Source organism: Ictidomys tridecemlineatus, chromosome 9 (assembly GCF_052094955.1).
Source record: "Ictidomys tridecemlineatus isolate mIctTri1 chromosome 9, mIctTri1.hap1, whole genome shotgun sequence".
Taxonomy (NCBI): Eukaryota; Metazoa; Chordata; class Mammalia; order Rodentia; family Sciuridae; genus Ictidomys; species Ictidomys tridecemlineatus.
Window position 1 is genome coordinate 103,488,318 of NC_135485.1, and position 144,179 is coordinate 103,632,496.

Sequence of the window (144,179 nt, forward strand, 5' to 3'; positions counted from 1 at the left end):
GCAAGTACTGGTTACAGCAAGTGCACTGATTTAAAATCTCCAGGCCAACTGGCATTCAGCAAAGAGCCTGGAGCCCACCTAAGCTTAAACCCTACCTCCAGGAACTTCGACTACAGCATTACAACTCTTACTCTGGCAATCCAGAGGGTGGAGCTTCACATTCCAGATGACCCCACCTAAACCTTCTGAGATGAGAACCTGAGAATCTTTTGAATTCCAATAGAAAAGACTCTTTAACTTCTCATCAAGATTTACTTTTCTTTTCTTTTTTTCTTTCTTTTTTTTTAATTCTTTTTCTCTGTTGAATTTTGACCTTCATGGTACATGAACATTTATACAGTTCCTTTTATATCATTTCTAGCAATTTTGAAGCCAGTGATTTTACCAGGATTAGTTTTTTTGTGAACTAGGATGTCTTATCAGTATATTTTAGTTTTGTATTCTTTTATTTATATTTTTAATTTTTTTAAAACTTTTACTTTACACATTTTTCCTGTTTCCTTTGATTCTCTCATTTCTTCTGCTAAGAGCCAATCTCTATTGTTCTCTTTTTCACTCTTCCTTTAAACTTTTATTTATGTTTTCTTTCCTTCTCCCTCAAAATCATCACATACAATATTACTTCTATTCTCTCCCTAACATTTGAAATTGTAAACACTTTTGCAAATTTGCTGTTTTATTATAGGCAATAACTAATCATTTCATTTCTGTTTATTGTGATAATTAACACTTTAGACATCATAATAAGAATTATTTGGTTTACTGCTATATATTACTTGCATTAATGGTGGTTATTATTTCTCTCCCCCTAAACAGTGACGTACTAGAAACCATTAGGTACACTATAAATCCACAGGGTAGAAACTCTACTGCCTCAGATCTATTCTGTTACTTGGATTCACACACAAAAAAGAAAAGTGAAGGGAAATAAATCTCTCAAACAAACCAAAATACACCAATAACAGAATCCATTGACACAACCATGGGAGAAATGTCCGATGAGTTTAGAATGTACATAGTTAATCTGATCTGTGAAGTAGAGGATAGTATAAGGTAGAGGAAAGTACGAGAAGTGAAATCAAAGAGAAAATACAGGAAGTAAAAGATCAATAAAGAGGCAGAGATTCTGAAAAATAAATAAGCAGAAATCCTCCAAATGAAGGAATCAATAAGCCAAATTAAAAACTCAATAGAAAACATCAACAACAGATGAGACTATTTGGAGGACAGAAGCCAGGCAATGAAGACAAAATGTATAATCTTGAAAATACAGTTGACCATAGAGAGAAGATGTTAAGAAACCATGAGCAGAAATCATAAGAATTATGGGATACAATTGAAAGACCAAATTTAATATTTATCAGGATATATGAAGGCATGGAGTTACAAGCCAAAGGAATTAATAATATAGCCAATGAAATAATATCTGAAAATTTCCCAAATATACAGAATGAAATGGAAAATCAAATACAAGAGGCTTACAGGATCCCAAACATATAAAATAATGAGAGACATCGATTCACATTATAACAAAAATGGTTAGCATACAGAAGAAGGATAGAATTTTAAAGGCTGTGAGAAAAAAACATCAGTTTACATATAAGGGGAAGCCAATTTGGATCTCAGCTGATTTCTCAACCCAGATCTTCAAAGCTAGGAGGTTCTGAAATAATATATACCAAGCTCTGGAAAAAAAAATGAATGCCAACCAAGAATTATAGGTCCAACAAAATTAAGCTTCAGATTTGAAGAAGAAATAAAAACCTTCTACAATAAACAATAATTATTAGAATTCACAAATAGAAAGCCTGCTATACAGAATATTCTCAACAAAATATTCCATGAAGATGAAATGAAAAAAAAAGAAAAAAGAAAACTAATGAAGAGAGGAACTACACTAAAGGAAAAATCAATCAAAGGAGAAATTAATTCAAATTAAAAACAAGAGTAGCCTAAATGAAAACATAAATCATACCTCAGTAATAACCTTGAATATTAATGGCCTAAACTCATCCATCAAAAAACATAGAGTGGCAGATTGTATTAACAAAAATAAGACCCAATAATATGCTGTCTCCAAGAGACTCACCCCATAGGCAATGACATCCACAGACTGAAGGTGAAAGGTTGGGAAAAAATGTATCACTCATGTAGATGGTGTAAACAAGCAGGGTTTTCTATCTTTGAATCAGATAGAGTGAACTTCAAGCCAAAGTTAATCAGAGAAGACAAAGAAGACTATTTTATACTGCTTAAGGGAATTATACAACAACAAGACAAAACAATCATAAATTTATATGCCCCAAATAATAAAGCATCTACATACATCAAACAAATCCTTCTCAATTTTAAGAACCAAATAGACCATAACACAATAATACTGGGTGATTTTAACACACCTCTCTTGCCACTGGATATATCTTCCAAACAAAAACTAAATAAAGAAACTATAGAAACAAATAATACAATCAATAATTTAGACTTAATGAACATATATAGATTTCATCCAATCAATGAGAAAATACACATTCTTCCCAGAAGCACATGGATCCTTCTCTAAAATAGATCATATGTTATTCTACAAAGCAACTTTTAGCAAATACAAAAAATAGGTACAATACTCTCCATTCTTACCATATCAAAATGGAATGAAACTAAAATCAACAATAGAATAAAAAGTACAATGTACTCTAACACCTGGATATTTAATAATAATATGCTATTGAATGACAAATGGATAGAAGAAGAAATCAGGGATGAAATTAAAAAAATACTTAGAGATAAATGAGAATAGTGATACAACATATCAAAATCTGGGACACTATGAAGGAAGTGCTAAGAAGAAAGTTTATTTCATTCAGCTCATTCATTAAAAGAATAAAAAGTCAGCAAATAAATGACCTAACATTACATCTCAAGCCCCTAATAGATCAACATATCAACACCAAAAGCAGTAGAACACAGGAAATAATTAAAATCAGAGTTGAAATCAATGAATTAAAACAAAAGAAACAATTGAAAAAAAATGAAAAAATAAAAAGTTGGTTCTTTAAAAAAATAAATGAAATTGATAAACCCTTAGCCATGCTAACAAATAAAAAGAAAGAAAACCCAAATTACTGAAATTCATGATTAAAAAGGAAATATCACAAAAGAAACTACTGAAATATAGAATAAAATCAGAAAATACTTTGAAAATTTGTGGAAAATCTTCATGACATTAACAAGTTTCTAGAGATATATGACCTACCCAAACTGAATCAGAAGGATACACACAATTTTAAAAGATCAATCTCAAGCAATGAAATAGAAGACACCATCAAAACTCTATCAATTAAGAAAATCCCAGGACCAGACAGTTTCTCAGCTGAGTTCTACAAGACAAATGAAATAGAAAGGAGAAGAGAAACCTCCAAACTCATTCTATGAAGTTAGCATCACCCTGATATCAAAACAAAACAAAGACACATTAAAGAAAGAAATTCAGACCAATATTGCTAATAAACATAGGTGCAAAAATCTCAATAAAATCCTGACAAATAACATACAAAAACATATTAAAAAGATAATGCACCATGATCAAGTGGGGTTCATCCCAGAAAGGCAAGTTTGGTTCAACATATGGAAATCAAAAAGTGCAATTCATCACATCAATAGACTTGATGACAAGAATCATATGATCATCTCAATAGATGCAGAGAAAGCATTTGACAAAATACAGCACCCATTCATGTTCAAAACAGTAGAAAACTAGGGATAGTAGGAACATACCTCAACATTAAAAAGCTATAAATGCTAAAAACAAGGTAAATATCATTCTAAATGGAGAAAAATTGAAAGCATTCCCTCTAAGAACTGGAACAAGACAAGAATGTCCTCGTTCACACTCCCATTCAATATATTTCTTGAAATTTTAGCCAGAAAAATTAGGTAGAAGAAAGAAATTAAAGGGATACAAATAAGGAAAGAAGAACTATCACTAATTGCTGATGATTTAAAAGATCCAAAAAATTCCACCAGAAAATTTCTAGAACTAAGAAATGAATTCAGCAAAGTAGCAGGATATAAAATTAACACCATAAACCTCATGCATTTCCATACATCAGTGATGAATCCACTGAAAAAGAAACTAGGAAAACTACCCCCGTTCACAATACTCTAAAAAAAAATTTAGGAATCAATCTAACAAAAGTGGTAAAAGAACTCTACAATGGAAACTACAGAACAATGGAAACTAAAAAAAGAAGATCTTAGAAGATGGAAAGATCTCCATGTTCTTGAATAGGCAGAATTAACATTGTCACAATGGCTATACTACCAAAAGCATTATAAAGATTTAATGAAATTCCTATTAAAATTCTAATGAGATTTTTCATAGAAATGGAAATAGCAATCATGAAATTTATTTGGAAAAATAAGAGACCCAGAATAGACAAAGCAATTCTTAGCAAGAAAAGTGAAGAAGAAGGCATCACAATACCAGACAGTAAATTATAATACAGAGCAATAGTAACAAAAATAGCATGGTATTGGCACCAAAACTGATATATAGATCAATGGTACAGAAAGAAGACACATAGACAAACCCACAGAGAATTATTTCATACTACACAAAGGCACCAAAAATATTCATGGGACAAAAGACAGCCTCTTCAACAAATGGTGCTGGGAAACCTGGAAATCCATTTGTAACAAAATTAAATTAAAACCCTATCTCTCACCCTGCACAAAACTCACTCAAAGTGGATCAAATACTTAGGCACTAGAACAGAGACCTTGTGTCTACTAGAAGAAAAAGTAGGCTCAAATCTCCACCATGTAAGCTTAGGAATTGATGTCCTTAACAAGACTCCTAAAGGCCAAGAAGTGAAATCATGAATCAATAAATGAGGGGCTGGGGCTGTAGCTCAGTGGCAGAGTACTTCCTTAGCATGTGTGAGGCACTAGATTTGATCATTGGCACCACATAAAAATAAACAAACAAAACAGGGGCACTCTGTTCGTCTAAAAATTAAAGAATCAATAAATGGGATAACATTAAACTACAAACTTCTTCACAGCAAAGGAAACAATCAAGAATGTGAAGAAAGAGCATACAGAATGGGAGAAAATCTTTACCACACACACCTCAGGATAAAGCACTAATCTCCAGGATATACAGAGGGAACAAAAAAAACTTAATGCCCCCCCCCAAAAAAAACCCAAAATAATCCAATCAATAAATGAATAAATGGGCTAAGGAACTGAAGAGACATTTCACAGAAGAAGAAATACGAGTGGTCAAATAAATATATTAAGGAAATGTTCAACATCTCTAGCAATTAGAGAAATGCAAAAACTTCACTGAGATTCCATCTCACTCCTTTCAGAATGGCAGTTACCAAGAATATAAGCAACAAAAAATGTTGTCAAAGATGCAGGGGTTGAGGCACACTCATACATTGCTGGTGGGACTGCAAATTGGTGCAACCACTATGAAAACCAGTGTAGATTCCTCAGAAAACTTGGAATGGAACTGCCATTTCACCCACTCATCCCACTCCTAGTTTTATACCCAAAGGACATAAAATAAACATACTACAGTGAAGGCAGCCAAATCAATGTTTACAGTAGCTCAATTCACAATAGCTAAACTATGAAATCAACTTAGGTGCCCTTCAACAGATGAATGGATAAATAAAATGTGCTATGTAAACACAATGGAACATATTACTCAGCCTTAAAGAAGAATGAAATTATGACATTTGCCAGTAAATGGATGATGGAGCTGGAGAATGTTATGCTAAGTGAAATAAGACAATTCAAAGAACCAAAGGCCAAATGTCTTTGGTGATATGCAGATGCTAATTTACAAAACTTAGGGGAGGGACAAAGGTACTTTGGACTAGACAGGGGGGAGTGAAAAGGGAGGAGGGAGTATAGGATAAGGAATGATAGTAGAATTAATGGAAAATTATTGCCTAATGTGCATATATGATTACCCAACCGGGTACTCTACATGATGTACAACCAGAGAATGAAAAGATATACTCCATTTATGTACAATGTGTCAAAATGGTTTCTACTGTCATGTATGACTAACTACAACAAATTTTTAAAATTTTTAAAAAGAAACTCTCAACAAATGAAGAATGTAAGGGAATTTGCTCAAACTGAAAATTTATCTATGAAAAACCTAGAGTTAACACTACACTTAATAGTAAAAGACTATGCTTTTTCCCTCAGATGAGGAGCAAGACAAAGTTGTATAATTTGTTCCTTTTATTCAATACTTCCTGGAGGTTCTATCCAGTGCAATTAGTCAGGAAAATGAAATAAAAGACTTTGGACTGGAAATGAAGAAGTAAAATTATTTATGTTTAACATGAAATGATTGTGCATACAGATAATCCAAATGAATTCACCTAAAAAACTATTAGAACTAATAAGGTGGTTAAAAAGTTGGAAGATATATAATCACTATGCAAAAATCAGTTGTGCTTCTTTACACTTGCAAAGAAAAGTCTGTAAGAAAATTGAGACAATAATTCCATTTACAATAGCACCCAAAACTAAAATTTTAAAAATTAACAAAAGAAGTGCAAAATTTATTAACTGAAACTACAAAGGATGCTTTAAAGATACGAAACATATATGAAAGTTGAAAGGGACTGGAGGTATAGTTCAGGGGTAATGTACTTGGTTAGCATATGCAAGACTTGGGTTCTATCCCCAGAACCAGTAAATATATACCTATTTATATACATACACACATACATAAAAAATAACAGCCCATAATTTATGTAACCAAAACTTTGGGGCTTGTTTTTGTTTGTTTGTTTGTTTGTTTGTTTTCAAGATAGAGTCTCTCTGTTTCTCAAGCTGATCTCAGGCTTAAGCAATCACCTTGCCTCATTTATACCTTTTGATTGAGAAGTTTCATGTCCTTAAATATTATATAACTTTATTATACACAGTACATAGTTGTGCATTTAAAATAAAGGCTGTTTTGCACCTTTTAAGTTAGAAGTTTCACCTATTTACAATTAAAATAATTATTGATGGGGATTTTTGTGTCATTTAAAATTTCTTTTCTATTTTGTACTTCTTATGTTTTATTTTTGTACTTTGTGATGTAAGGATTTTTTTGTAATGACATGCTTTAATTCTTTCCTCTTTATCTTTTGTATATCTACTATGTTTTTACTTTTGAGATTACTATGGGGCTCACATCAAATATTTTAAGTTGATAAAAACTTAACTTCAAGCTGGGCATGGTGTTACATGCCTGTAATCCCAGCTACTCAATTTTCATCACTTGGGAGGGATTCATTCCTAAAACTCCTTACAGCTTTTGAAATCATTTTTCAAATATCAGGGGTGTTTCATCCCACAAAGGTCATTTTAATCTCCCTTATATTCTCTAGGGCTTTGGATCAGCATCCATGTACTTTCAGTATGCTTGATAAATTCATTCTAAAAAGTATGAGTGGTCCTCACTTGCTTGTGTTGAATTTTTTTTTTTGTATTTTCTTTAAATGTCTTGGCTTAGGTATGCCTTTTCTTAACCCTGCCAAAATATGTTGCTTATAATGGTCTAATTAACTCACATACTTTGGATTCCAATCAGGTTCCACTGATGGGACAGCCCCTGAATAGGCGGAGATACTTATATCATCTTCCTGGTGAAGATGCCTGGCCTCCTCTTTGGCTTTGTCTCTCTCTCTGCTCTCATCTACAGTTAGTGGAATATTTAAAAGACCTTGTATGTCTTCCCAAGTAGGATAATAAAGAGCAATAACATACAAACAGGTCAGTCATTCTCTGTGGATCTTCTGTATGATAGATTAGAGCTTGTCCAGTTTAGCAAATCTGAAGTGCAGAATGGACTGTAAGTTCAGTAATATCTCTTGATTGACCAGCCTCATCTAAAACACCAAGTGGATACTGCCTGAGGGGATTTGTCCTAATCTAAAATGGGATGCTCCCTGGCCTGAGTTCCCTGTCTGATCCTGGAGAAACTATTCCTGCCTGGTTTTCATATGTGGGGTAGCCACGGAAGTTCCATTGGCCCCCGTCTTCAATGAGTGATGCTGTGGCCTCTACATTAAATGGGGTGAATTTAGAGCATTCAAAAACAGATTTTTCATCTTCCTTTTGTTCCAGGAGGGGAATAAAGTCTTTTCCTTCTTTCTGAGCTATCAGCTGAGTTCCCTCCTTATTAGCCTCATTCTGTAACAGCACAAAAGCTTTTATGTGAGGAATTTCATCCAATTTACCTGTCCTCTGGCAAAATGATTCCAACTGTAGAATAATATGATAATTTAAGGAACAATTAAGTTGCCATCTTTCACCAGCATCTACCACATTGATAACCCATGCTGTGTTTCAATAATATATTAACTCTTTTTTAGTCTTAGTATTATAAGTTGTCCAGTCAGCTAGTATGTGGCCCAAAACACCCTCTAGTGGTGTTAAAATTCAGCCACTCATCTGGGAGACAAAGTAGTTACAAAACAAGGGCACTAATAACAACAACAAAAAAAATCTGAACAAATGAGCACTCTCCAGACAAAAGGTTGTTGGGAATTTATGTCCTCTGAGTCCTAATCCTTATTATTGGGAATACAAAACAAGCAATGCCATTTTAAAACAACTGGCTTATGAGCAAGCGAATCATTGGTGCAGAGAAGTCATTAGACCATGGAAACATGAAGATTTAAACACATATATTAAATTATGTAGAGACATTAATGACGAAAGGCAAGTCGTGGCAGCTGCAGTACAACAGGTTTTAGATGCCAGGCCAAAAACATACTACAATTGTGAACAAACAGGACATTTTAAAAGGAATTGCCCCATAGGAGGAGGATTTAACAAAACTAGATATCAAAGGAGTAGAATACCGATTATTTGCCCACCATGCAGTAGAGGGATACATTGGGCTAATGAATGCCGTTCTCAAACCACCATAGAGGGTACTCCATTATCAAAAAACGAACAAGGACCAAATGTCTATCCACGATATTGTGGAGAAAGGCATCGGGCTCCATCGCCAAAAAATGGACAGGGGGGCCCAATACTCCGGGGCCCAAGACCACAAATATACTGAGCACTGGAAGAACCCAGCAACAATATCAGGGTAGTGCCCAGGACACATTGTCCCTTAAATCCCTCACTAGACAAACCAGAGGAAGCACAGGATTGGACATCTGCACCTCAACCACAACAGTACTAACTCCAGAGATGGGAGTTCAAATCATTCCCACAGGGGTAAAAGGACATCTTCCCAAAGGAACAGTAGGTTATTATTGGGACACAATTCTTCTACTCTAAAAGGACTTATGATAAGTCCTGAGGTAATTGATCCTGATTATGAAGGTGAAATAAAATTATAGCCAGTTCTCCAAAGGGTATATCAGTAATTTCACCAGGAGATAGAATAACACAGTTACTAATAATACCCAGCCTACATGATAAATTTTCCAGTCATACTGTAGAAAGAGGTTCCAAGGGATTAGGCCCCACAGGTGCAGATTGGGCTATGCTGTCTTTAAATTTAGATTCTCGCCCCATGCTAAAACTAAATATTCAAGGACATGAATTTAATGGGCTACTGGATACAGGTGCAGACCTTAGCATCATCTCTCATAGAGAATTGCCAAAACATTGGCCATTACAACAAACCACTCAAACGCTTAGAGGCCTAAGAGTAGCAACTAATCCCCATAGAAGTGCAATGGTATTAGATTGAAAGGATCCTGAAGGATGTGAAGGAACTATACAACCATATGTATTAGATCATCCTCCCATAAATTTATGGGAATGAGATGTTCTAGATCAATTAGGTTTGACATTAACAAATAACATCAATCAAAATGCACCCACTATTATGACTAGACAAGGTTTTAGGAAAGGAAAAAGATTAGGGGAACAAGAACAAGGTATAGCAGCACCAATACAAATAGATCAAGGAACAGATAGACATGGGTTGGATTTTCAGAAGGGGTCACTGAGACAAAAAAAAAAATTACTTGGAAATCAGAAACACCAGTGTGGGTTCCTCAGTGGCCCCTGACTAAAGAAAAGATAAAAGCAGCCCATGACCTGGTCAAACAACAATTAGCGGAAGGACATATACAACCTTCTGTATCTCCCCATAATACTCCCATTTTTGTCATCAAAAAGAAATCTGGTAAATGGAGATGATTGCAAGATTTAAGAGCCATTAATAATGAGATGGTTATTATGGGACCTGCTCAATTGAGGATTCCTCAATTGTCTGCTTTGCCAAAAACCTGGTATGTTTTAGTTATAGATATTAAAGATTGTTTTTTTCAATTCAAATTCATCCTGAGGATAGTCCATGTTTTGCATTTACTATCCCTCCACTGAATCATGAAGGTCCTGATCAGAGATAAGAATGGAAAGTACTCCCTCAAGGGATGGCTAACAATGCAACTATGTGTCAAATTTATGTTAACAAAGTAATCCAGCCACTTAGAAATCAAAATCCTGAACTACAAATATTTCACTATATGGATGATGTATTATTAGCACACAAAGATAAAAACACATTGCTAGAATGTTATGCCACACTCACAAACTTATTAAAAAATTATAATCTAGAGATAGCAATAGATAAAGTACAATTAAATTTTCCAATTAATTTAGGAGTTCTATTATCCTCAACCTTGGTCCACCCACCAAAAATTCAAATACGAGTAGATCAACTCAAATCAATTTATGTCTCCTAATAACTTTCAAAAGTTATTAGGAGACATAAATTGGATAAGGCCTTATCTAAGTATACCAACAGTAGAGTTGGGACCTTTATTTGATATCCTAAAAGGTCCATCAGATCCAAATTCACCCCAAATATTAACTCCTGAAGCAAGAAACACATTAAAAATCATTGAAACCTATATGGAAAATATGCATTTGGATAGAATTGATATAAGGTTGCCTTTATTATTTATTGTACTACCAACAAAAAATATTTCTACAGGAGTATTTTGGCAAGAAGTTCCATTATTATGGATACATTTATCTTATTCTCCTAATACTATTCTTACTAGATATCCTGAGGCTGTAGGACAATTAATACTCAAAGGAATAAAAGCAGCAAAGGGAGTGTTTGGGATTTCTCCCAATAAAATTATTACTCCATATACTATGGATCAAATTGATGAGTTAACTAATGAGTTAAATACTTGGGCAATAATCATGTGCAAATCTAATGTTTCATTTGATAACCACTTACTATCTAATCCTTTATTGTCTTTTTGGTCATTGCATCCTATAATTTTTCCAAAAATAACAAGGAAAACCCCTATCATGAATGCTCCAAATATATTCACTGATGGGTCAAATAATGGTACAGCAGCAATAGTTACACCTGATCAAACTTTTACATTTTTAGTACCCAAACAATCAGCTCAAAAGGTAGAGCTTAATGCAGTATTACAAGCTTTTGTGATGTTTAAAGATTCTGTATTTAATTTATTTTCCCATAGTCAGTATATAGTTAATGCTATAGTATCCCTTGAAGATGCTTGTAGGATTTCACCTTCCTCTACTATTTTCTCTTTGCTTTCCACTATACAAAGTCTAATCCGGGACAGAAAAGATCCATTCTTTATAGGACATATCAGGGCACATACAGGATTGCCTGGAGCCCTTAGTTTGCGCAATGATTTAGAAGACAAAACTATACATGACATACATATTTTCTCTACACTAGAAGAAGCTACAAATTTTCATAAAAAGTTCCATGTCAAAGCTAAGACTTTACAAAAGCATTTTAAAATAACTAAAAAACAAGCTATACAAATAATAAAACAATGTCAAATTTGTGTAACCTTTTTACCACAAGTTAATCTTGGAGTCAATCCTAGAGGACTGATGCCAAATATAGCCAACCAGTGGTACCCCATGATCAAGTTGCTTACTTAGGCCTCAAACTGTGGAGTTTCTTAACTCACACCATTTGGTACCACAAAATGACCCACTCAAGGTCCAAAGAATGCTAATTTAGGCTCAACAGGGGACTGAGTATTCAACCCCAGAGGTACAAACAACCCCATGTGCTGTTTATCAAGCACAAAGAAAGAATTTGGACGTCTCTGGAGAGGTGTTGAACATTTTATTATGCACACACTCCTCTGCACACACTCCTCAGCAGTGGCAGACTGGATATAATGGAGGGCTGCACTGGTCTTACAAGCAGGGGGGATATATGAAATAGATCCATGCCCAGTGAGAAAGTGGAGTTCTTCAGAAATTTCTTCAGATATTTTGCAAGCACTTCCTTTTCCTTTACAATCACAGTCACTCTGCTTTAGTCTTCACCAAAAGACTGGAAATGAGAGAAGTGGCCAGCTACCTTCTCCATTTCCTTTATTATCACATTCTTTATAGTCACTTTTATCTCACTGCAGAATTTCCTAGGAACTTGTTAGGAAGAACTTGAGACAGGCAACACCATTTTGAAACGTATCCTCCACCATAGAACGAGAGTCACCTCACAGTCACACAGAAGATCCACAGATCCTTATGATCCTACTGGGGCAGACATACAAGGTCTTTTAAATATTCCTCTCAGCCTCACCTCCATCATCATACAAAGAAATCCCAAGCCATACTCCACCATTGTACAAAGAAAGGAAATTGTTATCAGGAACTGAAATCCTGAAGAGCACCTGGTTCAACATGAAACAGTGACCACCTCAAAGAATGGAGGTGATGACCACAAGGACCCTTCACTGACAATTCCCAAGCAACAACCTAACATCAAAAATGTCTCCCACTCCCTCAGGCCCCTGTATCTACCTCAGGCTGTAAGCAGAAGATGGGTCTCTACTGGGTCTCCCTCTCCAGGTTTGTTCCAAATAAACCTGTGTTACTGTTGAGCTGCCTCTCCTACTTCTTTCACTGGATAGTTTTCTTACAGCACAGACTAGTGTTTACCCCCAACATCTGATAAAATTATCCATGTGCACAATCATGGAACAACCCAGGTGGGCCCATTGACCACAACCAATAACCTTATTTACCTACTAATTAAGCAATTTTGAAAGTTGGAGCTACAGCAGGAAGGAAAGGGATAAATGCCCTGGAATTTATATATCTCCAGGCAGCTATAGGAACTTTCTTTTCACTCCAACTATAGTTTCAACTTGTTTCGAGACCATCTCAGCTCTGAATTCTTTTTTCCTCAGAGATCATTGCCAGATTGAGCAAGGATAGGACAATGCTCCTGGCTAGAACTCAACCAAACTGTTACCATGCAATGCCAACACCACCCTGGGAGATGAAGGATTGGCTACAGCATTTGCTGCTCCAAAAATATTCTGAGTCAAATTGGCAGGAAAATATGTTTTATTCAAAGTCGGCTTTCAAGGAAGACTGAAGAAATTTAATTATGTCAAAGGTTTGATTTCAAAAAGCTCTGGGATGAGGAAAGCTTTTAAAATGGGAAAGGCAAATCCATTTCAACGTTTCTAAGGAATCTTCATACTGCTTTCCATAGTGGTTGCACCAATTTGCAATCATACCAGCAATGTATGACTGTATCTTTTCCCCCACATCCTTACCAACATTTATTGTTACTTGTATTCTTGATCATTGCTATTCTGACTGGAGTGAGATGAAATCTCAGTGTTGTGTTAATTTGTATTTCTGTAAGAGCTAGAGATGCTGAACATTTTTTTACATATTTGTTAACCATTCATATCTCTTCTGTGAAATGCCTGTTCAGTTCCCTCACCCATTTATTGACTGGGTTGGCGGGGGAGGCATTGTGTTAAGTTTTTTGAGTTCATTGTATATCCTGGAGATAAATGGTTTATTAGAGATGCAGATGGTAAAGATTTTTTCCCATTCTGTAGGCTCTCTCTTACTTTCTTGATTGGTTTCTTTGGTGTGAAGTAGCTTTTCAGTTTGAAACCATCCATTTATTGATTCTTGATTTTACTTCTTGTGCTTTAGGAGTCATGTTGAGAAACTTGGTTTCTAAGCAACAAGATGGACAGTTGGGCCTACTTTTTCTTCAAGTAAGCACAGGGTCTCTGGTCTTATGGCTAGGTCCTTGATCCACCTTGAGTTGAGTTTGTGAAGGGTGAGAAATAGGGGTTCAGGATCATTCTACCACATAGGGATCTCCAGTTTACCTGGCACCATTTGTTGAAGAGGTCATCTTTTCTTCAATGTGTATATTTATAGCAACTTTGTCTAGTATGAGATAACTGTATTTATGTGAGTATGTTTTTGTGTCTTCTGTTCTGTTCCATAGATCATCATGTCTGTTTTTGTGCCAATACCATGCCATTTTTGTTACTAAATCACTATAGTATAATTTAATGTCTGGTATTTTGGTGCTTCTGCATCACTTTTCTCACTGAGTAGTAGTTTTGGCTATTCTGAACCTCTTATTTTTCCAAGACTTCTTTTTCATGGCTTCTTTTTCTATTTCTATGAAGAATGCCATTGGGATTTTAATAGGAATTACATTAAATATATATAGCACTTTTGGTAGTAAGGCCATTTCAATGATATTAATTCTGACTATCCAAAAACATGAAAGATCTTTCCATTTGGCCCAGTTATCCTACTCCTCAGTTTATACCCAAAGGACTTAAAATCAGCATACTACAGTGATGTAGCCACGTCAACGTTTATAGCAGCTCAATTCACAATAACTAAGCTATGGAACCAACCGAGGTTCCCTTCAAAAGATAATTGGATTTTGTAAAAATGTGGTATATATAAACACAATGCAATAGCCATAAAGAAGAATGAAATGATGGTGTTTGCCAGTAAATGGATGGAACTGGAGACTATCATGCTAAGTAAAAATAAGCCAATCCCCAAAACAATAAAAGCCAAATATTTTCTCTATATATGGGTACTAACAATAAAAATGGAAAGGGAGATAAAAATAGAAGTTCATTGAATTAGACAAAAGGAAATGAAGGGAAGGGGGGATGGGAATAGGAAAGACAGTAGAATGAATCACACAAATGTTCATATATGAATACATGACCAGTGAAACACACCATATCATATAAACCACAAGAGTGGGATCCTAATTAGAGTAACTTATAGTCCATGGATGTATAATATGTCAAAATGCACTCTAAAAAGAACAAATAAAAAGGGGGAAGGTGCATTTGGGGGAAAAAAGGCAGAGTTTTCATAGGTTTTGCTTCCTTCCAAGACCATGGAGCCTCCTTATCTCATCAAAAGGAGCTGCAAATTCCTGGGGATTGCATCTGAATCTTCCTTTTAGATAAAAATGTTATCTTTTAAACTGAGAAGAGGAAAAAAAAGTATTAAAGAGAACTTTCTTTAGGATTTAAAATATCAAAATCATGGATATTAGAGATGGAGGAATGATTGAAGAAACAGTTGGGAAAGAAGAAGGTCATCTGTCCAAAAAAATTATTTTTATTAAAGAAAATATATGCCTCCCTAAACTGCTCTGTTACAAGACTTGCTTATTTATTTCTGTCCAACAAGAACTGTCAGCAACTGCAGATATTCCTGCCTGTTTAGCTACGAGGTTGCAATTTCACCATCTCGTATTCCAGGAATGGGTAAAATTAAAACAAAGTGTGCTAACTATAAGAAAGATCACTAGTACAATTTAAACACTTTGAAATGGGAGTTTTGAGATGAAACTAGATTCCACACTTCTGCCAGCAGATCGTGTTGCAGGCTGCAGGCGTTGCCAATTCCTTCTGCATTCACAAATTTGACAGAAAAAAACTCCATGGACAATAACGAGAGGGAGTAGAAATGAGTAAATGGAGTAGAATCTATTCAAGTGAGAAGAGACAGAATTCCTGTGATGTGACAGTGCTATAGGTCTGCGTGGGGGCTTCCAGGAAACCGAAACAGCATGAATAACCCTTCTTCAAACCTCAATTCTTGTCATCAAGTCAGAAAGATTTCAGACTTATTGCTCAGAGAAATAGGTGTCAACCTATTAAGAAATGGGAAAATGGAAAAGGGGACACACTCAAGGGAAAAAATGGGTCCTCTCAGAGAGGAGAGTGATAGTGTGCCTCTCCTGCACTCCAGTTTTGTTGGGGATGCAAGAGACATTTTCAGAGAGTTCTGTCCAGATTCACCTCTTAACTTTTGACTGACAGCAGGATGACATAGACTTTCAAGTCCCCACTGCCATGACTAGGTCACTTTGGCCCACACTGACAGGTTCTAAGTGGATCCTTAACTATAACTTCTTACAGATTTTATGGGTAGGAGGAATATCCTTCTCTCCCTGAGTTTCAGAATCTGATCTTGAAAGAGTCACAGAAGTCTTCCCCTGCAGGGTCACTTGGGTTCCTCTTATCCACATTATTTTGGGCCTGCATTTCACTTGCAGATAATAGTAGTTCACTGAGGAGTGTGACATATTATGTCCACTTAAGCCCACAGGGCTGCAGGTAGATTGCTTCTTGGAAAAGAAAGCAGGTGGTAGCCAGGAAGTGTAGCCAGAATAATCACATAGGCTCCTTGTGAATTTGTTTTGTTGAAAATTTGAAAAGGAATCTCAAATTGAAAGTTTTAAAACTTGGAGGCCAAGGCAAAGCAAACTTCAGACTTTATTTGTAGTATTTAATATCTTCAGGTTCATGAGCCTGCCAGGAAGTGACAGTTTTTAATCACTCACTCTAAGATTGAGAAACTGTGAAGCCAGGTATTCAATGTAAATTCTCAAATATGATGTTCTAGTCAAAGCCAATAATTCCAGTTATATACTGTTATAAAAAAAGAACGAGCAATATATAAATTAAAATGCTACAAATAAACAGAATTCTTTTTTATCATTTCCTTCAGCCTATGCAATTAATTTTTATTCTGCCTGATCTCGGCCAGCAATTTCATACACCCATCAGTTTTATCATTAGAGTTTTGGAAGGTTCTTAATCCAAAGTTATTGAAAACCCATACATGTCCATGTTCTTTTCATTCTTTTGATGAAATTTCTTCAAAATTAGTTGCATGCAAAAGAACTCTCAGTAAGGCATCAAATAAACCAGTGTAACTGTTGACAACAACACATATAGATCTGAAAAGAGTTTAGTATTTCTGTGATATACAATAATTTAACAATCAGAATCGTGACTGATAGTGTTATATCAAGTCAGACTTCTAACAATCTAAAACAATTTTTAGAATACATATTGAAAACATATTCATACACAGCTACTCTAGTACTTTAGCAAATGCTAAAGTACTAGAGAAAACTATCTAGTATCCTCCTTATCCCTCAATTGCAGCAAATGTTCAGAAAAACAAAAATTTGCTCAAGTTAAGAGACAAAGATGAGCATCTCTGCATTTGAAAAACAATAAAAGGGAAACAATACATTCTGTTAGAAATTTTAAACTTGGAGCCCAGCACAGAGGCCCATGCCTATAATCCCATCCGCTCAGGAGGCTGAGTCAGGAGGATCCAACCTCAGTAAAAGTGAGGTGCTTAGCAACTCAGTGAGATCCTGTCTCTAAATAAAATACAAAATAGGGCTTGGATGTGGCACAGTGGTTGAGAGCCCCTGAGTTCAATACCCAGTACCAAAACAAAAAGAAAGAAAGAAAGAAATTTTAAATTTAAACTTCAACAGAGTGGATACTACAAGGAGGACCTCCTGATTAACAGGAGAGTGGGGAATCCTGTGCACAATTTCACCTTTTGTGCTCTTTCACTCAGCTAAGACTATTTTATGTTACACTTAGGTACCTTCCTCAAGCATCAGGAAAGTCTGAGTTTCCCGACAATGTGAAACAACCTGGCCTAGTAATTACCTGACTGCACATAAAACTTAGAATCCAGCCTCTTGATCTGCCCCTTACTCACATACCATGTGTTTGACACATTAAGAATTATGACCAGAACCTTCCATTCTTAATATTTTCATTGTGGAAAGAGCACAAGGAAGTTATCATAACTATGATAGCAGGGAATGTATTCAGGGTATGTGTCAATTTGTGTGCTTACTTCACCAGCACCTCATCACCTATTAGTTTCTAGGCTTTCACAGTTGGGAGGCTATTTAATGTGAGTGCTACCTGTAAAAGCTCAATCTGCTTACTGCACAACTGAAAACACATGGCAGTGAAGAGGCATGGTGGTGGTAAAGAACTGTGTTGGCATGAGCTAGCTGATTTGAACATGGGGGCTTGCAAAAGCTATCTTGGCTAACAACCACAAGCAAAGAGCTTCTATGGGAAATATAAGGAAATATATTTTTAGCCACAGACAGATGGACACAAGAGTAATCATTAATCCTAAAGTGATCCATTTCTTTGATGTGCTTTCTGAGGTTATCTGAAGGTCATCAAATGTTCTGGGTTCTATAAGTCTAAAGAAAGATTATTGATTAGGAAGTCTTATGATTAATGTTTCTTGTCTTCCTTTTTCCTGGAATAGCTGGCTCTGGTAGCTAGTATCACAATCATTCATGTGCATCTTTTCTTCAGACTTTAGAATGCCAGGCAAAGGTAAAGAAAACAAAAAGCAAACTTCCAAAGGACAATTTGCTAGGAACAAGTTAACCCATGAGGTAGCTTCATTAGGACCTCTCCCTCGCTTTTCCCTTTTCTTTTCTTCCCTTTATGTGATATGACTTTCCTCTGATTTTTTAATGCCTTTGGTAGTAAAGTTCAAGACTTATATCAGATTTTCCAGAGTCAAAGATATCCCCTCCTTCTAAGATCTCACGAGGGAGATAATTTAAAATATGCAAAGAGAGTAAAAGAGAGCAAGATGGGGTCCTCAAGGAAGACATTTAACTTAGGTTGCTTCTCAGAGAAAGTGATAACTAATCAGAAACTCCTGAGAAAAAATAATTCACCAGGCAAAAGAGGAAAAGAATGTGTAGGCAGGATGAAAAAAAAAAGTACAGTGGAGGAAAAAAAATCCCATTTGATAAATTCCAGAATATTCTTTGTGGCTGGGGAGTAAAGTCTGAGGCAGAAAGTGACAGGAAATAAGTTTGGAGAGACTAACACATAGGGGATCAATGATATCATGGATCCTATTAAGCAATTGATAGCAAAATAATTTTTAGATAGACTAGCATGATTAGGATTATATTTCAGATGGCAATGATTGATAAGGGAGAGGAGATTCAAAGGTGATGGCACTGAGCCAGGGGAAGCAGAAAGCTTTTTCAATAGCCCAGGTGGTATTTAGTACGAAAGGAGAAGAGGGGACAGATTTGACAAAAATTAGACTGAGTGGTTGAGGGACAGAGAAAAATTAAATCTACTTCCTAAATTTCTATCTTGGATGAATAAATAGATTTTCTGACTTTTTTCAAGAAAACAGAGGGAAAAGCAGATTTGTGTTGGTTCTCTGGAGGGTAAGGACAGAGGAAAGATGGGAGAAAGAAATAATGATGTGTTCACATTTTAACAGGTTGAGTTTGAGATACCTCTGGGACATTCAAATAGCAGGTGAATATGTGAATCCAAGGCTTCAGGAGAAATCTTTCTGATATCTATGGACTGTAAAAGTCATCTACATAAAGACAGTGGTTGAATCTATAAAAATAGGTGAGTCCACACAGGAAGATAATTTATAATAAGAACAATGATGAGTTGAAATCAGACTCTCTAAGAACTACTTGCCATCAATTACTTCTCCAACCTCAGTTTCCGATGGCCACCATCTGATAATTGCCACTACTAGATGATCTCCATTCCTTGCTCCATAACTCACATCACCATCCCCAAACCAATTCTTACACCTAGAGTCACCAAAGAATCCCACACTGTGCTATGGTATTCCAACCCTGAAACAGCCACCAGTTGACTTCATTAATAGCAACATCAAAAGTATGACATCTAACTCTCTGGGATATGTTGCATTTTTTAAATATGACTGATCATTGCAAAACTAATTTGAATACAGAGACTGACAGTACAAGAAATTGTATTGGGGTTGGAGAGACTACTTTGAACATATATTTATTTATTTTGAGTTTGATTTTGTAGTGTAGAAGAAATGAACACTTTCTAGCTAGTAATCATTAAGATTTTCCAACTCACAAGCCTCATAAGTTTCCCTTTCTTTTTTATTTAATTTTTTATTTACTAATAAAAAAATTATTAAATGCTCAAAACATTACAATGATCTTGACATATCATACATTTGATTCAAGTGGGATATGTAATCTTATTTTTCCACGTGTACAGATTGCAGGATCACAGTGGTTATACAGCAACGTTTATACATAGGGCCATACTAATGTCTATTGTATTTTCCCTTTCTTATCCAATTTTTTTTCTGGAAGACTGATACACCACTTGCCTGAGGAGATAGAAGTGGCCTTACCAAAAGCAAAGGAATTTCACATAAAGGTTTAAAAAAAAAGTCCACATTTCCACATCTAAAACTAGAGAGGTTCACTGTGAGATATGTAATTTTTTTGGAACATTAAATTCAAAAGGAAACTACATACTCATCTATTTCTTCTTCATTAAATGTTTTCATTAGTCTTTAAACCAAACCACAGAAATGGTCAGGGAGATATAGCACCTGTTCACACAGCTGAATAGAATAGAATACAGACTTGAACAGTTTTTCTAAGCTTGGGTTACATATTTGGATTACTTAGGAGCTATGGAAAATGTTGAAAACTGGATCCTGTTGCCAAAAAAATCTGAAATTATGATTTAATTGGTTTGGGATGCAGCCTAGGCATGGAAAACCTTTAAATCTTCTCCAGATAATTCTAATGAGCCCCACAGATTAGAACTTAGTTCACCCAATTTATAGATTAGGTTTTTAAATTATTTTAATTACAACAAGGAAGAATAAGTACAATTTATTAATGGAGTACAAAGAGAGAGTTACTTCTAAGTCACCTTAGTGACACAGCTCATACCCTCTTCCCAGAGAGCCTTCTCTGGTCTCTATCCTCTATGGAGTGAGCAATGGACCATTTGACTATCCCCATCTCTGCACCACCCACAGGGTCACTAACCATGCAACCAAGTTTGGACACTGATTTAAAGGCATTCAATCATAATCTGACAGGCAACAAAATTGAATCTCTATGTATTTGAACCAAGATACAGAGATACTAGCAAGACACTGGAGAGGTTGAGTGGACTCAGGACCTGGTAGCCATCTTTAATCATGTGATCATGATAAATAAATGGAGAAAATCTTTCCGCAGAGTACTATAAGACAACACAGTTATGACCATGTTGAATAAAACTGGAGAGATGAACAGAATGGTGGATTATTTGGTGTATTTCTAGCTCCGTGAGATCTGACTAAACTTTACTACAATTGAGTTGCAAGCAACTTATGCTATTCTAATAATCCCCTTTTACATTAGATGTTTAAAGTTCAATAGGTTTTCTTTCTTAATCAAGGTATGTGTGTGTGTATATGTGTGAGTCTCTCATCCATTTTGGAAATGAAGCTGAGACTCACAAGGAATTACACCTAAGTCACACACAAAAAAAAAAAAAGGAAGGGGAAGAACAAGAATCTCAGCTTTAAACTCTCAACCACTGTTTTAGAGTTCCTTCATTTTAAATTGTCTGGCTGACCTACAATGAAGCATGATTATGACTTGTACTCACAACACTATAAATCTTTCTCATGAAATAAATTAAAGCTTCACTTATAGTAAAAAATATAACTCCTTTCTCCATGGCATTCCAGTCCTTTATTTCTATAATTCATCTTTCTCCTCCACCGTTACCCAGCAGCTCAGTGAAGGACCATGTAAGGCCTTTGACATCACACTATGACTTTACGAATTCCAACCTACTTCCACCCTCCCCGATAAGTCTTAAATCATCATCGCTCTGAAATGAGCTAATGAAAAACATTGCCTTCCTATAAACAAATTATTGAGGTTTTTCTAGAATATGTAGACATTTCTGATAGAAAATAAACACACTGTATTAGCAGAGCTTGTCAAACTCACAAGAAGCCTTCAAACACTAAAACACCTTTATCAGAGACAGAGGAAGCCCTAGTAGAACTCTCCACAGATGTGGCCACAGGACTCTAAGGTTCAGACATAAAGAAGTTGGAAGACAAAAGCTCCATTTTCACTTTATCCCATGATTTTAGGCCATGAAAGGACTGAAATGATTCACAGCATGGGATAAAGAGTGAGCACAGTGAAAACAAGCAAGAATTGACACCTGGGCTTGGGAAATAGAAATAACTTGGAGCTTACAACAGGAAAATAAGGTATGCCTTAAAATGAGAGTATGCCTTAAATATGTTAGGACCAAGTGAAACAAAGGGTGAAATACTGACCATTTCTTAGAAAATAGGGGATAATTATTTGTAAGTTACACTAGATCTGAAAGAAAGTAAAAGTGAGAAAAAAAATTTAAAGGTAAACTGGGGCTGACATTTGAAATTATTTCAATGAAGCATATAATTAAAAAGTCAAACATATTAGTGAAACCAAATAGAGGAGTTCAGAATTGTGTTCATATCTATGTAGGAACTTAGTGCACAATTAGGTTTGTCTTACATATTTAATGATGGGAACATAGATCTTCCAATAACTGGCACTGAAACAATTGCATAGTCATCTGAACTGAAAAACAAACTTGAATTGCTATCTCCTTTGTACAGAAGCAAGTTGTATATAAATCTAAGAATTAAATATAAAAGTTGAAACTATACAAGTATTATAAAATAATGAGAGAAATTGTTTTATCTCAGAGAAGGGATGGAAACATAAATTAATAAAATCCATAAGACATAAACAATATATAGATAAATCTGATTTTTTTTAATATCAGGGTTTGAATCCAGGACCTCACATGAACTAGACAAGGGCTCCACCACTAAGGTACATCATAGCCCCTTTTTATTTTTTATTTTGAGACAAAATCTTACTAAGTTTGTAGCTAGATTTGTAGAACCAGACCCTGCATAATTTTCTTAAATTTTGCATATAGAAAAACAAAACCATCAGCCAAACACGGTGGCTCACACCTGTAATCCAGGCTACTCGTGTGACTGAGGCAGGAAAATCACAAGTTTGAGGCCAGCCCAAGCAACATAGAGAGAAATCAAATCAATCAATAAGTAAATAGGTATAAAGTTTCAACTGCACAGAAGTAATCCATTTTTTAGTTCTATTATACAGTACAATGACTACAGCTAACATGTATTATCTCTTTCAAAATTGCTAAAAGTATAATTTTTAAATGTTCTCATTACAAAAAAAGATAATTATTCACTAGCTAAATAATCATGTAGAATCTCCCTATTTTAATTTCAATTAATAACTAACCTTAATTACATCAACAAAGCTCTACTTGCCATGTAATATAACATACTCCCAGTACGTTATCTCAATTTATTCTATTTCCAGGGATTAGGCTGGGACACCTTTGCAAGGATTTTGTTTGTTTGTTTTTTATATCTGCCTACCACAGTCCAAATTTTCATAAAAAGTTCCATGTCAATGCTAAGACTTTACAAAAGCATTTTAAAATAACTAAAAAACAAGCTATACAAATAATAAAACAATGTCAAAATTGTGTGACCTTTTTACCACAAGTTAATCTTGGAGTCAATCCTATAGAACTGATACCTAACTATATTTGGCAGATGGACATCACACACTTGCCAGAATTTGGAAAATTAAAATATTTGCATGTTATAGTTGATACTTCTTCCGGATTTTTGATGGGCTCCCTTCATGCCGGAGAAAAAACTAAAGATATTATAGCTCATTGCTTACAAAATTTTGCCACTGTGGGCGTTCCAAAACAGTTAAAAACAGATAATGCCCCTGGTTATACTTCTACCTCTTTTAAACAATTTTGCTCATCATTTAGCATTACTCATATAACAGGAATCCCATACAATCCAAGGGACAAGGCATAGTTGAAAGAGCTCATCAAACTACTAAAATGTACTTATTAAAGCAGAGAGGGAATTGGGAAGGGGTATATATTCCCCAAAGATAAACTTAAAATAACCCTTTTTACTCTAAATTTTTTAAATTTGGATTCATCAGGACTTAGTGCTGAGGAAAGGCATATGTATCCAAAAAATGTACATAAGCCCAAGGTACTTTAGAAGGATATTCTAACAGGAAAATGGAAAGGTCCTGACCCAGTAATTGTCTGGAGTTGGGGGTCTGTTTGTGTGTTTCCACTGGAGAACAGCAGCCAATTTGGATTCCAGAGAGATTAACTAAAGCAAATTCTACAGACCAAAAAGAAGATGATTTGGCTCAAATAACAGCTGATATCCAGAACTCCAGTTTGGCTACCCTTACGTCTACGACAGAACCAGAATGCTTTTTTCAATATGTATTTTATTATTGCCCTTTTCCACATCATGAAGTTCTATTTTGTTTTTTGAGCTCATACAGACCTAGATTAATGTTTTGCTGATCAGTTCTATTTTTTGACTATACAGTTGTTAAACATTGCAATGGAGAGTTCACCTGTAAAAAGCTATAAGGCCTTTACTATTATGTTATGTGTTGTATGTATTACATTATGTGCACACACTTGTGTTTTGTGTTGTATGTTTGTATGTACATATGTATGTATACATGTTTATATCATATATGATAAGCGCTCATGAATAAATGGATCCAAAGATTTTTTTATTCAGGTGATTTAAATGGTTTAATTTAAATTGGGTAAACAACTGTTGAGGATTGTTTTAACATATGAACAAAAAAGGAGGTTAACAGTTCTGTTTGTTTCCTTTCACTTTTCCTTTTCATTTTATTTAATAATTCTGTTCAAGATAATGTAAATTGTTCAGAAAATTGTTTTCTTTTAGTGCCTTCTTAAATGTTACATAATTTTTTCTTTAGGCATTATTGCCAAAATTCCTATCTTCATCCCAGTGCTGGTGAGGACAAAGATAAAACCAATCTACAGCTTCTGCAATAGCTATCACTGAACTGCTTGCAGAACTTGTCTGGACTATGTATCACTTGTATGCATTGTGAACTCACTTGTATGCATTGTGAACTATCTGTTGGTGCAGCGACTTGTGGTAGTGTTGAGGTATTTTTGCTGATGGTGTCATTGGTGGTATAATTTTTCCAAAAGGAGCCATCAATTGGCTTGGTGTATCCTCCTCCCTTCTACTTGTGACGGTCGTTCAGCTAAAATTTGGGGGCCAACAGAGGTGAGGCAAAGAACGTCACTCCCCTGCTGGTACAAAGACCTATCCATAGGTGTGGCTGTATGCTGGACCAGTAGTCAATGACAGGTAATATCCAATTGCAATGGTACCAACTTAAGACAGGAGGCTGACGCCTTGAGGTCAGCTCATCCAATGATGGGTAAGGACCATATGTAGTATTGAACAACCTAAGGCAGGCACAGTCCCTAAGCCACATGCTTGTTGTTTAAACAGAGAGGGGGAGATGTTGAGAGCCACAGCCGAAGGGGCCCCAACAAACTTCCAGCTGCCAGCAAACTTCTAGCTGCCAACTGATTGGCTCCTCTGCAGTGATGCTCATTGGGTTGTTTCCCCACCCTTTCAGACCACGGAGCTGCTCATTGGGGGACTTTTTTTGGATCCACCTCGTGACCCAGCCAATCCACCTCAAGAGCAGAAGGAGTGGGGGAGATGGAGAGGCTTGTGGGAAGCTGGTAGTGGCAGTTGGGCTCTGAGGGATTTCCTGAAGAGTTGTGTGGTGCGGTGTGTGTGTTCTAAAAATAAAGTTTGTTTCTTTTGACAAGTGGCTCCTGAATTCTGCCCGACCAGACTACGGCAGGTTAGAATGATAACAATTGCCTAGGTTACTCTTCAGTGACCTGAAAGACACTTTTGCTGAAACACTGGCTCTTCACTTGGGCCTGTAGATGGCTGATGAATAACAGGAATGGGATGGAAAAGCTTGGCATTTCTGTCTTCATATTGCAAGTGTCCCCTTTGGGGCCTTAACCTTCAGGTCAGTTTCTACTCAGCTCTGCAAGTGTAGACTGCTTGGCTTGATTGCCCACTGGAGCTGGAGTTGTCTCCTTCCTTCCTCTCCCCCTGCTCTCAGCAGCTGCAGCAGCCCAAGCATCTTAGGTCTTTCAGCCCCATCACAAGATTTTGATGCCAGCTCCAAGAGTAGCTCAGCAGATTCTAGGACAAGCTGACTATGTCTTCATTAGCCTGTATCTTCCATCAGAGGGAAAACATCTTGAGACTATGCCCATGGCCAGTAAAAACTCACCATTTCAGCACACCCCAGCAAATCAATAAAAGCTTGCTTTTTTCTTTGTTGGGAGAGCAGACTTTTCACTCTCTCAGTTGGTGCTATCTCCCTTCCACTCTCAGTGAAGCCCCCAATTAATGTTTACCTATGTGTTCATAATTCTCCACTCGGCCCCATTTCTATCATTTTCAAGTGGAAACATCCCATCTCTGATAGCAAAAGCTACCACAGACACTAGTCAGAATAATATCTCTAGGGTGGGGTACTGGGAAACTGGAGAGTTAAGATGACAATTTTCACTTTTGTGCAGTTTAAATTTTTACCATCTGTGTTATTTTTTTTAAAAAAATGAGAATATAAAAAACAGAAGAGTCTAAATTATTTTCTTTTTAATTTATGGCATATTTTATTTATATAAATACATATAAACACCTTGAAAACATATACACTGAATGTCATGTATTAACTCCTTTAGATTCAGACATGGAGCCTAGGAATGGAAACAGATGCTGAAAATAGGCACTTTATTTTCCTTCCTTCCTTCCTTCCTTCCTTCCTTCCTTCCTTCCTTGCTTCCTTCCTTCCTTCCCTCCGAGCTTCCTTCCATCCTTCCTTCCTTCCAAATACTGGGATTACATGCTAGGATTAGACTCAGGGCCTCACACATGTTAGGTGAGAGTTCTACCATTAGCTACATACCCAGCCTTTTCTATTTTTTATTTTGAGACAGGGTCTCTCTAAGTTGCTGACGCTGGCCTCAAACTTGTGATCCTCCTGCCTTAACCTCCTGAGAAGTTGGATATCAGCTCTTTTGGGAACCATTCAATATTCTTCATAGTATGGTGCACAGTTAAATGTAGAAATAATTCTCAGTTATCCTACTTTTTGCTATTTAAATCCTAAGATACAGATATAGCTCTGCCTTAAAAAATAATGTATAGGACTGCAAATTGGTGCAACCACTATACAAAGCAGTATGCAGATTCCTCAGAAAATTGGGAACGGAACCACCATTTGACCCAGCTATCCCTCTTCTTGGTTTATACCCAAAAGACTTAAAATCAGCATACTATTGTGACACAGCCGCATCAATGTTTACAGAAGCTCAATTCACAATAGCCAAACTATGGAACCAACCTAAATGTACATCAATGAATGAATGGATAAAGAAAATGTGGTGTACGTACACAATAGAGTTTTACTTGGCCATAAAAAACTGAAATTACGGCATTTGCAGGAAAAACATATGGAACTAGAGACCATCCATTTTTCCTGCAAATGAAGTTACGTAAAAAAAAGTCAAACTCAGAAGATCAAGGGTCATATGTATTCTCTCATATGCGAAAGCTAGAGAGGAAAAAGAAAAAGAAATGTGGGGGTGGATCTCCTAAAAACCAAAGGGAGATCAGGAAAGGTAAGGGACCAAGGGTTGGAGGTAGGGAAATGTCCCTAGGACTCCCAATAAAAATGGAGGTGGGGAGTGCTATAGAGTGATATTGGTCAAATTATATTGTGTGCATGTACAAATATATAACAATTCATCGAATCACATCATTATGTACAATTATAATACACCAATTAAAAAATATGAAAAAAACTAATCTCTTTATAAGAAATAATTTTGCTCTCCTAGGCGATAGTTATCATACATGCTCTGCCACAATGTGGACAGTAGGCCATTTGCCTAAATTTTGGGGAAAAAATTTATATACAATACAATCAATATTTTTTTCTAATTCAAAATAAAATTTTTCCTTGTTTTTGTCTGTGAAAGACTGTCAAATACCCACCTGATGTCAATGGTACCAGTAGGTTAACTGGCCAAGGAAAATCAGTATATCACTTTGTAATTATAAGCACCTTGTCTGAATTCACAATAATTAGGGAAATGTCAGTTGCCAAGATTGATGCAGTTGCACCTCTGGAAAAAGTATGCTTAATTAAATCATGTCTGTCCTAGAAGATTTGGTGCTGCATTAGATAGTGCAAAAGTGAATGGCATTATTCCCATGTAATGCAATATGGATAAGGAGTTGAAAAACCATGCATCTGGTTCATGGCTGATCATAATGCCTGAGGAAAAAATTGTAAAACTACCTCCAAACACCTTTGAGTTCTCTTCTACCTGTCCAGTCATCCCATGCCCCATTCAACATTTTTTTCATTCCCTCTTGCTCAGTAGTAAATGACCAGTAAAGACTGGATGCCATTCACAGATAGAAATGAGGAATTCCTGGAAACATAACACTGTTTTAGTATGACTGTGTCTCCTACATTCCATTATATTCTTTCTTTCATTCAACAAACATCTATGGAGCCATTCACTGTTCCAGGTGGTGGTACTCTGCTGCTATCACAAATCATCAAGCTTACATTCTACTGCATAATATGTAGAGGATAACTTAATAATTTTCATGATTTTTTATTAAGTTTTGGTTGGTTTGATTGTTCTCATGTTTTTATTACAAACTTTTTGTTTTGCAGGTTATAAATCCAGAGATTATGTTTCCCAAATAGTGACTGATTACTTATAAAACAATATTAATATAGATCCATTATATTATTAACAAAATAATATTAATATAATCCATTAGTACTAATATAGATCCATTACTAATGGATCTATATTAATATTATTTTATAAGTAATCAGCTACCTTTTGAACGACTTCACAAAGCCTTGAGTTGTAGCACGCTGGAAAAATATGGGTATTTTATTTGATGATCTCCTGTACACTGATAATGTTCAGTGAAAATGACTTTGAAGATTTCTAAGTGATTTGTAAGAAAGAGATGGCTACTTGGACCTTTGATATATTTTACACACTTAACCATGGTTCCACAGTCACCAGGATAATAAAATGTTTTACCTGTGGGTCTCTCTTTGGGAAAAGTCCACTCAACCTATTTGAGAGAGATGTTCAAGAATTCATTGTAACAATGAGAATAATCCTATTCCACATTATTCCATCATATACTTTTTTATTATAGAAATTATCTAGATATGGATGGATTCCAACATGGCGGCGGGCGCGGAGAGATCAAGTCTCTGACCTCTTCAGCTGTGCAGGCATAGGGAGTCGTAAACAGCCTAATTCTGTTTGCTCAGGATCACTAGGCAATGCTGAACTGACGTGGATCTGGGGCAAGCTGTTTGGGCCTCTCAGAACACACACTGAACCTGGATTGGCTGAATTCAAGCTCCCGTTCACCTGCTTCCCGCACACAAACAGCTGTGACTCAGCACTAATCCATCCAGCTGAAACAACCGGTCAGCCCTTCTGATCCTACGGAGGTAAATGCCAACCGAGCCTTCATAGGTAGTGGCCACAGGTTTGAAACGGGGCTTGGGAGAGACAATAAGGACCCACCCGTTGCATTGGTCACCCGGCAAAGGGAAACGAACTGTCGCCATTTGCAAGAGATACCACCATGGCAGACAACTGACGTCATCAGACTGCGGCGGAGGAGATAACTTCATTGAAACCTGCGGCTACAGGTGTGTAATTCCCTAGCCTTCCCTCTCCACACACCGGGGAAACCTTAAGGGCCAATCTCAGCTCTCCTGTAAGGGCCCCTCCCAGCTCTCCCGTGAGCACGGTAGCCAGACCGAGGGAATTAGAGGTGGCACGGGACCCGCAGCACGGGACTACCGCTCCCACCAGTGCTGACAGCTGAGGTCTCTTGCACCAGCTACCGGGGGCGTGGCTACCAGAGGGGCAGTAAAATTCGCTGAGGATTCTCAGCCCCAAGCTCTACAAACTTAGGGTCTCCCAACGGTAGCTGCTGCAAGAGACCTTAGGGTCTGTAGGAATGGCAACTGGAAGAGGTGTCCCCAGCCATGACAGAGGGCTCCCGGAGCACAACCTGTAATGTACCCCTTCGGTCTGGCTAGAGGAAAAGTGGGAAGTGACTAGACACAAGAGGACGCCCTAGGCACCCAGGATTGGAGACTCGCCCAGTCTGGGAGGAGGAGCTGCTGCACAGTGATTGGTTTCCGTGTATTGATAGGAGAAACTTGGCATGGTGGTCACAGCGCCACCTACTGGAAGAGAAGTTAATCAAACTCTAAGACTGCATTTATTAGTTTTTTTTTTTATTGGTGTTTTGTTGTTGTTGTTGTTGTTGTTGTTTTTAATTTTGATTTGGGGTTTTATTTCATTTTCATTTTTCTTTCTTGTTTTTTTAATTTTTTTTTACAATTTTTTTTTAATTTTTTTTCTTCCAATTTTAATTTTTTTTTATTATTTAAAAAATTTTTTTTTCTTTTTTTATTTTCTATTTTTTTCTTCTTTTGTATTTTCATTTCTTTTCAGTTATCTTATCCCCCCTTCCTTGAATTCTACCTGCTTACTCTCATTCTCTTTAGTGACTTTTTCCCTTCCCTTCTAATACCTTTCCTCCCAAGCATCAAATAAATTTATAGGAGTAAACAGTAACTCAGCAGTCAAACAGAACAAGAAGTAACATGAGCAGCTTCAAAAAGCAAGGAAGAAAAGGAGTACAAACAATGCAGGACAGCCTAAATATTCAGGAGGACCTAGAGTCATCAGAAAAATGGTCATATAAAGAACTCAAGGAACACCTTAGACAGATGGAATGGAACCTTAAAGAGGATACGAGACAGCAAATTCAAGCAGCGAAAGAACACATTGAGAATGTATTACACAAACAGATAAAAGAAGAAGTTAAGCACCTTTATCAGGAGATAGAGATTATAAAAAAGAATCAAACCATAATCTTAGAAATGAAGGAAACTATAAACCAAATTAAAAACTCAATTGAGAGTATCACTAACAGAGTGGAGCAAGTAGAAGCCAGAACGTCAGATAATGAAGACAAATTATTTCATCTTGAAAAGAGTCTAGCCAACTCAGAAAGGCTGGTAAAAAATCACGAGAAAAACATCCAAGAGTTATGGGATAACATAAAAAAAGCCAAACTCACGAGTCATCGGGATAGAAGAAGGTACAGAGATTCAAACCAAGGGAATGAGTAACCTGCTGAATGAAATAATTACAGAAAACTTTCCAGAAATAAAAAAGGAAACAGACATACAAATTGAAGATGCATACAGGACACCGAGCACACAAAATCACAGTAGACCAACGCCAAGACACATTGTTATGAAGATATCCAATATACAGAACAAAGAGAAAATATTAAAAGCTACAAGAGAAAGGAGACAGATTACATTCAGGGGTAAACCAATAAGGTTAACAACGGATTTTTCATCACAGACACTGAAAGCAAGAAGGTCATGGAACAATGTATTTCAAACACTGAAAGACAATAGATGCCAACCAAGAATTCTGTATCCAGCAAAATTAAGCTTCAGGTATGACAACGAAATAAAAATCTTTCATGATAAACAAAAGTTAAAAGAATTTGCAGCCAGAAAACCAGCATTGCAAAGCATTTTGAGCAAAACACTACACGAGGAAGAAATGAAAAACAATAACCAAAACCATCAGAGGGAAGTGCCTCGGTAAAGACAGAGGGCGAGGGGGAAAAATAATCATGGAGAAACAAACTAAATTTTTTTTAAAAAAAGGATAAATAATCAAACATGGATGGAAGTACAAACCATATATCAATAGTAACTCTGAATGGTAATGGCTTAAACTCTCCAATAAAGCGACATAGGCTGATATCATGGATTAAAAAAACAAATCCAACAATATGCTGCCTCCAGGAGACACATCTGATTGGAAAAGACATACACAGGCTGAAGGTGAAAGGATGGGAAAAAATATACCACACACACGGTCCTCGTAAGCAAGCAGGGGTGGCCATCCTCATATCGAATAAAATCGACTTCAAGACTAAGTTAATCAAAAGGGATAAAGAAGGACATTATATACTGTTAAAAGGAACCATTCACCAACAAGACATAACAATTATCAATATTTATGCACCAAATAATGGCGCTGTGACATTCATAAAACAAATTCTCCTCAAGGTCAAGAATCAAATAGACCACAACACAATAATTATGGGTGACTTCAACACACCTCTCTCACCATTGGACAGATCCTCCAAACAAAAGTTGAATAAGGAAACTATAGAACTCAATACCACAATCAATAACCTAGACTTAACTGACATATATAGAATATATCAACCATCATCAAATGGATATACTTTTTTCTCAGTAGCACATGGTTCCTTCTCAAAAATAGACCATATATTATGCCACAGGGCAACCCTCAGTAAATATAAAGGGGTGGAGATAACACCATGCATTTTATCTGATCATAATGGAATGAAACTGGAAATCAATGATAAAAGAAGGAAGGAAAAATCCTACATCACATGGAAAATGAACAATATGTTACTGAATGATCAATGGGTTACAGAAGACATAAAGGAGGAAATCAAAAAATTCTTAGAGATAAATGAAAATACAGACACAACATATCGGAATCTATGGGACACAATGAAAGCAGTTTTAAGAGGAAAATTCATCGCCTGGTGGTCATTCCTCAAAAAAAGAAAAAAACCAACAAATAAATGAGCTCACACTTCATCTCAAAGCCCTAGAAAAGGAAGAGCAAAACAACAGCAAATGTAGCAGAAGGCAAGAAATAATTAAAATCAGAGCGGAAATTAATGAAATTGAAACAAAAGAAACTATTGAAAAAATTAACAAAACTAAAAGTTGGTTCTTTGAAAAAATAAATAAGATCGACAGACCTTTAGCCATGCTAACAAAAAGAAGAAGAGAGAGAACTCAAATTACTAACATACGGGATGAAAAAGGCAATATCACAACAGATGCTACAGAAATACAGAAGACGATTAGAAATTATTTTGAAAACCTATATTCCAATAAAATAGAAGATAGTGAAGACATCGATAAATTTCTTAAGTCATATGATTTGCCCAGACTGAGTCAGGAGGATACACACAATTTGAACAGATCAATATCAATGGATGAAATTGAAGAAGCCATCAAAAGACTACCAACTAAGAAAAGCCCAGGACCGGATGGGTATACAGCGGAGTTTTACAACACCTTTAAAGAAGAATTAATACCAATACTTTTCAAGTTATTTCAGGAAATAGAAAAAGAGGGAGCTCTTCCAAATTCATTCTATGAGGCCAACATCACCCTGATTCCGAAACCAGACAAAGACACTTCAAAGAAAGAAAACTACAGACCAATATCTCTAATGAACCTAGATGCAAAAATCCTCAATAAAATTCTGGCGAATCGAATACAAAAACATATCAAAAAAATTGTGCACCATGATCAAGTAGGATTCATCCCTGGTATGCAAGGCTGGTTCAATATACGGAAATCAATAAATGTTATTCACCACATCAATACACTTAAAGATAAGAACCATATGATCATCTCAATAGACGCAGAGAAAGCATTGGACAAAGTACAGCATCCCTTTATATTCAAAACACTTGAAAAACTAGGGATAACAGGAACGTACCTTGACATTGTAAAAGCTATCTATGCTAAGCCTCAGGCTAGCATCATTCTGAATGGACAAAAGTTGAAGGCATTCCCTCTAATATCTGGAACAAGACAGGGATGCCCTCTATCACCACTTCTATTCAATATAGTTCTCGAAACACTGGAGAGAGCAATTAGACAGACAAAAGAAATTAAAGGCATAAAAATAGGAAAAGAAGAACTTAAATTATCACTATTTGCAGATGACATGATCCTATACTTAGAAGACCCAAAAGGGTCTACAAAGAAACTACTAGAACTAATAAATGAATTCAGCAAAGTGGCAGGATATAAAATCAACACGCATAAATCAAAGGCATTTCTGTATATCAGCGACAAAACTTCTGAAACGGAAATGAGGAAAAACACTCCATTCACAATATCCTCCAAAAAAATAAAATACTTGGGAATCAACCTAACAAAAGAGGTGAAAGATTTATACAATGAAAACTACAGAACCCTAAAAAGAGAAGTAGAAGAAGATCTTAGAAGATGGAAAAATATACCCTGTTCATGGATAGGCAGAACTAACATTATCAAAATGGCGATATTACCAAAAGTTCTCTATAGGTTTAATGCAATGCCAATCAAAATCCCAATGGCATTTCTTGTAGAAATAGATAAAGCAATCATGAAATTCATATGGAAAAATAAAAGACCCAGAATAGCAAAAGCAATTTTAAGCAGGAAGTGTGAATCAGGCGGTATAGCGATACCAGATTTCAAACTATATTACAGAGCAATAGTGACCAAAACAGCATGGTACTGGTACCAAAACAGGCGAGTGGACCAATGGTATAGAATAGAGGACACAGAGACTAATCCACAAAGTTACAACTATCTTATATTTGATAAAGGGGCTAAAAGCATGCAATGGAGGAAGGATAGCATCTTCAACAAATGGTGTTGGGAAAACTGGAAATCCATATGCAAAAAAATGAAACTGAATCCCTTCCTCTTGCCATGCACAAAAGTTAACTCTAAATGGATCAAGGAGCTTGATATCAAATCAGAGACTCTGCGTCTGATAGAAGAAAAAGTTGGCTCTGATCTACATATTGTGGGGTCGGGCTCCAAATTCCTTAATAGGACACCCATAGCACAAGAGTTAATAACAAGAATCAACAAATGGGACTTACTTAAACTAAAAAGTTTTTTCTCAGCAAGAGAAACAATAAGAGAGGTAAATAGGGAGCCTACATCCTGGGAACAAATTTTTACTCCTCACACTTCAGATAGAGCCCTAATATCCAGAGTATGCAAAGAACTCAAAAAATTAGACAATAAGATAACAAATAACCCAATCAACAAATGGGCCAAGGATCTGAACAGACACTTCTCAGAGGAGGACATACAATCAATCAACAAGTACATGAAAAAATGCTCACCATCTCTAGCAGTCAGAGAAATGCAAATCAAAACCACCCTAAGATACCATCTTACTCCAGTAAGATTGGCAGCCACTATGAAGTCAAACAACAACAAGTGCTGGCGAGGATGTGGAGAAAAGGGTACTCTTGTACATTGCTGGTGGGACTGCAAATTGGTGCGGCCAATTTGGAAAGCAGTTTGGAGATTCCTGGGAAAGCTGGGAATGGAATCACCACTTGACCCTGCTATTGCCCTTCTCGGACTATTCCCTGAAGACCTTAAAAGAGCATGCTACAGGGATGGTGCCACATCGATGTTCATAGCAGCACAATTCACAATAGCTAGACTGTGGAACCAACCCAGATGCCCTTCAATAGATGAATGGATTTAAAAAATGTGGCATCTATACACAATGGAGTACTATGCAGCAATAAAAAATGACAAAATCATAGAATTTGCAGGGAAATGGATGGCACTAGAGCAGATTATGCTTTGTGAAGCTAGTCAATCCCTAAAAAACAAATACCAAATGTCTTCTTTGATATAATGAGAGCAACTATGAACAGAGCAAGGAGGAAGAGCAGGAAGAAAAGACTAACATTTAACAGAGTCATGAGATGGGAGGGAAAGGGAGAGAAAAGGGAAATTGCATGGAAATGAAGGGAGACCCTCATTGCTATACAAAATTACATATAAGAGGTTGTGAGGGGAATGGGAAAACAAACAAGGACAGTAATGAATTACAGTAGATGGGGTAGAGAGAGAAGAAGGGAGGGGAGGGGATGGGAGGGGGGATAGTAGGGGATAGGAAAGGTAGCAGAATACAACAATTACTAATTGGGCATTATGTAAAATTGTGGATGTGTAACCGACGTGATTCTGCAATCTGCATTTGGGGTAAAATTGGGAGTTCATAACCCACTTCAATCTAATGTATGAAATATGATATGTCAAGAGCTTTGTAATGTTGTGAACAACCAATAAAAAACATTAAAAATTAAAAAAAAATATCTAAAACAAATGAGTTGACATTTCTGGAATCAAAAAAAAACCTTGCAAGAACTCTTAAAGATAGAGGTTTAGACTTCTACCGAGGGCATAAATCCTTGTAGATCATTTTTAAAAATTGGTTTTCTTGCTTCTTACAGCACATAATCAGGGATGGAGCATTCATTCAGTAAGTGCTAATTTATTTGCATATTCTTTGAAAACATAGGTATTGATGGTGCACTATTTGCCAAGACTGTCCTGAGTGCTGGAGATACAGTAGAGATCAAGAAATGAGCAATAAGCAAATACTCCTAATTGTAAAGGATGCTTTAATTTTATTCATTCTGATTCCAGGCGAGACTCACTTTCACATTCTCCCCCCCACACCCTGCAACTTTACATGCTTGATTTGCTCTGTGATTTTTTAAATATATATATCTATAGATTTTGCCATTATTCCTTGTTGTGTTTGACCTAGCACAACAGCCCATTTAAGTTAGGAATGAAATGTCAAGAAATCTGATCTGGAATTTTAGGAAGATTATTGGGCATAGGATACGGGAGGGCATCCAATCAACAGTGGACACTCGGCAAAGAAAACAAACATATTTTTCTCCCCATGCAGAAACTGGGAAAGATTTTGGAACTGAAAGAAGATGATCAGAAGCTGCAGCAGAGGGTTGACTGTCTCTGTGGTCGTGCAGCCAGAGGAATGGTGCTCAAAGATGAGGCCTTCCTTTTATGGCTGAGGCTGGCTTCTAAACTGGACAGGAGTTAGATGATAATAGTTCACCAGGTAAATGAGGGTGAAGGTGGAGCCAGGGATGGGGACTGGTAGGTGAAACAGTTTCTCAGGAAACAGTGCATTTTTTTTTAACTAAAGTCACTATTTCCCAGGCAATTCTATCATTTCATTAGCATAATCTTATATTTCATTATCCAGTGTGTTGCACTGTTTTGAGGTCTCAGCTGATAAGAAGTGCAAGGGCATCCTGAAAGGCTTCCTTCCTTTTCTGCTTCACCTCCCTCATTTTTCCAGCACAGTGGAAACAAAAGCACCAGAGATGAATGCAGTATAACTGTTCAAAATGAAATAAGTGCCTCTTAAATGTACAGATAATAAAACAAGCACTGAGAACTAATGCCATGTAACTCATTCTGTAACGTTAAAAATAGAAATTATGGAATTTAATTCATTATAACATTGATATGTCCATAAGATTGACCTCTGTCATCAGTCTATGAAAATTGCCACCAAGTGATCCCTTGTGCCCATCCTCAGGGTACCTTCATATTTAGCAGATTTCTCTGCATCTTTCATAGAACTCTAGATTTGATGTGATGATTTTTCTGCTTTTCCAACATGTGAGGGTGTCATTGTTGTGGTGTAAATAATCAATAAAATCAGTAAGAGCGTAAGTTATAGTTTATAGATTATTAAAAAATAGAGATTATAGATATAAGATTTGGTAAGTCAGATAAGACAATTATAAAGCAAGAGCTGTCATAGACTCCATTTTGCTGCCTTCTGTAAAAAAAAACTGTTGCACAACTCATTTCTGAGAGACAGAAACAAAAGCCATCTTCTTATTAAAATTTGTTTTTCTGAACTTTGTACCCCACAGAATGTACCCAACTCAGGATATGTTGGTGGTCCTGGTGAACTACATCCTGAGTTTGAGTACATTTATGGGTCTACATGACTTTCAAATAGATTCTCGCCCCTACTCAGCTAAAACTGATACAGTAGACTAACACTTATTGAGACCAAGATGTGGTTAAGCTAACTGCTTTTTTTAGCTTATGTAACTTGCTTGCTTGCATGATGCTGAGAAAAGCTCCTGAGTTATAGTTTTCATCCTTAAATTCCCAAGACACAATCCAGGAAATTGCTATTCTCCCACAGAACTTCAGTCTCTACAGGTGGGTAACAGTTCCTGGCCAGGTAAATAAAGCTCTCTTTGATTTGAATTCAGACTTAGAGTACTTTCTGAAGTGGCTTCTCAAAACATCATAAATCTTCACAAGTCTAAGGACATAGTAAGTCATTTTTTGTCCCAGGAGGTTCATCCATCCTTTGGTGAGGCATTATCCCTGTCTGTTTTCAAAGCCACAAGCGTATTGGGGAAATTTTGCCAACTCCACTCTGAGAAAAAGTATAGGGACCTCTAAGAGGGACTCATCCATATCTACTCCCTCATCGATTCTTTTCAAGCCCATTTTCATAACCAAATTCAATATAGTCAATTCCTCACTTGGGTTTGAGTGATTAGGAGAAGAGAGAAAATTTATTACCTCTTCTTTTGCTTTTTCCCCTCTTATTATCTATCTCTGCTTCAAGCCAGATGCTTTGAATTTTGAAATGCAAAAGCCATAAGAAACATACACTGTGTTTCAATGGCAATATTTCGTCCTGAGATTTGAGCCCAAGATGACTTAGTTAAAATTTAATGGGAGATATTCCAAGTATTAAAGAGAAACCATAAAAACAAAACAAAAAATACTAAAAAGTAATCAAAACCCTCCTCCCACAAACACATAAAAGTCTAGGACCAGGTAGCTTCCTAACTGAATTCTACTAAGCATTCAAAGAAGAATTAACACCCATAATTCTTAAGCTCTTCCAAAAATAGAGCTAAAGTGAATAATTCTAAATACATCTTATGAGGCCAGCATCATCTTAAACCCTAAGCCAGACAAATATGTCACATGAAAAGAAAACTACAGGTCAATCTTTCAGGTTAACAGTAATGAAAAATCCTTTATAAAGCACTAGCAATCTGAGTCCAATAACATGTCAAAAATTATAGATCATGATCAAATGGAACTTATTCCTGACATGCAAGACTGTTTTAACATTTTCAAATCAATTTATGTGACACATCACATTAACAAACATCATAATGGGGAAAATAAGCAATTTAGGAAAAAAACATAGCTGACATTCTAATCAAAGGGAAAACAAAAACTAAAATATTTCCCAGTGAGATTTGTACAAGACCCACTCTTGGCACCTCTCTCCAACATAGTACTGGAAGTACTAGAAAGAGCAACAAACAAAAAGAAAATAGAAAAGAAAGAAAGAAAAAGCTTTAATATTCAAAAGAAAAAAGTAACATTATCCTAATTTGTAAGTGACATGATCCCATAGATGAAAGGAACCCAAAGATTCCACCAAAAGAAAAATGTTAAAACTAATAAGTTAATTTGGTAAAATTGCAGGACACAAAATCAGCATACAAAACTCAGCATCATTTTAATATAATGATCTAATAAAAATCAAGAAAATTATCCTTTTTATAAGAGCATCAGAAAAAAATGAGGTATTTAGGAACAAATACCACCATGGAAGGTAAAAGATCTGTATATTTAAAATTATAAAACATTAATTAAAGAAATTAAACAAGGCAAAAATATATTACATATCCTGTGTTTGTGAATTAGCAGAATTAGCATTGTTAAAATGTCCATTCTACTGAAAATATTATGCAGATTCAGAGCAATCCCAATGGCATTTGCACAGTGACAGAAAAAAAAACCTTTCTAAAATTCATATAGAACCACAAAAGATCCCAAATAGCCAAAACAATTCTGAGAAAAAAAAAAATAAAGTTGGAGCCTGTGGGGACAAGTGCATGGAGGACTCCATACATGGCAAAGATTAAGGGCATCTGAGTGGCAGGCCACTCCCCCCGTCCTAGGCACGTGAGCACCAGGCCACTTACCCCATAAGCACAGTCCTGGGTGTGAGGCCATGTGTTGCAGTCCCTGTGCTTGCTCCACAGCCCACGCCTCGATTGGTCGCTGTAAGGACAGTTAGCAGAAATTGCATTGGTGGCTGCCTGTAATCTGTTTAGCTACTACTACCTGAGTATATATACATGGTAACTGCACAATAAAATCAAAACTGCTTCCTGCTTGGTCTCCGGAGGTCTTGATTAGCAACTCTGCAGCCACACTCTCCTATACCCTGGACCTCTGCACTGGACGAGAGACAGCGCACACAGGAGCCATCATATTTTCTGATTTAAAATTATGTTATAGCCAGGCACAGTAGGATATACTTGCAATCCCAGCAGCTCGTGAAGCTGAGGTTGGGGGATCTCAAATTCAAAGCCAGCCTCAGCAAAAGTGAGGCACTAAGCAACTCACTGAGACCTTGTCTCTAAATAAAATACAAAATAGAGTTAGGGATGTGGCTCAGGGGTTGAGTATCTCTGAGTTAAATCCCTGGTACCTCCCCCAAAAAGATAATAAAAAATAAACTCATTATCAAAAACAAAACAACATAAGAATTGGCATAAAAACAGACATCTAGACAAGAGTAATAGAATGGAGAGACCAGAAACCAATCCAAACATAAACAGATAATTTTTGATAAAAGTAGCAAGAAGACACAATGGGAGAAGGATAGTCTCTTCAATAAATGGTGCTAAGAAAATGGGATTGCCATATTTAAGTCTTCTTTACACCATACATAAAATCAACTCAAGATATATAAAGCCACAGAAAGTAAAAAACTCCTGAAAGAGAATATAGGGTTTGGAAAGCTCATGGCTATAGGCATTGGCAATGATTTTTTGGATATCTCACCAAGAGCTCAGGCCACAAAAGCAAAAATAATTGAGACTACATCAAACTAAAGAGCTTTTACATAGCAAAGAAAATAATCAACAAAATGAAACAGCAGCCTAATGATTGAGAAAAATATATTTGCAAGCCATATATTGGATAAAATGTTAATATTCGAAGAGAATGTGTAATCCAATTTAGAAAAACAAACCAGTAAAAAAAAATGGACAAAAGACCTGAATAAGTCATTCTCAAAATAAATAAGTAAATAAAAATCACGACAGGTATATGAAAATGTGCATCATTAATCATCAGAGCAATGCAAATCAAGACCACATGAAGTACCACCTCATACCAACCATAGAATGTCTATTATGGAAAAAGTCACAAGCTAACAAATATTGATGAGCATGTGGAGAAAAGGGAACTCTTTTACCCTACTGGTGGAAATGTACAATGGTAAAACTAGTAGGAAAAAAAGGATGGAGGTTTCAAAAGAAATGGAAAATAGAATTACCAGATGACCCATAAATTTCTCTTCTGGTTATATATCCAAAGAAAGAAAATCACCACCTTGTAAAGATATCTGCACTATGATGGGGAGCCGCCCTGGATGAACACGCCTTTAAGTCTTGATGCCCCAGGGCACTGAACAATTATTGCTTTCGAAGTAACTTGGGCATTACCCAAACTCAGATTAAGAGGTGTGGCTCCAGGTGTAGGTGTCACCCACTGGGGTTGAGTTACACTCATCAGCTCCTTTGTAATCCTACCCCTTCTGCCCTCATTGCATAGAATGTTCTAGTAAACAGCATCCTCCCAAATAAAAGCCCACTTCTGAATATGCTTGATATCTCTCTCTCTCTCTCTCTCTCTCTCTCTCTCTCTATCTATCTATCTATGTATCTATCTCTCTCTCTCTCTCTCTCTCTCTCTCTCTCTCTCTCTCTCTCTCTCTCAGCCTCTTTGACCTTCTCTTGCCCCTCTTTGGGCAGCCTGACGCTGGAAGCCATCCTAAAGCTCATATAAAAGGTATTTTGTGTCTGTGTCGTATTTTGCATCACCACAAATTCACATGAGTGATTTTAATTCAGCTGCCCTAGCTGGACGGGGGCTACATACTACCATCTTCAATGCAGCATTATTTGCTATAGCCAACATATGAAAACAACCTGTTTCTGTCAATGGACCAATGGATAAAGAAATTCAGGTGCACATACACATTGCAATACCATTCATCCCTCAAAAGGAACAAGTTCTTGTCATTTGCCATAGAATGGATGAGCCTGGAGGACGTGATGCTGAAAGAAAAATATGGTCTGACATATGGTCTGACTTCACTTATATGTGGAATACTTTTAAAATTCAAATATATATCGAGAGAGAAAAAAAACAGTGGTCACTAGGGTTTGGGGCTGGTGAAAGGACATGTAGAAATACAGGCAAGAGGACACAAAGTAGCAGATACATAGGATGAATGAGTCTAGAGAGCTAAAACACACATGAGGATTATAGGTAGTGAAATTGTTGAGATTCGTGCTAAATGAAATTTTAACAGCTCTTCCCCCTCCAAAAAAAGGAGGGGGACAACTGTGAAATGATGAATAATTTGCTTTGCTATAGTAACCTTTTTAGTGTCTATGTGCATCCTATATCATTGTGTTGTATAACTTAAATATACACAATAAAATTCAGTTTTTAAAAAGCTTCTACAGAAAAAAATCAACTTTTAAAAACAGGCTGGCCTCACATTTCTTATCAGATATATTAGCATTACTAAAAAATTACTTCAAAATTCTGACAATATTTTGAACCATTTTCTATACCAAAATGTATCTAGACTGAAAGGAAGACAGGAGTCTGGGAGATATTCAAGATCCAGAAAGTGGATCCTATACCAAGGAGCACATTACCAACAGCTCTGACATGTGAATGTCCCAAGTACATATCTGATATTAAGTTATTCCCTTTTTCCCCTGAATATTCTTCATCATTATTAGTCAATTCTTACTTTTTGTTCAGCCATACCTGTAGATTTTAACTAGAATCCAAGATGTAGATGTTTGCAGTTTGAGGCTGTCACTCATATGTGATAATGCATCAGCCCCAATGTTTCTTTACAGTAACACACCCTTCAACACCCTCTTAAGTCATAGGGAGTTCTAGTTTCGGACCTGAGCTAAGCTCATGAAATGTAATCAAAGGAGCTCTGCTGGTTTCTGGGGACAGGTAAGCTAATTCTCTGAGAGGTGCCAAGTTGGTAGAACATCACTGTGCAAATTCTGGCAATAAAAATGACTGACCCAAGAGCAAAACCAACACACAGGAAAAGCAATTCTAGATGGAGACCACCTGCATCCAAATAAAATGACGCTTGACGTACATACTGGACCTAGCATGCACCTGGTACATCAAGTTACTGAGGGGAAGTGTGACTTGATTGCTGACAAAAACTAAACTTACTGTAATTAATGATACACTTGATTTTACTTCTTTATAATTTTTTTATTCTAATTTTTATTTTTTAGTTGTTGATAGACCTTTTTTTTATTTGTATGTGGTACTGAGAATCAAACCCAGTGCCTCACACATGCTAGGCAAGCACACTAATGCTGAGCCACAGCCACAACCCCTTCTTCATTAATTTTATGTTGCCTTTTCCTTATTAATTTATTTCCTTACATCTTTTGGATAAACTACTTCACAACATCTATTTCCTAACTCCTAGTATATAAGTTATGTCAAAAATTTTAGAATGCACACTTATAAACTATATTTATCATTCTCAGATTAATAGAGGTAGCCCATAAGTATAAGTCACCCAGCTTTCCCATCTCTGATTTATATGATTAAGAGACCTTTTCTCTACCAAGAAATATAATAAACTACGAAGTCCTTAAGGCCATGCACCATGGATGGAAGACCTACATTCAATATTTATAGTGGCTTCCACTAACTGAATGTCTTGAGGTATTACACAAAGCTAAGTGTTTTAGACATTTCCACTTATCCTGATTAAAAGGCTTATGATCTAAGCTATATCCATTCTGTACATGAAGAAACAGAACCGCTGGAAGTTAAGTATTTACTCAAGATCAATCAACTAGCTAATAAGAGACACAGGTTTCAAACCCAAGCTTTTCTTTTTGTTAAATCTATGCTTCTAACACTGAACTAGATTGCTAAGAGAAAACATTGTTAGAGAACATATTCATTTATTCAGAATATTTAGCACCTTTCACATGCTAAATAGGTACAGGCAATACAATAATGGACAAAGCCTACATAGGGCCTACTCATATGCCACAAAGATTTTTTTCCACAAACATTGATATTGCTCTTGGATATAGTTTTCCAGGAGCTTCAGGAAAGATAATTTGAGTAAATACCACCTTTTTTCATAATTAGAAATTTTATTTAAATCTATTTTTATTTAAATCTATTGGTCTAGATTAATTTTAAATTAGCAATGATGATTAAATGATCATGTTATTATAATCTTAAAAACTAATAGATAAGGTACACTATATAGAATTTATTTATAACTTTTCTAAATTCATGTAGTTAGATAAGTTATTAATTTCATGAATCCCTTCAAACTGATAGTAATTTCCCATTTATCTATTTTTGATTATCTGATAATATTCTCATGTTCTTTCTTTAATGATACAGATTATACTTTCTCTTTAAACTCCAAGAGTGACTTTTGCTAAAAGTTGTTTCTTGCTTTGACAATTTCTCACCAATTTGCTTACTTCAACACAATCATTTCCCTAAAGCTAAGTTGTCCTATTTATTTCTTATCACTGTGTTTCTATGCCATTATAGAAAAATAAACACCATTTCTTCTGGAGAAACTGAATGGAAATGGCAGCTTTTATCTTAAGAAGATTTTTCATACTTTTTATGGCACAAGAATGTTTGCAGAATATATAATCTAATGTGTGAAGGCAAGGGTAAAAATTTGTGCTATAGACTCCTTTGAATGAGGAGTCTATTCACACCTATGATGAGGTGTGAACTGATGATATGCTACCAGGTGATTGTTACCTCAGTAAGGAGAAAACATGCCTGACCATTTCAGACACTACCTACAAGATCAAAAAAAGGGATTATTAGGTAAGGTGGTGGTGGCTTAACTGATGCCAAGGGTCCATCCAGCAACAGATGTTGAATGCTCAGGTCACAGCATGTCCTACTGTGTGACCAGTGCACGTGGAGGATTTGGCTCAGCCTTCATCTTGAGGTGCAGGGCAGCTAGCATTTCCCCTGGGATAAGCAGTATTGACTCCAGTAAAATTTTCCCAGGTGAAAGATTTAAGGGATTGCATCAATGAACTACTACCAAATTGAATTCAACTGTACATTAAAGGATCATACAACATGCCTGAGTGGGATTTAAGCCTGGAATACAAGTATGGTTCAACACATGTAAATCAATAAATTTGACATACCACGTTAACAGAAGGAAAGACAAAAATCACATAATCATCTTAGTTGATACAGAAAAGCATTTGACAAAATTTATTGTTCTTTCATGATAAAAGTATTCAACAAACTAGAAACAGAAGATTATCTAAGCATTAAAAAGATTATATATGAAAAGTCTATGGCTATTATACTGAATGGTGTATCTCAAGGTTTCCTCTATATCAGTAATAAGACACATTTTTCCATTCTTGTGATTTCTATTCAACAAAATACTAGAAATAGGCACAAAAATATTTATACATGGCTTCCAAATTGAAAAATAAGTTAAATTATTTGCTGGCCAATAACATATTCACATATATCCTAAAGAAAACCTGTTGGGATTAATAAATGAATTCAGTATGCTTTCAGGATACAAATCAGTAGATAAAAGTCAGTGGCATTTCTCTACACTAACACAACCTAGGCAAAAAAAAACAATCACTTCAAGTCAAGATGGAATAAAAGAGACCATATTTGTTTTCTCTCACCATCTGAATTATCTGAAAGATGTAAAATTTACTACGAAGATATAATAAAGACAGTTTCAGACATAAAAATGGACATGGAAATCAATAAAATAGCAACATATTTCAGAAATAAACCCATATACTTATGGCTAATTGATTTTTGAGAAGGATGCCAAGACCATTCAATAGGGAAAGAATATATTTTCAAGAAATGAGCCTGGAATAACTGGTTATCCACATATAAAAGAAGTTTGATCCCTACCTCATACCATACACAAAGATTGAATCAAGGGGCTGGAGATGTGGCTCAAGCGGTAGCACGCTCGCCTGGCATGCATGTGGCCCGGGTTCGATCCCCAGCACCACATACAAACAAAGATGTTGTGTCCGCTGGAAACTAAAAAATAAATATTAAAAAAAAAAGATTGAATCAAAATAAATCAAGGACCTAAATTTAAAAGCTAAAACGATGAAAATACCTGAAGAAAACTAAGTATAAATCTTCATGCATTGAATAAGTCAATGTGCATGACATTATTATTTGTAATAAGCCAAAACTAGAAACAACCCAGGTGTCTATCAATAAATTCAATAGAATACCACTTCACAATATAAATGAATGCACTAGCTCCATGTGATGGCACATGCTTGTAATCCCAAAACTCAGAGTTGGAAGTTTAAAGCCAGCTTCAGCAATTTAGTAAGTCCCTAAGCAACTTAGTGAGAGATGCTTTCTAAAAATAAAAATTAAAAGTGAGAGACACTGTTTCAAAACAAAAATTAAAATAAACTTAAAGAAAATTGAAAGAACAGAATATAAAGTTTTGAAGTAAGTCTACTGAGATAGAAGGGTAAAATTATAAATAGAAAAGCTAGATTAAATAAATGAGTTTTACCATAAAGCCAACAGAAACAAGTTTCAGCTAGAGAAGGAGAGGAACTATGTCTTATTGACACCATTTTTATTCATCATTATCATCATTACCTGTCAGCAGACGACTGATAACCTATAATTGTTCATAGAATGAGTGCCAAGGTAAAAAGGCTTGTGCTTGATCTTTCTGTCTCCAAAACCACATGACCAATAAAACTCCTGTTTTGCATTAAACAGTTTGAATTAGGTTTCTGTCTGACTAGTTTAACTCCTTTCAAAATAAGTCTTTAATTTTTTCTTTTCTTGTGATAATACCTGTTCTTCTACCTTTCACATTCTTTACCATTCTTTCTAAATTTTTCTCACTTCTCAGTATTTTTTATACTTTCTTCATAATTCTTCCCACAAAATCATGGGATTTGAAATCAGGAACCTTATTTGAGTTCTAATTAAAGTTAATCTGCAATCATTTCTGAACATTAGTCTCCTCATAAGAAAATTAGTCTAGTTGTCTTGTGAAGGATCAAGTGACATTATGGATGTAGGAGAATTTCCAAACTATAAAACACAATATATGCTTTGGGGGAGGTTGCTACTTTCCCTTCATCATTTTTTTCACGTTCTTTTTAAAACCCTTATTTACTTTCCTCTTTTTCTTTCACTAGCTCTCCATTTTTTCTCCTCAAGATTTGCTCTTCTTCATCCTTCTCCTCAGTTTCATATTTTGCATTTTCTTTCATCCTTTACTCAACATCTTACTTCTCCCCTTTTCCCTTCCCTCCTCCCTTGGTTGCTATGTAGTAGATGAGTCACTCTCAGGTGGGACGAAACTCTGAGGCTCCATAAAAGCTGGTGAGAAGAGACAGAGTTCTCACTTCTAAAGCAGCCATAAGGAAAGATGGAACAAGCCAAACTCTTCACAGAAACATCCAACAAAGTAAGTGTTGGTTTGCTTTTCAAATGTAGCTTCATTAATCTTCTTGTCAGTAGATGTACTTTAAAGCTGTTAAAGATACCATGTGAATATATATACACCATGCTTTACACAGAGGAAGTATTCCTGGTCATTTGTAAATTGGTTTTTAAAAAACAAATTCACAATTGTGATAAAGTAAGAACTCTTATTTAAAAAACAATTAATCCTTCTGTAAAGTAGAACAAAATCTTTCTAATGCTAAAAGAATCCACCAAATACAGCCACCTACTAATATAGAAAAATCAATAGATAACTATCAAAGCTTGAGCTGTGTACAGATTTTAAAATAAAAATGCAGTAAATGAATAAAGATTATAAGGCACAAGAACTATGAAGATAGAATACAATATTCTGCATGATGTTTTATGGAAATGAACTGTGGCTAAAGAAAGAAAATTAACTCTATTTCTTTTCCTATTTCCAAAATTAACAATATTTCTTTTCCTATTTCTCTTTTCTTATAATAATATTTTCACAATAAATTCCAGTTTTCTCTATTTTAAATAGATGATTAGTATTAGAAATTACAATGTAGAAATCTAGATTCAGAAAACTGAACTAGGATCCATAAACCAGTTGGGCAACATTAATATCTCATGACATTTGGAATACAGATGAGAAATCCCCTAAGTATCAATCAGATAACTGAGATAAAACAATTTTGAGACAAAGACTACATATCTTTATAGAGATATAAAGATATAGATATATAATATATAGATATATATGGGTACACATATAATTATATAGATATAGATATATATAAATATAGATATATATCTATAGAGATATAGATATATAAATATAGATATATATAGAAATTATTTGTCTCCCAATTTATATTATTCATGTATAAAAATATACATGTGATTATTTTCAATGAATGAAGTCTATTATCTATATTTCAAAGTGATAAAGCAGATGACAATTCAGTATTGTAAGTGGGAATGTAACTAAATGTCTCACTTGATTTTAAATTAATAGGATTAAGACCACTTTGTCATTTTATCTTTATATACATAGGTTATCACATGCCAGGCAGCCATTGCCTGGACAGCAAATGCCCCTCTGTCTATTGAGAAAATTGAAGTTGATCCACCAAAAGCTGGTGAAGTTCGAATTAAGGTAAATATCAATGAGACTTTCAGTACGCATGAATGCAGATGTGTGTTTGATAATTATTTTGCATTTTAGGAGGAAAAAATGACATTTTATATTTAAAGAAAATCAAGAATTCCTATGATTTACACCAGCTCTATATTACTGTATTTAATAGTAAGATCATTGCATTGTATGAAAATATCAGAAACATAAGGTACATAAATATTGAAATGTCACTAAATATTTTAAATATACTATTGTTTTTTAAATTTTGAAAATCTACATGAGCAATTGTTGAATCATAAACCTCTTTTATTCACAATTATAAAGGTATTCTGATTATAACTGCTATGGTTTGATTGTCCCTTCCAAAACTCATGTTGAAATTTAATTGCCAATTTAAGCATATTGGGAGGTGATACCTTTAAGAGAAAATTAGGTCTCGGAGCTATCATCTCATGAATGGATCCAGACTATTGTTGTGGGAGTTGGTTAGTTATCATGGAAGTAGGTTCCTGATAAAAGGGTAAAATGAGCACCCACACCTCTCTCTCTGTTTCACATATGCTCACTTAGCCCTCTGCCATATTAAAACACAGAGGGGAGGCCCTTGTAGGGTTCCAGATTCCATACTGTTAGATCCAGCCTCCACAACTGTGAGCCAAAAAGAATTCTATGGTTTACAAGTTATGCAATCTGTGACATTTTGATGTAGCAGCAGAAAAATGGAGTAAGATAACAACAAGCAGATTCTCTACTCCCAGTGGAATGGATGAGAAAACTGAGACCATTCCCCAACCCATCTCCTACCCATGGAGTCTTCACTCTAGATGCATCATTTCTAGGATACCTGACCCAAATCACCCACTTTCCTCCACAGTGCTCACTAGTAAGGAAGAAGATCACACCAGGCAGGGCAAGATGAGAACTGTATGAACATACTCAAGCTATAATGGAACGGTAGTTCAAACAAGCATTTTCTCCCAGTTCTGGAGGCTGGAAGTCTACAAGATCAGGGTGTCAGCATGCTTGAGCTCTGGTGATGACTCTGGCTCACAATGACTATCTCTTTGCCATGTCCTTGCAACAAGGAAGCTGTCTGGTTTCTTTTTATAAGGATAGTAATCAAGCGATGGGTGTCCTACCCTCATGATTTCATCTAAACTTAATTACCTTCCACCAAAATATCCATCTCCAAATACTTCATCACATGGGGGTTAGGGCTTCAATATTTGTATGAATTGGACCCAACTCAGTCCCTTGTAAGAATTTACCACCTCATAGGGCAAAGGTGTCATTTTAGGAAATAAGTCATTGCCCTCACCCCCAACTTTGTTGCATTAATTAAAAATTTTAACCACAGAAATATTCATGAAAGGACTCAAAATTCTGCAGCCCTGCTAAGGGGACTAACTTTACTTGGAAAAGAGTATGGAAAAACTCATGTCTGAAGGGATTGTCAAAAATATTAGAGATTGTCTTAGTGTGTTTTCTCTTGCTATAACAAAATACCTTTAACTGGATACTTTATTTTTAAGAAGAGGCTTATTTAACTCACAGTTTCAGATGTCAAAGAGCATGGTGCTAATATGAGTAGTTTCTAGTGATTAGTTTCTGGTGAGGACAACATGCTATGTTACAACATGGCCGAGAAATAGAAGGAGAAATTCTCTCAATAACTAATCCAGTCCAGCTAGACCTAACTGGTTCCTATGAGACTATAAGTTATTAGTTATTGAGAAAGACTTTAATCGATTCATGAGTTTAGTGTCAACATTACCTAATCATCTCACAATAGAACCCACCACTTAAAGTTATCACCACTGTTTTAGTCAGCTGTTTCCTGCTCTGTCCAAAGACTTGACAAGAACAACTTTAGCGAGGAAAAGTTTACTTGACTCATGGTTTCAGAGGTCTTAATCTTTAGACAGCCGACTCCATTACTCTGCATCTGAGGGGAGGCGAAACATCATGGCAGAAGGGATTGACAGGGGAAAGCATCTGGGAACAGAGCTACATAGCTATAGGAAGCAGAGAGAGAACTCTGCTCAACAAGGACAAAAAATATATCCAAAAGCGCACCCACAAGGACCCACTTTCTCCAGCCACACCCTACCTGCCTACAGTTACCACCCATTAATCTCTATCAGAGAAGTAATTCACTGATTAGGTTAGAATGCTCATAGCCCAATCAATTCACCTCCAGACTTTCTTGCTGTGTCTCACACATGAGCTTTTGAGGACATCTCCTATCTAAACCATAACAACCACCTCTCAATACTATTATATTGAGGACCAAGCTCAAGCACATGAACCTCAAGCTACAAAACATATCCAAATCATATCAGAGATCTTAGTGATGAGCAGTTAAGAAGACTGAAAGCTCCATGAAACTGGTAGCAGCAAGTTCAATGCAGAGCGCCAGCCAAGGATACTATTAAAAGGAGTCTACTAAGATCATGTTCATCCATGGAGGTCCAAAAGACTATGGATAAACACTAGACACCTTTCCCTCAGGAGCAACCAAAATGGGTGCTTGAAAGCTGCTAATTATTACTAACCATGGTGAAGAATGGGAAACATTCCTCAAGATGCTGACCCAGGGGAAAATTGTAGGAAGCCAGGTTTAAAAATAAAAATATAGGGGAAAACACTGAAAACCTAAGTCTGACCCTAGAAAAAGCACAATGAAAGGATTAGAAGGGGATAAGAAGAAGAGACTAATCAGAATCCAGAGATACTATTCTATTATCTAAATATTCAGTTTTTGACAAATCCTAAGACATACAAAGAAACAGTTGATCATTATACTGGAAAAAAGTAAGCAATTTAAATTGCTTTTCAGAGATCTCAGAACTTGGACTTAGTAAAGATTTAAAATCAGCTATTATAAATGTTCAAAGAACTAAATAAAACAATATTGAAGTTATTTTAAATATGACAATGATTCATCTTTAAAGCAACAAAATTGAGCTGAAAAGTATAATCACTGAAATAAAATTTTCATAGGAGGCATTCAGGAGCAGATTTAAGCAAGCAAAAGAAATAATCAGCAAACTTTAATATAGATCCTTTGAGGTTGTATAATCTAAATAACAAAAAAAAATTAACAGACCACCAGAGACCTGTGGAAAATCACAAGCATATCAACATATGCATGATGTATATTTCAGGACAGGACAGAGAAAAGAGGGCAGATAAAAAACACTGGAAGAAATAATTGCTAATTCCAAATATACTGAAATAATTAATCTATACATCCAGAAGCTCAATCAACTCCAAGTTGGATAAACTCAGAGATTCATGCCTTGAAACATCATAGTCAAATGCTATATTGAAAACCAAATAGAGTTACATCAGCAAAGTGGTAGAGAAGGAAACCTTAGATCATCCCCATCCTCAAAAAACAAAAACACTAATTGAGCAGCAACAATTCCTGGACAAATTTCCTTTGTGAGAAATCCAGAAAGTAGCAGAAAGTTTTCTGCTTCCATGGAAAATGTGAAATCAGACTCACCCTAAGGAGATTCAGAACATCTTCTTGCCAAAGAGCCTACCCCTGTAGCAGTACCACGCAATTAAGAACACTTACCCCAGCACCCACCTTCGTCCAGGGGAGGGAATGAGATGATTTACATGTTAAAATCCCCCAGCTTTTCTAAGGAGACTCCTGCAAAGGACTGACTTCTATCTTTCAACCTTGAAGTTTAATGAACCTACCAAAATCAATCTACTTGAAGGGGAATAGAAACAGTATCCAAGGGCTGGAAGATACTATAGTACCTCCCCTCTGCTCAACACAGGGGAAGTGGATAAAAACAACACCAGCTTTTATATTCCCTCCTGGGAGGGAAAATATGTAACTGTGCCTACAGTGGCTCAACTTCTCTATGCTATCTAAAAAATTAGAATCTGTCTGACCAGTCCTGGATCTCTGACAAGTTCAGAAAAGCCTAGTCTCCTCGAGGGGAACAAAGTTGGCAGCTTGTGCTAATAGATGCCACCAATCTTTCTGCCTGCTCAGTGCAGCATAAGCAGATAAAAATCACAGTTCCCATTATTGTAAGGAGGAAAAGTTGGCAGAGGCCCTCAGAATATCTTAACCTAATGACTGCGAGGCTTCTCCTTTACAAGTCCAGTTCATGAAGCCTGGGGAAGGGCCTGTTTTGTCTATCAGGCACACACCAACACAGAGAGTTAAGGAATATGAATAAAGCAAAGTTGTACCAAATAAAGCAACAAGGTCAGTTTCCAGAAATTGACACTTATGAAATGGGGATACATAACTTATAGGAAGAGAACTTAACATTTAAAAATGGTCACAAACTTTAAGACAACCATGCATGGACAGAATGAGAACTTCAAAGAAGTGATAGAAAACATAAAATTCACCAAACAAAAATCATAGAGATGAAGAATACCATAACTAACTTAAAATTTTACTAAAGGGGTTCAACAGCAGAATAGACCAACCAGAAGATATTGACTGTGAACTCAGGTTAGAAAAAAATTCAGTCAAGGAAAAAAAATAAAGGAAGTAAATGATTAAAGAAAGATTAAAGAAACTATGGGATATCAATAAGCAGACCAATTTATAGAGTATGGAAATCCTAAACAAAAGAAAGAAAAGATTAGAAAGCTTACTCAAAGAAATAATGAGTGAAAACTTCTCAAATCCGGAGAAGAAAATGAGCCAAGAAACCCAAATAAGATGAACTCAAAGATCTATACTGAGATATATTTTAATCAAATTGTCAAAATTTAAAGAGAAAATTACCATGAGCAACTAATAAAAAATAAATAAATAAATACATTTATGCTGATTTGAAAAAAAAGTGATTAGTCACATACAAGGGAATCTCAATAAAACTATCCATGGTTTCATAAAAAGACCCAAAAAGGTTCTTTCAAAACAAAAATTCCAACAAACAAAAAAATGCTATTTCCCAGAAAACTGTCCTCCAAAAAACAGAGAAGAGTAAAGACTTTCACAAACAAAACAAAAGCCAAGGAAATTCATCACCACTAGATGGATCTTATAAATAAATAAGAGTTCTTTGAATTGAAACAAAAGGATGCTAAACAGGGATTTCAAGGTGGTTTTCAAGAGATACTAGCCCTAGTTTGCTTCTCCAGGGGATGGAAACAAAGTAACAAGTAAGTGTGTAACTATTTGAGGAGATGAGGGACTATAGGTGAGCCCTGGAAGTTGATGGCACAGTCTAAAAACCTCTGCAGGGAATATGAGCATTGTAAACGTTCCTTAACCTGTTTTGTAAGAAAAAGGGGGTAAAGCCTGCTTTCATCCCAACTCATTTGGTGACAACTGAGAGGCATGACAACAAGCAGAAGCTGCAACCAATAACCCTGCCCACCATACCTGGCAGACTCCAATCTTAAAGAACAAGTAAGAGATGTTTCCAAGAACCTTGGCTAAGAAGAATTTTTTTGACCCATTTTCTTTCCTCCATGTGTTCTTTCATCATTACTTTTTATATCTCACCATTTTCTCTTACTTTTGTCTTATTCTGTGTTTATTCTTTAATTGGATTTTTCTTTTTTCTATTTTTCCCTCTTGACTTATATTTATATAATTTTTCCTTTTTCGTTCTGCTTTTTATTTCACCTATATTCCTCCTCCTCCTCCTCCCCCTCCTCCTCCTCCTCCTCCTCCTCCTTCTCCTTCTCCTCCTCTCTTTTTCTCTCACAACAATATGGTATTGGCATAAAGTAGATATATGAGCCAATGAAATAGACTACAAATAAACTTACACATAAACAGTAAACTTTGATGAGTATGCCAAGAATACACAATGGGGAAAAGATAGTGTCTTTAACAAATAATGTTGGGAAAATTGAATATCCACATTCAAAAGGTTGAAAATGGAAATTTTCTCATGCTGTACACAAAAATCAATTCAAATTGATTAAAGACTTAAACATGAGACCTGAAACTACAAAACTACTATAATAAAACATAAAGGGAATATTTATGACATTGGTCTTGGTAATGACTTCGTGGACATGAAGAAATGAAAGGAAACAAGTACCAGAACGAAAAGGCAACCAATAGAATGAGAGGAAAATATTTTCAGACCATATAAATAATAAGGGGTAAATATCTAAACTACATAAGGAACTTCTATTAATAGCACAAAAAGAATTTAATGCGCAAAGGACCTAAATATGCATTTTTCCAAAGCAAACATACAATTGGTCAATGTGTTTATCAAAAAATGCTCAATGTTTACCAAAATTGCTAATTATTAGGAAAATGCATATCAAAACTGCTTTGTGGTATTACCTCATACCTGTTAGGTTGTCTAATATCAAAAAAAAAAAAGATATCAACTCTTAGCAGGAATATAGAGAAATTAGAACTCTTGCTTGCTGTTGATGGGCATTCAAATTGTGGTACCCATAATAAAAATAATATGGAGATTTCTTCAAGAAATTAAATAATAGAATAACCACATAAGGCAGCCCCTGGATATCTATCCAAGAGATTGAAATCAGTATGTAAATACTGCTGATACAACTCTCCCACACTTATATCAGCACTAGTCATAATAGGCTAGATATGGAAACAACATAACAGATGAATCCATCAACAGATGAATAAAGAAGTTTATCCATCAACAGATGAATAAAGAATATGTGCTTTATGCATACATTGGAATACTACTTGGTTTTTATAAAGAAGGAAATTCTGCAATCTGTGATAACAGATATGAACCTTGAGAACATTATGCTGCAAAATAAATGCATCTCAGGGTGACAAATAATATATGACTCTACTGATATCAAATATCTAAAATAGATTCATAGAACCAAAGACTAGTGTGGTGGTTTCTAGAACTGGAGAAAGAGGGAAACAGAGAGTTACTAATCACTAAGAATAAAGTTTCAGTTAAACAAGTCAACATCATTTATTAGAGAGACTGTCTTTTCTCCTCTGTGTATTTTTCCTTCAGTTGAGTTCAAAAAAAAAATTTAAGATCTGTTGTACCACATTGTACTTGTAGTCAACAATAATGTATTGTACACTTAAGATTTCATTAAGCATGCAGAAATCATATTAAGTGATTTTAACATAATAAGATAAAATGGCAAAGAGAAAATCAAAAAGCACAAGAGAAAAAGAACACATCACAGAGAAGGTAACCTCAATAATACTAACAATTGATTTAACATCAGAAACAATAGAGTTCAGAGAGCAATATGATAACACACTCAAAGTGTTTGAAGATAAAAAAAAAAAACTGTCGACCAAGAGAAATCTAGCAAAACTATCTTTCAAAAATAAAGGCGAAATAAAGACAATCTCACATATATATTTTAAAAGAGTAAGATAAATTCCTGCTGATGTACCTGACTTAAAAAAAGATACTCAAGGTAAATTCTTTAGTCTGAATTATACAAATTAATACTTCCTTAAATGCAAATTTTACTTTGTACACAAAATATTTAGCTATCTCCAAATTATCTCTTCAAAATTATTAAATGCCTTTAAAAGGGCATTTACTCTTTTTTAATTTTTATTGTTGATTGTTCAAAACATTACATAGTTCTCGACATATCATATTTCACACTTTGATTCAAGTGGGTTATGAACTCCCATTTTTACCCTGTATACAGATTGCAGAATCACATCGATTACACATCCACTGATTTACATATTGCCATACTAGTGTCTGTTGTATTCTGCTGTCTTTCCTATCCTCTACTATCCCCCCTTCACTCCCCTCCCCTCCCCTCTTCTCTCTCTACCCCATCTATTGTATTTCATTTCTCCCCCTTGGTTTTTTCCCTTTCCCCTCACTTCCTCTTGTATGAAATTTTGTAGAACCCTGAGGGTCTCCTTCCATTTCCATGCAATTTCTCTTCTCTCTGCCTTTCCCTCCCACCTCTCATCCCTGTTTAATGTTAATCTTCTTCTCATTCTCTTCCTCCCTACTCTGTTCTTAGTTACTCTCCATATATCAAAGAAGACATTTGGCATTTGTTTTTAGGAATTGGCTAGCTTCACTTAACATAATCTGCTCTAATGCCATCCATTTCCCTGCAAATTCTATGATTTTGTCATTTTTTAATACAGAGTATTAAATGGTGCTGGGAAAACTGGAAATCCATATGCAACAAAATAAAACTGAATTTTGAGTCTATTAGACTCTTGAACTTGAGAAGAGTTTGTTTGATGAACATAGCTGCACCATTGTTTGGAGCATATATATTTATGATTGTTACGTCTTGTTGGTGTGTGGTTCCCTTGAGCACTCCATTGTGTATAAATGCCACATTTTTTTATCCATTCATCTATTGAAGGGCTAGTTGGTTCCATAGTCTTGCTATTGTGAATTGTGCTGCTATGAACATCAAGGTAGCAGTGTCCCTGTAGCATGCTTTTTTAGTTCTTTAGGGAATAGACTGAGAAGGGGAATAGCTGGGTCAAATGGTGGTTCCATTCCCAGCTTTCCAAGGAATCTCCATACTGCTTTCCAAATTGGCCGAACCAATTTGCAGTCCCACCAGCAATGTACAAGTGTACCCTTTTCCCCACATCCTCACCAGCATTTGTTGTTGTTTGACTTCATAATGGCTGCCAATCTTACTGGAATGGGATGGTATCTTAGGGTGGTTTTGATTTGCATTTCTCTGACTGCTAGAGAGGGTGAGCATTTTTTCATGTACTTATTGATTGATTGTATGTCCTCCTCTGAGAAGTGTCTGTTCAGGTCCTTGGCCCATTTATTGATTGGGTTATTTGTTTCCTTATTGTTTAATTTTTTGAGTTCTTTGTATACTCTGGATATTAGGGCTCTATCTAAAGTGTGAGGAGTAAAGATTTGTTCCCAGGATGTAGGCTCCCTATTTACCTCTCTTATTGTTTCTATTGCTGAGAAAAAACTTTTTAGTTTGAGTAAGTCCCATTTGTTGATTCTAGTCATTAACTCTTGTGCTATAGATGTCCTATTGAGGAATTTGGAGCTTGACCCAACAGTATGTAGATCATAGCCAACTTTTTCTTCTATCAGACACAGTGTCTCTGATTTGATATCAAGCTCCTTGATCCATTTTGAGTTAACTTTTGTGCATGGCGAGAGAAAGGGATTCAGTTTTATTTTGTTGCATATGGATTTCCAGTTTTCCCAGCACCACTTGTTGAAGATGCTATCCTTCCTCCATTGCATGCTTTTAGCCCCTTTATCAAATATAAGAAAGTTGTAATTTTGTGGATTGGTCTCTGTGTCCTCTATTCTGTACCATTGGTCCACCCGCCTGTTTTTGTACCAAAACCAGTACCATGATGTTTTTGTTGCTATTGCTCTGTAGTATAGTTTGAAGTCTGGTTTCACTATACTGCCTGATTCATACTTCCTGCTTAGAGTTGTTTTTCCTATTCTGAGTCTTTTATTTTTCCATACAAATTTCATGATTGCTTCATCTATTTCTATAAGAAATGCCATTGGGATTTTGATTGGCATTGCATTAAACCTACAGAGAACCTTGGGTAATATCCCCATTTTGATGATGTTGGTTCTACCTATCCATGAACAGGGTATATGTTTCCATCTTCTAAGATCTTCTACTATTTCTCTCTTTAGGGTTCTGTAGTTTTCATTGTATAAGACTTTCACCTCTTTTGTTAGGATGATTCCCAAGTATTTTTTTTTTAAGATATTGTGAATGGAATGGTTGTCCTCATTTCCATTTCACAGGATTTGTCGCTGATATACAGGAATGTCTTTGATTTATGCATGTTGATTTTATATCCCGCCACTTTGTTGAATTCATTTATTAGCTCTAATAGTTTCTTTGTAGACCCTTTTGGGTCTGCTAGGTATAGAATCATGTCTCCTGAAAATAGTGATAGTTTAAGTTCTTCTTTTCCTATTTTTAGGCCTTTAATTTCTTTCATCTGTCTAATTACTCTGGCCAGTGTTTCGAGAACTATGTTGAACAGAAGTGGTGAGAGAGGGCATCCCTGTCTTGTTCCAGATTTTAGAGGGAATGCCTTTAATTTTTGTCCATTCAGAATGATGCTAGCCTGAGGCTTAGCATAGATAGCTTTTACAATATTGAGGTATGTTCCTGTTATCCCTAGTTTTTCTAGATTTTTGAACATGAAGGGATGCTGTATTTTGTCAAATGCTTTTTCTGCATCTATCGAGATGATCATATGGTTCTTATCTTTAAGTCTATTGATGTGGTGAATAACATTTATTGATTTCCATATATTGAACCAGCCTTGCATCCCAGGGATGAATCCTACTTGATCATGATGCACAATTTTTTTGATATGTTTTTGTATCCGATTCGCCAGATTTTATTGAGGATTTTTGCATCTAGGTTCATTAGAGATATTGGTCTGTAGTTTTCTTTCTTTGAAGTGTCTTTGTCTGGTTTAGTAATCAGGGTGATGTTGGCCTCATAGAATGAATTTGGAAGTTCTCTCTCTTTTTATATTTCCTGGAATAGCTTGAAAAGTATTGGTATTAGTTCTTCTTTAAAGGTTTTGTAAAACTCTGCTGTATACTCATCTGGTCCTGGGCTTTTCTTAGTTGGTAGTATTTTGATGGCTTCTTCTATTTCCTCAATTGATATTGGTCTGTTTAGGTTGTCTATATCCTCCTGACTCAATCTGGGTAGATCATATGACTTAAGAAATTTATCGATGCCTTCACTATCTTCTATTTTATTGGAGTATAAGGATTCAAAATAATTTCTAATTATCTTCTGTATTTCTGAAGTATCTGTTATGATATTGCCTTTTTCATCCTGTATGCTAGTAACTTGAGTTCTCTCTCTTCTTCTCTTTGTTAGCATGGCTAAGGGTCTGTGGATCTTATTTATTTTTTCAAAGAACCAACTTTTCATTTTGTCAATTTTTTCAATTGTTTCTTTTGTTTCAATTTCATTGACTTCAGCTCTAATTTTAATTATTTCTTGCCTTCTACTACTTTTGCTGTTGTTTTGCTCTTCTTTTTCTAGGGTTTTGAGATGAAGTGTGAGATCATTTATTTGTTGGTTTTTTCTTTTTTTAAGGAATGAACTCCAAGCAATGAATTTTCCTCTTAGAACTGCTTTCATTGTGTCCCATAGATTCCAATATGTTGTGTGTGTGTTTTCATTTATCTCTAAGAATTTTTAAATTTCCTCCTTGATGTCTTCTGTAACCCATTGTTCATTCAGTAACCTGTTGTTCATTCTCCAAGTGATGCATGATTTTTCCTTCCTTCTTTTATCGTTAATTTCTAGTTTCATTCCATTATGATCATATAAGATGCATGTTATTATCTCTACTTCTTTATAATGTCTGAGAGTTGCCCTGTGACATAATATATGATCTATTTTTGAGAAGGATCCATGTGCTGCTGAGAAAAAAGTGTAACTGCTTGATGTTGGGTGGTATATTCTATATATGTCAATTAAATCTAGGTTATTAATTGTATTATTGAGTTCTATAGTTTCTTTATTTGTCTTTTGTGCAGTGGTGATAGAGGTGTGTTGAAATCTCTCATAATTATTGTATGGTGGTCTATTAGACTCTTGAACTTGAGAAGAGTTTGTTTGATGAACATAGCTGCACCATTGTTTGGAGCATTGTTGGTGTGTGGTTCCCTTGAGCAGTATGTAGTGTCCCTCTTTATCACTTTTGATTAACTTTGGCTTGAAATCCATTTTATTTGATATGAGTATGGACACTCCTGCTTGTTTCCGAAGTCCATATGAGTGATATGATTTTTCCCAACATTTCACCTTCAGTCTATATATGTATTTTCGTATCAAATGCGTCTCCTGTAGGCAGCATATTGTTGGATCTTTTTTTTTTTTTTTGATCCACTCTACTAGCCTGTGTCTCTTAATTGGTGAGTTTAAGCCATTAACATTTAGGGTTATTATTGAGATATGGATTGTTCTTCCAGCCATATTTGTTTATTTATGTTACTTAACATGGATTGTTTTTACTCTTTGATTATTTTTTCCCTTTACTGTACTACCTCCCACTGTTGGTTTTCATTGTTATTTTCCATTTCCTCTTCCTGTAATGTTTTGAAGAGATGGTTTTCTAGCTGCAAATTTTTTTTAACTTTTGTGTAACGTGAAAGGTTTTAATTTCATCTTCCATCCTGAAGCTTAATTTCGCTGGATACACAATTCTTGGTTGGAACCCGTTTTCTTTCAGCGTTTGAAATATATTGTTCCAGGATCTTCTTGCTTTCAGAGTCTGTGTTGAAAGATCCACTATTATCCTGATTGGTTTACCCCAAATGTAATCTGCTTCCTTTCCCTTGAAGCTTTTAAAATTCTCCCCTTATTCTGTATGTTGGGCATCTTCATTATAATGTGTCTAGGTGTGGATCTCTTATAATTTTGCACATTTGGCATCCTGTAGGCTTCTAGGATTTGGGATTCTGTCTCATTCTTCAAGTCTGGGAAGTTTTCGCGTACTATTTTGTTGAACAGATTGCTCATTCCTTTGGTTTGGAACTCTATACCTTCCTGTATCCCAATGACTCTTAAGTTTGGTCTCTTTATGTTACCCCAAATTTCTTGGATGTTCTGCACATGGTTTCTTAACAGTCTCGCTGAGCTCTCTATGTTCTTTTCAAGTTGAAATACTTTGTCTTCATTCTCTGATGTTCTATCTTCTAAGTGTTCTACTCTGCTCGTAGTATTCTCATTTGAGTTTTTAAGTTGGTTTATTGCTTCCTGCATTTCTAGGATTTCTGTTTGTTTGTTTTTTATAACCTCTATCTCCCTATATAGTTGATCTTTTGCTTCTTGGATGTAATTCATTGTCGAAGTGGTCTTTCATTGTCTGATTTTGCTGTCTAATGTCTTCCTTGAGACTCCAGATCATCTGAAGCATGTAAATCCTGAATTCTTTATCTTACATTCCATCTGCTACAGCTATTACCTCTTCTAAAGTTGAGTTGACCTGCATTGCTTGTGGTCCTTTCTTTCCTTGTCTTTTCATACTGATCAAGTTTCTTTCTGCTTGGTGGAACTGTTGTGTTATTGAATTTTCCCCCTATATATTTATATTGCTCTTGTATAGTTGCAAAGTCTCCCATGCAGGGCGGGCGGCAGCTGTGCTCTTCCTCCAATTGGGGTGATCTGTGTATCCCACCGGCGGGCCATTGGGCCCCTTCTCCAGGTCACGTGATCTGCCTACCTTGCGGGCAATGGCTGGGCCCCTCCTCCAATAGGGATGATCTGTCTACCATGCTGGTGGGCCACTGGGCCTGTTCTCCAGGTTGCAGATCTGCCTACCTTGCAGGTGCAGGTGGCAGCTGTGCCCCTCCTCCAATTGGAGTGATCTTTCAACTAGGCCGACATGCCACTAGGCCCTTTCTCTGGGACACGAGGTCTGCCTACCTTGTGGGCAGCAGCTGGGCCCTTCCTCTGATTGGATTGATGTGCCTACCACGATGGAGGGCCGCTGGACCTGTTCTCATGGTAGGTCACAGGTCTGCCTACCTTGCAAGCACGGGTGGCGGCTCTGCCCCTCCTCCAATTGGGGCAATGTGTCTACCACGCCAGCAGGCCGCTGGGCCTGCTCCGCTGTACATTTACTCTTTTTTAATAGATTTTTTTGTTCTAAAACTAAATACAAATTGAGAAAATAAAATATCCATCAGTGGGAAATTTTAATAATTGCCTAGATTCAACCATTTGATGCTTCACTTATATTAAAATTCAACTATAATACATATTTACTTCAAGAATCAAATACACTGGGTAGATCCTATTTGTTAGTAATGACTGAACCTACATTCTGAAAATTTTTTAAATGTGTTTATATGATTAACAAACATGAGAACGATATGAGATGCTACTTTTAGTCTCCAGTTTCTGCATCTTTAAACATTCTGGCTGTAAGAGGGCTTTGCCCCATTTAAGATTCTTCTGCTAGGTTTCAGAAAATAGTACTACATCTTGTCCTACCATGGCCAAGACTATCTGCACTGGACTGCCAGTTCCTGCTTCCAAATCTTTATCATTAATCATAGTAAGTTTTTAGACTTTCAGTTTGCACTTGTTTAAAGTAGAGCATTTTGTAAAACAATCAATTTCCGATTATTACCTGCAGAAAAATTTACATGTACCTGATACATGATATGGAAATTTCTTTCCGGTTTTATCTGTTAACTAGGGGAAATCATTTCTTAATATTTCTCCTATGAACACTATTTTTTTTCTTTTTGGCATCTTTTTCTTTATCATGGTCATTAGCAATGGATAAACAATCTTAAACACATTTTGATGTAAAATAACACTTTCTGATAGAGTCAGATTTGACACTGATAGGGTTAGACACTACTATCTGGTAAAATAGTTTTTACCACTGATGTTAGAATGCTTTCTATGTAATTCACTATAAGTGCTCAGTAGCAACATTTAAGGGATTTTGATGCCTTTCTATTTTATTCCTGTTAGCTATGGAGAGTCAATATCTTCTTTCCTTCATTAAATAAACAGAATCAAAATTCATAACAGTTTTTATGTCTGATGGCACCTTTTATGTTCCAATTAAGAAATCATTCCCTGGCCCAAGATCAGGAAGATAATTTCCTTGTTTTTGTCTAGAATCTTAATTGGTTTACACTTTGCATTCAAATCTATAAATAAAAAATGCCTGGCAATAATCCTTTTGTGTTTGTTGTGAGGTAGAAGTCCAAAATTAACTTTCTTCCTACTTATATAACAAATTGACCTACTTATTTGAAAATTCTGCCTCTTCCCCTACACTTTAGTGCCACTTTTTCTCTAAATCAAATGGTTAGTATGTCTGAGTCTATTTCTTAATTTTAATTCTGCTCCATTAACCTACTGGTACATTTATCATTGTAACAAAACCAAATGCTTGCATTATCATAGCTTTATATTCTCAAAATTCAGAATAAGTCCTATAATTTGTTCTTCAAAATCTCTTGACTACCCTTGGCCTTGTTCACTATTTCATCGAAATGACCCAAAATGTTATAATTCTTCATCACAAATTTTTATCAGAATTACCAGTAGACTTAAGCATTGAATCCTCCTCTTCCATTTCACATCTCATCTTCAAAGAACTTTCACCTTGTACCATCAGACATATTTGAATAAAATCTAAAATAGAAGGGCAAAATATATGTTTTAAAGAAATTTTGCATTTATTTTGTAAGAAACTGTTACTCAGCTTTTAATCATTATGACCAGAATACCTAAAAGACCAACTTAAGAGGAGGAAAATTTTATGTTGGATCATGGTTGCAGAGGACTCAATCCATGATGAGTTAAAACAATTGATCTGGTCCTGGGGTGACACAGAACATCATGGTAGAAGGGCATGGCAGAGGTCAGGTGCTCAGCTCAGGGTAGCCAGGAAATCAAGAAAGAGTTAGTGTCAAGGACAGACATAGTCCTGAAGCCATGCCTCAATAAACTACTTCCAGCCATGACCCACCTACCTATAGTTTTTTTTTATCACTTCCCAGTAAATTCATTGAAATTATTAATCCATCAAATAAGTTAATCCACTAATAAGATCACATGCTTAATAATCCAATCATTTCATCTTAGAATATTACTGCATTGACTGACACATGAGCTTCTAGGGGCAATATTCCAGATCCAAATCATAACATTCCATCCATGGGACCCCAAAATCACATGACTACCTCACAATGCAAAATTCATTTGTGTTCATCGGCAAGAGTACCCATAATCTCCATAGTTCCAGCATTGCTTAAAAAATCTAAGTTCATAGTCACCTACAAGACTCAAGGCAAACCCTTAGCTGTCAGTTCCTATAAAACTTATAAAGCAATTTACATGCTTCCAATATACAAGGCCCAGAAGAAACACACTTACATTATCTCACACATGAGCTTTTGGGGGACATCTCACATCTAAACTATAACACTATGTCATTCTGCAAGACAATTAACTTTGTTTTAGTGGTGGTAGTCTCTTCAACAAACCTACTTCCTTGATCCCAGTTTTAGTGCTTTGTCTGGCCAGACTGCAAGAAAACCACCACATACTTCAGTTTCTGGACATAGAGTTTTGGGACTTAACATTTGCCCCACTGGGTTTCGATTTTGCTTTGGTCCCATTCCTTCTTGTCCCTATTCCTCCCTTTTGGATGGATGTTTTCTCTGTGCTATTGTATATTGAAAGCATGTAAATTGCTTTACAATTGTTACAGCTCACAGCTAAGGGTTTGCTTGAATCCTGAAGGTGACTTTGGACACAGAAGCAAAAAGAACAAGCAAGGGAGGGGCCACAGGGGCAATGCATCCTTTCAGGACACACCCCAGTGACCCAACTCTTCCAATCATGTCTCATCTGCTTACAATTACCACACAGTTTGTAGGTTCAAACTAGGATGAACTGATTGGGTTATAGCTTTCATAAGCCAATTCTTTACCTCTGGATATTGTTGCATTTACACAGGAGCTCTTGGGGATACTTTATATCCAAACCATAACAGAGGGTTGATCTTTTCCACAGCCCCTCTCTCTTCCCTTCCCAGCTTCCAGGAGTTGAACAGCCTTCCTCTGCCTCATCCTTCCATTATGGTGTTTCTGCCTTGAACGAAGCTAACCAATGGCTGAATCCTCTGAGACCATGAATCAAAACAAATCCTTCCTACTCCAAGTTGCTCTTGTCAGACATTTTGTTTACAGTGACACAAAGGTGACTAACAAATTCTATTCAGTTTATTTCATGAGAGATCTCCCAGTTAGATTCAGGTTATACATTTCTGAGGATGTCACTGAATTAACATTACATTCAATCAGTTGAAACTCAATATTAATTTATTTCATGGCTTGTCATCTGTTGCATATATGGTGGCCAGCTTTTTTACTTATCCTTGGAAAGTTGAATCTGGAAAAGCCTTGCTTGCCACAACTGAAAGCTGAACTACTCTATGTAGAATTTCTCAGTTATACTTGAAAATAATCTTGCTAGTTAAGTTCTAATTTCATAAATAAGGTGCTTGGTTTCAAATTTTATTTTGAACTAGTTGATGCAGTGGGCCAAAGCCTAGCTACTAGAAAACCAGGGACATTTCAAATAGCTCACTGAAATTGGGGGGTGTTTAGGGGGGTATAGACCATAAAGTTCATTCAAAGTACAAAAGATAGAGAATAGCATAAAGTAATTTGAAAAACAAACAAAAGAGTGAAAAGGAAAATTATTTTTATTTGTAGAGAAACCTAGCCAGTTATTTTTCTGATAGAATAGGGATTGAATATCAAGATGCATGATTAATCAGAGATTTCCTGCAGACAAAACTCAAGGCAGAGAGACATGAGCTTGCAGGACAGTTATGTAAGCAAAAGGCCTGAGCAAACACTTGCAGAACCCATAGAAATAAATATTTTCAACCTCTAAAGATCAAAAAGGAATAAGAAAATAAGTCATCATGGAACTGAGCAATCAGATTTGCAAAAAGTATCAAAGCTCCAGGGTCAATGACTGTTGAGTAGAGAAAAAACAGTGAAGAGAATATCTAAATGGAAATAGTGCCTTATGAGTCTACCAAGTGAAATGTGCAATGAGAGGCTAACCTTTGATTTGCCACCAACTCATTTCAGCTGTGAAATCTCATTACCCTGGGGGAAAACCAACTTACCTTTGTTACTAGAATAGCTGGATAAAGAGACTGATTACAAAGAGAAAAAGGAAAGAAAACTGTGCACCAAAGCAGAATATTGGGGGAAAAGGTGGGCGGGCCTTTCACCTATTCTTTTGGATATTAACTGCATATTATGAACTAGCAAGCCAAGATCTGGGTGGGGACTTAACATGAAAAGCCTTGTGTTTTAGCTTCTTCTACTGGCAGATAGAGGGCAAGGCAGGGAGAACAGCATATATATTATTACCCAGGGTTTCTTCCATTAGAGTGTATGTATCAAAACAGATGCTCAAGTTTCGGTTGGGTTGTGTGCTTCATCAAATCTCACAGAACGCATAGCTCCTCTTGACAAAGAGCCAGAAAATAATTCAGTGGTGTTTATGATGTTAAAGAGGTCTAGGGGAAATTATATAGACTGATAAACCAAATGCTTTGGTCCTTTTCCTGAAACAGCTCTATTATAGGGACACAATCAATAATGCCTCAAATGTATAGCCCAAGTTTTAAAGAATATATTCTGCCTCTAAAGTTGGAAATATTGCATTTTTATGAAAGATTCAGTACTTTATGACAAGGCATTTTATCTCCAATCACATAATCACCTTTCAGATTATATCCTCTGGGACCTGTGGTACAGATAAGCACATCCTGGAAGGAAAAAACAAAGTACCATTTCCTGCAATTTTGGGTCATGAGGGAGCTGGGATCGTGGAGAGTATTGGAGAAGGTGTAACCAGTGTGAAACCAGGTAAGTAAGGGCCAGATATGGTGTCAACTCCTGTTCAAATTAGCTTTTTAATTATTCCCCAACAGCACTGTAAAATACAGAATCCATCATACTTTCACAAAAACATTAAAATGCATTCACATACCAGATACAGTGCACGATATAAGTAACCTAAAATAGAATCTTCCCATTTGGGTTTGGGTAGCTGAGACAGGAGGATCGCGAGTTCAAAGCCAGCCTCAGTAACTTAGCAGGTGCTAAGCAATTCAGTGAGACCCTGTCTCTAAATAAAATTCAAAATAGAGCTGGGGATGTGGCTGCTCAATGATCGAGTGCCCCTGAGTCCATCCCTGATACCCTCCCTCCCCTCCCCCCAAAGAAACAGAATCTACTCGTTTCCATACAGATTATGGCAAATCTATATACCCAAAATTAAACTAAGAATTGAAAATATATACAATGTATTGTAACACCAGTAAATTTAAAATATGTATGATTGACAATTTTTTTCTACACACACACACACACACAACACACACAATAATCTTATAAATTGTCTGGAATAAGTATCATTTATAAAAGTTTCTTTCAGGCTTTGTGTTCGCATTTTCATATTGTTCATGTTCCAAAAACTTTACTGTGTTATATATTATTCTACCAATAAACAGAGATATTTTAAAACCACTTTGTGAGTAAATAGAAGCCTTGGCAAGATAATCATTTTGTTAATTTAGCTGCTTAATGGCAGAGCAAGGATTAAGGACACAGGAAGCCTTCCCTAAATTTTAGACTCTTGTACAGTAATAAAATATTTCATAATGAATATTAATTGTTGTATTAATATTGGAGAATTAACTCATTGTTTCAACAAATATCAAGTATATATTAAATGCAAACTTGATCTTTCTCCTGGGATAGAACACTACCAAATAAGGCAGGCACTTTGGCACATATCTGTAATCCCAGCTACTTGGGAGGCTGAGGCAGGAGGATGGAAGTTCAAGGTAAGCCTAAGTAATTTAGCAAGATCCTGTCTCAAAATAAAAAATAAAAAGGGTTGGAGATGTATAGATGTATAGTGATAGAGTACCCAGGAGTAATTCAATCTCCAGTACAAAAGAAAATGCTGTCAAAATAGAGGAGCCTTATACCACATATATTGATGCCACTGTCTTACCTTTGAATCCAATTTTATGAGACATAAATTCCCCCATATTTTTCTACTTTGAAGATCCATTTGCATTAAAATTGATTTGTTTCTATTCCAAAATGAAATTATGAATAACTTCAAAGATAATGATAACTTTCATTACTACCAATCACAAACATTTACTATGAATAATATCTTATAGATAAAGGTGGGGATTATTACATTCAATGTCTCCACCCAGTTGGTAATCATTTTCTTTGTTCTTTTTCCTTAGGAGATAAAGTCTTAATATTTCTTATTCCAGAGTGCAGAGAATGTAGTTCTTGCTTGCACCCCAAGAGCAACTTCTGCTTGAAGCAAAGGTTAGTTTCAATTTCTTTGACTTTCTGTTGAGAGCCAAGGCCAGGTCAAGATGGTGCCTGGCATGTTGCTAGAACAAGTGGTTCCTGCTGCCTCAGGTGCCCGCTATTTTTGAGCTCTCCCGGAGTTCCTAGAGAGTTCATGTGGGTTGGATGAGTTCCAGTTGGGCGAAGCTCCTAGAGAGTTCGCGCGTGGGTGGAGTTCCTGGTTGAGTTCCAGTTGAGTGTTCCCAAAGTTCCCCAAGTTCCGGTGGAGCTCTCAGGGAGTTCCTGGGGAGGTCCTGGAGAGTTTGCGTGGACGAAATGGGGGGTGGGTTCTAAAAATAAAGTTCCTTCCTGCTTGAATCTTCAAGTGGCTCGTGATTTGTGCCCAGCCAGACTGCGGCAACTTTCTTTTACCCCATTTGCTTTCATTGGTACAGTTATGGACTTAGAGCTAAATCCTTTATTTCTCTTTTTGTCACTATGACTGTGGCACAGTATTCTTCCTCCAACTGGATTAATGTTAGATGGAACCAGCAGATTTACCTGCAGAGGAAGGAAGATTTATCATCTTTATGGCACAAGCACATTCACTGAATATACTGTGGTACATGAAATTGCAGTGGGGAAAATTGATGATGATGCTCCCATGGATACAGTCTGTATTCTAAGCTGTGAGGTCCCCACAGGCTTTGGAGCTGTATTTAACATTGCAAAGGTAAGAATGTGCTTCTGTGTTGTTTTCAGTGACACTGTCTATATAACATCAAATTGAACTCCGTTCTCTAAACTTCTCTGAACTTCTTCCATCACAGATAACGCCAAAGAGGCCTTTTCTTTCCTCACAAGAGGAAAGTTCTTTCAACACAAGAGCATCGGCTTTGGATGCCTAATTATATTCTATCCTCTGAATTTGCAGGTCACCCCAGGATCCACCTGTGTGGTTTTTGGACTTGGAGGAATTGGCTCAGCTGTCGTCATGGCCTGCAAAGCCGCTGGTGCTTCTAGGATCATTGGGGTGGACATCAAGGAGGAGAAGTTTCCTCGGGCAAGAGCATTAGGAGTCACTGATTGCCTTAATCCTCAAAAACTCAAGAAACCTGTCCAGGAGGTGGTGGTAGAAATGACTGGCAAAGGTGCTGACTTTGCCTTCGAGGCCATTGGACTTATTGATACCATGGTAAGTTATCTTGAATCACTGCCTGTCAATATGAGTGTACTTATTAACTTCATGAAGACATTACTATAATTACTTCTTGAAGACATTACTATAATTTTGGATTTCTTTGCCTATTTTTTTTTTTGGTGTGGGGCACGTTGAAATTGTTTGGGTGCTAGGGATTGAAGTCGGGAACATGCTAACCATGCACTCTACCTCAGCCCTGATAAAATTATTATTATTATCTCTGTTTTTATTTTGGAACTGGGGATTGAATTCAAGACACTTCAGCACTGAGTTACATCCCCAGCCCTTTTTTTTTTTTTTTTATCTTGAGATAGAGTCTCAGTAAGTTACTGGGACTGACCTTGAAATTTCAGGCATGTACAACAGTACCTTCCCCAACCAAAAAAAAATACTATAACTAAAAAAAAATGAACACCTTTCATAATTTGTACTGAGCCAAGTAATTTATATATTTTATCCCATTTAATCTGTATATCATTTTTACTAGCTAAGTAGTAACATTATCCTCATTTTAAAGATTGAAAAACTTAATCATCATGAAATTAAACAATTTGTTCAAATCATAGTGAGTGTCCTACATACTGTCCTACTCTATATGATTTCTCCCATACATCCTCCCTGAGAACATGTTCTGCAATTGTGAGTTGAAGATTTAGGGCTGCTGAGAAGCTAATCCATCCATCTCTGAAATTAGATTGCAACTTTGGAATCGTGCCACCCAAGCTACGGAGTGGGTGTGATTATTGGATTACCACCCACAAATTCACAACTCATTTTTGACCCAACGCTTCTTCTCTCTGGGAGAACCCTGAAAAGTGGTGCTTTGGGAAGTGAGTATTTTACTTTCATTTTGCCTTTTCCAGAAACCTACACATCCTATGTGCTCGTTGGCAAGCAGTGGAGGGGAAGGAACATAGGAAAAATAATCCTCTTTGAAAGGAAATAGAAGACAATGTACCAAAAATAGGAGAGTACACCTTCACCTCCCCACACTCGTATTTATTACCTAGAGGAGCAAAAGGAGATGAGCTTAACATCATTGATAAGATACAGAAGAGTCACATCTTAGGGTGTTCATTGGCACTCTCACATTCTGTAATTGGTGGAGAGCTACAATATTTTTCTGAACCACTCCCCAGTACAGAATAAGACTATAAGAAAATCTTGCTGTGTTGACCCTTAGTTCTCACCTCAACAATCACCCTAAGTGTCTTCTTCACAACAAAACAGGCAACTCCAATGTAGATCATACTTGGTTATCTCTTCTCCAAATATCTCCAATTTCTCCTTGTACAAAACCATAGTTGGATTGTTTCTACTCCCTTGAAATCTCACACTATGGAGTAAATTTCAATATGTGAACCCTTGAGGGGCATACTAAAATCATATCTAAACCATATTATTATCCTTGATTTCATGGAAGAATTTATTCACTTTTTTCTGACATTTATACCTTCCATATCTCCTTCATAATACAATATATAAACACAATAAGGAAAATCACAACAAAATTCTCATTCTGGATGCAAAAATGTGTAATGGTCTTTTCCTTTTACTCACTTTCATTTGATAGATTTCTTAGTTACCAAAAATTTTGCATACCAATAATGTTATAACCCAACATTTTAGTCCAATTGACCTATTGCTATGGTTTAGAAGTTGAATGTCCCTCAATGATCTATGTGTAGAAGACAGGTGCTGTGGAGCTTTAAGAGGTGGGGCCTTCTGGGAGGTCTTTAGGTCTTTGGGAGCACACCCTCAAAAGAGAGTCTGGTAGGACTCCATTCTCCTTCTCCCCTGCTTCTTACTCATGATGTAAGCAGTTTTATTCTAACTCATGTTCCCCATCAAGTGCAGTCCTAGAGGCTCAAAGTAATGTCCTACCCCTCTCCAATCTTGAACTGAAACTTCCAGAAATATGATAACTTTTAAGTTAATTATCTCAGGCATAGCATTGGGAATCTGGTTAATACACTTATTAAGAAACAGAAAATTTTTGTAGCCTGGGTTCTGATAAAACATACGCTGGCTATCTCTTTTTTTAAAGGAGTTCAAGTTTTCCTTTTAATCCCATCTTCCCCCAACCCCACATTTTTTATTGGTGCATTATAATTGTACATATTCATGAGATTTTTATTACATATTCGTACAAACACACAATACAAAATATAACAATATAATTTGGCCAATATCACTCTCCAGCACTCTCCCTCTCCCTCCCTGCCTCCCAAGCCTTGGTCTCTTTTCTCTACTGATGTCTCTTTGATTTGCATGAGCTCCAACCCCATCTTTATTTTCCTTTCTCCTCTCTAGCTTTCACATAAGAGAGGAAAGAGGACCCTTAACCTTCTGAATTTGAATTATTTAACCCTTTTTTGGGGGGGAATGGGGTACTGGATGGAACTCAGGGGTGCTTAACCACTGAGCCATATCTCCTGCCTCTTTTTATACTTTATGTAAGACAGAGTCTACTTAGGGCCTTGCTAAATTGCTGAGGCTGGCTTTGAACTCCTGATCCTCCTGCCTCAGCCTCCTGAGGGACTGTGTGCCACTGCACCCTGCTAATCTCATCTTAATTAACATTTCATAATAGTCCTCAATAAATTCTAAATGGCTATAAAGAACTGTGCTAGAAATATAAAGACCTGGATTCTAGATTTAACTTTATGCTTTCTAGATGTACATTAGTGTTGTAAAATATACCTCCATCCCCAGGATTTGTTTTAATCAACTATCATAAGAAGACATACACATAGAAAATTGCCTTGAAAGAAGAGTATATTACCACAGTTCTTAAGAGAAGGGGTCACTTTACTCCATGAAGGGCCATACAAGGAAGCACTAGGCTCAATCAGGAGACAGAAATCTAAAATCAGGATCAGGTCCTCGTTTCCCTGTTATTGAAGATTAAACATCCAAGAAATGCCAAGGAAAGAAAACAAATTTTATTTAAAAGATAGAACATACACAGACTTCTCTAAAAGGGAGAAGGAGACCCAGAGCTGTATCCAGGGAAGTGGGGTATCCTGCCTCTTTCTAGATTTTAGGTTTCCTTTCTTCTCATGCCTTCTCCTCTTCTTATCTTGACTATATGAGCAAAAGGCAGGAAAAGAGCAGCCCAGGGGCTGATTGCTTAAGTTAGAAAATGCCTCCTTCCCCTGCCTGGGGGAGGTGTTAGCCAACAGTTAATGGGAAAGTGCTATCTACCCACTTCCTTTTCTTTGATAATCAGCTACCTATCCTTTGCTCTGGTCTCAAAATGACATGGGAATCATGGGTCACTGTCTTTATTGTAATATTTACTGAAAGGAAGAGAAGACAGAGTAATAAAACTCAGAAATTTTACAATTAACTTGAAATCATTTCAATGTTTTCTGAGCTACAGGGTGTTCTCTAGTTACCTGGTAACTGGCCCTGGGGTAATTTAGGACAGAGATATACTGTCCCACTATGAAGCCTGATAAAAGGGGAGGGGAGGGACAGGGCTTAAAGGCTTGGGCTGGTTGGTGAGCATGTCAGACAAGTTGTTTACTATCCCTTGGAACTAATTAACCTTGGAAGGAATGTTCTTCCCCATGTCCCCAACCTCAATATGTCAAAGCATTTTAAATATGGAAATTTTTAAAAATATATATTAATATAATCAGTGAAACATATTTAACCTCTCTGAACTTTAGTCCTCACAGTTATAAAAATGGAGAAAACAATCCCTGTATCTGCCTTGCTCCTGGTGATTTATAGTAAATGGGATCTAGGCAGAGTTCCAATAGCACCTAACACAGCTACTCTACTTCCCTGTCCTCAAACGCCACTACACAATTAGGTTTATTTCAAAGATTTAAATGTTAGGTTTGTGAACTTTGTGTTCATATAAATATATATATATATATATATATATATATATATATATATATATATATCCTTAAGTGGTGGGAAACTGTGGATACTCCAATTGAACCAGCTAGAAGTTAAATTGGTATAGAAAAAATTAGTGTCCTGATGACAGGGCAGAGCTGGGGGCCATGATAGCATTGTGTCTGCTCTGCCAGTTCACTAGGCTTATCTATACAGGGCTCCTAGATGACTCTGAATGATCTTAACACTCCTGAGCAGCACCCAGATGTGGAGAATCTGGAATAAATTGCCTTTGCTTTTGATGCCAACATAAAGGATTAAAAGGTGAATGTATGACTACCTCCCATGAATGCTTTTGCCAGTTTTATACACAAATAGTTCATTGGATTCTTTGGTTAGTTTTGTTACTTTCAGGTCTTGCTATTTTTGTCCTTTCCTTCTACAGAGTATAAAACCAGAAGCTGTATTCCTAAAATGGTAACTGACTACCTTCAAAAGAAAATCAATATAGACCCACTTATAACCCATAAATTGCCTTTTGAAAGTATCAATAAGGCATTTGAATTGCTCCAAGGTGGACATTGGTGAGTATTTGTGTGTGTGCATACACGTGCACACATACATACATCTGTGTGTCTGTGTCTGTATATCTTACACATGCAACTTTTACCCAAAATTTTATAAAACATGAGAGGGCATAGATCAAGTGTGAAAGTGGGCAATTGTGAGAAATGGTTTAGGGGTCAGCAATAAAAGAGCTGTGAGTCTGTTTTGAAGAGTGCCCAGGCCTCCATTCAGTCACTATGTAGTCCAAATGGCTGCCTTGGCCTATGCCACTGTTCCTGTTTACAAAATGGGGATTAGGGTTCCTGCTCTCTTGAGAGACCATATGAAGAACACATGTAAAAATAAAAATGATCAGTGAAAGAAAAAGCACTGTGAAAATAAACTTTCATTGTTTTCAGTTTAAGTGCTAGCATATATGTGACAAAGAGATTAAAATGTAACTTTATTACCAAACTGAAAAGCCCAAATTTTTAAAATGACCATTCAGCATAAAATTAAGTAGCTACAAAAAATCCCTGCTTTTATGGGTTTATTTTCAATCACAGTTTACTATTTGACATTTCAGAAATATTTCCAATCTGCATACATTCATGAAGCACCTAAGAGTTTATGCTAGACACATTAGCAAATCTAATCACTGTCTTTAGGTCATTGCCAATTTGGCCCTTGAATGCAACATCCTGAATACATGAATAACTGCAGCGTGGAGCTAGATGTGATATCTGGCCAAAAATTCAAAACTCAAGATTCAGGGGAAAGAGACCTCATTTCTTAATGAATAGAATAGGATGATCCCTCAGGAAGAAGGTATCCATTGGCCTTGGGAACTTGTAGGTCTATAAAAGGAGAATCATCAGAGTACAAGGCATCATAGAAATTGGGACTGTATACAGGAAACCAAATAGTGAAAAAGCCAACATTTAAGGAAGAGTTTGTTCTTGTATAGACTAGTAAATATAAAGATTTTGACTACAAAAATATTTTCCTTATACACAAAATAAAATGCAAGAACTTTTACACCTGAAGAGAACCAGATTTCCTTAGGATATTACCTTGCTTTTCCTGAGCCTGACTATATGATATTGCTGTGAAATCCCACCTTACAATTTTTTTAAAATAAACCAATAATAAAGTTTGGTTGAAATTATTAAAAGTGCATTGACTAGATTGACTAGAATTAACTCAGATCTAAAAATCTGAAAAAACACAGATGATGGGTTGTGTCACCTTGAAGACAATTTCCAGCTCTATGATGCCACCTGTGACTTTATGTATATTGAGATCAAAGCAAATGAGACAAGAGCTATGTTTCCTATAACAATGTGACCCAAACAGATTCAAAGAATTTTTTAATTGACCCTTAGTTAGCAAAACATTGTTTGTGGAATGTTTTAGCTAAATATTCCACTCCTATACTCAGATACTATTCAAATAAATCACTTCATTGGTCACCAATAGTGACAGAGTATACGGGGTAAAAATGGGAGTTCATAACCCACTTGAATCAACTGTATGAAATATGTTATGTCAAGAGCTTTGTAATGTTTTGAACTACTCATAAAAATGGTGAAAGAGTATTAAAATCCATTTATCATTTATCCTAGAGAAATAGAAGATTGTTACATAATACACAGACTTTCATGCATATTTAATTTGTGTTCTCAAAAATATTAAAGACCCAAATCACCCAACTTGTAGCAGGTGGAATTGCATAATGCCATCTGATTTTTTACAGAAATGAGATAGTCATTTTGCTAATATACAGAGCAAGTTTTTATTTATAGGTTGACCACTTTTTCATAGTTTGCAAGCATAGAAAGAACAGAAAAGTTGCCACTTCTGCCCTTCCCATTGATTCTGAAAGGTGGTTACTACAAATAAGCCCCATATGTTAATTTTAAAGATTTTTCCTCCCCAATTTGAAGCTTACTTCCAGAACTTTATCCTGGAAGAAGGCATTTCATTACCATATTAATAAAGACCTCAAGCAATTTACATTGCTCAAGTGGCCTACCAGGAAATGTTACTTCTCTTTAAATTTAACTTTTTTAGAATTGACTTGATAAATATTTACAAAACAGAAACATTAGACTTTGTCATAAATCATTTTAAAAAACTAACATTGTTCTTCTTAACATATGCAGTGTGTGCATGGTAGCAGAATAAAATGTGGTATGAGGATCTGGATGAACTTTCCAGAGGAAAGAAGATATAGATCAAGCCTCTGTTGCTTATACAGACTTCTAGGCTAGAGCACTGCTGACAAACCTCAATCCCATGAACAAGTCATTTGTAGAAACTTTTGTGCAAAGGGACCTCTTGAGCTTTGACTTTATAGTTTATAAGTTCATGGAACCTCTGAGGTCACTTCATTGTCACCCTCATTTATAGAGAATAAAACTAAGAACCAAAGAAGTATAATTTCTTTCCAGTATCACGTAGTCAGTTAGAAATGAGCATATTCTCCAGGATTTTTGCTACTCCTTCTTCTAAATGAATCTTCCATGTTATGCTCATATTTTAATATTTTACCCACACATTTGATGCTTCAGTCAACTTAAGGTTTTTTGATCCCTCTCCCAAACCCTGGCCCTCAAAGAATGATGTCAGAGTAGCCTGTCTCTGAAATTTCATACATGTAGTTCTTCATACTAGCACCCATCCCTGCCCATACCCATCCCAACCAAAATCCATGTCTCCAACTCCTGGACATTGTCCAAATCACAGTGCAGCAAGGCCTCCAAGCTCCCAGAATTCTAAGCTACCTATACTTTCTCTGCTCCCATTCTGCCTTTTATTTCCCCCATGATAACATGTAAAATACTACATTATAATTATATGAATAGTTATTCATCTGATGAATTCTTTTTAAAATTTTTTTGTAGTTGTAGATGGACAGAATGCCTTTATTTTATTTTATTTTATTTTATTTTTCATTTTGTTATGTGGTGCTAAGGACTGAACCCATTGTCTCACATGGGCTAGGCAAGCACTCTGCCACTGAGCTACAGCCCCAGCCCCTCTGATGAATTCTTGAATATCACATTTCTAATTATAACCCCCACATCAGATACAATGCTTTAAATGTAAAAGTTGCTCAGTTTTTTAAAAAATTATTTAAATGAATTAATAAATAAAAAGATGGAATAATAAATAAAAATCCCTAATACATATGCAATAGAATAGTGGATTAAGAATACTGTACACATCTAGGGAATTTACCTATATACAATGCATAACGTATTTTGTTTTCCCTGATAGAGAGTGGTTTGACAGCTAATAAAGTAAGGACATAATATCACAAGAGATGAGAACCAAAAGAAAGACATTGACATATGAATTGGAATATAGTGATTATCCTCATGTAGCCATTCACAATTAGAAAATGGCTAGGGGCCATGGAAATCCTCCATTTCCCACCAGACCAACAAGTGGCCTGCTAAAGATTTCATAGCAATATCATATAGTTAGACTCAAAGTCACAGAGTGAAATGAACTCTGCAACTGTGGGTCCAAAGGAGATAACTACTCAAAGTCATCTCTTGCCTTATTGTCTCTACTTCTCATTACTAAAATCAGATCACATGGTTACTTGTCACCCACTGGACTTAATTCCGGAAATGTTTTCTGATGTCTTTAAGGGGAGGGGAGAGAATAATATAGAGATAAGAAATGGGGATGAGTGAACAACTCTCTTTAAATGCACAACTTACAACTAGTTTTTGCTACCTGTATTTGCATGGGCAAGTTGGTCAATTCAATATTTTAATGCTTTGTGTTTCAGCATCCGCTGTGTCCTCTTGTTTTGAGATCCCAGATAACGAAGATGGAGTATGAGCACCCTCAGCAATGTTCCTTTGTGCTTCTTCACCTCTTTGATTATTTACTTGCAATATATAAAGAGAAAAATTGAAAGAGGGTACTTCTAGAATTTTAATGAAACTATTATAAAATTAATGATTTTGAAATTGATGTCTATATTTCTATCTTCTCTCCATGATAACAATCTCACTTTAAATTTGTCTTATTTTTTATGGGCCTCAAGTCAGCTTATATTTTTTAAAATACCACTTATATTATGGAATGCTTCCCACCATTCCATATGCTGCTCAGCTGACTTGTCTCAGAAAGAACTAAACTGATGGTCTGCCTTCTTGGACAAGTACTGGGAAGAGAGATGGCTAATTGTTTTGAGTTTGATCTTAACATACATTGGGACAGATTTTTCCAGTTATGGTGGTGGGGAGGGTGACTGCTTTAACAGTGGTTAAAGTGCCAGACACTCAGTCTTTTACAAACAGAAATGAATCTTTTCCATTTTTCTTTAATATGCTGTTCTTCCATGAGCAGTGAACCTAAGCCATCTACTTTCTCTGTTCCATTTCCTCTGCTTGAATAGATAAATGCCACTTTGATCACTAATGTCATTTTGTCACAAACTGGGTACAGTTGGGGTGTGCTAATACTGTAAACTGAAAACTATGAAATTAAAGAAGGATAATTGGCAGAATCCAGGCCAAAAAAATCACCACTCAATGTTTAACAATACTACAAACACAAGGATAAAAAAGAAATGCATCTTTGGATCTACTTTAGCTAAGAACTACATTACATGAAAGTATTTCTGATAGGAAACTCCTAGAAATATAAAATAATATACAACAAAAAATCCTTTTAAATGCATGTATGAACTAGAAGAAAAGTCTGTTAATTCTAGTCCAAGTAGTCAAATAACTAGAAGAAAGGAAGTCTGGCAATACAGAAATAAATCTTTTAAACAATAATTGTTCTGTTCTCACCCAACACATGAGCATGTACATGCGCGTGCGCACACACGCGCGCGCGCGCGCACACACACACACACACTCCATTCCTTTCCATGGTAGCAAAGTCTGACTGGGAGCTTAGACATCCACTTATGCCAGACTGTAAAAAGCCACCAATTGTCACCCTCACACTAGGCTGCTGTCAGAGAAAGACAAGGAGTGATGTGAAAATTACAACTCCACCAGGTGGCAATGAGCCCTATCATTGGGAAGTTTGGAATTCCTTGTCCAGCTACCCAGCCCTTCCATGTCCAATAACCCAGCCCTTCCATGTCCAACACAAGATATCAACAAAATTAACAAATTTTAAGCTAGATTGACCAAGAAAGGAGAATCAAGTTTCAGAAATAAAAGAGAGAACATTATCAACAACCTCATAGAAGCTAAAATAATTATGAAGGAACAATATAGGCTATAGTATGTCAATGAGCATAGATGGTGCTTTAGTCAGCTTTTTCATCACTATGACCAAAAGACCTGATAAGTACAATTAGTGGAGGAAAAGTTTATTTGGGGCTCATGGTACTCAGTCCATAGACAGCCAACTTCATTGCTCTGGGCCTGAAATGAGGCAGAACATCATGGCAGAAGAGTGTGGTAGAAGACAGCATGTCAGGACATGGCAACCAAGAAGCAGAAGGAAACTCCACAGGCCAGGGACAAATATATACCCCAAAGACATGCCCCCAATGACTTATCTCCTTCAGCCATACCCTACTTGCCTTCAGTTACCAGCCAGTTAATCTCTAACGGGGCTTAATTCACTGATTGTGTTATCGCTCTCCTAACCCAATCATTTGACCTCTAAACATTCTTGCATTTTCTCACACAAAAGTTTTGGGGAGATTCCTCATATCTAAACCATTACACATGAAATGAGGAAATTCCTAGAAAGACAAAAGCTAACAAAACAAATGTAAGAAGAAATAGAAAATACACCTGTAACAAGAAAAGAGATTGAATTAATAATCAAGAACATGACATAAAGAAGCCCACATCCAATGGCTTCATTGGTGAGTTCAAACATTTTTAAAAAGTTTAATATTTATGCCTCACAAACACTTCCAAAACATAGAACTGAAAATATTTATCAATCCATTCCATGAGGCCACTATTAGCCCAATGCAAAATGAAATAAAGACTTTATGAGAAAGAAAAATAACAGATTTATATTTATTATGAATACAGACTTCAAAATCTTACACAAAACATTAGTAAATTAAATCCACAACGATATTTTTAAACGTATACACCAGGATCAAATATGATTTTATCCCAAGTACTCAAGACTGGTTTAATGTCCACTAATTCAATGTCATCCCATATCTACAGAAGAATCTCATCATCTTAGTGGAAACAGAAAAAAATAACAAAATACAACACTCTTTCACATAGATGGTATAAAGAAGCAGGGTTTTCTATCTTTGCATCAGACAGAGTGAACTTCAAGCCAAAGTTAATCAGAGAGGACAAAGAAAGCTATTTTATACTGCTTAAGGGAATTATACATTAAACAGAGACCTTGTGTCTACTAGAAGAAAAAGTAGGCTCAAATCTCCACCATGTAAGCTTAGGAACTGATTTCCTTAACAAGACTCCTAAAGGCCAAGAAGTGAAATCATGAATCAATAAATGAGGGGCTGGGGCTGTAGCTCAGTGGCAGAGTACTTCCTTAGCATGTGTGAGGCACTAGATTTGATCATTGGCACCACATAAAAATAAACAAACAAAACAGAGGCATTCTGTTCATCTAAAACTACAAAAAAAATTAAAGAATCAATATATGGGATAAATTTAAACTAAAAAGTTTCTTCACAGCAAAGAAAAGAATCAAGAATGTGAAGAGCATACAGAATGGGAGAAAATCTTTACCACACACACCTCAGGATAAAGCATTAATCTCCAGGATATACAAAGGGAACAAAAAAAACTTAACACCCCCAAAAAAACCCACAAATAATCCAATCAATAAATGAATAAATGGGCTAAGGAACTGAACAGACATTTCACAGAAGAAGAAATACGAGTGGTCAAATAAATATATTAAGGAAATGTTCAACATCTCTAGCAATTAGAGAAATGCAAAAACTACACTGAGATTCCATCTCACTCCTTTCGGAATGGCAGTTATCAAGAATATAAGCAACAAAAAATGTTGTCAAAGATGCAGGGGTTGAGGCACACTCACACATCGCTGGTGGGACTGCAAATTGGTGCAACTACTATGACAACCAGTGTAGACTCCTCAGAAAACTTGAAATGGAACCACCTTTTCACCCACTCATCCCACTCCCAGTTTTATACCCATGGGACATAAAATAAACATACTACAGTGAAGGCAGCCAAATCAATGTTTACAGTAGCTCAATTCACAATAGCTAAACTATGAAATCAACTTAGGTGCCCTACAACAGATGAGTAGATAAATAAAATGTGCTATGTATACACAATGGAATATTACTCAGCCTTAAAGAAGAATGAAATTATGACATTTGCCAGTAAATGGATGGTGGAGCTGGAGAATGTTATGCTAAGTGAAATAAGACAATTCCAAATAACCAAAGGCCAAATGTTTTTGGTGATATGCAGATGCTAATTTACAAAACTTAGAGGAGGGACAAAGGTACTTTGGACTAGACTGGGGGAGTGAAAAGGGAGGAGGGGTATAGGATAAAGAATGATAGTAGAATGAATGGAACATTATTACCCTATGTGCATACATGATTACACAACCAGGTACTCTACATGATGTACAATCAGAGAATGAAAAGTTATACTCCATTTATGTACAATGTGTCAAAATGCATTCTACTATCATGTATGACTAACTACAACAAATTTTTAAAATTTTAAAAAAGAAACTCTCAACAAATGAAGAATGTAAGGGAATTTCCTCAAACTGAAAATTTATCTATGAAAAACCTAGAGTTAACACTACACTTAATAGTAAAAGACTATGCTTTTTCCCTCAGATGAGGAGCAAGACAAAGTTGTATAATTTGCTCCATTTATTCAATACTTCCTGGAGGTTCTATCCAGTGCAATTAGTCAGAAAAATGCAGTAAAAGACTTTGGACTGGAAAGGAAGAAGTAAAATTATTTATATTAACATGAAATGATTGTGCATACAGATAATCCAAATGAATTCACTTAAAAAACTATTAGAACTAATAAGGTGGTAAAAAAAAGTTGAAATATATATAATCACTATGCAAAAATCAGTTGTGCTTCTTTACACTTGCAATTAAAAGTCTGTAAGGAAATTGAGACAATAATTCCATTTACAATAGCATCCAAAACTAACATTTTAGAAACTTACAAAAGAATTGCAAAATTTATTAACTGAAACTACAAAGGATGCTTTAAAGATACTAAACAAATATGTAAGTTGGAAGGGACTGGAGGTATAGCTCAGGAGTAATGTACTTGGCTAACATTATGCCAGGCTTGGGTTCTATCCCCAGAACCACTAAATATATGCATACTTATATACATACACACATACATAAAAAATAACAGCCCATAATTTATGTAACCAAAACTTTGGGGCTTATTTGTTTTCAAGAGTCTCTCTGTTTCTCAGGCTGATCTCAGGCTTAAGCAATCACCCTGCCTCATTTATACCTTTTGATTGAGAAGTTTCATGTCCTTAAATATTAGATAACTTTATTATACACAGTATATAGTTGTGCCTTTAAAATAAAGGCCATTCAGCCACTTTACACCTTTTGAGTGAGAAGTTTCATCTATTTACACTTAAAATAATTATTGATGGGGATTTTTGTGTCATTTAAAATTTATTTCCTATTTTGTACTTCTTATGTTTTATTTTTGTACTTTGTGATGTAAGGATTTTTTTTGTAATGACATGCTTTAATTCTTTCCTCTTTATCTTTTGTATATCTACTATGTTTTACTTTTGAGATTACTATGGGGCTCACATCAAATATTTTAAGTTGATAAAAACTTAACTTCAAGCTGGGCATGGTGGCACATGCCTGTAATCCCAGCTACTCAATTTTCATCAGTTGGGAGGGATTCATTCCTAAAGCCTCTTACATCTTTTGAAATCATTTTTCAAATATCAGGGGTGTTTCATCCCACAAACATCATTTTAATCTCCCTCATATTCTCCAGGGCTTTGGATCAGCATCCATGTACTTTCAGTATGCTTGATAAATTCATTCTAAAAAGTATGAGTGGTCCTCATTTGCCTTGTGTTGAATTTTTTTTTTTTTTGTATTTTCTTTGAATGTCTTGGCTTAGGTGTCCCTTTTCTAAACCCTGCCAACATATGTTGCTTATAATGATCTAATTAACTCATCATCCCCACATACTTTGGATTCCAATCAGGTTCCACTGATGGGACAGCCCCTGAATGGGCGGAGATACTTACATCATCATCCTAGTGAAGATGCCCGGCCTCTTCATTGGCTTTGTCTCTCTCTCTCTCCTCTCATCTACAGTTAGTGGAATATTTAAAAGACCTTGTATGTCTTCCCAAGTAGGATAATAAAGAGCAATAACAGACAAACAGGTCAGTCATTCTCTGTGGATCTTCTTATGATAGATTAGAGCTTGTCCAGTTTAGCAAATCTGAAGTGCAGAATGGACTGTAAGTTCAGTAATATCCTCTTGATTGACCAGCCTCATCTAAAACACCAACTGGATACTGCCTGAGGGGATTTGTCCTAATCTAAAATGGGATGCTCCCTGGCCTGGGTTCCCTGTCTGATCCTGGAGAAACTATTCCTGCCTGGTTTTCATATGTGGGGTAGCCACGGAAGTTCCATTGGCCCCCGTCTTCAATGAGTGATGCTGTGGCCTCTACATTAAATGGGGTGAATTTAGAGCATTCAAAAACAGATTTTTCATCTTCCTTTTGTTACTGAGTTTTATTGTCCAGGAGGAGAATAAAGTCTTTTCCTTCTTTCTGAGCTATCAGCTGAGTTCCCTCCTTATTAGCCTTATTCTGTAACAGCACAAAGGCTTGTATGTGAGGAATTTCATCCAATTTACCTGTCCTCTGGCAAAATGATTCCAACTGTAGAATAATATGATAATTTAAGGAACAATTAAGTTGCCATCTTTCACCAGCATCTACCACATTGATAACCCATGCTGTGTTTCAATAATATATTAACTCTTTTTTAGTCTTAGTATTATAAGTTGTCCAGTCAGCTAGTATGTGGCCCAACGGACCCTCTAGTGATGTTAAAATTCAGCCACTCATCCGAAAGACAAAGCAGTTACAAAACAAGGGCACTAATAACAACAACAAAAATCTGAACACATGAGCACTCTCCAGACAAAAGGTTGTTGAGAATTTATGTCCTCTGAGTCCTAATCCATGCCAAGTTGCTTACTTAGGCCTCAAACTGTGGAGTTTCTTAACTCACACAATTTGGTACCACAAAATGACCCACTCAAGGTCCAAAGAATGTTAATTTAGGCTCAACAGGGGACTGAGTAATCAACCCCAGAGGTACAAACAACCCCATGTGCTGTTTATCAAGCACAAAGAAAGAATTTGGAGGTCTCTGGAGAGGTGTTGAACATTTTATTATGCACACACCCCTCTGCACACACTCCTCAGCAGTGGCAGACTGGATATAATGGAGGGCTGCACTGGTCTTACAAGCAGGGGGGATATATGAAATAGATCCATGCCCAGTGAGAAAGTGAAGTTCTTCAAAAATTTCTTCAGATATTTTGCAAGCACTTCCTTTTCCTTTACAATCACAGTCACTCTGCTTTGGTCTTCACCTAAAGACTGGAAATGAGGGAAGTGGCCAGCTACCTTCTCCATCTCCTTTATTATCACATTCTTTATAGTCACTCTTATCTCACTGCAGGCTTTCCTAGGAACTTGTTAGGAAGAACTTGACACAGGCAACACCATTTTGAAACATATCCTCCACCATAGAACGAGAGTCACCTCACAGTCACACAGAAGATCCACAGATCCTTATGATCCTACTGGGGCAGACATACAATGTCTTTTAAATATTCCACTCAGCCTCACCTCCATCATCATACAAAGAAATCCCAAGCCAACTCCACCATTGTACAAAGAAAGGAAATTGTTATCAGGAACTGAAATCCTGAAGAGCACCTGGTTCAACATGAAACAGTGACCACCTCAAAAAATGGAGGTGATGACCACAAGGACCCTTCCCTGACAATCCCCAAGAAACAACCTAACATCAAAAATGTCTCCCACTCCCTCAGGCCCCTGTATCTACCTCAGGCTGTAAGCGGAAGATGGGTGTCAGTCTCCACTGGGTCTCCCTCTGCAGGTTTGTTCCAAATAAACCTGTGTTACTGTTGAGCTGCCTCTCCTACTTCTTTCACTGGATATTTTTTTTACAGCACAGACTAGTGTTTACCCCCAACATATGATAAAATTATCCATGTGCACAATCATGGAACAACCCAGGAGGGCCATTGACCACAACCAATAACCTTGTTTACCTACTAATTAAGCAATTTTGGAAGTTGGAGCTGCAGCAGGAAAGAAAAGGGATAAATACCCTGGAGTCTGTATATCTCCAGGCAGCTATGGGAACTTCCCCATCACTCCAACTGTAGTTTCAACTTGTTTCGAGAACATCTCAGCTCTGAATTCTTTTCTCCTTAGAGATCACTGCCAGATTGAGCAAGGATAGGACATTGCTCCTGGCTAGAACTCAACAAAACTATTACCATGCAATGCCAACACCACCCTGGGAGATGAAGGATTGGCTACAGCATTTGGTGCTCCAGAAATATTCTGAGTCAAATTGGCAGGAAAATTTGTTTTATTCAAAGTCAGCTTTCGAGGAAGACTGAAGAAATTTAATTATTTCAAAGGTTTGATTTCAAAAAGCTCTGGGATGAGGAAAGCTTTTAAAATGGGAAAGGCAAATCCATTTCAACGTTTCTAAGGAATCTTCATATTGCTTTCCATAGTGGTTGCACCAATTTGCAATCATACCAGCAATATATGACTGTATCTTTTTCCCCACATCCTTGCCGACATTTATTGTTACTTGTATTCTTGATCATTGCTATTCTGACTGGAGTGAGATGAAATCTCAGTGTTGTTTTAATTTGCATTTCTGTAAGAGCTAGAGATGCTGAACATTTTTTTATATAAATTTGTTGACTATTCATATCTCTTCTGTGAAATGCCTGTTCAGTTCCTTTGCCCATTTATTGATAGGGTTGCCGGGGGAGGCGTTGTATTAAGTTTTTTGAGTTCATTGTATATCCTGGAGATGAATGGTTTATTAGAGATGCAGATGGTAAAGATTTTCTCCCAATCTGTAGGCTCTCTCTTACTTTCTTGATTGGTTCCTTTGCTGTGAAGTAGCTTTTTAATTTGATGCCATCCATTTATTGACTCTTGATTTTACTTCTTGTGCTTTAGGAGTCATGTTGAGAAAGTTGGTTCCTAAGCCAACAAGATGGACAGTTGGGCCTACTTTTTCTTCTAGTAGGCACAAGGTCTCCGGTCTAATGCCTAGGTCCATGATCCACCTTGAGTTGAGTTTTGTGCAGGGTGAGAGATAGGGGTTCAGTTTCATTCTACCACATATGGATTTCCAGTTTACCGGCACCATTTGTTGAAGAGGTAATCTTTTCTTCAATGTGTATGTTTATAGCACCTTTGTCTAGTATGAGATAACTCTATTTATGTGGGTATGTTTTTGTGTCTTCTGTTCTGTTCCATAGGTCATCATGTCTGTTTTTGTGCCAATACCATGCCATTTTTGTTACTAAATCTCTGTAGTATAATTTAGTGTCTGGTATTTTGATGCCTCTGCATCACTTTTCTAACTAAGGATTGTTTGGCTACTCTGAGCTTCTTATTTTTCCAAGACTTCTTTTTTCATGGCTTCTTTTTCTATTTCTATGAAGAAAGTCATTGGGGTTTTAATAGGAATTACATTAAATATATATAGCACTTTTGGTAGTATGGCCATTTCAACGATATTAATTCTGCCTATCCAAGAACATGAAAGATCTTTCCATTTGACCCAGTTATCCCACCCCTCAGTTTATACCCAAAGGACTTAAAATCAGCATACTACAGTGATGTAGCCACGTCAATGTTTATAGCAGCTCAGTTCACAATAACTAAGCTATGGAACCAACCTAGGTGCCCTTCATAAGATAATTGGATTTTGTAAAAATGTGGTATATATAAACACAATGCAATAGCCATAAAGAAGTATGAAATGATGGTGTTTTCCAGTAAATGGATGGAACTGGAGACTATCATGCAAAGTAAAAATAAGCCAATCCCCAAAACAATAAAAGCCAAATGTTTTCTCTATATGTGGGTACTTACAATAAAAAGGGACAGGGAGAGAAGAATAGAAGTTCATTGAATTAGACAAAGGGGAATGAAGGGAAGGGGGGATGGAAATAGGAAAGACAGTAGAATGAATCACACAAATGTTCAGATCCTAATTAGAGTAAGTTATAGTCCATAACTATAACCATGGATGTATAATATGTCAAAATGCACTCTAAAAAGAACAAATAAAAAGGGGGAGGCTGCATTCAGGGGAAAAAAGCAGTTTCATAGGTTTTGCTTCCTTCCAAGACCATGGAGCCTCCTTATCTCATCAAAAGGAGCTGCAAATTCCTGGTGATTGCATCTGAATCTTCCTTTTAGATAAAAATGTTATCTTTTAAACTGAGAAGAGGAAAAAGTATTAAAGAGGACTTTCTTTAAGATGTAAAATACCAAAAACAGGGATTTTAAGGATTGAGGAATAGATTGAAGAAACAGTTGGGAAGGAAGAAGGCCATCTGTCCAAAAAATTAATTTTATTAAAGAAAAAATGTGCCTCCCTAAACTGCTCTGTTACAAGACTTGCTTATTTATTTCTGTCCAACAAGAACTGTCAGCAACTGCAGATATTCCTGACTGTTTAGCTAGGAGATTGCAATTTTACCATCTTGTATTCCAGGAATGGTAAAAAACAAAACAAACAAAAAAAAAAAAACAAAGTGTGCTAACTATAAGAAACATCACTAGTACAATTTGAACACTTTGAAATTGGAGTTTTGAGATTAAACTAGATTCCCCACTTCTGCCAGCAGATGGTGTTTGTGCGGGCTGCAGGCCTTGCCAATTCCTTCTGCATTCACAAATTTGACGAAGAAACTCCATGGACAATAACGAGAGGGAGTAGAACTGAGTAAATGGAGTAGAATCTATTCAAGTGAGAAGAGACAGAATTCCTGTGATGTGTCAGGGACCTGATAGTGCTATAGGTCTGGGTGAGGGCTTCCAGGAAACTGAAACTGCATGAATAACCCTTCTTCAAACCTCAATTCTTGTCATCAAGTCAGAAAGATTTCAGACTTATTGCTCAGAGAAATAGGTGTCAACCTATTAAGAAATGGGAAAATGGAAAAGGGGACGCTCTCAAGGGCGAAAATGGGTCCTCTCAGAGAGGAGAGGGATAGTGTGCCTCTCCCGCACTCCAGTTTTGTTGGGGATGCAAGAGACATTTTCAGAGAGTTCTGCCCAGATTCACCTCTTAACTTTTGACTGACAGCAGAATGACATAGACTTTCAAGTCCCCACTGCCATGACTAGGTCACTTTGGCCCACACTGACAGGTTCTAAGTGGATTCTTAACTATAAATTCTTACAGATTTTATGGGTAGGAGGAATATCCTTCTCTCCCTGAGTTTCAGAATCTGGTCTTGAAAGGGTCACAAAAGTCTTCTCCTGCAGGGTCACTTGGATTCCTCTTATCAACATTATTTTGCGCCTGCATTTCACTTGCAGATAATAGTAGTTCGCTGAGGAGTGTGACATATTCTGTCCACTTAAGCCACATAGAGCTGCAGGTAGATGGCTTCTTGGAAAAGAAAGCAGGTGGTAGCCAGGAAGTGTAGCCAGAATAATCACATAGGCTCCTTGTAAATTTGTTTTGTTGAAAATTTGAAAGGGAGTCTCAAATTGAAAGTTTTAAAACTTGGAGGCCAAGGCAAAGCAAACTTCAGACTTTATTTGTAGTATTTAATATCTTCAGGTTCATGAGCCTGCCAGGAAGTGACAGTTTTTAATCACTCACTCTAAGATTGGGAAACCTTGAAGCCAGGTATTCAATGTAAATTCTCAAATATGATGTTCTAGTCAAAGCCAATAATTCCAGTTATATCCTGTTATAAAAAGAACAGATTTTTATTTGCCATAAAAATAAGAATATTAATTAATAGTTTCCAAATTCTGGAGAGATCCATTTTCCCAAATTACTTTAAATAATAGATTTTTAAAGTTTTCTTAAATCTGGAAAACAAAATATTAAAAGAACCAGCACAAAGGGAAGAAATAGGAGGAAGGGGAATAGGAAAAGAAGACAGCAGAATGGATCTGAAAGAATTTTCCTAAGTACTTATATGAATACACCATAGTAAATCATGTACACCCATAAGAATGGGGTCCTATCTAGAATAAGATTCATTCCATGCTTGCACAATTGTATGGAAATGAATTCTACTGTCATGTATAAATATAAAGAACCAAAACCAAAAAAAAAAAAAGAACCAGCAATGTATAAATTAAAACGCTGCAAATAAACAGAATTCTTTTTTATCATTTCCTTCAGCCTATGCAATTAATTTTTATTCTGCCTGATCTCGGCCAGCAATTTCATAAACCCATCAGTTGTATCATTAAAGTTTTGGAAGGTTCTTAATCCAAAGTTATTGAAAACCCATACATGTCCTTGTTCTTTTCATTGTTTCCATGAAATTCCTTGAAGATTCAACACGTAAGACTATAGTTGCATGCAAAAGAAGTCTCAGAAAGGCATCAAATAAACCAGTGTAACTGTTGACAACAACACACATAGATCTGATAAGAGTTTAGTATTTCTGTGGTATACAATAATTTAACAATCAGAATCGTGACTGATAGTGTTACATCAAGTCAGACTTCTAACAATCTAAAACAATTTTTAGAATACATATTGAAAACATATTCATACACAGCTACTCTAAAAGCGAAAGTACTAGAGAAAACTATCTAGTATCCTCCTTATCCCTCAATTGCAGCAAATGTTAGAAAAACAAAAGTTTTGCTCAAGTTAAGAGACAAAGATGAGCATCTCTGCATTTGAAAAACAATAAAAGGGAAACAATACATTCTGTTAGAAATTTTAAACTTGGAGCCCAGCACAGAGGCCCATGCCTATAATCCCATCGGCTCAGGAGGCTGAGTCAGGAGGATTCAACCTCAGTAAAAGTGAGGTGCTTAGCAACTCAGTGAGATCCTGTCTCTAAATAAAATACAAAATAGGGCTGGGATGTGGCACAGTGGTTGAGGGCCCCTGAGTTCAATCCCCAGTACCAAAACAAAAAGAAAGAAAGAAAGAAATTTTAAATTTAAACTTCAACAGACTGGATACTACAAGGAGGACCTCCTGATTAACAGGAGGGTGGGAATCCTATGCACAATTTCACCTTCTGTGCTCTTTCACTCAGCTAAGACTATTTTATGTTACACTTAGGTACCTTCCTCAAGCATCAGGAAAGTCTGAGTTTCCCGAAAATGTGAAACAACCTGGCCTAGTAATTACCTGACTGCACATAAAACTCAGAATCCAGCCTCTTGATCTGCCCCTTACTCACATACCTTTGTGTTTGACACTTTAAAATTATGACCAGAACCTTCCATTCTTAATATTTTCATTGTGGAAAGAGCACAAGGAAGTTATCGTAACTACAATAGCAGGGTATGTATTCAGGGTATGTGTCAATTTGTGTGCTTACTTCTTCACCAGCACCTCGTCACCTGTTAGTCTCTAGGCTTCCACAGTTGGAAGGCTATTTAATCTGAGTGCTACCTGTAAAAGCTCAATCTGCTTACTGCACAACTGAAAACACACAGCAGTGAAGAGGCAAGGTGGTGGTAAAGAACTGTGTTGGCATGAGCTAGCTGATTGGAACATGGGGGGTTGCAAAAGCTATCTTGGCTAACAACCACAAGCAAAGAGCTTCTATGGGAAATATAAGGAAGTATATTTTTAGCCACAGACAGGTGGACACAAGAGTAATCATTAATCCTAAAGTGATCCATTTCTTTGATGAACATTCTGAGGTTATCTGAAGGTCATAAAATGTTCTGGGTTCTATAAGTCTAAAGAAAGATTATTGATTAGGAGGTCTTATGATTAATGTTTCTTGTGTTCCTTTTTCCTGGAATAGCTGGCTCTGCTAGCTAGTATCACAATCATTCATGTGCATCTTTTCTTTAGACTTTAGAATGCCAGGCAAAGGTAAAGAAAACAAAAAGCAAACTTCCAAAGAACAATTTGCTAGGGACAAGTTAACCCATGAGGTAGCTTCATTAGGACCTCTCCCTCGCTTTTCCCTTTTCTTTTCTTCCCTTTATGTGATATGACTTTCCTCTGATTTTTTAATGCCTTTGGTAGTAAAGTTCAAGACTTATATCAGATTTTCCAGAGTCAAAGATATCCCCTCCTTCTAAGATCTCACGAGGCAGATAATTTAAAATATGCAAAGAGAGTAAAAGAGAGCAAGATGGGGTCCTCAAGGAAGACATTTAACTTAGGTTGCTTCTCAGAGAAAGTGATAACTAATCAGAAACTCCTGAGAAAAAATAATTCACCAGGAAAAAGAGGAAAAGAATGTGTAGGCAGGATGAAAAAAAAGTACAGTGGAGGAAAAAAAATCCCATTTGATAAATTCCAGATATTCTTTGTGGCTGGAGAGTAAAGTCTGAGGCAGAAAGTGACAGGAAATAAGTTTGTAGAGACTAACACATAGGGGATCAATGATATCATGGATCCTATTAAGCATTTGATAGCAAAATCATTTTTTTATTGTTGGTTGTTCAAAACATTACATAATTCTTGATATATCATATTTCACACTTTGATTCAAGTGGGTTATGAACTCCCATTTTTACCCCGTATACAGATTGCAGAATCATATCAGTTACACTTCCATTGATTTACATATTGCCATACTCATGTCTGTTGTATTCTGCTGCCTTTCCTATCCTCTGATAGACTAGCATGATTAGGATTATATTTCAGATGGCAATGATTGATAAGGGAGAGGTGATTCAAAGGTGATGGCACTGAGCCAGGGAAAGCAGAAAGCTTTTTCAATAGCCCAGGTGGTATTTAGTAGGAAAGGAGAAGAGCGGACAGATTCCAGAAAAATTAGGCTGAGTGGTTGAAGGACAGAGAAAAATTAAATCTACTTCCTAAATTTCTATCTTGGATGAATGAATAGATTTTCTGACTTTTTTCAAGAAAACAGAGGGAAAAGCAGATTTGTGTTTGTTCTCTGGAGGGTAAGGACAGAGGAAAGATGGGAGAAAGAAATAATGGTGTGTTCACATTTTAACAGGTTGAGTTTGAGATACCTCTGGGACATTCAAATAGCAGGTGAATATGTGAGTCCAAGGCTTCAGGAGAAATCTTTCTGATATCTATGGACTGTGAAAGTCGTCTACATAAAGACAGTGGTTGAATCTATAAAAATAGGTGAGTCCACACAGGAAGATAATTTATAATAAGAACAATGATGAGTTGAAATCAGACTCTCTAAGAACTACTTGCCATCAATTACTTCTCCAACCTCAGTTTCCAATGACCATCATCTGATAATTGCCACTACTAGATGATCTCCATTCCTTGCTCCATAACTCACATCACCATCCCCAAACCAATTCTTACACCTAGTGTCACCAAAGAATCCCACACTGTGCTATGGTATTCCAACCCTGAAACAGCCACCAGCCGACTTCATTCATAGCAACATCAAAAGTATGACATCTAATTCTCTGGGATATGTTGCATTTTTTAAATATGACTGATAATTGCAAAACTAATTAGAATACAGAGACTGACAGTACAAGAAATTGTATTGGGTTGGAAAGACTACTTTGAGCATATATATATTTATTTTGAGTTTGATTTTGTAGTGTAGAAGAAATGAACACTTTCTAGCTAGTAATCATTAAGATTTTCCAACTCACAAGCCTCATAAGTTTCCCTTTATTTTTTTAAATTTTTTATTAGTTGCTCAAAACATTACAATGATCTTGACATATCATACATTTGATTCAAATGGGATAGGTAATCTTATTTTTCCACGTGTACAGATTGCAGGATCACATTGGTTATACAGCCACGTTTATACATAGGGCCATACTAGTGTCTGTTGCATTTTCCCTTTCTTATCCAATTTTTTTTCTTTTCAGGTAATCAGATGCAAAGCAGTCCTACTCTGGAATCCTGATACAACCACTTGCCTGAGAAGATAGAAGTGGCCTTACCAAAAGCAAAGGAATGTCACATAAAGGTTTAAAAAAAAAAGTCCACATTTCCACATCTAAACCTAGAGAGGTTCACTGTGAGATATGTAATTTTTTTTGGAACATTCAACTCAAAAGGAAACTACATACTCATCTATTTCTTCTTCATTAAATGTTTTTATTAGTCTTTAAACCAAACCACAGAAAAGGTCAGGGAGATATAGCACCCGTTCACACAGCTGAATAGAATAGAATACAGACTTGAACAGTTTTTCTAAGCTTGGGTTACATATTTGGAATTACTTAGGAGCTATGGAAAATGTTGAAAACTGGATCCTGTAGCCAAAAAATCTGAAATTATGATTTAATTGGTTTGGGATGCAGCCTAGGAATGGAAAATCTTTAAATCTTCTCCAGATAATTCTAATGGGCCCAATAGATTAGAACTTAGTACACCCAATTTATAGTCTAGGTTTTTAAATTATTTTAATTACAACAAGGAAGAATAATTTAATAATATTAATGGATTACAAAGAGAGAATTACTTCTAAGTCACCTTAGTGACACAGCTCATACCCTCTTCCCAGAGATCCTTCTCTGGTCTCTATCCTCTATGGAGTGAGCAATGGACCATTTGACTATCCCCATCTCTGCACTACCCACAGAGTCACTAACCATACAACCAAGTTTGGACACTGATTTAAAGGCATTCAATCATAATCTGACAGGCAACAAAATTGAATCTCTATGCATTTGAACCAAGATACAGAGATACTAGCAAGACACTAGAGAGTTGAGTGGACTCAGGACCTGGTAGCCATCTTTAATCATGTGATCATGATAAATAAATGGAGAAAATCTTTCCGCAGAGTACTATAAGACAACACAGTTATGACTATGTTGAATCAAAGTGGAGAGATGAACAGAATGGTGGATTATTTGGTGTATTTCTAGCTCCGTGAGATCTGACTGAACTTTACTACAATTGAGTTGCAAGCAACTTATGCTATTCTAATAATCCCCTTTTACATTAGATGTTCAAAGTTCAATAGGTTTTCTTTCTTAATCAAGGTATGTGTGTGTGTATATGTGTGAGTCTCTCATCCATTTTGGAAGTGAAACTGAGACTCACAAGGAATTACTTACACCTACATCACACACAAAAAAAAAAAGGAAGGGGAAGAGCAAGAATCTCAGCTTTAAACTCTCAACCACTGTTTTAGAGTTTCTTCATTTTAAATTGTCTTGCTGACCTACAATGAAGCATGATTATGACTTGTACTCACAACACTATAAATCTTGCTCATGAAAGAGATTAAAGCTTCGCTTATAGTAAAAAATATTACTCCTTTCTCCATGGCATTCCAGTCCTTTATTTCTATAATTCATCTTTCTCCTCCACCGTTACCCAACAGCTCAGTGAAGGACCATGTAAGGCCTTTGACATCACACTATGACTTTACAAATTCCAACCTACTTCCACCCTCCCTGATAAGTTTTAAATCATCGTCGCTCTGAAATGAGCTAATGAAAAACATTGGCTTCCTATAAACAAATTATTGAGGTTTTTCTAGAATATGTAGACATTTCTGATAGAAAATAAACACACTGTGTTAGCAGAGCTTGTCAAACTCACAAGAAGGCTTCAAACACTAAAACACCTTTATCAGAGACAGAGGAAGCCCTAGAACTCTCCACAGATGTGGCTACAGGACTCTAAGGTTCAGACATAAAGAAGTTGGAAGACAAAAGCTCCATTTTCACTTTATCCCATGATTTTAGGCCATGAAAGGACTGAAATGATTCACAGCATGGGAGAAAGAGTGAGCACAGTGAAAACAAGTAAGAATTGACACCTGGACTTGGGAAATAGCAACAATTTGGATCTTACAACAGGAAAATAAGGTATGCCTTATAATGAGAGTATGCCTTAAATATGTTAGGACCAAGTGAAACAAAGGGTGAAATACTGACCATTTCTTAGAAAATAGGGGATAATTATTTGTAAGTTACACTAGATCTGGAAGAAAGTAAGAGTGAGAAAAAAAATTTAAAGGTAAACTAGGGCCAACATTTGAAATTATTTCAATGAAGCATATTATTAAAAGTCAAACATATTAGTGAAACCAAATAGAGGAGTTCAGAATTGTGTTCATATCTATGTAGGAACTTAGTGCACAATCAGGTTTGTCTTACAAATTTAATGATGGGAACATAGATCTTCCAATAACTGGCACTGAAACAATTGCATAGTCATCTGAACTGAAAAACAAACTTGAATTGCTATCTCCTTTGTACAGAAGCAAGTTGTACATAAATCTAAGAATTAAATGTAAAAGTTGAAACTATACAAGTATTATAAAATAATATGAGAGAAAATTGTTTTATCTCAGAGAAGGGATGGAAACATTAATTAATAAAATCCATAAGACATAAACAATATATAGATAAATCTTATTTTTTTTTTGTAATATCAGGGTTTGAATCCAGGGCCTCACATGAACTAGACAAGGCTCCACCACTAAGGTACATCATAGCCCCTTTTTATATTTTATTTTCAGACAAGATCTTACTAAGTTTGTAGCTAGATTTGTAGAACCAGACCCTGCATAATTTTCTTAAATTTTGCATATAGAAAAACAAAACCATTTGCCAAGCACGGTGGCTCACACCTGTAATCCCAGCTACTCATAAGACCTAGGCAGGAAAATCACAAGATTGAGGCCAGCCCAAGCAACATCGAGAGAATTCAAATAAATCAATAAGTAAATAAGGTATAAAGTTTCAACTGCACAGGAGTAATCCATTTTTTAGATCTGTTTTACAGTACAATGACTATAGCTAATACGTATTATATCTTTCAAAATTGTTAAAAGCATAATTTTTAAATGTTCTCATTACAAAACAAGATAATTATTCACCAGCTAAATAATCCAGTAGAATCTCCCTATTTTAATGTCAATTAATAACTAACCTTAACTACATCAACAAAGCCATGTAATATAACATACTCCCAGTACAGTATCTCAATTTATTCCATTTCCGGGGATTAGGCTGGGGCACCTTTGCAAGGATTTTGTTTGTGTGTTTCTTAATTCTGCCTACCACAGTCCACATGTCCACAAAATATGCAGAATCATTTGTAATATTGGGGGAAAAAAGAAACAAAAACAAGAAAAAAATCTATCAATGTTCAGGGGATTGGTTAAATAAATTATGATATGTCCATACAATGAAACACTACGTAACCATTCAACCAAATGGAGTACTGTATGTACTAAAATGAGAAATCTACAAAATGTATATTGTTAAGTGAAAAAGTAAGACCCAAAACAGAGTACATAGTATGCTAGCCCTTGCATGTTTTAAGGGAGATATATACGTAAGATATTCAGGGACCCCCATGGGGGCAAAAGACAAGGATAATTAAATGACTCTCTGGTACAGTAAGCTATTCTCTAGTATGGCATGTTTTTCTCCTCTGTCCCCTGTGTTCCTTCAACAAACCAGTCATGAGACCCTAATAAAACTGCAGAAGTAGAATGGTTGCACAAGATAAAATTGTTACTGAGAAAAAACCTAAATAAACCCTCTAGCTTTGCTCATTCTTAGTCTACTTAAAAACCACTAAGTTTTAGGGTCACACAGCTGGGCAATGCGTTCTTAGTTTCCCACTAAGAAAACACTGATGTGTAGGTTAGAATGATAACAGTTGCCTAGGTTACTCTTCAGGGACCTGAAAGACACTTTTGCTGAAACACTGGCTCTTCACTTGGGCGTGTAGATGGCTGATGAATAACAGGAATGGGATGGAAAAGCTTGGCATTTCTGTCTTCATATTGCAAGTGTCCCCTTTGGGGTCTTAACCTTCAGGTCAGATTCTACTCAGCTCTGCAAGTGTAGACTGCTTGGCTTGATTGCCCACTGGAGCTGGACTTGTCTCCTTCCTTCCTCTCCCCCTGCTCTCAGCAGCTGCAGCAGCCCAAGCATCTTAGGTCTTTCAGCCCCATCACAAGATTTTGGTGCCAGCTGCAAGAGTAGCTCAGCAGATTCTAGGACAAGCTGACTATGTCTTCATTAGTCTGTTTCTTGCAACAGAGGGAAAACGTCTTGAGACTATGCCCAAGGCCAGTGAAAACTCACCACTTCAGCACACCCCAGCAAACTAATAAAAGCTTGCTTTTACCTTTTTTGGGAGAGCAGACTTTTCACTCTCTCAGTTGGTGCTATCTCCCTTCCACTCTCAGTGAAGCCCCCCAATTAATGCTTACCTATGTGTTCATAATTCTCCACTCGGCCCCATTTCTATCATTTTCAAGTGGAAACATCCCATCTCTGATAGCAAAAGCTACCACAGACACTGGTCAGAATAATATCTCTAGGGTGGGGCACTGGGAAACTGGAGAGTTAAGATGACAATTTTCACTTTTTTTGCAGTTTAAATTTTGCCATCTGTTATTTTTTTTAAAAAAATAACTGAGAATATATAAAACAGAAGAGTCTAAATAATTTACTTTTTAATTTATGGCATATTTTATTTGTATAAATACATATAAACACATTGAAAACATATACACTGAATATCATGTATTAACTCTTTTAGATTCAGAAATGGAGCCCAGGACTGGATACAGATGCTGAAAATAGCCACTTTATCTTCCTTCCTTCCTTCCTTCCTTCCTTCCTTCCTTCCTTCCTTCCTTCCCTCCCTCCCAATACTGGGATTAGATTCTAGCATTAGACTCAGGGCCTCACACATGTTAGGGGAGAGTTCTACCATTAGCTACATACCCAGCCTTTTTTATTTTTTATTTTGAGACAGGGTCTCTCTAAGTTGCTAAGGCTACCCTCAAAATTGTGATCCTTCTGCCTTAACCTCCTGAGAAGTTGGATTTCAGCTCTTTGGGGAACTATTCAATATTCTTCATAGTATGACACACAGTTAAATGTAGAAATAATTCTCAGTTATCTACCTTTTTGCTATTGAAATCCTGAGATACAGATATAGCTCTGCTTTAAAATATAATGTCTAGGACTGCAAATTGGTGCAACCACTATAGAAAGCAGTGTGCAAATTCCTCAGAAAATTGGGAATGGAACCACCATTTGACCCAGCTATCCCACTTCTTGGTTTATACCCAAAAGACTTAAAATCAGCATACTATTGTGACACAGCCACATCAATGTTTATAGCAGCTCAATTCACAATAGCCAAACTATGGAACCAACCTAAGTGTACATCAATGAATGAATGGATAAAGAAAATGTGGTGTATATACACAATGGAGTTTTATTTGGCCATAAAAAACTGAAATTTCAGCATTTGCAGGAAAAACAGATGGAACTAGAGACCATCCGTTTTTCCTGCAAATGAAGTTAAGTAAAAAAAGTCACACTCAGAAGGTCAAGGGTCATATGTTTTCTCTCATATGCGAAAGCTAGAAAGGAAAAAGAAAAAGAAATGTGGAGGTGGATCTCCTAAAAACCAAAGGGAGATCAGGAAAGGTAAGGGACCAAGGGTTAGAGGTAGGGAAATGTCCCTAGGACTCCCAATAAAAATGGAGGGGGGGAGTGCTGGGGAGTGATATTGGTCAAATTATATTGTGTGCATGTACAAATATGTAACAATTTGTTGAATCCCATCATTATGTACAATTATAATACACAAATAAAAAAATAGGAAAAAAATAATGTCATATTTATAAGAAATAATTTTGCTCTCCGCCACAATGTGGACGGTAGGCCATATGCCTAAATTTGGGGGATCAATTTTTTTTTTATTGTTTGTTCAAAACATTACAAAGCTCTTAACATATAATATTTCATACATTAGAATCAAATACAAGCAAGACTTTACTAATATTTTCTTCTAATTCAAAATAAAATTTTCGCTTGCTTTTGTCTGTGAAAGACTGTCAAATACTCACCTGATGTCAATGGTACCAGTAGGTTAACCTGCCAGGGAAAATCAGTATATAACTTTGTAACTATAAGCACCTTCTCTGAATTCACAGTAATTAGGGAAATGTCAGTTGCCAAGATTGATGCAGTTACACCTCTGGACACAGTATTAATTAAGTTGTGTTTTTCCTAGCAGATTTGGTGCTGCATTAGATAGTGCAAAAGTGAATGGCATTATTCCCATTTGTAATGGAATATGGATAAGGGGTTGAAATACCATGCATCTGGGTCATGGCTGATCATAATGCATGAGGAAAAAATTGTAAAACTACACCCAAACACCTTTGATTTGTCTTCTACCTTCCCAGTCATACCATGCCCCATTGGACATCTTTTCCATTCCCTCTTGCTCAGTAGTAAATGACCAGTAAAGACTGGATGCCATTCACAGATAGACATGAGGAATTCCTGGAAACATAACACTGTTTTAGTATGACTGTGTCTCCTACATTCCAGTATATTCTTTCTTTCATTTAACAAACATCTGTGGAGCCATTCACTGTTCCAGGTGTTGGAACTCTGCTGCTGTCAGAACTCATCAAGCTTACATTCTACTGCATAATATTTAGGTAGTGATAAATGCTAATAAAGAGAAAGGAGAGGGGATAAAGATGTAGCTTAGTGGTAGGACACTTGCCTCACATGCACAAGGCCCCAGTATCCTCTTCAAGGGCACTAACTTCCTTCCAGTAGGCCACACACCCCAAAGGTCCCACCCCTTCCCAGTAGTATCATGGGCTGGAGATTAATCCTTTAATATGAGGAGACATTTAAGATCCAAACTATAACAAGGTAGAAGGAGTTAAATTTCATTAGTTCCATGTTGCATGGTACTCAACTAAAAATAAGACTTGGCCTTCATAAGGCATTGACCCTGTAAGTAATGGAAAGTTTACAGATACAGCCCCCCACCCCAAAAGAGAGAGAGAGGAAGGAAATGTTGCAGGAAGATGAAGAAAGTTTTGAAGAACTCAAAAGCATCTGGAATTAAATCAGTATCTCTGTCCAAGAAGTCTGAAGATTCAATGAAATTTCACAAAACTAATCTACTCATGATAATTTCTTCCTGGAACTTGAAACTTTACACTTTCTCCTATGCAAGAGTACCTCATATCTAGAAATATCCTAAGAAATCAACATATTTTATTTGAAAACCCCTTTGCTTATGTCTCATAAAAAGTGGACACAGACTTGGCCTTCTCAACTTAGTAAAATATATATGGGGCTGGAGATGTAGCTCAGTGATAAAGTGTTTGCTCACTGTGCATGAGGCCCAAGGTTCAATCCACAGCACCATAAATGAATACATAAATAAATAAATGAATGGGGTGTACATGCTCTTTTGCTTTTGTTTTCTGGGCTTTTTGTCTGTTTGTTCCCGGGTGACTCCAGTCTCTACCTGTGTCCCTCTGTCATGTTTGACCTGGGAGCAGTTGGCCTGTCTGTTATCATGGGCTGCTAAGCAACAGGAGCACCCAGGATCATTAGGGTAGATGTCAACAAAGTCAATTTTAAGATGATAAAGAAAGGAGTTTTATTTGATATGATAGGTGCTGGTGCAGAATTTTGTTTTGAGGTCATTAGAAAGTCAAACACCGTGGTGTGATCTCTGGAATGAAAGTTATCAGTATTTATACCAGTTGTTTTATAATTTAATTGAATAAACATTCTTAAATTCCCTCCATATTCCTCTATTTAAATTTCTCTGTGCCCCATGACATCTCAGCTGGTGCCCTCAGCCCAAGCCTAGAGATTCATTCACTAACCTAGACACTGAACCTAGAACTCTCATAATGAATTTTCTTTCCCCTCCTTCTCCTTCACATTTACTTCCACATAAACAGACATCCTCTGATAGGCACCTTGGTAAAGAATTATTGCTCAATTATTCCATAACAAGAATCATTCTTTTCAAGCCAGAAGATCTAAGTAAGATTCTTTTAAAGTTCAACAAATAATCCTAAAACACTATAAGCATCTTACTTTCAGTAAAATTATGTTAGATCTGAGATATATTTCCAAGGAAAATATTTACTATTCTTGATTAGATGGGTTCATTTCAAAAAGAAGGAAAAAATCCTGTTTTTCTGGTTAAACATAGTTTATATAAGATTAAGGAACTTGAGAGGAAGTTATTTTAGAATCTGAGACTTGCTTTCATTGGAGTTTTGAAGATATAATGTGTTATTAGGTTATAGGGCTCTATCTTCCAGTCAGCTATATGAAACTCAGAGAATAGTCTCTTCAACTCGGGCCCTTTTCTGATTATGTGTTTGTAGTTATTTATTTTCTGATGATTCCCTCTTGGTGTGTAGCACTACTATTTATTTTCTGAATGTTGATTTTATTTCTTGCAATTATGCTGAATATATTAGTTCTTGTAGTTTGGGGTGAGAGTTTTGTTTATTTAGTGTACAATGATCAAAGTTTCATGTCCAGATCTATATGGTGCAGGAGAGACACAGGTACAAGGAAATATAGATCCAAAGACAGAGGCAACTAAAAATAGGAGCATTTTGGGTAATTTTGTCCAAAGACTCTGATGATATTGTATGTATATATAAATACATACATATATTTATTTACACTAAATATATATATATATTTAGTGTATAAAATTCTCTTATCTACAAAAGGATACAGCAAAACCTTTCTCACAGTCTTGTTCTGAGAAATAGACTTTGGAAATAACTAATGAGAAGATGTCTGATTATGACTTCATTAGCATGTCATATAATGCAAATATCTAACTGTTGCTTTTGATGTCTAAAACAAAATGTTAGTTTTAACCAACCAGCTCTGTCAGTAATGGTTCTTACAAAAATTATTACTATTTTTACAACCATTACTTTTACTGTTTTTATTTTATTTCCATTTTTGAGTCATAAAATGCCAGGTACTATAATAGGCAGCAATAATGCCTTATCTGTTTCATAACATCCTTATAAGATAATGTTATTTCAAAGTAGGATAGAGAAAATTATAAAAGAAAGCACAAGCTGAAAAGAAGGCTCAGATCCAACCCTCCAGTCCCTCTGTTAACCCCTACACTGCCTTGCATTTCGTTACAGCAGGCAGCTGCTTGCTCTCCTGCCATGAGAGTCATGGGGTCTGTGTGACTGTTGAGTGGATGACTGCAGGTGCTCAACTCAATACTAATGGCCAATTAGTGTCAGAACGTTCTTTCCATGGGTCTGTTTCAGAAGGTGTGGATGAAACCAGGAAGGGTGGAAGTACCTCAGGGGTTGGAAATGGAAAAATAGAAAAATGTACCAGAAAAACTTAGGAAAAGATATAAAAACAAGAGTTTTAGATTACAGTGTCTGTTTCAATTTACAAATATCCAAGGTAAGATAATGCATATTGGTTATAACCAGTGCATCTTGGTAAGTTTGTCTCATGCAAAGGGAGAGAACAAATTATCAATAACTATAACTATACATACCTCAGTTAAGTTATATAAACACTGATTGAAATTCTTTAGAGAATATAGTTAACCATTATTAGTCATTGTAAAAAGATTGCAAAGCCTTATTACAAACAAATGAATTGTCATTATGTCAACCCCAAAATGTGGATTTATGTTTTTAAAGAAATATTGTGATAAAAAAACAAGAATGACTTTTCTGGAGAAATTTTTTTTCATAGAATCCTTTAATTTTCCATTGTATAAACCTGTCTTGGAACATATTTTTAAGAGTCGTCTTTTAAGAAAATTTAAATAAATCTTCCTAGAATTCTGAGGTCATTAAGAAAATAACCTGATATTTAAGAAGAAATGTGTTTATCCAGAGACTGGGCAATCTAATTTCTTGGGGAAAAGAGATCAGAATTTGGAATTGTCTGAATTATTTTCACTGGGGTGCTGTGGTTCCTAAATTATCTATAGCAGTATTTTATTACAGATATTAGGCATCTCCCCCACTTCATTTATTAAAAAACAGATAAATAGCTGGGCATGGTGGCACATGCTTGTAACCCCACCTACTCAGAAGGCTGAAGCAGGAGGTTTGAAGAAAACCTGGGCAATTTACTGAGAGCCTGTCTCCAAAAAAAGGAAAAAAAAAAGCTGGGGATGTAGCACAGTGGTAGAGCACCAGTGGGTTCAATCCCTAGTCTCGGGGTGAGGAAGTAGATAAATGGCAGAACCAGCAAAAAAAAAAAAAAAAGTAAGAATCTAGCTTACACTGTAATTTCAGTTCCTCTGTTTGGGATCATTGGATATTCCCACTGCCATTTCTCTCTATTGTATTTACACATGAAAATGTTTATATAAAATACACATAGCTAAATATTGTAAAGATCAGTAATATCTTACCCTCATAAAGAGCCTAATTCACTAGCCACTTAAGCATTCATATAGTGATTGTTAATGCAAGCTAATTCCTTTCACAAAAGGCATAATCTTCTGGTTCAGTGTTTTCTAATCAGGATAGTAATTAATGGGTGTTGGGCAAGCCTGCTAACCCCCTACAAGGTGCACAGTGAAGAGTTCTCTAAAAATGCCATTACTGCCCTTTTGAAAAACACTGCCTACTGTCAGCCTGCAATCTTCCGTCTTAAACCGTGAGGCTAAAGAAGGAAATAAAAATGAAAGTCTTTGTTTTCAAAAGTATAAAAATACTTTTATCAGATCATCAATTAAAATGTGAAAACTAATAGAAAAATGTGCCAGCCCTTTGTACCATGACATAAAACACTATTTAGAATTTTTCATTATTTATAATAGAAAACAACTTAAAAAATGAATTCATTGGAAGGGTTTGGAGTGGTTTTGAGAACAAGTAGAAAATCGAGAGAACACAACCCAAGCTGGGATCAAGAAAAGCAAGTAATTTCCAAGATCCTATCACAGAAAAATATATGCACAGGGCACTAGCAGACTATGGAACATCATACCTTACATACTCACACCATACTCACCTTTCCCAGAAGTGAGATGCCAGGAGATTCTGTGTGGTAACTCATTGATCATGGCATTGATCACAGTACTAAATGTAATCTATTTCTTAAAAACATCAAGAGAACTGAGAAAATACAATTCTAGGTTTATGTAACTTTAGCTGACTCCCTCTTTCTTTTGCAATTCTTAATGCTAGATGACATGTTTTATTGTTTGTACACATTCCTTTTCCAGAAGTTTTCCCTGGGATTACTGCCATGGTGAGAACTCAACTCTTTCCTTACGTCATTTGGCTCATTCTTGAAATTACACATCATAAAACACGTGCACATCAAACGGGCTATTTCTAAACATTTTAATTGTTTCATTTTGTGATTCCCAAGACCTCAGCTGTTGTTATACATTAGAAATGGGTAAACTGCTCCATGGAGATTATAACCTAACACCAAAAACATCTTAAGAGAGTTATGTTCACCTGCTTTGAATTATTTCTTCTCTGTAGTATCAAGAGCCTCCCTCAGGAACACAACCCTGTACCTGAGCCATGAGGTTAGGGTAGGCATTCTCCTCATGAAGAAGGTGATAGGACAGACCTAGATTTCTTCAGTCAAAGCCCACATTTCCAGCAGTTGCTTTGGATGACTTTTCTTTAATAATGAAACCTCATGCATAAAGTCTGAAATTAATTTGCATATTACCTTGCTGGAAGAGCATAGAGCATATTCCTAAATTGGTTTCCGATTATAAGGCAGGGAAGTTTAATATAGACCCACTAATTACCCATACTCTGAATCCTGAAAGGATCAATGAAGCAGTCAAAATAATGAAAACGTGGAAATTAAGTCACTCACATAATTTTTATGTCTGTGTATTTGGGACTAAGATAAAGGCTGCTTGGGTGTGAGGACAGAAGGGAAGTCATGCTGCAGAAGCTACAGACAGCTAATTGAAAATGCTTTCAGGAACTTCGAAATCAACTCCTTCCCCCCGTATCTTGTTTTATTCCCAAATTACAAAATATATAATCCTGAAAGTACTGAAGAGCTCAGATACACTTAACATTCACATTTTATTTTCAATGTGACATTTTTACACAGCACATTAACTAATGAAATCAGTTCATAAACATTATAGTCCAAGTTTAAGAACATAGTTTACAAAAAGCTCATTGTTATCTTTACTTCTGTTATTCTATTTCAAGATGTAAATTATTCATAGAATTCCCGATTCTGACATATATCATTGCTCACTACTCCCTGCTCTCCCACTGCAAAAAAAAATAGAAAGAAAGAAAGAAAAGAAAAACAGAAACTAGACAAAAGTAACACTGACATCTCTATACGAATATAAGCTTGCCTATCTCCTTCTTACACTTGGAATTTCATGTTATTTTTTAAAATTTTTTCACATCTTGCTTAATCTTCCCTAACCTAAAAGGAAGGGAATCTCATTTACTGGTCAATAAAGTGAGAATTAGAATTTCAAAACACAAATGTTGATTTGGAAGTGTCTCAACTTTTTCTCTCCTCTCCCTCTGTCCTTCTTCTCTTTCCCTCCTCCTTCTTTTAGTATCCACTATGTCCTCTTATTTTAAGTAAAATGTGATTTATGCAAGATCTGCAACATATTAGAGCAACTGTATTATGTCCTATATAATCTTGTGTCTTAGAAGAACTATCCAAACAAAGCTGTTTCTAATTTTTTGCCTCTGATTACTCCACAGTGAACTCATATCTGGCTTCATCACATAACAAAGATTTTAATCTCTACAATGAAAACTATGAAACACTGATGAAAGAAACTGGAGAGGACACACACAAAAAAATGAAAAGACATTTCATGTTCATGGATTGGAAGAATTAGTATCACTAAAATGTTCATACCACCCAAAATTATCTACAGATTCAATGCAATCCTTATCAAAATACCAATGGCATTCTTCACAGAACTAAAAAAGAAAAATCCTAAAATTTATATGAAATCACAAAACAATACAAATAGCCAAAGCAATATTGAGCAAAAAGAACCAAGCAGGAGGCTTTATACAGCCTGATTTTAAAATATACTAAAGGGAGACTGGAGGAGGAAGCCCAGACCGGACCCACCACACCAGACAGGAGGAAGCCCATCAACCTTTAAAACCCATCAACCGGGGGCATGGCTACCAGCATGGTTCTGTGGCTGATCCAGGTACCCGGTTTCCAACTCCCCCACCCTTAGCTGCGATAACTCAAAATTTTTCCCACAAGCTTTTGGGGATGTAGCTATCAATGCAAAACAACAACTGTACAGGCACCTGGTTTTCACCTCAGAGACTAGAGTAGGGAGGATACAGGTAAGCTCATGTCCTTTCACACTGGCTACATCCACCACCCTGAACACAGAGGCTCAAGCTAGGAATAGACAACGCCACCTACTGGAAGAAAGGAAAACAGAGTTCTGAGAGACTTTTTTTTTTTTGCTATCTTTTCTTCTCTCTTTGTCACAACCTCAACATATGTGAAAACAAGAACTGTGCATGAAATAAGACTTTAACAACTGAATCACCAAAATAATATAATATAGAGGAATTGCATATGCCCCACCTCCCCGCCCTTTTTTTCTTTCTTCTTTTTTATTTTCTTTTTCCCTCTCTCTTTTTTCTCTTTTATTCCTTATTTTTTTTCTCTTCATTCTTACTCCCTCTTACTCCACTTTCAACCCCCTAACCTTTACTATCTATACATAGGGTAACTTTCTAAATACAGATAGGAGGTTGAATCTATACATTCTTCCATAAATTAACAGTCTATTGGTTAGAGTTCTCCAGTTGCTAAGTTAGATTAACCTCATACCCTCACTCCCATTCCCCCTAAGGATAACATCCTTTGTCTGAAATTCAGTTTTCTATCACCAGAAATGGTATGCCTTTTATGAAACTAATGACTATATTTTTAAATATTAATTGAAAACCAATATCTGCAGACTTAGAGTCTAACTATAAATGTATTAATAATGAAACTTGTGCTTAGATGATATACTATTGATATTGGAAACTGTTAACATTGTCTTTCTCCACAAAAGAGGGATTTTGGAACTGTACAAAAGCAATATAAATATATAAGGGGAAAACCAGTTTCACAAAGCTGGAAAGAAACATGAGCAGTATGAAAAGACAAGGAAAGAAAGGACCACAAACAATGCAGATCAATTCAACATTAGAAGAGGTAATATCTGCAGCAGATGGAATGTCAGATAAAGAGTTCAGGATATACAGGTTTCAGATGATCTGGAGTCTCAAGGAAGACATTAGACAGCAAAATCAGACAATGAAAGATCACTTTGACAATGAATTACATAAACAAATCCAAGAAGCAAAAGATCAACTCTACAGGGAGACAGAGGTTATAAAAAAAAAAAAACAGAAATCCTGGAAATGAAGGAAACAATAAATCAAATTAAAAACTCAAATGAGAGTATTAACAGCAGAGAAGAACACTTAGAAGATAGAACATCAGACAAAGAAGACAAAGTATTTAAACTTGAAAAGAACATAGACGGCTCAGCGAGAATGTTAAGAAACTATGAGCAGAACATCCAAGAAATATGGGATAACATAAAGAGACCAAACTTAAGAGTTATTGGGATACAAGAGGGTATAGAGGTCCAATCCAAAGGAATGAGCAATCTGTTCAACAAAATAATACTAAAAAACTTCCCAGACTTGAAGAATGAAACAGAAATCCAAATCCTAGAAGCATACAGGACACCAAATGTACAAAATCATAAGAGATCCACACCAAGACACATTTTAATGAAGATGCCAAACATACAGAATAAGGAGAGAATCTTAAAAGCCACAAGAGAGAGGAAGCAGATTACATTTAGGGGTAAACCAATCAGGATAACAGCTGATCTTTCAACACAGACTCTGAAAGCTAGAAGATCCTGGAAGAAAGTGTATTCCAACCAAGAATCGTGTATCCAGTGAAATTAAGCTTCAGGATTGAAGATGAAATAAAAATACTCCATGATAAACAAAAGTTAAAAGAATTTGCAGCTAGAAAACAACCGCTGCAAAACATCCTTGGCAAAACATTACTGGAAGAGGAAATGAAAAATAACAATGAAAACCAATAGCGGGAGGTAGTACAGTAAAGGAAAAACTAATCAAAGAGGAAAAAAAATCATGTTAAGTAACATAAATAAACAAATATGGCTGGAAGTACGAACCATATCTCAATAGTAACTTAAATGTTAATGGCTTAAACGCACCAATCAAAAGACATAGGCTACTAGATTGGATTTTTAAAAAAAAAAGATCCAACAATATGCTGTCTACAGGAGAATCATCTGATAGGAAAAGATATACACAGACTGAAGGTGAAGGGTTGGGAAAAATCATACCACTCACATGGCCCTCAGAAGGATTCAGGGTGTCCATACTCATATCAAATAAAATAGACTTCAAGCCAAAGTTAATCAAAAAAAATAAAGAAGGACACTACATATTACTCAAGGGAACACAAGACTTAACGATCATTAATATATATGCCTCAAACAACGGCATAGCTACATTCATCAAACAAACTCTCCTCAAGTTCAAGAGTCAAATAGACCACAACACAATAATCATGGGAGATTTTAACACACCTCTTTCACCACTGGACAGATCTTCCAAACAAAAGTTGAATAAAGAAACTATAGAGCTCAATAATACAATTAATAACTTAGACTTAATTGACATATACAGAATATAACACCCAACATCAAGCGGAAACACTTTTTTCTCAGCAGCACATGGATCCTTCTCAAAAATAGACCATATATTATGTCACAGGGCAAATCTTAGCAAATACAAAGGAGTAGAGATATTAACATGCATTCTATCTGATCATAATGGAATGAAATTGGAGATCAATGATAAAATAAGAAAGAAAAATTCCTACATCACATGGAGAATAAACAATATGCTACTGAATAAACAAAGGGTTACCAAAGACATCAAAGAGGAAATTAAAAAATTCTTAGAGGTAAATGAAAACACAGACACAACATATCGAAATCTCTGGGACACTATGAAAGTAGTACTAACAGGAAAATTCATTTCATGGAGTTCATTTCTTAAAAGAAGGAAAAGCCAACAAATAAATGACCTCACACTACATCTCAAAGCCCTAGAAAAAGAAGAACAAATCAGTAGCAAATACAATAGAAGGCAACAAATAATTAATAAATCAGAGCTGAAATCAATGAAATTGAAACAAAAGAAACAATAAAAAATGGCAAAACTAAAAGTTGGTTCTTTGAAAAAATAAATAAGATTGATAGACTACTAGCCATGCTAACAAAGAGAAGAAGAGAGAGAACCCAAATTACTTGCTTACGGGATGAAAAAGGCAATATCACAACAGACACTTCAGAAATACAGAAGATAATTAGAAATTATTTTGAAACCCTATACTCTAATAAAATAGAGGATAGTGAAGGCATCGATAAATTCCTTAAGGCATATGAGCTAATCCAGATTGAGTCAGGATGATATAAACAACCTAAACAGACCAATATCAAGTAAGGAAATAGAAGAAGCCGTCAAAAGATTACCATCCAAGAAAAGCCCAGGACTGGACGGATATACAGCAAAATTTTACAAGAAATTTAAAGAAGAACTAATACCAATACTCTTCAATCTATTTCAGGATATAGAAAAAAAAGGAGTACTTCCAAATTCATTCTATGAAGCCAACATCACCCTGATTCCAAAACCAGATAAAGACACTTCAAAGAAAGAAAACTTCAAACCAATATCCCTAATGAATATAGATGCAAAAATCCACAATAAAATTCTGGCAAATAAGATACAAAAACATATCAAAAAGATCGTGCACCATGACCAAGTGGGATTCATCCCTGGGATGCAAGGCTAGTTCAATATACAGAAATCAATAAATGTAATTCACCATATCAATAGACTTAAAGATAAGAACCATATGATCATCTCGATAGATGCAGAAAAAGTATTCGACAAAATACAGCATCCCTTTATGTTCAAAACACTAGAAAAATTAGGGATAACAGGAAATTACCTCAACATGGTAAAAGCTATATACACTAAGCCTCAGGCCAATATCATTCTAATTGGAGAAAAATTGAAGGCATTCCCTCTAAAATCTGGAACAAGACAGGAATGCCCTCTCTCACCACTTCTATTCAAAATAGTTCTTGAAACACTAGCCAGAGCAATTAGGCAGATGAAAGAAATTAAAGGCATAAATATAGAAAAGGAAGAACTTAAATTAGCACTATTTGCCGATGACATGATCCTATACCTAGCAGACCCAAAAAGTTCAACCAAGAAACTTCTAGAACTAGTAAATGAATTGAGCAAAGTGGTAGGATATAAAATCAATACCCATAAATCAAAAGCATTCCTGTATATCAGTGACAAATTCTCTGAAATGGAAATGAGGACAAATACCCCATTGACAATATCCTCAAAAAAACAAAATAAAATACCTGGGAATCAACCTAACAAAAGAAGTGAAAGATCTATACAATGAAAACTACAGAACCCTAAAGAAAGAAATAGAAGAAGACCTTAGAAGATAGAAGGATTTACCTTGCTCATGGATACGTAGAATTAATATTATTAAAATGGCCATATTACCAAAATCACTTTATAGATTCAATGCAATTCCCATCAAAATCCCAATGGCATTCCTTGCAGAAATGCAAAATCCCAATGGCATTCCTTGCAATCATGAAATTCATCTGGAAAAATAAGAGACCCAGAATAGCTAAAGTAATTCTAAGCAGGAAGAGTGAAACTGGTGGTATTGTGATTCCAGATTTTAAACTATACTAAAGAGCAATAGTAACAAAAACAGCATGGTACTGGCACCAAAACAGGCTGGTAGACCAATGGTACAGAATAGAGGACACAGAGACAAATCCACAAAATTACAATTACCTTATATTAGACAAAGGTGCTAAATGCAGGCAAAGGCGAAAGGATAGCATCTTCAACATATGGTGCTGGGACAACTGGAAATGCATATGCAACAAAATGAAATTGAATCCCTTTCTCTCACCATGCACAAAAGTCAACTCAAAATGGATCAAGGAGCTATGAATCAAACCAGAGACTCTGCATCTAATAGAAGATAAAGGTGGCCCTAATCTTTATCAAGTGGGGGCAGGCCCCAAATTCCTTAATCAGACACCTATAGCACAAGAGTTAAAACCAAGAATGAACAAATGAGACAAGTTCAAACTAAAAAGTTTTTTCTCAGCAAGAGAAATAATATGTGAGGTGAACAGGGAGCCTACATCCTGGGAAAAAATTTTTACCCCTCAAACATCAGATAGAGGTCTAATCTCTTGAGTATACAAAGAACTCAAAAAGTTAAACAATAACACACAAAAAAAATAACCCAATCAACAAATGGGCCAAGAACCTGAACAGACACTTCTCAGAAGAGGATATACAATCAATCAACAAATACGTGAAAAAATGCTCACCATCTCTAGCAATCAGAGAAATGCAAATTAAAACTACTCTAAGATACCATCTCACTCCACTAAGAATGGCAGCCATTATGAAGTCAAACAACAATAAGTTCTGGAGAGGATGTGGGGGAAAAGGTACACTCATACATTGCTGGTGGGACTGCAAATTGGTGCAGTCAATTTGGAAAGCAGTATGGAGATTCCTTGGAAAGCTGGGAATGGAACCACCATTTGATCCAGCTATTCTCCTTCTAAGACTATAACCAAAAGACTTAAAAATAGCATACTACAGGGACACAGCAACATCAATGTTTATAGCAGCACAATTCACAATATCTAGACTGTGGAACCAACCTAGATGCCCTTCAATAGATGAATGGATATTTAAAAAGTGGCATTTATACACAATGGAATATTACTCAGCACCAAAAAATAACAAGATCCTGGCATTTGCAGGGAAATGGATGGCATTAGAGCAGATTATGCTAAGTTAGCCAATCCCTAAAAAACAAATGCCAAATGTCTTCTCTGATATAAGGGGGGGGGGTGGCTCAAAATGGGATAGGGAGGAAGAGCATAAGAAGAATATTACCACTAAATAGGGAAGAGAGGTGGGAGGGAAAAGGAGGGAGAGGGGAGTTGCACGGAAGATGGAAGGAGACCCTCATAGTTATACAGAATATATGTATGATGTTGTGAAGAGAAAAAGAAAAAACAAAAAGAGTGTCACATTAGATTGGATAGAGAGAAATGATGGGAGGGGAGGGGAGGGGAACGGGGGATAGGAAAGGCAGCAGAATAGAATAGACATTATGATTGCTATAAGTATATAGGTGACTCCAGGACCAGTGTGATTCTGCAATCTGTACAATTAGAAAAATGAGAAATTATGCCCCAATTGATTCAAATGTATGAATTTCCAAGATCATTGTAATGTCATGTGTAGCTAATAAAAAAATTTAAAAAAATACTTGACATATAATATTTGCACATCATATATATATATATATATACACACATGTACATATACATACACACACACACACACACACACACACACACACACACACTAAAGGGACCAGGGGTAACAGGCAAAGAGAGAGGCAGAAGTGCTGGGGAATTATATTGGTGAACTTATATTGTTATACTGTGTACATATATGAATATATAACAACAAATTCCATCATTATGTACCATTATAATGCACCAATAAAAATGTGGAAAGAGAAAAACAAAATATACTAAAAAACCTGTAGTAATGCAAACAGCTCAATATTAACATAAAAAAAGACAAATGAAATAGAGAGCACAGAATTAATCCTGGCCATCTCCAGACAACAGATTGTTTTACAAAGGCACTAAGAATGTACATGGAAGAAAGTACAGACTTCAATCAAGAATGCTTGGGAAACCAGATGTCCAAACGCAGAAGAATGAAAATAGACCCCTGTCTCTCATGCATTATACAAAACAACTCTAAATGGATTGAATACTATGTAAGATTATAAATTATGAAATTACTAGAAGAAATCCTAAAGAAAGTACTTCGGAACAAGGATTTTATTTTGGAAAAGACCCTGAGAGCACATGACACAAAATAAAACTACACTTTTTAACAAATGGTGCTGGGGAAAGTGGATACCCATGTGTAGAAGAATGAAGCTTGGGCTGGGGATGTGGCTCAAGCGGTAGCGCACTCGCCTGGCATGCGTGCGACCCGGGTTCGATCCTCAGCACCACATACCAACAAAGATGTTGTGTCCGCAGAGAACTAAAAAATAAATATTAAAAATTCTCTCTCTCTCTCTCTCACTCTCTCTTTAAAAAAAAAAAATGAAGCTTGACCTCTACCTCTAACCTTGCACAAATTCAACACAAAGTGAATCAAAGTCCTAGGAATTAGACCAGAAACTCTGCAACTGCTAGAAGAAAATGTAGGTCCAACAATCCAACATGTTGACACAGGACCAACTTCCTTAACAAGACTCCTAAAATACAGAAATAAAGTCAAAAACCAATAAATGGGATGTTATCAAATTTAAAAGCTTCTGCACAGAAAAGAGAACAATTAAGAGTGTGAAGAGAAAGCCTACAGAATGGCAGGGGATCTTTGCCACCTGCTTCTCAGGGCATTAATGTCCAGAATATAAAGAACTCAAAAAAACTTCACACACACACACACCACCACCACCACCACCGCCAATTAGGAAATACATAAAAGAACTAAACAGACACTTCTCAAAAGAAGAAATACAAAAGGACAACAACAAATATTGAAAAATTGTTCAACATCTCTACCAATTAGAGAAATGCAAATTAAAACCTTCATATTTCTGCCTTGGAGCTGATGAGCCACAGACTGAATCCTCTGAAAACATGAACCAAAATAAATCTTTCCTCCTCTGAGTTGTTCTCCTCAGGTGTTTGGTCACAGCAATGAAAAGCTTATACAGTTAACAAAAGACTAAATATAACCTGACAGCTGCTCCAGTGCAGGATTCATAGCCGTCATGTTGTGCAGGTCTCCAGGCCTCAGCATCAGCACAGGAATCCTGGCCACGGCTCCCACGTGGACCTCCCCCTACCAATGTGGGGATTCATGTGTAGAAGAATGTAGTTGCCTTCATCTTGGGGCATTGCAACCACTGCCACAGTCTCCTACATGCAATAGCCTGCACCTGGGGACACTGCACTGGGTCCGGTGACAACCGTCAGACACAATTCTGCACACCACAAAGCTGCATCTCTAAACAGACCACTCAACACCATCACAAAGCCCCACCTGACCTGACACCCATCACTGCAAGCAGCTGCCTCCATCTTGGGACACTTCTGTCACCATCTTTAATAGTAAAAACTTACAGCTTGGAACACCAGTTGGCACTTAGAAACAATATCAAGGTACCAAAAGTCCCCAACTCCCCCATCTCCCTTCTAGCCACTAACCCTGCACAGTGCCTGTGGCTACGCAGCCAGCCGTAGCTGGCAAAACCGGCTCACAAAATCAGGTCCTGAATTGCCCAGTATAAAACAGCTCTTCAATACAGGTGAGCAGCTTCTAGAGCAGAGCCCACAAGATCTTTGGAGAGAAAGGTTCCTGATTGGGAAGTAGAAACTGATGGGTGAGTGAGATACAGTTTAGAGACTAATTAGAGACTAGGAATTGTGAGGTCTACAGGTGATATAAGGAGATAAGACCAGGCACCCACACTATATGAATAGGCCCCAAAGGAGATCCTTAGGATGCAGTCTCCCATCAGGGATCAGCAAGTACTATACTCCACCTCCAGAAGCCCTGCACCCAAGACCAACCTTCCACTCTAATAACCTTCACCTTCCTGAGGACAAAGATAGCAGAAAACAACAGAGAACCCCAACTACAAGATGAGAAGGGAGCTGGAAAGATACTTATCTTCAAAAAATAATCCTTGTATCTTCCTTATAGATCTCTCTCTCTCTCTCTCTCTCTCTCTCTCTCTCTCTCTCTCTCTCTCTCTCCTCCCACCTTCACATCCTCAACATTTGTGAAACCAAGAAATTTTCATGAATTAGGCTACTGAAGACTGGGATATCTGAACGGTATATTACAGTGGTGTTGTATATTTGTTTAACTCCTAATTTTACATTTTTTACTTTTCTTAATATTTATGTTTGCTTGTTTTTTGTACTCTACTGTATTCCCACTTACTTGTCTCCCCAAAATCACTTTCTCTCTCTTCTCCTGCTACTAACCAACCTCTTTAGATTATGCTTTTATGCTTTCTAAGATTTAATAACTCTATATCCTCACCTCCTCCCCTCAACATCTCACCTACACCCCATCCCCATTTCTTTTTCCACCATCAGAAACTGTAGACCCTTTTGAAAATATACTGTTTATATTGTGAATGATAATTGAACTTATTATTTCTGTATACTGTGACAAAACCTTAAATGTCTTAATAGCAGCTATTTGGTTTAAGGTTGTAAATTGTTTGTGTTGGGATCTGTTCATATTGTTCTCCCCCTTAAAGGAGCAGTATTAGAAACCTGCAAGGACACTATAAGCCTATAGGGTAAAAAATATAATGCCTCCGATTTGCAGTGCTAGAAGGGAAGACACACGAACAACATGAAAAAAAACAAGGGAAGAAAGTGCCCCTAATAAACCAAGATATTACATTATTGGAATCCATAGACAGCACAACAGAAGAGACAGAGAAGGAGTTCAGGATGTACATAATTAAAATATTATGTGAATTAAAGGATGATATAAGAGAGCACATACAGGCAGCAAAAGATCATTTTGATAAAGAGCTACATAAGCAAAGACAAGAAGCAAAAGATTACTTCAATAAGGAGATAGAGGTTCTGAAAAAAAAACAGAAATTCTTGAAATGAAAGAAACAATAAACCAAATTTAAAGCTCAATAGAAAGCATAACCAACAGATTAGACCACTTAGAAGAAGACCTCAGACAATAAAGACAAAATATATCATCTTGAAAAGAATGTAGACCACACAGTGAAGATGGTAAGAAATCATGAGCAGAATATTCAAGAAATATGGGATAATATTAAAAGACCAAATTTAAGAGTTATTGAGATAGAGGAAGGCATAGAGTTCCAAGTTGAAAATTTTATTCAATGAAATAATATCAGAAAATTTTCCAAACAAAAAGAATGAATTGGAAAATCAAATACAAGAGGCTTACAGGACACCAAATGTATAAAATCACAACAGAGCCACACCAAGATACATTATAATGAAAATGCCCAAAATACAGAATAAGGAAAGAATTTTAAAAGCCACAAGAGAAAATAATCAGATTACATGTAGGGGAAAACCAATAAGAATATTTGCAGATTTTTCAAGACAGACCCTGAAAACTAGAAGATCCTGGAACACCATATATTAAGCTTTGAAAGAAAATTAATGCCAACCAAAAATTATATCCAGCAAAATTAAACTTTAGATTTGATGATGAAACAAAAACTTTCCATGATAAACAAAAGTTAAAGAATTTATAACTAGAAGGCTATATAACATTCTTGGCAAAATATTCCGAGAGGAGGAAACAAAAATCAACAATGAAAATCAGCAAAAGGGCCTTCCAACCAGTGGACTACCACAGGAAGTCAAGCCTGGGGGCCAAAAGCACCCACACTGGCCTGGGAAGGACTCAGGCTCACAAGAGGCCCAGTACATACCCTGGTGGGGCAGACACCCACCAGAGCCTAGCCTCTGGCACAGGACTGCCCTATCCAACCAACAGACTACTGAGGGAGGTCAAGCCCAGCTGCCCAGATCCACCCACTCCAACTTAGGCAGATCCCAGATCCAGGATTCAGTAGCATTCATTAAGGGACACCAGCAGGGTCTGGAAGCCTAACATTAAGGTGAGGTACAGACAATCTGCACAGGTACTATAAGAACATAGGGAATAAACTAATATCTCAGATCCACACTGCAAGAAAGGAAGGCACATAGACAACATGAAAAAACAAGGGAGGAAAGTGCCCCAAACAAACCAGGACACTATAATAGCAAAACCCATGGACAATGATGTTGATAAAATGTCAGAGGAGGTGTTAAGAGGGTTCATAATTAAAATGTTCTATGAATTAAAGAATAACCTAAATGAGCAAATAAGACAAAAATTGGTCACTCCAACATTGAGATAAGAAAGTAAATACGAGTAGCAAAAGAATACTTCAAGAGAGAGATAGAGACCCTGAAAAAAAAAACAGTCAGAAATTCATGAAATGAAGGATACAATAAATCAAATAAAAAACTCAACAGAAAGCATAACCAACAGACTAGATTACTTGGAAGAAAGAATGTCAGATAATGAAGACAAAGTATACAATCTGGAGAGTAAAGTAGATCACACAGTGAAGATAGTTAGAAACCATGAACAGAATATCCAAGAATTATGGGACAGCATCAAAAGACCAAATCTAAGAGTCATTAGGATAGAGTAATGCACACAGTTTCAAACCAAAGGAATGCACAATCTCTTCAATGAGATAATATCAGAAAATTTCCCAAGCATGAAGAATGAATTGGAAAACCAAATACAAGAGGCTTACAGGACACCAAATGTACAAAATTACAACAGATCTATACCAAGTCACATTATAATGAAAACGTCTAGCATACAGAATAAGAATAGAATCTTAAAAGCCATAGGAGAGAGAAATAAAGTCACATATGGGGGAGACCAATTCATATCTCAGCAGATTTTTCAACCCAGACCCTCAGAGCCAGGAGATCATGGAACAACATATACCAAGCTCTGAAAGAAAATGAATGCCAACCAAGAATCTTATATCCAGAAAAACTAAGCTTTAGATTTGATGAGGAAATAAAAACCTTCTATGATAAACAAAAGTTAAAAGAATTACAACTAGAAAGCCTGCACTAGAGAACATCCTCAGCAAGATATTCCAAGAAGAGGAAATGAAAAACAATGCTGAAAATCAGAAGAGGGAGGGATTATACTAAAGGAAAATCTAATTAGAGGAGAAACCATTCACGTTAAATACCAAAAATAAACAAAAATGGCTGGTGTTGCAGTAATTCACTCGAAGGTCAGCATGAGAAAGAAAGAAGAAGCAGAGCAAGCAAAGCAGCAGCAGAAAAAAAGTGTTTTATTGTATACAAGCAATCTTTTTATAGTATTATGAACAAAGAAGGCAGCCTTTCAACAGCAATAAATCAGGTCTTTTAGCTAACTAAACATAGCATACAGAAGTTTTACTTTCTAATCAGAAATGACCCGCTTCTCATGGCTAATCTTCTCTCGGCCCAGAGCATGCTGAGCTCTGCTCTTTGTTAAGAACAGAAAATAAAATTTTTCTCAGCACCCTCCTAGCCCACTTGGCAGAACATCCCGTTTGCAGGCAAGTCCTCCCAAGGACAGTAGACACCTTGTTTTCAAGCATGTCCGCTGTTACCTATCTATACCTTGACAGAATATCCCATTTGCAGGCAGACTCCATCAAGGACAGTAATAGTTATGCAGTCACATCTGATTCTCTATAGCTGGGAATACAAATCATGTCTCAATAATAACCCTGAATGTTAATGGCCTAAACTCACCAATCAAAAGACATAGACTAGCAGATTGGATCAAAAGAAACAAAAGACTCAACAATATACTGCCTCCAAGAGATTTATCTCAGAAAAAGACATCTACAGACTGAAGGTAAAGGGTAGGGAAATAATCACACCACTCACATGGACTGCAAAAGCAAGCAGGGGTTTCCATCCTTGTATCAAATAAAGTAGACTTCAAATTAAAGTCTATCAAAAAGGATAAAGAAGGACACTACATACTGCTCAAGGGAACCATACACCAACAAGACTTAACAATTATAAATATATATGCCCCAAACAACAGAGCAGCTATGTTCACCAAACAAACTCTTCTCAAGTTCAAGAGTCAAATAGACCACAACACAATAATTTTGGGTGATTTTAACGCAACTCTTTCATCACTAGATAGATTGAACAAGGAAACCATAGAACTCAATAATACAATTAATAACTTAGACTTAACTGACGTATATAGACTATTTCATCCTTCAATGAAAGAACACTTTCTTCTCAGCAGCACATAGATCCTTCTCTAAAATAGACCATATATTATGCCACAAAGCAACTCTTAGCAAATATAAAAAAGTAGAGATACTACCCTACATTCTATCAGATCATAATGGAATAAAGTTAGAAATCAATGATAAAATAAGAAATAGAAGATACTCCGACACCTGGAGACTAAATAATATGCTATTGAATGAACAATGGTTGCAAGAGACATCAAAGAGGAGATTAAAAAATTCCTAAAAGTAAATGAGAACACTGATACAATATATCAAAGTCTCTGGGACACTTATGAAGGCAGTACTAAGAGTTCATTGCATAAAGTTTATTCCTAAAAAAAAAGGTCAACAAATAAATGACTTAACATTACATCTCAAAGCCCTAGAAAAAGAACAAATCAATACCAAAGTCAGCAGAAGACAATAAATTATTAAAATCAGAGCTAAAATCAAAACAAAAGAAACAATTGAAAAAATTGACAAAACAAAAAGTTGTTCTTTGAAAAAAATAAATTAATAAACCTTTAGCTATGCTAACGAAGAGAAAGAGAGAGAAAACTCAAATTACTAATATCTATGCTGAAAAAGGAAAGACCATGGACACTACAGAAATACAGAAGATAAGTAGAAATTGTTTTGAAAACTTGTACTCCAATCAAATAGAAAATATCAAAGGCACAAACAAATTTATAGAGTTATAAGATTTGCCCAAACTGAATCAAAATGATATACACAAGTTAAAAAGAGCAATTTCAAGCAATGAAATTGAGAATTTTGTCAGAAGCCTACCAACCAAGAAAAGCCCAAGACCAGATGGATATACAGCTTAGTTCTACAAGACTTTCAAAGCACTAATTCCAACACTCCTCAAATTATTTAATGAAATAGAAAAAAGAGGGAAAACGTTTAAACTCATTCTATGAGGCAATATCACCCTGATCCCAAAACCAGGCAAAGATACATCATAGAAAGAAAACTTCAGACCAATATCTCTAATAAACATAGATGCAAAATTTCTCAATAAAATTCTGGCAAATTCAATACAAAAACATATCAAAAAAATAGTGCACCACAATCAAGTGGGGTTCATCTCAGGGATGCAAGGTTGGTTCAACATACAGAAATCAATAAGTGTAATTCATCACATCAATATACTTAATGATAAGAATCATGTGATCATCTCAATAGATGCAGAAAAAAAGCATTTGACAAAATACAGCACAACTTCATGTTCAAAACACTAGAAAAACTAAGGATAATAGGACCATATCTCAACATTATAAAGGCTATCTATGCTAAGCCCCGGGCCAACATCCTTCTAAATGGAGAAAAATTGAAAGCATTCCCTCTAAAAACTGGAATAAGATAGAGATGACCTCTTTCACCACTTCTATTTAACATAGTTCTTGAAACTCTAGTCAGAGCAATTAGACAGACAAGAGAAATTAAAGGGACACAGATAGGAAAATAAGAACTCAAATTTTCACTATTTGCCAACGATATGATTCTATACCTAGAAGATCCAAAATATTCCACCAGAAAACTTCTAGAACTAATAAATAAATTCAGCAAAGTAGCAGGATATAAAATGAACACCCCAAAATCAAAGGTATTTCTATATATCAGTGACAAATCCTCTGAAAGAGAAACTAGAAAAATTACCCTATTTGGAATAGCCTCAAAAAAATAAAATACCTGGGAATCAACTTAACAAAAGAGGTGAAAGACCTCTACAATAAAAATTACAGAATGCTAAAGAAAGAAATTAAAGAAAACCTTAGAGGATGGAAATATCTTTGTTTTCTTGGATAGGCAGGATTAATATTGTCAAAATGACCATAATACCAAAAGCACTATACAGATTTAATGCAATTCCAATCAAAACCCCAATGACATTACTCATAGAAATAGAAAAAGCAGTTATGAAATTCATCTGGAAAAATAAAAGACCCAGAATAGCTAAAGCAATCCTTAGCAAGAAGAGTGAAGTAGGTGGCATCACTACACCAGAACTTAGAACTATACTACAGAGTCACATTAACAAAAACAGCATGGTATTGGCACTAAAACAGACTTGTAGACCAATTGTACACAAGAGAGGATACAAAGACAAACCCACATAAATACAGTTATCTCACATTAGACAAAGGCCCCAAAAATATATATTGGAGAAAAGATAGCATCTTCAACAAATGGTGCTGGGAAAACTGGAAATCCATATGCAACAAAATGAAATTAAGCCCCTATCCTCTCACCATGCACAAAACTCAACTCAAAGTGGATCAAAGACCTAGGAAATAAACCAGAGACCCTGTGTCTAATAGAAGAAATAATAGGTCCTAATCTTCATCATGTGAGATTAGGCTTCAACTTCCTTAATAAGTCTCCTACAGCAGAAGAAATAAAATTAAGAATCAATAAATGGGATGAATTCAAACTATAAAGCTCTTTTCAGTAAAATAAACAATCTGTGAGGTGAATAGAGAGCCTACACAATGAGAGGAAATTTTTACCACACACACATCAGATAGAGCACTAATCTCTAGGATATATAAAGAATTCAAAAATCTTAACACCAAAAAAACAAATAACGCAATTGATAAATGGGCCAAGGACATGAACAGTCACTTCTCAGAGGAGGATATACAATCAATCAATAAATATATGAAAAAGTGTTCATCATCTCTAGCAATTAGAGAAATGCAAATCAAAACTAAGATATCATCTCATTCCAGTCAGAATGGAAGCTGTTAAGAATACAAACAATAATAGTATTGGCAAGGATATGGGGAGAAAGGCACACTCATACATTGCTGGTGGGACTGTAAAATGGTTGCAACCAATACGAAATGCAGTATGAAGATTCCTTGGAAAACTTGGAATGGAACCACCGTTTAACCCAGCTATCCCACTCCTCTGTTTATATCCAAAGGACTTAAAAACAGCATATTACAGGGGCACAGCCACATCAATGTTTATAGCAGCACATTTCACAATAGCTAAGTTGTGGAGGCAACCTAGATGCCCTTCAGTAGATGAAGGAATAAAGAAACTGGGGTATATATACACAATTGAATTTTAATAAGCATTAAAGAAAATAAAATCATGGCATTTGCAGGTAAATAGATAAGAGTGGGAGAATATAATGCTATGCGAAGTAAGCCAATCTGCAAAACCCAAATGCTGAATGCTTTCTCTGATATGAGGATGCTGATTTATAATGGGGATGAGGTGAGGAGCATGGGAGTAATGGAGGAACTTTAGATAGGACAAAGGGGAGGGCAGGGAAGGGAGAAGGTAGTGGGGTAGGAAAGATGGTGGAAAGAGATGGACATCATTACCCCAAGTACATGTATAAAGATATGAATGGTGTGACTCTGTGTACAACCAGAGACATTTATATATGTGTACTATGAGTTAAAATGAATTCTGCTGTCATATATAACAACTTATAATAAATAAATAAATTTTAAAAAATAATACTAAATAATAATGTGTTGATGAGGATATGCAGGGAGAAGGTACACTCATAAATTATTGGTTGGAATGCAAATTGGTGCTACCACTCTGGAAAGCAGTATGGAGAATCCTCAAAAAAAGGAATTGAACCACCTTATGACCCAGTCATCCCACTCTTCAGTATATATCCAAAAAATCTAAAATTAGCATACTATAGTCATACAGCCACATCAATGTTTACAGCAGACAATTCACAATATCCACACTATAGAACCAACCTAGGTGCCATTCAACAGATGAATGGATAAAGAAAATGTTGTATATTGACTCAGCCATAAAGAAAAATAAAATTATAACATTTGTGGATGGAACTGGAAACTATCATGCTAAGTGAAGTAAGCCAGACCCACAAAGTCAAAGGTTGAAAGTTCTCTGATATGTGTAAACTAATCCAAAATAAGGAAAAGAAAGAAAGAAAAAAAGGCAAGGAGGGAGAATTCCAACAAAATAGAAGAAAGATCAGTGAAGTAAAGGAAAGGGATTAAGGAGGAGGGAGGAGGAAAAGGATAAGGAAAGAAGAGTGGAATGATTCTGACCTAAATTTCCTATGAATATACCCAAGTGAATCTCATCATTCAGTATATCCACAAGGCACTAATTTAAAAAAAAAAACTGTAAGTAAATAGCAGAAAGATCAGTAGAGAGAAGGAAAAGCAGAAGTATTAGAGACCGAATTAGAACAAATTTATTCTATGCATTTATAATTATGTCAAAATGAATCCCCAAAGGAAACAATCAACTAAGTGAAGAAAAAACCTACACAATGGGAGAGTGTATTTACTAATTATATATCTGACCAGGGGTAGATATCTAGAATATACAAAATATCAATGAACAAAAATTTTCAAAGGGGACAAAAGACCTAAACTTACATTTCTTTTTTTTTTCTTTTATTTTTTGAGAGAGAGAGAATTTTTAATATTTATTTCTAGTTTTTGGCAGACACAACATCTTTGTATGTGGTGCTGAGGACCGAACCTGGGCCGCATGCATGCCAGGCGAGCACGCTACCACTTGAGCCACATCCCCAGCCCAAAACATACATTTCTGGGAAAAAAAAAAAAAAACATACAAATGTCCAACAGGTATTGCCGGGTTTCTGTTCTCGAGACTAAAAGGCTCAGGGGTCACTCCAGTTAAACTGGGCTAACTGGGCTGCATGAAATAACCACACAAGAGACACAAATATCTTTTTCTTTGGGGTCGCTGTGAAGGCTCCTCTGACCTTAAGGGTCCACAGAAAGACAGAGAGCGAGAGTACGCGCTGACCCCTTTGATTGAGGAGAAGTTATTTAAATGAGGCAAGGGGTCAGGTTTCAGGGGGCTGAATCTATCTTCATGATGTCCACTGTCAGCAGGTTGACTGACACCTGGGTAGGCCACACCTAAGGGCACAATAAGAGAAGGGGATACACACAAGGCACTTCCATGGAAGAGTCTACCCTAAACAGGGCAAGGGGTTATATTACAAAGGAACAGGTGAGCATAGCTTCACCCACGGGGCTGTAGCAAGACACACCCATGCATGAGACACCGACCCTCACACCCAAGAAGGGTGGGGAAAGCTCTGCCACATTTCTGTGACTGAGTGTCTCAGGACCCAGTTGGGGAGTGTGACTCAGTCACGTGTAAGGTTGGTTTCCCACAAGGTACATGAAAAAATGCTCAACATCACTAATCACCAGGAAAATGCAAATCAAATCAGTAAGAATGTCTATCATCAATCAATCAATCAATCAATCAATCAATAACAAGTACTGGTGGGGATAAATAGAAAAGGGGACTCTTGCATACTATTTGTGGGAATATAAATCAATATTTCCATTGTGTTAAACACTATAGAGTTTCCTTAATTAAAAATAAAACTACCATATGATCCAGTAGTTCCACTACTGGGCACATATCCAAAGGAAATTATAGTAGTATATCAAAGAGACATCTGAACTCCCGTGTTTAGTGCACAAGTATTGGCAAAAGCCAACAAATGAAAACAACCTAAGAGTCCAATAATGGCTGAATGGATTGTTTTTATGTATATAAACACAATGGAATATAACCCATAAAACGGTTGAAGCCCTGTCATTTGTGATCAGTAAATGGAAACAGAGATCACTATAAGTGAAAAGACTAGGCACAGAATGATAAAGTACCACATGAGCTCACTCATATGTAGAATCTAAAAATTAATCATATAGAAGTTGAGAGTCAAATGGTGGTTACCAGAGTCTAGGGAAGTTAAGGAGGACAGAAGGATGGGAAGAAGCTCATCAATGAGTACTGTTATAGTCAGATAGTAGTAAGTCTTTCTGGTGTGCTATCGAATAGTAGGGTGACTACAGACAATGAGAGTATGTTGTATATTTCAAAAAGCTAAAAGAAAGGATTTTGAGTGTTTTAGCCACAAAAACAATGATAAATGTTTCAAAAGACAGATATGTTCTCCCTGATTTAAATATTATACAATGTGGACATGTAAGGAAACATCAGATGGTACTCCATAAATATGTATAATTTTATGTTTTATGTATTAATTAAATATCAAATTTAAAATAAATTAATAAAAGCAAACTCAGCACGCAGCAGTATTACCTGGCTTCTCAACTAATACATTTAGATATTCATAGGGGGGAAAAGGGAGTAGCAGGGTGAGTCTTGAGGGATCCTTGTAATTTATCAGGATCCACATCCCCTAGGAGATTGTTATAAATCATTTTGGTTTCACTGTACACAGAAAGGAAGGAAATTGTATAGTCTCTTACACATTAGTAATTGTTTCATAGATTCTTTCCTCTAAGAAGTAGCTAAGAAGAAAATAAAGACCCATTAGTGATCTCTGTTATCCAGTCCCTCTCCCCTTACCCTTTGATCCTCTGCTAGAATCTTTCATTCTCTTAGAAATAGGATTAAGGTTGACAGCTTGATTATGATATGACTCCTTCCTTATCTTCAAGATATAAAGAGTCTTACCAGCCCCATCCATTAACAGGAATTCCCCTTCTTAGTAAAAGACTTCTCCTATAGTTTGGAGAACCACTGGATCAGACAGGGACCCCTGTATACCAACAAACTTTGACTGACATTGGGAGACCAGAAAATGGAATGCCATTTTATTTATTTATTTAACCTAAACCAAGCAGTTTCATTATTTATAAGTTGCCAGAAAGGTAACTGCTGAGGGGGGCGGGGGTTATGGCTCAGTCGTAGAGCGCTTGCCTAGCACGTGCAAGCATCACATAAAAATAAATAAACTAAATAAAGGTATTGTGTACAACTAAAAAAAAAAAAAAAGTAATGCAACCTTAGTTTCACTCTCCCATCATAGTTATCACAAAATGTCAAAGAGCTCTCATGAAATTATGATTCTCAATCTGAGAGGAAGCATTGTGAGGTGAGCAACCAGTGCTTCCTCTCAGGATGTCTGCTTCCTGCAAATAGGATGGATGTCATCAAACCTGTTCAGTTGGAGTGGATCTTCTCCACCTTCCCAAGTCTGAACTGAAAATTTCATGACTAACTCTGCTTTGATATTCTATTTCCTGAGTTAAGCAGAGCCATCTGCCTCCTCCTCTAATCCCAAATTAACCTAACAATGAGAACCTGAAGGAGTCTTTGAATCTTGGAAAATCTGGGACTTCTTTGATAGTTTCCTGTAAAAAAAAAAAAAAAAAAAAAAAAAAATTACCCATACAGTTTGTTCCAATAGAGTCCAATTCCTTAAGCTACTTTGAAAATCTCTTTTTTACTTCTTTAAATATCTCTTATGCTGGAGCTTATTGCAAAATTATCTCTAATCTTATCACAAAAGCAAAATATTTTCCTCCTTTCCATTGAAACATGATCAAAAATAATGCACAAGGAATGGCTATCCATATCACCGTATACCTATTCGTTGCTGTTGCTAATCTTCAAAACCAAGCTTGACTTCCCAAGTCAGGTCCTATAAACTCTCAATGGACAGACTCTGTGGGCTGCCTCAAAAAACCACCATTTCAGCCACAAATTTTTCTCGGTCCAATCACAAAGCAAAATTCTTCTTTCCAATCTTTGGGCACTGCACTTCCCTGAACAGTCACTATGTGGAGCAATGTATGGCCTCTAGCAAGGCTAACCTAATCCAGTCTCCAAATATAGTTCTTTAAAGCTCTTGCCTACATAGAGAGAATTTTTAAGTATTTTCAACTTTTTACCTGAAAATTAGAATGGTTACATTCTAGGTTATCACTCAAACAATAAAAATTTTAAAAGTGTGTCCATAAAATATAGAAGCCCCCTATTAACAAAGTGTCCATGCACATGCCTGTTTACAGCATTACCTGTCGTGCACCAATAGATATTGATAATGTTTCCTAATAATAAGCAAATGATTCTGCTTATTCACAAAGAATTCTTTATTCTGGTGTTGGCACAAGTTGATGAAAATGCTTTAAATTCTATACACACTCTCAATTTCCTGGATTAACACTAGGATTCTCTCCAGTGAGATTTGACATTGGCCCATACTATAATTCAAAATAATTTTTATTTAATTCTCTCCAATATTTATAAGCCAGATAATCAATCACTTGACATGATCGTGAAGTTCTTTTTTTGTTGTTTTTCTTATGAGCTTTGATAGTCATTAAATTAATCACTTCAACACAAATACAGAGGAATGTTGCAGTTTGATATCTAGGGATAAAATATCCCAAATAATTAGAATGCAATATAATAACTTTATGCTAAGAAAATAACTAACCAGTAAACAGGAGGAAAATTTTAGTTCTGCCTAGGAAAGACAGTAAAAAAAACAAAACTTCACAGAGAAGGTGATCTTTGAGCTGAGCCTCAATGGATGTATCATGTTTTGCCAAATAGTCAAAGTGGACTGTGGACATAGATAAAAGCATGGGAGAAGGTCCAGGTAGTTAGAGATTATTATCATAGAATACATGATAAAGTAGGGATACAAGTGTAGCTGTACCTGATAGTGAAGAGCCAAAAAGGTTTAATTATATAGATCAGAAATGGTCACAGGTTTTGGAGGATTTAATTCAGTAGACCAGGTTTTCAAGTATGTTCAAAACTATGTTTTAGAAAACATGACAGCACTGTGGAAGATCACATGGAAACGAGAGAGACTAGAATTAGGAAGAATAATTAAGAAGCTGTGTATTAAGGTATATTTGAAAAAATATCTTGTAAATATAACCAATGACTCTGAGCATAATTTTCATGAGAGGTTCTTATGGCTGTGGCCATCAGTGTCTCTACTATATCCTTAACCTTACAACTTCCCTGTTCCCTTGTTGGCTTCTTGCAGCTAATTTCATCATTCCCATGCCGAAAGCCTTTTGCCACCACTACAGAATGTTTTTTTCACCCACTGCTGGTTAATCAGCACAGAAGTTCTAGGAAATTTACATCTTCCCAAATTGTATCCCTCAATGAAATGACTGGCAAAGTTGCTATAAAATACACAATCCCACAGAGTTTACACACACAGGATTAAACTCCAGTGGTTTACCTCAGTAACTGGCTTAAAACAGCACTCTTATATCTATGTTGAAAACAGCATTATTCACAATAGTCAGAAGGTGGGAGCAACCCATGTCCATCAAAGAATGAGTGGATATATATACATACAATGTGTGTACATATATGTATACATCATAAAATAATATTCAGCCTTTTTTAAAAATCCCAACAGATGCTACAATATGGATGAAACTTGAGAACATTGTGCTAAGTGAAATAAGTAAAAAAATACTATATGATTCAGCTTATATAAAGTACCTAGAGTAGTCAAATTCATAGAGACTGGAAATAGATTGGTGGTTGTCAGGATTAGAGAGGGGGAAGAGTGGGGAGTTACTATTTAATGGGTAGAGAATTTCAACTTGGGAAGAGAAAGAAAGCTCTAGAGATGGGTGATGGTGATGGTTCACAATAATGTAGATGCCTTTAATGCATGGAGCTAACAAAATTGTTTTTAAAAGTGGTCAAAGTGGTAATATATATATTCATAATAAAATTACACCCCTTATTGTCATCCTCCCCTTCTTTGTATCACCTTCCCCCACTAGAAGTTTAATTTTTGTCTTAAGGTCAGCTTCTGGGTGAGCCCAAACTAAGACAATTTGTACCAGAAGTAGTACTGGTAAGTGGACTTTAAAGATGGGATTCTGGAACTGATCATTTGTCAGCGAGATGGCAAAAGAACACTCTTGCAGGTTAGGGTAAGATGGACCCCAATTCATACCCTTGTGTAATTCCCTTTCCTTAAGTGTAGACTGGATTACTGGCTAGATTTTAACAGCAGAAGTAATAGGGCATAACTTATAAGATTAGAAGTCTATTTAAAAAAAAAAAAAGACTATGGCTTGCATTTGGAAGGTTCTCTCTGGGGACGTCAATTCTCACCTCATTGAACAAACCTGTAGAGAAGATCTTATCTTCTGAGGCTTGTCAATGCCACGTGAGTGAAATTGAAAGCAGGTTCTTCCTGAGTCAAACCTGGAGATGACTAGAGCTCTGAGAATATTGTGATTATGGCTTTGTGAGGAACCCTGAGCCAAACCAGCAAAGCTGCTCCCAAATTCCTAACCAACAGAAACCTTAAGAACATCTTTGTTCTTAAGCTGCAAAACCACAGATAACTAATACACAAATGGTGAGTGGGGGAAGAATTCCCTGGCATGTTTTTGAGAACATTACTATAAGTCCACTTGTGGTGAACTGGGACAGGATATATATTATAGGACATGCCTTGTTAGAGATCATTAGTACTTAAGAGATAAAATGACAGTGGCATTTATAAGGATGGTGCATTTAGTTGGTTAATATTCCGAAGGGGGAAGAAATGGCAGTCTTGAGTCAGCCAATAACCAAGAACATGACTAAAAGCCATAAGATCTCTATGACAGCATTGAAATTTTCCCAGATCTCCTACAACCAGAGGGAGAATTGGGCTGAAAAGCAGGCCTAGGATTTGATCATGAGATTACCCAAATTTCAAAGAGTTTTAATCCACAGTCCCCCAGATCTCCATTGCTAAAGTCAGGGCCCTAAGGGAAGCAGTAAGATCTTGAGACAAAACTGGGAATGTCTTGGGAACCTTAAACCCCAGATTTTCCTGAACCCTCTAGGCCCACCCACACTGACTACAGGACAGCAGGCCCTCCTTGCCCAGAGACCATGAGGAGTTTTACTAAGATGAATGTGTACTAGGTCTTTTCTGTCACCAAATTTGCATCTCTGAGTACATAGGTAGATTTTTTTTTCCCTCTATTCTCTACAATTTGTTTAAGAAATAAAGTTCAAAGTCAATTCTGGTGCTATTTACATAGAAATACTTCTGTCTCACTCATAAATACTCTTTATAATTTTTACAACAAAAGGATTGGAAAAAGATGTCAACTTTAATGCAGTTTTAAGAGTTGTGTTTTCAATTTAAAAATCAACCTGAATTTCAAATGTCAAAAAAAAGGGAAACTTCTATAGAACATTAACAGAGTAACATTATCATTTGAAACTAATAATAAAAAGTTGAGGCTTCTATTTTGTATATCTTTGTTTTTATTTCTCATTTCTTTTTTCTTTTTTTTTTTTTTGCTTTTATTTTCATTTTTATTCTATAATTTTCTTAGTTTAAAAAATTTTGGTTATTACCCCTTTTTGTTTCTTTTTTATTTTATTTTATTTTATTTTTACTTTTCTAACTATTTTCTTAAGAACAGAGGCCTCATTTCATTTTTCTAACAATTGATTTCTATTGTATTTTAAACAAAAGTTTCAGTCTGTGATAGATGGGAAATAAAAACAAAACAAAAATCATCCTTCACTTTGGGTATCATAAGAAACTCTATCCTAAATTAAAACTTGCTGTGAATTGAATAGAAGAAGATTCATGAACATGCAAGACTTGACCCCTGAGGAGAGTCAGTTCTATTTGCATGATGACACAGGGAGCTTCCTGGGGGAAGATAATAACTAGACAAGATTAGGCCAATGGACTTACTCTAGCACCAGAAGACAACAGCATCTCTGTCTAGGCACTCTGACAAAAGGAGAAGCAACTGAATCTGAGAAGGGAATATCAAAGTGGCCTACTGGCAAACGTGGTGCCACACAGCTGCTCATCAGGAAATCTCTTAGCAACTACTTGACCCTTCTGTCACGACCCCCTTGCCCGCAAGGAAGATGCGACTCAGGAATCTTCTTTCAGCAGTTTATTCAGGCCCTTGATATTCTTCTAATGATTCTTCTACTACCCGGAATAATAATTGGATGCCCCTCCCAGCCTTAATAAAGCACCTCGAACCCCAATGCAAAGCTGCCACGTGTACCCTTCTCACAGGGTGCTAGAAAATGACACGCCAACTTTCTTTGATAAGGAGCTGGGAACACGCCAACTCTCTTTGATATGGAGTTGTCCTTCACAGACCACAACGGAGCCAGCGCCATCATGTAATGGTGACCACAGTCCGCAGGAACGGCTCACCACACCCTTCAAGTGTTCGCAACCACTGTTTGCCATGAACAAACACCAGGGACATAGGTTTTGTAAAGTGTGCCCTCTGCCATATCCTAGATTTTTCTCCAGGTATTCTGATATCTAAAATGCTAAATGTGATCCAGAACACAACATACATACCAGGAAAAGAAGATTGAAGAATGTAAAGGGCCATTACCAAAAGACAATTTTGTAATTTACCCAGTGAAAGATAGATTTAACTTACATCTATAACAAAGGTGTTATTTTTATAATCCCTAAAAACAAAACAAAAACAAAAACTTCTAATAACTTAGGTCTTTAAAACTCCAACAGCATACTATTCTCAATATCCACAATCTTGAGGCATCTTATCACTGTTTTCCAGACAGAATTCAAATTCCTCCTTCTCTGGTCCTGAAGCATCCCTCCCTCAGTATGATCTCTTCAGTAGCAATTGTTTTCAACAATCCTGCAGACATTCTGATTTCCTCTCTAAATGCATGGATCCAGCCTTTGGGGGTTTCTAGTAGTCTCACAATTAAACCCTGAATCAGTCATGGATCTGCAAAATGCATGACTAAACACACAACTAAGATTTAAACTGTTTAACAAGATAGGATGGTTAATAATTAAAGTCGTGTGAGTATGTGTATGTGTAAGTGTGTGTGTGTGTGTGTGTGTGTGTTTAACAGCATTCACAATCATGCTACAGAAGTCAAACTTGACCTTTCAATATTTAAAGATGGTTCTGTATGCAACTGTTCCTGACTCTAGTCATTTAACATTAATCATATAGGCTGTACAATGACTTCAGGACAGGTACTCTTATAAGGAAGGTACTCCTCACCTTTACAGAGCTTACAGACTTAGAAGAGGAATGACATTAAACACATAAACACAAAAATAAATAATAACAAATTGTGATAAATAATAGAAAAATAAGATTACTGGCTGCTCCAAACCAGAATAAAAAGATGAATTTTAGATTGGAAGTCAGGCTTTAGATAATGAATTGACTGGTAAATGCAGCAATGTTTGTATATAAGAGGCTTAGACATGAGGTTTTTGTTCATATTTAGCCTTTTAGAAAAAATGGCATTGTCTTTGGAGGTGTGCTCTGTGATCCTGGCTTTTATTGCTTGTTTTGACAACTGTACTTTGCTTCTAACATTAACAGAATATGAAGGTGTTTGCTCATTTTGTATTTCATTAGTATTAAATAATGCATATGTGATATTTAATGGTTCAGTATTTCTTTCTGGGGTCTCTTCAAGACTCTGACCTTTATTTTCCCTTAAGGAAAAACCCATGATGTTAACCCTGCTTCTGGGCAGCTCAGATCCATTCTGTGGATGTTCCCCTGATATAGCCTGTGACAAACCTAGAGTTTGTATTCTCAGCCAATGATACAGAATTCCTGAAAGTCCATTTAAGTCCTTTCCACCATACTCAGCCTAAAGAACACACCAAATTTGTAAGTAATAATAATCAAAATTATTAATAATCAAAAGAACCATGAAGCAAACGTAATACACAGACCTTGTAACACAAGGAACCCTGGCCTTGTCCAAGAGCTTTGGGGAGGGTTATCCTGGAGAAGTGATGTTTAATGTGAAATCTGAATAATAAAAAACATATTTGCCTGGCATCCTAGTACTAAAATAACTATGTATTAATATGAATTGTTATCTTAAAGATACTCATCTAAAAATGAAAAAGAAATTCCCTACATTTTGTCTAGGACCTAGAGTAATAATATCATCAGGTAATTATTAACTTACAATAGTAAAAGCAAACTGAAGTATATCCCTGAGTTCAAACTTCTATTTACAGATAATATCAAGAGACAGGAAATTACAGAAGTCAAACCACCTGAAACTTGTCCAAGTGGCAGCTTGGTAACAAACATGAACTTTGAAAGCAAACAGATTTCACCTGAGCACAGAGGTGCATGCCTGAAATTCCAGCAGCTCAGGAGGCTGAGGTAGGAAGATCACAGATTCAAAGGCAACCTCGGCAATTTAGCAAGGCTCTAAACAACTTAAAAATATTTAAACAAATAAAATAAAAAGGACTGGGGATGTGGCTTCACGGTTAAGTGCTCTTGGGTGAATTCTTGATATCACAAAAAAAAAAATCAGACTTCAAATCTAACCTCTTCTCCCCTAAACAATGGAGTGGTATTAAACAAGGTAACTATGCTACCTTATTTGTCAATTGGGAACATAATATCTCTTCACAGGGTTGTGATAAGGATTAAATTGATAATGTATGCAAAATGCCTGATATTCACTAGACATTCCATGAGGGATAGTTAATTTCCACTAAATAAAACCTAACAAAAGTTTTCTCTGAGATAATCTAAATAGCAACCAGTTTATAACAGGAAAAATTTTATTATAAACATTAACCTGTCAAAGAGAAAGGAGAAAGGCTTCTCCTTTCTTTTCTGCTCCCCATGATGACTACTACAGAGACAAAGTCCCCTTGGCTATGAATTTGAGTCCTTGCCAGATCTCAAAGTCTCTTTTCTGGAAATCAAAGAATCACCATCCAAGGGTCAATTGGCTCCATTATTAGTGCTCTGGCTGGCCCACAGAAGAACTTTACTCAGCCTGAATGGAATGATATAGACTTGTGCAAGCTTCATGGTTACCTTATGCTAATTATGTGGCAGTTTAAGTTGTCCTTTCTCCCTTTGCTCAGTATAGTCTTAGACTACATGTTCTCTGAGAATTCATATTTATTCTTGGGATATAGGTTTCTGTACATTGCATATACATGCTAAACAATAGGTTTACAAGTGAAAAAAAAAGGAATATTACTCTTTAGACCAGCAGAAATATTACCCAGAAGAACCAGCATGAGGCCCAAGGCCCACTCTTGATCTGGGACTCTAAAGCTACTACACCACAAATTGTCCTGTGGGAAGTAGCTAGAGCGATGGATATAATTTAATATTAGACCCTGCTCCTTAATCCTGGAATTCTAAAGCTATTTCAACGGGAACTTTGGGGATACCACCAGAATTGCAAACCAAGTGACAGAGATAGAGTGATTTTAAGATAAAATAGGTAGATCCAAGGAGTTTTCAAGAATTTCTCATGGGTGCTGGCATAATGCTACCAAAAATGCTTGAGAAAGGCATAAGGGAAGGAAGGTACAGATGAGGAATTTCAGGAAATCAGGATAGAAACTGAAGAGTCTCTATAAAGAGATATTCATAAAGAGTGTTCCCTTTGTCTACTAAAGTATTTTTTTATTTCTTCATATTTTCTTAATACTTCTGGAAATATTTTGTTCCAAAAATATCTTAAATAATTTGAGCTCCCCTTGAACTAAACAAAACCCAAATTTTCTTTTGACTTACTGATAGCCAACTGAATTGTCTGATCTCTGAATTCTAGTTTGAGTTTCACAAATGGACCTTTCTATCAGCAACAATGTGGCCTTTGCAGGAGGCCACCACTGCTCTGACCATGGTTATGAGTTTTTGACAGACCTTGTATATCATTACAAACTAAATAATTGATATTACAGTGTACACTCACCTATAGTTTAATTATGCCTCTTTTATCAGAAATATATTAAAACATTCCTGTTTATGAATCTTAAAAATCAATATGCAATCAATGTGAGTTACTGAATAAATAAGCTAGTAATATTCCTAACAGAAAATTAAAACTGGGTATCCTGGGGAAAGTAAAAATTCATCTAACCATTGATAGATCTATTTTGTGGTAGATCTATCACTAAAGTAACAGAATAACCAAGTTTGGGGTTTTATTTTGTTTTGTTTTGTTTTGGGGGTTGGCTTTTTGTCTTGTTGGGTTTTTGTTGTTGTTTGGGTTTTGGTTTGGGTTTTTTTTTTATTTGTGTGTTTGGTTGGTTTTTTGGAGAAAACCTTGAAAACTCCTTGGATTTACCTATTTTCTCTTAAAATCATTCTTGTAAGTCTCTGTCACTTGGTTTGCAATTCTGGTGATATTTTCAAAGTTCCAGTTGAAATAGCATTAGAATTTCAGGACTAAGGAGCAGAGTCTAATATTAAATTATATCCATTGCTCTAGCTATCTTCCATGGGTCAATTTGTGGTACAGTAGCTTTAGAGTCCCAGATCAAGGGTGGGCCTGGGATCTCCATGCTGGTTCTTCTGGATAATATTTCTGCTGGTCTAAAGAGTAATCTTTCTTTTTTTCACTTGTAAACCAGGGGCACTCAACCACTGAGCTACATCCCCAGTCCTTTTTATTTTGAGAAAGGGTCTCCCTAAGTTGCCCAAGTTGACCTCAAACTTGCAATTCTCCTGCCTCAGCTTCCCAAGTAGCTAAGATTACAGGTGTGCACCACCATGCTCTGCTAAGAATATTTAAAACCAGTATTAGAAACAGTTTCAATATAGAAAAATGGATATGATTGTTGAATACAGGAATTTTAAATTCCTATGAAATACAAGTTTAATTTTAGATAAATGAATTACTTGTTTTGTTTACAATGTTTTTTGAATTGGTTTTTTAAATCATTGATGTTTTATATTATTTGAATTTATTTTCCTAGTCAAATTTGTTTTTGCAGAGAAATTATTAGTTATGCATTTATAGTTTTTTCTATTTATATCATTTAATGAGCTATGAAAAATAGTATTTTAAAGTGTGTAAAATATAAATTTTTTATCCAAGAAAAGAAAATGAACACCTTAAAAAATAAAATAAGTAATAAGTCACAGACTAGATTTTGTAATTTTTGAAGCCCTATGAGATGTTATATGAATACATTAATATGAGCTTCAAAATATACTTTAAAATGATGAATCATATAAACTTAAAGTCTAAATAATAATCTCAAGCAATATACAGTTTATCAATTTTCAGTAATTTATGTTAACTGCTAATTATTCAACCCCACTTACTTGACTTTAAAGTGATACTTTAAAGTATCAGAAGAGAATTCTGACCTCAGAAGAGAATTCTTCTAGTCCAAACTCTAACCACCTCAGATTAGAAGTATCTTTCTTTTTACTGAATAGCCTCAAGAGTGTAACATACAGAGAATAAGTACAGAAGTAGAGAGCATCATTGGTCTGGGGCTGTGTGAGAGCCTGCTGGTCCCTCCCAGTCTCCCCCCAGGAAGAGAACCACAGGGAAACATCGAACCGGCTCATCTCATTGGCCAGATTTGCCATCCTTAGGCATCCTTAAGCAAGGTCACCCTTTCAAGGCAAAATTGCTCTCATCATCTGCAACTGCTCTATGCCCTCATTACTAAGTCATTGTCACTGATATAAAACTGAAATTTCTTTTAAAAGTATCATCATGAGCAAGTTTGCTCTGTAAAATTCTTTGGGGAATTCTACAAGTCCAGGAATGTCAATGATGGTCAGCAAACCACCAGAAGCTAGGGGAGAGTCACAGAACAGATTCCTCCTCACAGAAGGAACAAACCCTGCTGAATAATAAAAAACTTATATTTAACTGGCATCCTAGTACTAAAATAATTATGTATTAATATGAATTGTTATCTTAAAGATAACTGATGTGATACAGCAATCTGTATACGGGGTAAAGTTGGGAGTTCATAACCTGCTTGAATCAAACTGTGAAATATGATGTATTAAGAACTGTGTAAGGTTTTGAACGACCAACAATAAAAAATAAATAAATAAATAAATAAAAGAAAAAGAAATTGAGAAATATTTCTCAATCTCTCAATTCCAGACTCCTAGACTCCAGAACTGTGAGACAATAACTTTTGTTCTTTAAGGGAGAGAAAGATAAAAAAGAAGGAAAATAAGAAAGAGGAGGAGGAGAAGGAGGAAGAAGGAGAAGAGAAGAAGGAGGAGGAGGATGAGGAGGAGAAGGATAAGAAGAAGTAATTCTTCCATGAAAAGAGGCTTATTGAACAACATAGGTCATTGAATTTTTAGGTTGCTTAACAGATGACATTGAAAAAGCAGGTAAATATAATCAAATCAATTTAATAAGATTTGCCAAACTTCATTTGTGACTAGGTTTACCAGAGAAACTCTTTCCTCTATTTTGTTCTGACTCTCCCAAATAATACTATCCTTTAAAGTGAATTTCAGATCAACTTCTAGAATTTTTTCTTGATTCTGCCCACCACTTTTCTAACTCACAGCATGACTCCTCCTTTTCAAAGCAAGTGATGAACGCAGCCTAATTCCATCTTAAGATTGGGAGCCATCTTGTCACAAAGTAATGAAAAAATGATTTCTGTTTTACTGTAAATTACTGCGATTTCTAAACCTGTTTGGAAAGCCTGCCTGTGCCTTGAACTCACCCATGCCTGGCTTTCCCTGACCAGATAACAACACTATCTGAAACTCCAATGGCGCCTCATAAATTCTGATGTTGGCAACTAAATTTACTCCCTAAGTGCTGAACCATTTAGACCCTTAATCTACTACCTGCCTTTGTATTATGTTTGTCAAAATCCTGTTATCTGTAAGTTCTCAAGACACCTCCCTTTTTGCAACTTTTTGTGCTATAAAACCGCTCCTAGAGACCTGGAGTACTGTTTTCTAACCCAAGGATTTTGAGAGACAGTCCCGGCCAGTCAGAATTACAAGCTTGCTTTAATTTGATTTAAAATTGGAGTCAGTGGTCTTTTCTTTGCATCATGGTTTAACACAAGTTTAAAATTATTAAATTCATAAATGCATATTTCTGCAAATTATGTATTGTCACTTCTGTCTCTCCTAGTGATTGAAAATAGGGAATTTATTTTCTCTAAAGTATAAGCAAAGAAGCCTCTATCACACAGCACACAATATCTCAGGAAGATTCATCCAATGTATGCAGAACTATTGAATGATTTCAAACCCCAAATGAGTTAATAATTATTAGATATCTTGTATTTGCAAGGCACTACAGGGACACAAGATTAGTATGTTTTTGTACTTAAGAAAGATGATCAAGAAAACACAAAACCTTTCAGATTACAAAACAGTAATATTGCAATAAAATAATACACTAATTTCTCTAGATGATGTAAGGATGGACGAATCAGGAGAAAGTCCATGTGATCTTGAATAAAAAGTAATATTTCCTTACCAAATACAGAGGTAACACTAATGTTTTAAAAAAACTGTTTTACAGATATGAGATGGCATTAGATATCTTAACTCCAGCTCAAGAGGACATCTGTGCCATTATAAAATCTAAATGTTTTGTTGTTGCAAAGAACTCAAGTGCAGGTCAGCATGAGCAAGGAAGAAGAAGAAGAGGAAGAGGAGGAGGAGGAGGAGAGGAGGAGGAGGGGAGGAGGAGGAGGAGGAGCGGAGGAGGAGGAGGAGTGGAGGAGGAGGAGGAGAGGAGGAGGAGGAGTGGAGGAGGAGGAGGAGTGGAGGAAGAGTAGGAGAGGAGGAGGAGGAGTGGAGGAAGAGTAGGAGAGGAGGAGGAGGAGTGGAGGAGGAGGAGGAGGAGGAGTGGAGGAGGAGGAGGAGGGGAGGAAGAGGAGTGAAGGAGGAGGAGGAGGAGTGGAGGAGGAGGAGGAGGGGAGGAAGAGGAGTGGAGGAGGAGAAGTGGAGGAGGAGGAGGAGGGGAGGAAGAGGAGGAGAGGAGGAGGAGTGGAGGAGGAGGAGGAGGGGAGGAAGAGGAGGAAAGGAGGAGGAGGGGAGGAAGAGGAGGAGAGGAGGAGGAGGAGAAGTGGAGGAGGAGGAGAGGAGGAGGAGGAGGAGTGGAGGAGGAGGAGGGGAGGAAGAGGAGGAGAGGAGGAGGAGTGGAGGAGGAGGAGGAGGGGAGGAAGAGGAGGAAAGGAGGAGGAGGGGAGGAAGAGGAGGAGAGGAGGAGGAGGAGAAGTGGAGGAGGAGGAGAGGAGGAGGAGGAGGAGTGGAGGAGGAGGAGGGGAGGAAGAGGAGGAGAGGAGGAAGAGGAGGAGGAGTGGAGGAGGAGGAGGGGAGGAAGAGGAGGAGAGGAGGAAGAGGAGGAGGAGGAGGGGAGGAGGAGGAGGAGGAGGAGGAGGAAGAGGAGGAAGCTTCTTTATTGAATACAGCAGTCTTTTTATAGTATTGTGAACAAAGAAGGAGGCATTCCAACAGCAATGACTCAGGTCTATAAGCTTGCAAAACATTGTGTGCAGAAGTAACTTACTAATCAGAAGTAACTTGCTGATCATGTCTTAATCTACTCTTGGGCTGGAGAATTCTGAACTCTGTTCCTTAAGAACAGATAAACATTCTTGTTTGTAAGTAATGTTCTTTTCTCAGAGTCCTTCCAGCCCACTTGGCAGAACATCCTGTTTGCAGGCAAGCTCCCCCAAGGATCCACAAAGCGTCTTGTTTGCAAGCACGCATGCAGTCATCCTATCTAATTATGTACATTTTGTCTGTTTTCTTAGCAACTCTGCTATTTCTAAAGCTTTAAATGGTCTCCATTCACAAATCAATGGCTTGTTAGACCCAACCCTAAACTTTAATAAGTAAACTTTAAACCAAGTTTTCATGGTTTTTAGGAACTGGTTGATAATATTGTTTTGTGCTACTTGTTTAGAAAAAATAACACATTGTTGTTCTATATGATCCCTACCTTACACATATATATACACCTTGTCCTGTCACACTCATCCACTGCCACCATGATCCTCTGGACTTCCCTGACACACGTGATACCCAAACTAAAGATGACCCTACAGATAAAAAACAAAATTAAACCTCTCATCTACTAGGGGCCTTAGATAGGCCTCTGTAAAGGATATTGACCATTATTCCCCAACCAATGCCTCTTTCCAGTTTAAAGTAGCCAGAGCAATCATCACCACTGTCCCTAATGGCAGCTAGGGCCACTTTTTCAAAAGGGGGATATGAATAGATATGATAGACACACAGCAAAACAGGCAGAAAGTTAGGGTAATGGGCTCCAAAAAGGCTTTTAAATGTAAAGGTAACTCCATGAAATTAACCTGTAGAAACATTCCAAACATCCCAGTCAACTCCTTTGTCCTAGAATGGCAGGAAAAGGGAAGCAAGGCAGACCTAAGTGAAAGTTACAGGCTCAAGGGCTAAAAGGGCACCAGCAATCAGGATGTCATGGGTAAACCAATAGCCTTGGGATTTTCCAATATCTAATTAACATGGATATTGATCAATGCCACTACCCAGTAGCTACATTGACCCTTAGACTAGTACACTTAGTTGGAACCTGCTATGGAACCCTCTATTGCCTTCCACTGCTTTTCTTCTCATTTTAATAAATCTTAAATCCTAGTTTCTAATGCTGAAAAAAAAAGTAGAATTTCCACCTGTAGAAGTGAAGGTATAGGTAGGAAACCAAATTAACAAAGGCAAGTAAAGGGACAACGTATGGTATTTTCAAGTGACAATGAATTTTTCAGGTTTACTGAAATATTATCATAGTGAAGAAGTGAAATAACATCCTGGCAAACTAATATGGATACATGTTTAAATTACCTGAGTTCTTTGACAACAACTTCATACCTAATTTGACAGGTTGTGAAATCAGTGAAGATTTTTTTAATGGGAAGCTATATAATTTTAGCTTTCCTTTGGGGTTTGAATGAATTGAAGTGGGAAGAGACAAGAAGGCAAAGAGGAAATAACTATTTAAAAAAAACAGTAAGGAATTCCACTGAGGATGCACTTGGATGGCTATACTGGGGCAAAGAGGCAACATAAAAAGGAATGACAATCTGATGCATATTATGACAGAAGTAAAGATTTAAAACATTACACTAAGTGAAAGAAGCTAGTCACAAAATGACAAATATTGTGTGATTCCATTCAGAAATGTCCAGAATCGGCAAATCAATAGAGACAAACTAGATTAGTGGTTGCCATTAATCTAGGAAGGAGTTTTTTACATATTTAAATAGTTAAAATGGTGAACTTCATGTTAAGTGAATTGTTTAAAAATAATAAAAAAGAAATCATAATGAAATGAATTACAAGGAATTATGAATAAAAAATAAGGATAATTGTTTAAGTGTTACAATCTATGTGTTCTTACAACTATTATATTTCATAGGGCCTAAAATGCCATCAATTGTCAGATATATCTTAATTTTGTATAAGTCTAAGAAAGAAAAGTATTGCCAATTAAACTATAATGTGCCATCTGTTAGCACAAAAAGACCACCGAACACAGTCTTCACAAATCAGCTCAGCATTCTATTCAGGAACAAAATTTCACACAGAATCAGGGAAAGGAGGGACAAAATGACCCCATGGTGGGACCCACTTTCCTGGTGGAAAATAAGCCCCTTAACCAAGAAAGGGCCTGGGCTTATACAGGTTATTCTGAGAGGTAATCTGATGAGCATATCAATTTCCTTCGGACACCCAGGAATTTGGAGTTTCTTCTATCAATCAATGAAGGGGTCAGCTTTAGTACTTAGAAAAGTGTGGTCTGTTTTACGGGGCAAAATGGGAGGGAGTCTAGGGTCAGTGGTCAGTTTCTGGCATTTATTGTTCTGGACCTAATGGAGGACCTGGGGTCAGTGGCTGGTAACTGGAAAGGATTTGTTTACAGAAGAATTAATGCTTTGGCTTCTTCCCAGGGACTGCCTTTCCAGATTTGATGGACACCTCTTCCTCAGGGTTTATTTTATCATGGGAGAGAATGTATTGGGAAAGGATCAATGCTCTCAATGTATGGCTTTCCTTCTCAGTCCTCTTTTCCTGGGTCTCACTACTTTGGGGGTTTGTCATTTTCCCTGTCTAATACCATCGATGATATCATAGTTTAATATGTAAAGAAAAATGCCTTTGAATCACAGAAATGTGCAATTAGATGTAGAAAATAAAGGAAACAGTATTTTAGAAATAAGAAAAAAGAGCTTATTGGAAGAAAACATAGTAGAACTAGTTTGGAATAACTGAGACTCAATGGGTAGTTTGAATATTCTTAATGGGATTGATGAAGTATTACATAGTATTATTTATAGTATATAATGGGAGATAAACTATATTTTTAAAGACATATATAACATTGGTAATTTTGAGAACACCTTCAAGACTGAAAATCAATAGTCATAAAAGATAAAACCATTCCCCTAGGAAGAAGCTATGATTTAAAATATATATATATATATATATATATATATATATATATATATATATATATATATTAGAAGAATGTGATAGGTAAATAAACAAATATGGCTGGAAATACAAACCATATCTCAATAGTAACCCTAAATGTTAATGGTTTAAACTCACCAACCAAGAGACACAGGCTAGTAGAATAGATCAAAAAAAAAAAAGATCCAATAATATGCTGCCTACAGGAGACGTATTTGTAGGAAAAGTCATACATAGACTGAAGGTGAAAGGTTGGGAAAAATCATATCACTCATATGGACTTTGGAAACAAGCAGGAGTGTCCATACTCATATAAATAAAATAGACTTCAAGCCAAAGTTAATCAAAAGGGATAAAGAAGGACACTACATACTGCTCAAGGCAACCATACACCAACAAGACATAACAATCATAAATATATACCCAAACAATGGTGCAGCTATGTTCATCAAACAAATTCTTCTCAAGTTCAAGAGTCAAATAGACCACCACACAATAATTATGGGAGACTTCAACACACCTCTATCACCACTGCACAGATCTTCCAAACAAAAGTTGAAAAAAGAAACTATAGAACTCAATAATACAATTAACAACCTAGACTTAATTGACATATATACAATATACCACCCAACATCAAGCAGTTACACTTTTTTCTCAGCAGCACACAGATCCTTCTCAAAAATAGATCATATATTATGTCACAGGGCAACTCTTAGAAATGATAAACGAGTAGAGATAATACCATGCATCCTATCTGATCATAATGGAATAAAACTGGAAATCTATGATAAAAGAAGGAAGGAAAAATCATGCATCACTTGGAGAATGAACAACAGGTTACTGAATGAACAATGGGTTACAGAAGACATCAAGGAGGAAATTAAAAAATTCTTAGAGATAAATGAAAACACACACACAACATATTGGAATCTATGGGACACAATGAAAGCACTTCTAAGAGGAAAATTCATTGCTTGGAGTTCATTCCTTAAAAAAAGAAAAAACCAACAAATAAATGATCTCACACTTCATCTCAAAACCCTAGAAAAAGAAGAGCAAAACAACAGCAAAAGTAGTAGAAGGCAAGAAATAATTAAAATCAGAGCTGAAGTCAATGAAATTGAAACAAAAGAAACAATTGAAAAAATTGACAAAACTAAAAGTTGGTTATTTGAAAAAATAAATAAGATCGACAGATCCTTAGCCATGCTAACAAAGAGGAGAAGAGAGAGAACTCAAATTATTAGCATACGGGATGAAAAAGGCAATATCACAACAGACATTCAGAAATACAGAAGATAATTAGAAATTATTTTGAATCCTTATACTCCAATAAAATAGAAGATAGTGAAGGCATCGATAAATATCTTAAGTCATATGATCTGCCCAGATTGAGTCAGGAGGATATAGACAACCTAAACAGACCAATATCAATTGAGGAAATAGAAGAAGCCATCAAAAGACTACCAACTAAGAAAAGCCCAGGACCAGATGAGTATACAGCAGAGTTTTACAAAACCTTTAAAGAAGAATTAATACCAATACTTTACAAGCTATTTCAGGAAATAGAAAAAGAGGGAGAACTTCCAAATTCATTCTATGAGGCCAACATTACCCTGATTACTAAACCAGACAAAGACACTTCAAAGAAAGAAAACTACAGACCAATATCTCTAATGAACATAGATGCAAAAATCCTCAATAAAATTCTGGCAAATCAGATACAAAAATATATCAAAAAGATGGTGCATCATGATCAAGTAGGATTCATCCCTGGGATGCAAGGTTCAATATACGGAAATCAATAAATGTTATTCACCACATCAATAGACTTAAAGATAAGAACCATATGATCATCTTGATAGATGCAGAAAAAGCATTTGATAAAGTACAGCATCCCTTTATGTTCAAAAATCTAGAAAAACTAGGGATAACAGGAACATACCTCAATATTGTAAAAGCTATCTATGCTAAGCCTCAGGCTAGCATCATTCTGAATGGAGAAAAATTGAAGGCATTCCCTCTAAAATCTGGAACAAGACAGGGATGCCCTCTCTCACCACTTCTGTTCAACATAGTTCTCGAAACACTGGCCAGAGCAATTAGACAGATGAAAGAAATTAAAGGCATACAATAGGAAAAGAAGAAC

General features: G+C 36.3%; 1 protein-coding gene across 1 annotated transcript; it reads left to right on the plus strand.

Annotated features, from left to right (window-relative positions):
• Positions 1 to 47,279: 47,279 nt before the first annotated feature.
• On the plus strand, positions 47,280 to 73,940 carry LOC144366535 (alcohol dehydrogenase 1-like). Its single transcript, XM_078020769.1, has 8 exons — positions 47,280 to 47,318; positions 48,381 to 48,482; positions 66,703 to 66,841; positions 68,245 to 68,332; positions 68,810 to 69,029; positions 69,231 to 69,491; positions 70,192 to 70,327; positions 73,798 to 73,940. Exons 1-8 carry the CDS (start codon positions 47,280 to 47,282, stop codon positions 73,938 to 73,940), a joined length of 1,128 nt encoding a protein of 375 aa, XP_077876895.1.
• The last annotated feature ends 70,239 nt before the right edge of the window (positions 73,941 to 144,179 follow it).

Coding starts and splice junctions, on each gene's coding strand:
- LOC144366535 (XM_078020769.1), top strand. CDS start 47,280: ATGGAACAAGCCAAACTCTTCACAGAAACATCCAACAAA. Junction 69,030..69,230: donor CTGTATTTAACATTGCAAAG/GTAAGAATGTGC, acceptor CTGAATTTGCAG/GTCACCCCAGGATCCACCTG. Junction 69,492..70,191: donor TTGGACTTATTGATACCATG/GTAAGTTATCTT, acceptor CTCTGAAATTAG/ATTGCAACTTTGGAATCGTG.